Raw genomic sequence first — 144179 nt, forward strand, 5'->3', positions numbered from 1 at the left:
CATCAGTGTAGCAGAAAGATAAAGGAAAATAAGCAGCTTAGGTGGGCAACAGAGCTTTTGTGAAAAGAAAGAAACATTCTCGGGATTCGTTTCTGTCATTGAAATTGAACATAAATCATCAGAGATGAATCATTATGAGGTTGATACATAATTTTACAAAGCAGGTGATCTGCAGTAGATGAGCAATATTTTATAAATTGAATTAATTATTTGTAGCCCATATAGAATACTGCACATTCACTCAGAGATTTAAACACAGCATTAATGTGATTATCAGTTTTAACACTAAACAGATCTGTTCTATACAATTGAAAAAATTAAATCTGAAGCTGGGGAGATTTAGTCTTTTCCCTGTTGTAGCAGGTGCGGTGTTGGGGAAACCTTTTTTATTTGCTTTCATAATTCTTTACAGGGCAACATTAAGTCCAGTGCTCTGTAACTGCATTAACAGACAAACTACCCTTTGGCTCTGTGACAGGGCTCTGTGGAGCGGGGGCGACACTACTCCACTGTGATCATTTACGAGCACTCAGGATACAGCGTGTCCTCGCCAACGTTAATACTAATAAGGTGGTTAATATACCAGCTCAATTCCTGGTAGGTTTTGACGTGTTCATTATCAGGTCCACAAGGCAGTCAGTGAAGTGAAGGAGCGTGTAATTAAACTGTCCCCTGTCCAACTAGGATCCGATGTGCTATCCAGTTTAGTGTGCTGAAGTGGTAATGGTGCCAGTCTGCACAGGCATCACTCCAACATAGACTCCATAGCTGCCATGTTGTTTGGCAGAAATTCTTATTTAGTAAAGAAAATATAAACACAGGTTTTTTTGGGGGCTCTCAGTAGGATTTCCGCTAAAATATATTTTATGCGAAACATTTAATCTACGTGTGTTTATGAAAGTGTGCGTCGCCAGACAGCAACATTCGTCTTACAAACTCCTAGTCTTACCTATTCTGTCACAAACATTTACACGTGTAATAGATATATAAAAAAGCACCCTTAATGTTCACAAGCTAAAACTTCATGCATCAGAGGCTTCACGTTAAAATGTAATGAGAGAGAGGTATTATTATTCAGGCGCAAGATGTCAGTCCCTAATTATAACTTGTCAACATCTGTGCTGTCAAACATGGAGAGCCCAGCCAGCATCTGAACTACACTGCCCTCCTGTGGTCACAGGGTAATTAGCTGGGTGTCGATATTGCCACTTAATTTAGTCTTCTCAGTTGCACAATACTCAAAAAATACAGAGAGGGATGACATCTAACAATCCAGTAACATCTTATTACTGGTGGACATTTGAAAGAACATTTCTCGTTATTTGACCACAATTTATTGATCAGTTAGTCTTAAGAATATGCTAGCGTCATTTAATTGAATATGTCATCATCTTCAGAAAATGGGGTGGTTAACTGTCACAATCTGCCAAACTCACAGGTGTAAATTATGAATAGAAATAATTTTTTTGTGCATATATATGTATAGAATATGAAAGAGTCTGCTCAGACAAACATTTATTAGCTGGTGAAAAAGAAAGAGGAGCAAAGATATGGCAGTGTACCAACGGGAAGTCAGCAGAATACAGAGGGATGCAGAAGAAGTGCAGAGGTTGGATGCAACAAATCCCCTGTTACCTTGTAAGGGAGAGCATTAGGTGTGAGGTTTAATAGAGCCTGCGGGCAAAAGGATCCAGTGATTTCACAGCACAGCTTTGTTATTGTAGCATTTTTTTTTTTTTTTTTTTTTTGGCCTGTCCCGTTTGGCTCTTTTGCCATCAGAATTGTTGTCTAAAGGCAAAGAAAGATGCCCAACGGATTTACTTTACCAAACTGACCATCCCAGCCTTGCCGTAATGGTCCATTTGATTCACCTTTTATTGTTTATTTTATTTTCACTTACTGAATACGGGACAGACTTGACTGGGGGAAAGAAGGGGAGAAAGAAAGAGGGAAAGAGAAACAGCTGAGAAGAGGGACGGGGGAGAAGGGCAAAAGACAAAAACCAACAGAACGGGCAGAGAAAAAAAATGCATATATCAATCACCTGGATCACCTGCTGAGAAAGAAAAAAGAAAGCAAGCAGAAGAGAACAAGAGTAATAGAATAAACAACATCACAATGATATATGGGAATATGACAGTAAATACTAAATGTTAAACATTATTGTGCAGCACATAAGATCAACAGAACACAGTGTGCTTTGAGGTAGGAGCCAAAAAGGGTGTAGTTTGTGGGTGTGATCACCCGTGTGTACACCTGTGAGCATGGACGCGCTTGTTTTTTGTTTTTTTAAAAGGTTCCTTCATGTAATAATCTGCTAGAGGGTGTGGGGGGGCCACAGCCCCGTCCTCCAGGGCGTGAAGCAGGTGTGGAGGAGATCAAAACTCCAGACATCCAGAGGCCCCCAGAACACAAGAGACCAAGGAAGACCAACAGAGGGGCAGCTGCGCCACTGTCCCGGAAAGAGCTGAGGAGAGTCCCAGATGAGGGCTCACTCAGCAGCCGCGGAGCAGAAGCCAGGGGGAGTTGCAGTGACGCGCCCGTGAGCTCCGCTGGCAGCCAGCTGCGCCTGAGTGACCGAGCCCCAGGCCGAGAGGCCGGGGGCACCCCACCTCCGAAGTGGCCCGAGCGAGCCCCAGGCTCCAGGCCCCGATAAGCGGCCGCCAAGGAGTGAGCCGGTGTGTACCTGGACGCCCATCCCCGGACACAAAGAACCACCAACGCACCGATGTCTGAGGGGGTCCGCCACTGGCAGGGGAAGTGGTGGTAGGGGGAGATAGGCCTCCAAACCTTGGAGGGCCTGAGATGTCCCCAGAGAGGTGGCGCCTGACACCCAACCTGACATATAGACACAGACATACAGGCACACACAGATACAAACATCCATTCCCACCCTCATGCTCTCATATGCACTTACTCCACACTCAACCAACGTGGAGACAGACATAAAGAGACGTTGTACACACGATCACACTCCCCAAGCGTACTCTACAAACCGGGTCTAGGTGCCCTCGCCCCTGGAGGGGGGAACTGCACCCAGACCCAGGTGGTGTTTCCCTTTTCCCTGCGGTGGGGGGAGGCAGACCGCCCCGACTCCGCAGCAGCAGGAAGGCTCCACACTCCAGACCGCAGTCGGACGGCCAACTCCTCCTCCTAGCCCCCCTGCTCCAGCAGGTCGCAGAGAACGGGGGTGAGAGAAGACTCCAAACCTCCCTCCACCCGCTCATTGTAGTGTTGATGCATGTGTGTTCTAAGGTGCATTTAAAACCCAGGAGGGCATGGAGCTACCTGCCAGAGAGCAGCAGGTAAGCGCATGGTCCCTCCTGCTAGCCCTCAATGTCTACGTGTATTTAAAATTGAGAGGTGGGCAACGATGCCAGGGGTGGGGTGTACACCCTGATGGTACTTTGGACTCCGTGTATCGTGCCCACCCCCAAGATCCTATATGTATGTGTAATGAGAGTGTGAGTAATGTGAATGTCTAAGTTGTGGGATAAAATTGAGGCAGAGGCAGCCAGAAGGGGACAGAGGGGGGGTAGCCTCCTCTGCACCCTGGTGACATACCCCTACTCCAAGGCCCTGCATGTGTGGGTGGTTGTGGTGGAGCGGGAAGAGGGAGGCAGCTGGAGATGGGGAGGGAAGGAAGGGAGGGGCAAGTGACCCCTCCCTGGGGCCAGCTCCCCCGCTGACCCCAGTAGGCACCCCCATACTCCGCGACCCGCCAGGGAAAGGGGGCCCAGGCCCATCCAGACCGGGCCCAGTGCAGCAGCGCCGCCCGGCCCCACAGAGCCCGGGACAGTCCACCCAACCCCACCACAGAGAAAACTGCACCCACCCCACCATCCACTCATCTTCCAGACTACATAAGACAATAAACACCCAGGCTGAGATCTTCCTCCACCTCTCCTGTATCTCCCCCTCCTGCAGAGGGAGCTCCTGAGGAGAGGAAAGCTCCTGCAAGATGTGACAATCTCCCCCACCAGTTGAAGAGCCCCCCAGGTGGCTCGACGCACCGGCGGCACCCTGCTCCAGGGCTGGGCCCCCATGCACCCACCCGCCCACAACCCCGGCAACACACCAACCAGGACCCAAGCCCCCGAGGCCCAGTCCGGGTCCCAGCCCAGAGACGGAGCGCCCCCAGAACCTCACGCCCATCCCGGACCCACCCAGGGCCAGCCAGGCTACCAGGTCAGTAACCCACGTCCGTCAGCACAGACCCTCCCCTAGCCCCGCTGCACGCAGCCGCAAGGAAACAGTCACCGGAGAGCCAACAGAGCCCCTAACCGGACATGACCGCTACCCCGGGTTGAGCCCCCCAAGGAAGATGCCTCCGGGGAACCCCCTGACGCCCTAAGCCTGTCCCTACCCCCACACCAATCACAACAGTGAAGGCGGGACCAAACTATGACCCCCCACCCCCACTAGGTGATGGAGCTGATCAAAGGAGCCCAGAGCAATTGATCTGATGTGGTGGCAGAGGCTGTATCAAGACTAATGTAATCTAATAGATAATTTCTATATTGGTTAGAATTAAGATTATTTTTATTTTTCCAGTTCATGAGGACTGTTTTCTTGGCTATGCATAGGGCAGTGAAAACCATATGGGCGATATTCTTTTCTGAAGTGACATTATCTAAGCTGCCCAACAAACACACTAAGGGGGAAGTTGGAATGTTACATTTCAGACACTTCGATAAGTCTTCACATATCTCGCGCCAAAACTTCTGAACTGGTGGACAGAACCAAAGAGCGTGGATATAATTGTCCGGTGAATTGGTTTGGCGGTGTGAGCAGTTGTTGGTAGACGTAAAGCCCATCTTGAACATCCGATGACCTGTATAGTGCACTCTATGTAATATTTTGTATTGAATTAATTGAAGACTGGGATTTCTAATTAGATGAAAGGTTTTTATTGTAGCATTCTATTGCACGTAGCAGACTCGTGTTTTGTTTCCACAGTATGTGTTTTTTGGCACTGATAGCTGATGTGTTTTGTCTCTGTTTTTTCAGTTTTTCTGTAACTATAACTGTAATGTGCAGCCATTTAGAGGAAAAATGACTCATAAAACATGCAAATCACAGAAAACATTTTGTTTGCATGTCGAATGTAAAACCATAAACGTGCACACTCTCATATACAGTTGTGGAGTCAGAGGTTTACATACACTAATCATGGTCATGAATGTCATGGTAGCTTTGTACTTTTAATGGTTTTGTTGAGCTTTTTGTTTTACAGGGTGGAACAATTATACAGCATGCATCTTTAATCACTTAAAAAAAAGAAAAAAGAATTGGATCCACAGGTTTGAATTTATTTTGGATTTTCTGTCAAGACAATAATCCCAAACACACATCAAAACTGATTTTGAAATGGATAAAGCAGGCTAACATTAAGCTTCTGAAAGGCCCTGACCTCAACCTTATTAAAAATTCTTTAAAAGCTGGATCTGCACTAGGAAAACAACCAATTTAAATGACCTATGTCAATTCTGCCAAGAACAGTGGTCAAATATCCAGCCAGAATTATGCCAGAAGCTTGTTGATGTCTACCAAAAGCATCTGATTGGGGTGCAACTTTCTAAGGCACATTTAACCAAATTTTAGTTGGGCTCTTTGGGTATATTTGAGCACAAAGAACAGCTCAAAGAAATCATCAAAACCCCCAAATTACTGTGACATTTATGTCCATGATGAGTCTACATTTAAACTTCAGACCACAAATGTAGCAGGTATTCTCAGGAAGGAATAACAGTTTTATTCAAAATGCATTTGTTGTTACTGAAAACACGAAGGACAAGACTGTAAGGAAACATGAAGAGAACAAACAAACTAAATGTCTATGCATTTTTCTGCCTGGCTTTAAACACTTATTCATTTGCACAGAAAAACTTGAATTTGCCTGCATGTATGAGCAGTTTTGGGAAATGCAGAGAAGAGAACTGAGAAAATAAACTTCAAAAATCTTTTGAAAAATGTGCCAAAGCAATTGAATAAAAAACAAACAAACTGTAAAAGCAAATCTTTGAATCCGCAAATGATTCATCATCATGTGTTTCCCTCATATCACCTTTTTCCCCATTAGAATACAAAATGTTTTACCTCAGTTAATATGAACTAACATAGAGAAAATAATGGGTCAATCTGGAAGTTTGGACACTTAATCGTGCAGAGCAGCACTGCTGAATTATTCCGACTTTTCGAAGACAGCCTTGTTTAAAATTATCCTCACATTAGTTTGATGTCACATCTAATTTATTTGATTAAGGCCCCATTCTTTCTGCTCTCTGTGTAATTATCTGCTTGTACCTTGTCCCCACTATAGACCTCTTATATTTCTGTGAGTCGGTGGGAATGAAGAAAGATTTATCGAGGTACTTCACATGTATTGATCCTCCCGAGGACATTCATTCTCTGAGTTTGACCGAGCTCAGCAGCCAAGTGGTCACAGTGACCACTAGAGTGCCCTTGCTGAGAGGCAAAAGTGTCACACCAAGTAACTCTGACAAGCGTTGTTTATTTAAAATTGCATTTTCAGCTCTGCAACGTGCAAACAGTTCTCTTATTAAAGACAGTTTTCGCTTAACTTTAAACCCCATGTTGCTCTTGACCAGTTAAGTGTTTACTCTGCTCTGCTCATATGATTCCTGTTTACCACAACCATATCTACTCACAGCAGTGGAGGCCATAGTTTCCACTGTAAATATGTTTTCCCTTTTCCCCTCATGTTATTATTTATGGCACCGAGCTGTAAAAATTTAATTCTGCTGATCTTATATTTTTTGTAAATAATTAAAGTTTTCCCGTTCCTTAAAGTTTGAGGCCAAGCGTGATCATGTTAGGACTCTGCAGGTGTGGCCTGGTATAACAAAAAATCATATATGATTTACTTTTGAACTTTTTTAACCTATTTTTTAAAGAAGTTGTTTAAACGATAATGATGGAAATGATGACCAAGTAGCATGCCACAACAGGACCAAGTCTAAGAGTATTATCATCACTTTGTTGTTTAGAGCGACCCACTTTAGCAGAAGCAACAGTGTCTATACAGAAATATAGAAGATGGGTGACGTGTGTGTGTGTGTGTAAACCAAAAATAAAAGAAAAAATGAGGAAATACACAATTATTCCTTCACTTTAACAAGGGGAAAGTTACATACTTGATGGCGCTCACCCTCCTGTGTCTCTGATTCACTTCTCATGCCTAAAACAACCAATTATCATTCCTCATGACTCATGCTTTAACCTAACCCTGTAAACCCAACCCAATCAGAGGGACAAAGCTTCGTAGAACTCTCTCACAAAGTTTTCCAAGTAAACGCCATCTAAAGCATCGCACGCTGGTTCGAGCCAGTTTCTGCTGTTCTGTTTTGGGAAAGAAATGGTGACCTCATTGCTGATTACATTCAGTTTATCCAGATAGTATGTCTGTAACAACAGATTAATTTGCTGAGAAAAATACATCGAGCTATCAGATATCCTAAGCAGCTACTGCGCTGGCCCCTCTGACATTAACTGTTAGATTTATGTGCCAACTGTTTTTCTTTTCTCGTACTTTAACAATTACACAACCCTACTTTTGTTTTTGAGTCCCTTTTTGGTTTTGTCTTATTGCTCAACACTTTGGTTATCTTGGAATTTGTTGACAGTGGTGGACAATCTCAACTCTGAAATTATAGCGCATTTTGTACTGAATTGCTTGTTGTGTTTGAAATGTTATTATATATATATATAAAAAAAAAAAAAAAAACACCCAGCGCGCCCCTGCGGGCGGTTTATCCTTCAAGCTCGGGTCCTCTACCAGAGGCCTGGGAGCTTGAGGGTCCTGCGCAGTATCTTAGCTGTTCCCAGGACTGCGCTCTTCTGGACAGAGATCTCCGATGTTATTCCCGGGATCTGCTGGAGCCACTCGCCTAGCTTGGGAGTCACCGCACCTAGTGCTCCGATTACCACGGGGACCACCGTTACCTTCACCCTCCACATCCTCTCGAGCTCTTCTCTGAGCCCTTGGTATTTCTCCAGCTTCTCGTGTTCCTTCTTCCTGATATTGCTGTCATTCGGAACCGCTACATCGATCACTACGGCCGTCTTCTTCTGTTTGTCTACCACCACTATGTCCGGTTGGTTAGCCACCACCATTTTGTCCGTCTGTATCTGGAAGTCCCACAGGATCTTAGCTCGGTCATTCTCCACCACCCTTGGGGGCATCTCCCATTTTGACCTCGGGACTTCTAGGTTATACTCGGCACAGATGTTCCTGTACACTATGCCGGCCACTTGGTTATGGCGTTCCATGTATGCCTTGCCTGCTAGCATCTTGCACCCTGCTGTTATGTGCTGGATTGTCTCTGGGGCATCTTTACACAGCCTGCACCTGGGGTCTTGCCTGGTGTGATAGACCCCAGCCTCTATGGATCTTGTACTCAGAGCTTGTTCTTGTGCTGCCATGATTAGTGCCTCTGTGCTGTCTTTCAGTCCAGCTTTGTCCAGCCACTGGTAGGATTTCTGGATATCAGCCACCTCCTCTATCTGCCGGTGGTACATACCGTGCAGGGGCCTGTCCTTCCATGATGGTTCCTCGTCTCCCTCCTCTTTCTTGGGTTTCTGCTGCCTGAGGTATTCACTGAGCACTCGGTCAGTTGGGGCCATCTTCCCAATGTATTCTTGGATGTTCCTTGTCTCATCCTGGACTGTGGTGCTGACACTCACCAGTCCCCGGCCCCCTTCCTTCCGCTTAGCGTACAGCCTCAGGGTGCTGGACTTGGGGTGAAACCCTCCATGCATGGTAAGGAGCTTTCTTGTCTTTATGTCAGTGGCCTCTATCTCCTCCTTTGGCCAGCCTATTACCCCAGCAGGGTACCTGATCACGGGCAGGGCGTACGTGTTGATGGCCCGGATCTTGTTCTTACCATTCAGCTGACTCCTCAGGACTTGCCTGACCCTCTGCAGGTACTTGGTGGTTGCAGCCTTTCTAGCGGCCTCTTCATGGTTCCCATTTGCCTGCGGGATCCCCAGGTACTTGTAACTGTCCTCTATGTCTGCAATGTTGCCTTCTGGTAGTTCAATCCCCTCAGTTCTGACTACCTTCCCTCTCTTTGTTACCATCCGACTACACTTCTCCAGTCCGAACGACATTCCAATGTCATTGCTGTATAGCCTGGTAGTGTGGATCAGTGAATCGATGTCTCGTTCACTCTTGGCATACAGCTTGATGTCATCCATGTACAGGAGGTGGCTGACAACTGCTCCGTTCCGTAGTCGGTATCCGTAGCCAGTCTTGTTAATGATCTCACTGAGGGGGTTCAGGCCTATGCAGAACAGCAGTGGGGACAGAGCATCTCCTTGGTAGATCCCGCACTTGATGGTAACTTGTGCTATGGGCTTGGAGTTGGCCTCTAGTGTTGTACGCCACATCCCCATTGAGTTCCTGATGAAGGCTCTTAGGGTCCCATTGATCTTGTACAATTCTAGGCATTCCAGTATCCAGCTGTGGGGCATTGAGTCATAGGCCTTCTTGTAATCAATCCAGGCAGTGCACAGGTTGGTCAGTCTGGTCTTGCAGTCTCGGCTGATTGTTCTGTCTACCAGTAGCTGGTGTTTTGCACCTCTGGTATTCTTGCCAATTCCTTTCTGTGTCCCGCTCATGTATTGACCCATGTGCCTGTTCATCTTAGCCGATATGATGCCTGACAGGAGCTTCCATGTAGTACTGAGGCAGGTTATTGGTCGGTAGTTGGAGGGGACCGGTCCCTTCTTGGGGTCCTTGGGGATCAGGACCGTCCGGCCTTCAGTTAGCCATTCCGGGTGTCTCTCGTTAACTAGCAGCTGGTTCATTTGTGCTGCCAGACGCTCGTGGAGTGCAGTCAGCTTCTTCAGCCAGTAGGCGTGAACCATGTCGGGCCCTGGTGCTGTCCAACTCTTCATACTGGAGACCCTTTCTTGGATATCTGCCACTGTGATGGTTACTGGACCCTGTTCAGGGAGGTCGCTGTGGTCTGCCCTCAGATCCACTAGCCACTGAGCATTGCATCCTTCTCCCATATGCTCTTCCAGTATTGCTCCGTCTCCAGCCTTGGTGGTGCTGTTCTCTTATTGTTCCCTTGCCACTGAGAGTACACCTTTGCTGGTTCTGTGGAGAACAGCTGGTTTATTCTCCTGCCTTCTATCTCTCTGGTGTACCTCCTCAAGCAGCTGGCCAAGGCTGTGAGTCTTTGCTTGGCAGTTTCCAAGGCCTCAGGTATGGACAGCTTGCTGTATTTCTTAGGCACCTTATTTGTCGCACCTTTCTGCAACTCCGTTAGTTGGCTAATCTCCCTCCGTGCTACTTTGATCTTGCCCTCTAGCCTCCTTCTCCATGGAGGGTACTGCCCCTTGTGGCTGTTCAACTTGTAGCCAAGCATCTCACTGATCACTGCTGCCGTATTGTAGATCAGCTTGTTAGTGTCGGTAATCGTGGTTGTAGGTATTGCCCGTAGTGCTGCATTAACATCATCTAGCAGACCTTCTGAGGGTACTTCACGTAATCTTGGTAACCGGCTACGGGGGATCCAGGTTTCAAGCTTGGCCATGATCCTATTTTTCAGGTCAGCTCCTCTCGCACTCAACGATCCTTCTCCTATCGCACTTGGGGCTATGTACCCAATCTCGGGTGGGGGTGATGATATCTCCCCCCTGACCTGGCGTCCTGACTCCTCCTTGCCGTAGCATTTGTGTTGTACCTCGTCAATCTCTAGCTGTGAGAGCAGTCCCTTCTTTCGAATGTTGGAACACTGAGCTACTAGTTGTTTCGCCGTCATTGTGGATGTTGGGTATCGAAGAATCCATAGGTCCCTCATCCTATTCATGTAGCCCCTTCCGCCGGGGTTACTTGCGTAGTAGCATTCCAACAACGCCCTGTTTTCGTCCCTTGCCCACCGATGCCTTCTTGTTCCAGTAGCCCACTTTTCGTCAGGGTGCCCTGGTTCCTCAACACCTGACGCGGACCTTGTTGATCCGGGCGACGTCCGAGCCGGCATGCCTTCATATTTATCTGTCTCGCTCATGTCTGCGGTAGGCTTGCTTAGCATAGGGGGTCTAGCCTTAGGACCCTTACTGGATACAGACGCCCCAGGCAGGAATCGAACTTGCGATCCTCTGTTCCAAAGGCGTGTAGTTTAACCACTACGCTATCCAGCTGCTTTTATTTATATATATATATATATATATATATATATATATATATATATATATATATATATATATATATATATATATATCCATCCATTCGCTTCCGCTTGTCCTTTTCAGGGTCGCGGGGGGCGCTGGAGCCTATCCCAGCTGTCATAGGGCGAGAGGCGGGGTACACCCTGGACAGGTCGCCAGTCTGTCGCAGGGCCAACACACAGGGACAGACAACCATTCGCACTCACTTTCATTCACACATTCACACCTAGTGACAATTTGGATTATTCAATTAACCTATCCCCACAAGCTGCATGTCTTTGGACGGTGGGAGGAAGCCGGAGTACCCGGAGAGAACCCACGTGGGTGGGTGTATATATATATATATATATATATATATATATATATATATATATATATACATATATATATATATATATAAAAAAACACCCAGCACGCCCCTGCGGGCGGTTTATCCTTCAAGCTCGGGTCCTCTACCAGAGGCCTGGGAGCTTGAGGGTCCTGCGCAGTATCTTAGCTGTTCCCAGGACTGCGCTCTTCTGGACAGAGATCTCCAATGTTGTTCCCGGGATCTGCTGGAGCCACTCGCCTAGCTTGGGAGTCACCGCACCTAGTGCTCCGATTACCACGGGGACCACCGTTACCTTCACCCTCCACATCCTCTCGAGCTCTTCTCTGAGCCCTTGGTATTTCTCCAGCTTCTCGTGTTCCTTCTTCCTGATATTGCTGTCATTCGGAACCGCTACATCGATCACTACGGCCGTCTTCTTCTGTTTGTCTACCACCACTATGTCCGGTTGGTTAGCCACCACCATTTTGTCCGTCTGTATCTGGAAGTCCCACAGGATCTTAGCTCGGTCATTCTCCACCACCCTTGGGGGCATCTCCCATTTTGACCTCGGGACTTCCAGGTTATACTCGGCACAGATGTTCCTGTACACTATGCCGGCCACTTGGTTATGGCGTTCCATGTATGCCTTGCCTGCTAGCATCTTGCACCCTGCTGTTATGTGCTGGATTGTCTCTGGGGCATCTTTACACAGCCTGCACCTGGGGTCTTGCCTGGTGTGATAGACCCCAGCCTCTATGGATCTTGTGCTCAGAGCTTGTTCTTGTGCTGCCATGATTAGTGCCTCTGTGCTGTCTTTCAGTCCAGCTTTGTCCAGCCACTGGTAGGATTTCTGGATATCAGCCACCTCCTCTATCTGCCGGTGGTACATACCGTGCAGGGGCCTGTCCTTCCATGATGGTTCCTCGTCTCCCTCCTCTTTCTTGGGTTTCTGCTGCCTGAGGTATTCACTGAGCACTCGGTCAGTTGGGGCCATCCCTCCTTTGGCCAGCCTATTACCCCAGCAGGGTACCTGATCACGGGCAGGGCGTACGTGTTGATGGCCCGGATCTTGTTCTTACCATTCAGCTGACTCCTCAGGACTTGCCTGACCCTCTGCAGGTACTTGGTGGTTGCAGCTTTTCTAGCGGCCTCTTCATGGTTCCCATTCGCCTGTGGGATCCCCAAGTACTTGTAACTGTCCTCTATGTCTGCAATGTTGCCTTCTGGTAGTTCAATCCCCTCAGTTCTGACTACCTTCCCTCTCTTTGTTACCATCCGACTACACTTCTCCAGTCCGAACGACATTCCAATGTCATTGCTGTATAGCCTGGTAGTGTGGATCAGTGAATCGATGTCTCGTTCACTCTTGGCATACAGCTTGATGTCATCCATGTACAGGAGGTGGCTGACAACTGCTCCGTTCCGTAGTCGGTATCCGTAGCCAGTCTTGTTAATGATCTCACTGAGGGGGTTCAGGCCTATGCAGAACAGCAGTGGGGACAGAGCATCTCCTTGGTAGATCCCGCACTTGATGGTGACTTGTGCTATGGGCTTGGAGTTGGCTTCTAGTGTTGTACGCCACATCCCCATTGAGTTCCTGATGAAGGCTCTTAGGGTCCCATTGATCTTGTACAATTCTAGGCATTCCAGTATCCAGCTGTGGGGCATTGAGTCATAGGCCTTCTTGTAATCAATCCAGGCAGTGCACAGGTTGGTCAGTCTGGTCTTGCAGTCTCGGCTGATTGTTCTGTCTACCAGTAGCTGGTGTTTTGCGCCTCTGGTATTCTTGCCAATTCCTTTCTGTGTCCCGCTCATGTATTGACCCATGTGCCTGTTCATCTTAGCTGATATGATGCCTGACAGGAGCTTCCATGTAGTACTGAGGCAGGTTATTGGTTGGTAGTTGGAGGGGACCGGTCCCTTCTTGGGGTCCTTGGGGATCAGGACCGTCCGGCCTTCAGTTATATATATATATATATTTATATATATATATATATATATATATATATATATATATATATATATATATATATATATATATATATATATATATATATATATATATATATATATTTGTGGGTCAGTAAAGGTCATTGGTTAGCTCATGCCGCCTTATCTTCACGGGCCATGTTTTTCATCAAAGTAGTTTCAATATGATAGACATGAAAGTGGAAGATTGATGTTCGTAATCATCAACTCCTCCACTTCCACAGTGTGTACGTGTGTCCTATGTTCACAGTGTCAGGTATGAAGTTTCTTTGACCAGATTTGTTCCTTTATTCTATTTCTGGATTATACCTCTGGGAGACCTGAGTGTGTGAGCTGTCAAGACAGCAGGAGGAAAGATGAGCTGACCCTAATCCAACTTGAAAAAACTTTGTCTGGCCCTGGGGGGCTTCACCAATTGTTTTGTGACAAAAACTGGGTATTGACTATATTGTATATGACATTTGCTGCCTTGGAATCATGATTAAAGTAAATAGAAATGATTAAAAAGGAAGCCAAGATTTTATTCCAATTACAATCCCTGGTGATTTCTGAGGAGCACTTGGTAATTGTGTCAGAATTTTCCAAAATGTTTCTAAACATGGGGAATAAATTATATGTGTACATTTAAAGCTTTCTTTTGCAATTTCCTTTGTTAGGGTCACGCGTGTACGTGAAAGTCAGGGCAAAGCAAACCAAAACAAAACGATGTTTATATGGAAAAGATATAACTGGATGTATAAAAAGAAGTCCAGCACACTATATGAAACCATACAAGAATGAGGAGTATCGTGTGTCCAGACATACATGTGCTTTGAATTTTTGGCTTTTTTCATGGCTTTTGACATGCGTCACACAGATATACAATTTCAGTGTCCCCATTCCTGGATTGTTGCATAGGGTGCAGCATATAGCTTATAGTATCATTTCAGTGGTGAATACGTAATACAAAATACATGCCATATGTTACACTGGCATGTTTTTTTTAACGTATTATTTTTTTGTAAGTAGAGTCCCCTTTGAGATTGTGTCAGGAAGGGCATCTCGGGTAAATCTGTGCCAAATCAAACATGCAGTGGTACCTGCTGTGGCGACCCCTTGTGACAAGTGGAGAAGCCAAAACTATCTTTATTTTTTTTTCTAAGTAGAGAAAGTTAACATGAGTGGATGATAATGAGAGCTGATAAGGGGAACAGCTAATTTCCTCCAAGTGTAACAGATCGTGGGCGATCGTGGCTCAAGAGTTGGGAGTTCGCCTTGTAATCGGAAGGTTGCCGGTTCGAGCCCCGGCTTGGACAGTCTTGGTCGTTGTGTCCTTGGGCAAGACACTTCACCCGTTGCCTACTGGTGGTGGTCAGAGGGCCCGGTGGCGCCAGTGTCCGGCAGCCTCGCCTCTGTCAGTGCGCCCCAGGGTGGCTGTGGCTACAATGTAGCTTGCCATCACCAGTGTGTGAATGTGTGTGTGAATGGGTGGATGACAGGTTGTGTAAAGCGCTTTGGGGTCCTTAGGGACTAGAAAAGCGCTATACAAATACAGGCCATTTACCATAATAGATTTCTTAATAGCTTTTTTCACTTTCATCTACTTTGATATCTGATTCCTTTTGTAAATGTGAGAGAACAAGAATATACAAGTTGGTCTCCTACAGAGTTGGGCTCCAACCATGATGGAAGCTTGCTGCGCTCATAGATAGATAGATAGATCGATAGATCGATAGATAGAGATGTGCTGTCACAGCAGAGCGCTGAACCTAACAGACAATTACTGGACATGGATATTAATCATTCCAGATGGACAGAATGTTTCTGTGATAAATTTGATGGCAAAAGATGCAGGACAGGGTGAAAAATTAAGAATAAGTACCATGGATAAGACCATAACCAGCAGAACTGGCACAGAGATACAGTAATTGGCTTGAAGGCAAGGTTAACCTTTCCCAGAGACTGTTTCAAAAGAAAAGCTCTGTTTTAGAAAGACAAACCCTGACAGATGAATTGAAAACTGAGTGGAGATTATGCATATGTCTTAAACACAGTCTCGTCTGTTAATCTTCTGCAGCCTACTGTATCTTGAGTTTTCCATAGAGGCACAGTGGGGTGCAATCTTCTGCAAGGCAGATGAGCAAATATATTGATACATCTTATTGCTTGTTTATGACCGCTTTTATATTGTGTATTATCTTGCACCGCAGGAATTAACCTATATTTATGATGGAAAAGAAGGCTCTGCTGGTTAATACTGAGGACATTGTTATAGTAAGTACCATGACCTCTAAGAAATAAATACACAGAGCAAAAAGAAAATAAGGAAGTTAAAAAAAGGAAGTGGAAAATGGGAAAGATATTTATATATCTTTATTTTTCAATGCTGTGCAAAGACACACAGTTTCATAACCTATAGTGCATTGCTGCTTAGTTAAGGGGTTATAAAAATGGTACTGGATCTTTTTTGATTTTTTCATGCAAAAACAACTTCTCGTTATGTTGCGGCTTTTTTCTTTTATCTTTGACTGACTGAGCAAAGTGACACAGCAACAACCTGACATCAAGTCCTTATAAAAAATAAGAGACTAAATCGCTATATGTTGTTGCTTTTTTCGTGAAGAGGCAGAAAGAATATAGCAAAGCTTGGTCTTCTTATCAGCTTTAAACAAAGACATCAACTGCACCTCACTGAATCTGTCGGCAAATAAAGAGCTTGAATTATAGGTCCTATCATATCCTATATTTTAATTGCAAGTGAACAATATATAAATACCATCTTTGACTGACTTTTTCAAAAACGTATCACTGAGCAGCAACAACAACACTTTCTTAGCAGGTATGATACACATGAAAATCGAATGTAAGAACCGTGTTGTGTGTATCCTCTAGGGACAACTGTAAAAGGCTTGAGAGCTCCACAAATGTAGTGAACCTTGAGTTAAGGCGAGCTTTTATGCTCAAATTACTAAATACCCATTATCCATCCTAGTACACAGAGAACTGGGGCTATGAATTTGTCCACTGAGTCATTATTCTATCTTAGTTTCACACTGTTAACAAAACGTACAGTTAATCAGCTGGTTAAAAGACATGAGCAAAAACGCCAAACTACAAAGATTTGGAGCATTTTAAACCCCACAATAAACACGTACATTCAAGTATAACTGCACACGTGATGAGTGCTGCTGCGACTTAAACTTTGATTTGATGCATGAAAACAATGTCAGCATGAGATGCCAGCCTGTGCCCTGTGTGGCGGAAGCATATGGCAGTTAATGACTTTAAAGCTGATTGCTGAAACATTATTCTCTCTGATGGATAATACACACGATGTTCATCCACAACAGCAGCCAATCACGGTTGTCTATCAGCATTGATGGCTTTTATAGTGAGTCACTGCTTGATGCTTGATATATTGTATCAATACAAAAGAATTTTATTTATATATATCAGAATAACAGTTGTATCAAAGTGCTTACTATATTCTCAGAAAAGAAATTGCCTTAATGGGCGCAGTAGCATGTAGCTGGGGCAGTACCATCTAAAGTGCTGTTGTTGTACCCTTGATACCCTTGATATTTGTACTTGCTAGCATACTTGTGGTTTGTACCATGTGGAAACCAGTCTTGAACCTCTGGTGTCTATATCTTAATGCCCTGTCAGAGCACAAAACAAATTGGAGAACAAATGCCTCAGAAAAGTTTAAAGCTAGAACCTTCGACAGAGCTAGCCTCAGCATCTCACCTCCTCTGTTTTACTTGGATCTGACTTCTTCTCTTTGACTGTACCTAAGAACCTCCAAGCTTGTAGCTTAATGCCTTTAAATGTTGCATTAAAAGCTATTTTTCTTAATTGGAAAAAAAACCCCAAAATGATCAATAACTCACTGGCTCAACTTGCTAACAGATCATGAAAATTTAGATAAATTGACTTCAACTTTATAGAAAAACTTGACCCAGTTAAAACAAAAACACTGCCTCCATGCTTATGTTGCGCCTAGAGCTCATTCCCTTTATAATACTCGGCATGTACTTCAAACACAAACAAGATAATATAAATCACATGCTAAGGCTGGCCACCATGATCGGTACATACAACCTTATCCCCATCACCCCAACCTCCATGTACTGTTTCTGTGTGCTCCTGTGTTTAATGCGAAATTATCTTGAAAATTTATATTTCACCTAAGACCTTGCATATCCCTGAACACACACACACACACACACACACACACACACACACACACACACACACACACACACACACACACACACACACAATCTTTTTAAAAGTAATCCTGTTTTAAAATCTAGATGAAATGGTGCCAGCGTGTACCTGGTTTAACAGCTGGGGCATTTCAGTCATTGTGCCATTTGATCACAACTGTGACCACACTGTAAAAAACAGCACTGTACATTCTGCTGTCAGAGTACCATAGCAACTGGAATAAGCAGCTCCAATGGTGTTTGCCATTTTCCCCGAAAACCATCATCATAACCTGCTGAACTGGTGGTTCTAGAATCACTTTTGAGAAAAGACACTTAAAAAAATTAAACAGCTGGAGATCTTCCCACTTGCCTTGGTCAAATGAGGACATCACAGCGGGATTGAAAGACTTCAAAATCAGAAAGTGGAAATTTTCAGTGGGATGGGGACACTTACATAATTTCATTACAGAATGAAATGTGAAGGAAGGAAGGAACAAGGAAGATAGTCAAAACATATATGTGATGTTTGCATGCATTCATGCCTGGTTTGGCATGGCAGTGTCATCATGTGTCATCAGTGTCAATGTGGGTCTCTGTCTCCAGGTGGACAGGAACTACTTTAGTATCTATCACAGAGTCCATAAAGCGCTTGGACATTTGGGATATAAAAGTGACATTATGAAAAACAGAGAGACCAAGGCTCAAAAAACGTACAAAAAACATTTATAGTTCATATTTCAAGTTGTCTAACATTTTGTTCATGTTAAATACCAGTTTTCACTTAATTATAACCGTGAAGACAAAAACTGTTTCCCCCCCTTTAAACAATTTTAAAAGTCAGTAATATAAAACAACTGCAAAGCTGAAAGCTGAGGTTAATCTGAAAGAACGGCGGAAAAAGCGTTCACTCATGTATGATTTCGGACTTTTACACCCAAAGTTACCAAATAAGACCAGGCGGCCTGTATTATATTTGGACACTAAAGGGTTAATCGTCTCTTAACCTGATAATCAGTTATAAACAGGTATTTGATTAGGAACGACTTTGTATATATTATTATCACCATTACAATAATAGTAATAATTATGTCTGCCTGCACGATTAAAATAAGAGTGTCACACAAACATATTCGCGAAAAAGCATAAAGTATAAAGTATAGACAAACTGCTATGAGACTGTCCACAAATCCTCTATTATTTCATTTCCAAACAAAAATCTTGATTCGTTAAAAGAAAATTGTGCACGCTCTCCTGCATTATGTCTCAGTAATCCAATCCTACTAGTAGTTGCAACTTTTGAGAGAGTGCAGGGGGAAAAAAGCGGTTTGGCAAAGGCCCTGCGATCTGTTGAATGTGGAGTTTGTTTGAGGGGTGAGAAAATATGTCATTTCGGAGCCGTGGTTTATTCCAACGTAAGAGAGCGCACCAATGAAAAGCTCTTACGCTCCACCCTACCTGCCTCCTTTCCGCCCCCCCTCCTCCTCCCCCCTCCTTTTCCATCCACATACTCACTACTGAGCACGACCTGCCTCCTGCCACATCTGGAGACGCTTTCTCAACACGAGGAACTTCAAGTTTTGCGCTTACTCTGCGAACAAACACGCGTTTGCGAATTATCTGTCCGTCAGGGTGAATTTGGGTTTCTCTTGATAGTAAGTAGCCTAAATTATTCAGACCAAGTTGGCGTTTTTCCTCCTTTCTGAAGCTTTTCACATCACCATCGGTAGCTTAAACAGATCCACAGAGTTCCATACATGCCGTTTCTGTCTGTCACGGTGGATAGATTTATAATTCGGCACGGTTTGTGGACATGACAACTGATACACTACCGTTTTGTGCTTTTATTAATTTATAAGAAAAAAAGAAGAAGAAAGAAAAAGACCGGTAACCAGGGGTAGCGAACACGCGTACAGTGATTGAGTTGAAACACGCAAATCAGACACTTCTATTAAAAGTTTGAAATTTCACGCTCCGCTCTTTCACTTGGCTGCCATTTACTGTTAAATGCACAAAGTAGACCCTGTCTGCGATCCTTCTGCTCCACTGCCGCCCTGCACGATAGATCCGTGCGTTGTTGATGGTGACATGAGTCACAGGATTGAAGTTGTGAAATTCAGCAGCGACTGGTGATGGAATGATACGTTTCGGGCTTATTTTTGTACAACGCTGATCTAACGCTTGGAAAAGAATACTGGAATAAGCCGCAAGGCGCACAGCTCCATACTGAAGTGTTTAAGTTAGTCTGAGGGGGAAATTTAAAAGACCTAAAAATACAGCGTCGGTTTCTTCCCTACAAAGAATCATTTGAACTTCCCACCGCAGAGCTAGGGCGACATAAATAGTTCTGACATGTGGATGTAATTTCAGAAGAGGAAAAAAGACAGATGCAGAGAAATAAAGAGAGCAGACTGAGCCGGAGCATATAGTAGATTATAGGAAATTAAATCGAGGGCAGAGCGAGGCGATTACAGAGTTATGATTTCACAAGCCATTATAAGCATCGAGAGGCCAGATGGAGTGAAAAAACACAACTCGTTCCACTTTGAAGAGAGTTAAGTAGATTAAATAATTTCATCCGAGCTCAATCAGCATCTGTCTGAGCCCTGCAAGGACTCTTGGAGGTAGAGTTGCCTCAGGTCAGGGATGGGATCCTCTCTGCTTCTCCGCAATCTGGACTTTCTACTCATCTCTCTACTCAGCGGTTTATGCCTGGTAAGTCATTTCAAAATGAAAATAAAAATGCAATAAGCACATTTACCCTGCCTGATAGACAAGATGCTGCTTTAATGTTGGTAAAGTGTGCACAGATCACTGAGAGGTTGTCAGAGAGATATCTGCATGTGCTGTGTGCCAAGTAAAACTCAAGTACCTCCTTTAGGATGATTATTTTTTGCATCCCATATTGATGAAATCTGCAAAATTCACTCTGATTTCCGCAAAATTTGTCCATTGCTTCTTTTGCAAATCATGATTGAGGAAGAATGTGTTCAGTGTTAAGGAGAGAGTGCGTCCTCCAGGAGAGACTAAGTGCCTCTGTTGTCAAAAGCTTTTTACTCGCATCTGCTCAAAACCTTTAATTGTCTCTGCGCTGGAAGTCAAACTCTTGAAATTGCTGCTTTATCGGACCACATAGCTGTTTTGCCAGATTCAGTGAAAAGAAAACAACACATTTAAGCTGAAATTTCAAGAGAGACGGTTGACTAATGACAGACATATTGTCAGTTCCCTAACAGGATGGCAGCTAACAAAAAGCAGCTGTGATTAGTGATTACGCTCTTGTTCCATTAAGTGCTTCTTCCCACCCTAACAGTACAATTAGGGTTTGTGTAAGCACACAGTAACCTAGCTGCCCTAAAAGGCAGAGCATTGTGTTTTACTACATCACGTTTCATGCTGTAAGCTCGGAAAAGCTCTGACCCGCATGAGCTGATGCAGCTCGTGCAGTCAAAATGGGGCTAGAAATTTTCATTCACATCTGCAGCAGCAGCGGCCGAACAACTCGCCCAACACGGTGATCAAGTATTGAGCTTTCAAACGTTGCCACAGTTGTATTTAGAATGTCTGCATACACAGGGACACACACACACAAACACACTGTGCAGGCAGAGCAGCACACGAAGTTGGTTCTGTGTGTTTTGGCTGAGGCTGTTGTGCATTCAACAGGCAGTTCGCCCAGGTTCTGAGGTACAGTGCATTTTCCCAGTGATGTGGTCCATCACTGTACCGCAGGACCTCTAGGCTCATTGGTTTAGATGGCAGAGGAAAACAATTATAACATAGCTGTGTATTTATAGCTGATTCAACACTGAGTCGTTCAAAGGCTCTGTCTGTGAATGGTGTTTACCCGTTTTTAAGTTTGGTGTTTGCTTAGTGTTCCTCTCCACAAAAAAGTATTTATTTTTTTCCAGACTGTAACCAAACGGGATGTAGATGTTCACTGAATCTAAACTAAGAGCGGAAAAATCTGGGTCTGTGTTTGAAGAAAGAATATGAAGGAATATTTTAAAAATTGAGACATGCTGTTTTCAAAATACAGCGTTTTACAACTTTCCCAGAGGCTCTGCGAATCCTCGTATTAAAAATACAAATATCAAAATGTGTACTTGCTATTTTTATCTGAACGAAATTGGCTGATACGGGGACTGACAAGGAATATCTCAATTGTGTTTTACACCGTAGCAGGCAAGCTGTAGTGACAGCTGACAGACAAAGCACTGCCTCATAGAGCCTTTGTTCAGTGTGACTGCCTGCCTCACTTACTCGGTTATTACATTTATTAAGAGGCAGCACTGCTTTCAGGAAAGCTTGGTGAGCGTTTAATTTTTACCTCATGACTTTGTTTTCCCTCTGTGATGACTTGCATGTGTTCGGATCCTAACTGGAAGAACTCAAACTGTAACTGCATCTGCATGACATTGTCAAGGTTTATGTCAGCTCTGGACAGAATCTGACTGTGACGGCTGTCATGTTTAGTATTGCACAAGGCAGTTTTGACTAGTTTCACAAGGTGTGGAAAATATCAGTTGTTGACATTTTTAGCCAAAACTTTTTTCCTTTCGTTTCTTTTTTTTCCTATTTTTTGTGCAGAGAATCAGCAGTTTTCCTTGTGGCTAAAATTCTAGATTAAGTAGTTCAATCAATGTTGTGTTAAACCAGAGACCGCCAATTTCCCTGAGGATATTTTTCAAAGTTATACCGAACTGAACTGACTGATGCAGAACTCTTAAATTCCCCACAGATGAACGACGTCTGTCTGTGTTTTTCTCACCAGAGAACAGCTCAATTGATATTCATAGACATGGTTGATCAATTTGAAATCAAGGGATCACGGTTGTGGTCGACAGCCGAATGCATCCAAGAGGAGAGCAGAGCACACAGAAAATACATTTTCATAATAAAGTACCCCTGTGTCATCAGTTAAAAGACTTTAAAGTTACTGATCCCCCCAAAAAAGCAAACAATGAATACCTGAATCCCCCCCCCCCTTTTCCCAATAATCATTCAAAGTAGCTTTATCCATCTCTGTTGAATCATCCTCAATAGAGATTCATAACATAGATTAGAGTGGCGGATAATCTCATCCCAATCTGTCACTGGTAATTAGGGGCAGCAGATATCGCCTTACTGATTCAAATGAACTGCTGCTGCATCTGTGAAATAGGCTTTATTATTGAAATTCATTTCTGCACACCCATTTGACTGATCTCAAATATGACTTATGATAATTTTCTCCCACTTGTCTGTGTTTGCGCGAATATATGTGTGTCTGAAGATGCATGAAATGAGCCGTCCTCCTAAATTTATTCCAGAAATGTGCTTTTCACTTAGTCATTAAGAGAAAACTGCTGAAACTACAGACTGTTTGATTGCTGCTTTTAATTCTACTTCATATGCAGCTTCATGCACAGAGTTAGCCTCCAAACTTTCTCAGATAAGAGCCGATCCAGTGTGGTAATTCTATTTATTCACTATGTATTGTTAATTAATAATGAATGCTGATAAATTTATATAGAGACATTATACTATATAGAGACAATGTTTTTTGCGTGTTTTCACCAACTGTTCATAGTTTGTGTGAGTTATTTCTTCACACTCAGCTTGTCTACATCTATACACTCACTGGCCACTTCATTAGTTACATCTTGCTTGTACTGTAACTGCCTTTTAATTTCACAGCTGCCTCAACAAGGTGCTGAAAACATTTGCTCCATATTGACATGACAGCATCACACAGGTGCTGCAGATTTGTATTTCCTCTCTGCTCTGCTGGATTGAAATCTGGTGACTGTGAAGGGCATGTGATTGCAGTGAACTCACTGTCATGTTCAAGAAACCAATTTGAGATCTGAGTGTTGTGATATGGTGGATTAGCCATCAGAAGATGGATACACTGTGGTCATAAAGGAATGGACATGTTCAGGAATGTTACTCAGGTAGGTTGTGGTGTGTAACCAATGCTTTAATGGTATTGTGTCAGGACAATATTGTCCAATATTGGAGAGGCCATGTGAACAGTAGTCACTAGTTTTCTGTTCCTAGCTGTGGGTGTGGTACCCGGTGTGGTCTTCTGCTGCTTTAGCCCAGATGCATCAAGTTTTGACATGCGCATTTAGAGATGCTCTTCTGTGAACCTTGGTTGTAATGAATGGTTCAGTTACTTTCTATCAGCTCAGGTTTTCCTCTGGTGTCAACAAGGCATTTTTATTGGGAGCACTCGCTGGATATTTTCTCTTTCTCAGGCCGTTCTCTGTAAACTTTAGAGACGGCTGTGCAGGAAAATCCCCCTAGATCAGCAGGTTCTGAAATACTCAGAGCAGCCTGTCAGCCATCAACAACCACGTTCATAGTGACTTTCTTCCCCATTCTTTCGCTCACTTTGAATTTCAGCAGGTTACCTTGGCCATGTTTACATGTCTAAGTGCACTGAGTTGGTGCCGTGTGATTTATGAATATTAGCATTAATGGGCAATTGAACAGGTGTACCTAACAAAGAGGCCAGTGAGTGTATAAATATTTGTCTGCATGTGTGTTTCTCTGCTTATATTACCATCAGTGCACTGAGTGTGATGAAAATGCTGGCCTCACCGGCCACAATTTTATTTCATTTCCTCAGAGAGTTCAAACAGTTTGGATGCGACTTTGATCTCGATGCAATTTCTGTTTAGCCTCCATTAGGACAGAGAGGGACAACAAAGCCTGTCGGGGCCCATTTACACATGTCAGTGGACACCTCACTGACAACTGTCCACCGCGTGCCAGACTGAAGCCTTTTTATATGGGAAAACCACCTTCCTGTCATATATATATATATATATATATATATATATATATATATATATATATATATATATATATATATATATATATATATATATATATATATATATATCTTATACTTCATATATTGAATATTTCATGATGAAAGGCTCGCTTGCTTTTTTTTCTTGATGACAAATTTTCAAAGGGCTACTTGAGGGTTAAGATTTGGATTTAGAGTTCGAGCTGGAATGCGGTGTAGATTAGAGCAAGGGGTGTGATTATATAAACACTTAGTTATTGAGGTAGCCCTGACATCTAAAGGCACTGCAGCTCAAGAAAACAAATCCAAATTGAAAAGCACAAGAACATATCATAACTAATTTGCCAACACAGAGGCAGCACTTATAAAATAAAAGGCTTCAATTACAGGAAACACAATGGAAGAGCAAAACATGTTGCAGTGATGTGATGAAATATTGAAGATGTTGTCTTAATTTGCTTGCATGTTATCTTTTTGCTTTTTTAAAATATTTTTTTCTTTGGTTTTTGTTCAAATTGCAGTACAATGAGCTTTCAGGGCCACTGTACAGCATTCTTTTACTCTTTGGATTAGTAGCTAAGGAATACATCATGTCAATAAGTGTCCTCACAAAGATAGGCATGGAAATGTGTGTGTGTTTGATGCACGGCTGGACTTTCTGACCTTTACATTTCCCAAGATGGCGGGGAGAGAAAGTAGGAGGTGTGTCAGCAATGATTAAATAGTGAAGTGAGGTTTTAACATGAAAATTTACTCAACTTTGTTACCCAGTTTCAGTCTACATCTGAATCATGTGATACACGCTTTGTTATCTAACCTTACACACAATGAAGAAATGACTACTGCTTACAACAAAGGGGCTTCTTTAAGCAATCCATTACAGCACTACCGTTATGCTTGAGTTCATCCGTTTTCACTGGGATTTGTGATAAGTTGCTTATTAATTAACCTGCTTAGCACTCAGAAAAATAACCGTAGGAAGTCATTCAGCCTTAACACAGTTTACATCTTACTTTTTCAGTTAGTTTAAACTCAGCAGCTTATGCTTAGTGGAGGGATTTGCTAATTGCTCCTAATCATGAGTGAATCAAAAACTACTGGACAGGCTAAAGGAGGACTGCCAAGCAAGCTATGTGGATCCATTAAAATCCATTTGAGGAAAACAAACAAACAAACAAAACACTAATTAATAATCTAGCACGTGAGTTCACATGAGTTTGTGATGTGCCACCATCTACCACTCAAACACAGAATCTTTTATATTGGATCCACTTTAGCTTGTTCTCTTTATCACTAGAAGTGCAGCTTTGCAGAAAATAACTGCATTTAAAGGCGAGATAAGGAGCCATTTTAAATGGTTGTCACTGAAGTGAGCTCCTAGTGATCATTTAATGCACCTCTCTGAGTTACACCCAATTTCTAACCAGGCACTATTTGTGCTACATGAAATCTCTAAACATCAGTCACTGTGCCTTGTGTGCCCACACCTAACCGAGGTGCTGCACTGTGTGTGCTCTCAGTCTGCCTCTCTGCTTTTGCTTCACTTTCATACCTTTTACAAATTAATACTTGCTTCTGAAATTGCTACCTTTTGTCTGTGGCCACAGGGCAAAATAATATAATCTAGTTAGTGAAAAAGCCCTTAAATGTTTGTTCTAATCAGTGAGTTTAAATGCATTACTCCTCTCTTGGGCATTGGATCTTTGCTATAGAGCAACAGAGTGGGGGAAATAATGGATTTCTTGCTGTTGGAACCTGGTGTTAGTATGGAGCGAGTCACTGTGTGACCAAATAATTTTTCATACATTGATTTTGAATTTAATATACAGTGAGGTGAGCAACAGAGAGTGAGGGAAGGATCAGAATCATCAGCCTCATGAGAGCCACAGGAGGCCAGTTTTTGGTTTCAGTTTTTGGGGCATGTATTCTTACTTTACATTCAATGTTTCACTGCTTTTTTACAGCCTTAAAATGTTTTGCGCACACTCAGCATCATGCTTCTTTGCTTCAAGATGATGAAATCACAAGAACACAGTCTTTATGGTTTTTTCCCCCCTTTTCTTTATATAATGAAAAGGGGGGAAAAGGGGCTTTTATACTTGTGTTGGAGGTATAGTCATGGATGATGCTCTAACCACTGGAAGTATGAGGCTGAGTGGAGATGGCTCAGTGACACTGCACTCTGATTGAGTGGAGTCACTGAAAACACCAAAAATAACGCATTTATACCTCAAACAACAGAGAGAATCGTGTAATTGGGGCGATCGTGGCTCAAGAGTTGGGCGTTCGCCTTGTAATCGGAAGGTTGCCGGTTCGAGCCCCGGCTTGAACAGTCTCGGTCGTTGTGTCCATGGGCAAGACACTTCACCCCTTGCCTACTGGTGGTGGTCAGAGGGCCCGGTGGCGCCAGTGTCCGGCAGCCTCGCCTCTGTCAGTGCGCCCCAGGGTGGCTGTGGCTACAATGTAGCTTGCCATCACCAGTGTGTGAATGTGTGTGTGAATGGGTGGATGACTGGATATGTAAAGCGCTTTGGGGTTCTTAGGGACTAGTAAAGCGCTATATAAATACAGGCCATTTACCATTAATTGTGCATGATGGACTGAAAAATCAACAGTAGCACATGAAGCTGAAGGACTTAAGAGCGGGTATTCTAGTGCACAGAGGGTATTTATACCCAACTTGGATAGGATATAATTTCTCCATCCTAATAAGATTAGGATGGCAGATCTGAGACATCCTGTTTTGTAATTTGGTTTTTACAGCACGTGTTGTAGATTTAAGCAGTATGGAGGTGTAACCTCAGTAAGCGCTCGTTGCTATATGCGCTTGCTGTCGTCAGTTTGCATGTTTGCCGGAACTTTCGTGCGATCAGCACAAGATTTACCTCACAGAGGCAACTTGTAGTGGGAAAAATAACCTTCACACACATACTCTCCTCACGCTGAGAGTTTTACTCTCAGTAGCTGACACCACCTCCTGAGATAACTGCAGAATAATCTAATTCTTGTAACTTTCTCTCAGGAGTGCATTCATCTGTGTGGCGTATTGACCGATGCATTGCTCGCTTTCAGAGGGCCTGTGAGTCAGACCCATAACGCATGTGTTAATACGCGAGTCTTCAGTTTCACCAGCATGGTAAGGTAACACCATGGCAGTATTTGACTCAGGAAAGGGGTTGTTTTCTTGACTTACCATGACCTCTGCTTTTTTTTTTTCTTAACTTTTCCACTTGAAGAATGCCAGAATATGTGTAACTCAATGCCACTTTTACACCTCAATGAAAAAAGTTACACTTCTCACTGATATTCTTATGATGGTTCCTATGTTCCTATGACTTTAGCACCCACAAAAATATGGTGTTGTAGTGAAAACATTGCATTTTGTTTTATTTATTATTTTTTAAACTCCAGCTTCATTTGTTTAACCATGGCAACTCGTAAAAATCTGCTTCTTTAAACTCAGTGATGCTTCTCTTGATGCTTCTTCAAAAGCAACAGTAGTGAGCAGCAGTTATACAAAGATACTGACGAGAAACCAGCTGGTGATGTCAGTGATGCTTCACCCAATTGCATTTAACAATTTAGCAGAAAAACCTCTAATAATTTTTTCCTGTGGAGTTTCAGCTGACTAACAGCATCATGCACTGTGGTGATGCTTATCAAAGAGAAGCTGAATCTTTGAAGTACTCTAATTCATTGCGATAGTCTTTTCTCTCGTGTCGGTTTCTGATAAGATTAAGTCTGTGCAAAATTCAAATGCAAACAGTCTTGAGAATGACCAATATGAACATTTTTTTTATTTAAGCATTGGAACTAGAAATTGTTGGACCTAAGACCAACAGTGTATTATAATCTCAACATTGCTAGAAGTCAGGGACACGCTGATTGATTGTCAGCTCTGTGACGAGTTTGAGTCCTATGCAGTCTTTTTTCATCAGTTACCCGCTGTATCAATATTGTGGTGCAGACTTCTTTGCGGGCAATATGCTTGGAATCCCAGAGCACCTCCGTTGAGTTGACATGTGAAAATTCTCAGCTATGCAGATGCCTTTGCCATTGACCGACAGTTCAGCTCAGCCCTACCCCCACTGTTAGCGAACGGATTGAATTTCAAATATACAGACTCTTCCAGTCTCATTCTGTCCTTTTAAATGCAACAACAAATTAGGTCGGTAGACAGTTCCAAGTCAATTCCTTAATTACTGTGGGCACAGAGAGTAGGATTTCACACGTGATTCAGTTGTTTGCGTAATTTGGAAGCGGTTCAAATTTTGGGTAGGAATACTCCCCTGGCACATGGCTTATGGCTAAGAGGAGGCTGGATTTCTTAAAAGGACCTTTATTAGTTTCATTGCAAAACTCAGGAGCTTATGGGTTTGTAAGTATGCAGTTCACAGCTCCAGATTTTCCAGCAATAAGTAAAAAATCCTTACACTGCAGTTAGGGCTGCCACGATTTGTCGACTAGTCACGATTACGTCGACTATCAAAATCGTCGACGACTGATTTAATAGTCGACGCGTCGTTTGAAGCTTTGTAAGATCCCAAAAGACGCAGGAATAAGTAGCAGGATTTAAGAGTGTAATAACGGACTGAAACAGAAGATGGCAGCACTGCATGTACAAGGATGCCAGCTGCCGTTAAACCCCGAAGAAGAAGAAGAAGAAGAAGAAGAAGAAGAAGCAGCTGTGTCCCAGAATTCATAGCGCGGCCCAGCTTAGTTTCCAACAATGGTGGCAGCTAGTTAGTTTTAATATTACTCTTATTATTCTTTCTGGGTCACAAAATAAACGTTTAACATATTTTCAGGCGAGAATGTAGCTGTGTAAACCTCAAATATCGGCTCAGTTTATCAGGACACCACATATTTTCAAAAGCGCTCCGACGTTTTCGGAGACGTCTGTTACCCACTAGCTCGATAGCTAGCCGGGGGCTAGGTCACTAGCGCGGTGAGAACACCGGACTCCCGGCAAATTGTTTTCAAACCCACCGCCGTCTTTCGCTACTCAGGTTAAATATATGAGTCACTTAGATAAATTAAAAATGTTGTTGTTTGGCTTTTTTTTTTTTTTGTATTTTATTTGTTCCTGAGTAAATCGGTTTGTCTGAGATTAAAGTTATAGTTTTTACACAGCTGAATAAACGTCAAGCAGACAGCTGATTATCAGAAGTGTGAGATGCTGGAGAATATACTCCGTTGTCCTGTTATATTTTAGATAGCAAGGAGTTTATTAAACTTCACCGAAACAATCTGCAAATTTCATTAAAATTTAATAAACTATCATCTTGTCTTTATTTTTAGTTAGCACCTTAAACGCTTAAAGCTGTAAGCTAATGATAGTTATATAAGAGCAGATGCTGCTGGTGCAATAAGCTGTAGTTTTATGTCCAGTGGATGATGATCTGATTAGTCGACTAATCGCATAAATAATCGGTGACTAGTCGACTATCAAAATAATCGTTTGTGGCAGCCCTAACTGCAGTACAGGGGGAAATCTCAGCCAATTTAAATTCAGATAACAGTGGGTGGATGGGTTTTTCTCTGTGTTAAATTGGTGGCATTTAAAGACAAGCCCCTCTCAATGCGGTTAAAAAGTTATAGTTTGAGTCATCACAGATCTCAAGTTTGAGTGCTTCGTATAAGATACTTGTTGGTCGTGGAGAGATTTAATGAATGTTTTCAGACTGACATTTACAAAAAGTACCGTTCATTGTGTAGTGAAGGTCAGACACATGATTAATTTCAAGTTTTGTCACAAATTATTTTGCATGAATTCTTCTTCCAGCATTATAGCTTATTGCTCATTGGTTAAGGTTCACTGTGTCTCTCTTTGCTAGACTGTGATTAATGTGGCCCTATTAATGTAATGAATAGAAATAAAATATTGCAAAAATTAATTACATTTAAAATATTTTTTTTTATATAATTTGGGTTATTTTATTGGTACAGGCAGTTTTTTTTTTTACAATTATTTGTTGTTTTATTTTGGTGGATTCAGTTACTATTAAATATTTAAAATTGCAAAGACACCAAAAATATTGAATTAGTGCACTGTATGAGTCCCACAGCGGATGATGGTGCATAGTTGGCACTCAGTCATTGAACTGTCTGCATCCATATGTGGACTAACTTCAATGGATGCAATATTTAAAATGTAATCCTTAAACATGTAGCATGGTGTATGATCTCCATATACACTGACTATTATTCAGAGCTTTATTGTTCCATATTCGAAGTGTATTTATACAAAATGTCCTTGTGTGATGTAGCTGTATTCATGGCTACAGAAATGCTATACTATACTTTAAACATGATGCAATGAAGATTTAAAATACATCAAAAATAAATGAAGGTAATAAATTTACCTTCTTTTCATAAAATAATTTCAATTCTATCTCATTTTAAAGAGATATGCACGTGTCCTCTCTCGTGGGAAATTGTGTTTCTTTGTAAAAAAAACAAACAAACAAGCAATTATTTAAGTAAGAAACATATATTTCAACCAGCCATTTTTACAACAAAGAGAAAACAAAATAAACCAACAAGTGTGGCAGTATTGTTTTTGTCGAGGGTAAGGGTTACTCTCAGTCTTGCATCCAATCATACATACTCCCATACAAGCATTTGGAGTGATAGCTGATTGTATTGAGCTGACCTGATGGGCAAGGAAGGCTGTTTATTATAGTGAGAAATAAATGATGTAGACATTAGGGTCTACATCATTTATTTAGCGTGCTCTTACTCACTGCTTTAAGCTACATTAGCCATTACAAACACAATACACTGACTGAATAACTATCCGATTTTTGACAAGAAAGAAGCATACCTATAATGAATAAGATTTACCCGTTGTTATTGTCTGTCTTTTAGCGGAGTTCAATAGTAAATCAGACGGGTGCTTTTTAAAGATAAAAATGTAAGTTTTAAGGTTTCTGGGGGGGCAATTAAGCTTATCTGATCTGCAATGGAAAATATTGGTTTCAGTTTAGAGCATATGACAGGACAGACGTTGTTTTGTCTGGGATGAATTTGAAAGGGATCGATATCAGCTAGAGAGAAAAACTCTGAAAACAGTATTGATATGCAAAGGATCAGCTGTCCTTTAATTCATCACTGCACTGCAACAGTAGGTGCATTTTAATTCAAAGATGTGAGCCTTTTCCCGTTGTGCAACAATTCAAACTTAGTTTAAGGTTCGAAGGTTCAGAACTGGACTGAGTGGCTGTCTCCTTAAAAATAAAGTGGTCAAAAATATATATTTCTTTATGTGCAGCACAGCTGTTGCTTTTATCTCTATTAGCTTATTTTTACTTTCTATTGCTGTTTTCTGGTGAAGTACCAATTTGATATTTAGATTGATTATTGCTCCAATCCTGACTGAAAGAACAGTTTGTCAGTGACAAAATGCTACATGGGGTTGATCTCGTCAGAGTTCAGTTTCGTGCTTACTTTGCAGCAATTAAACCAGCTTTTCTTTGTAAGCTTTTTAAAACATGTGTTCAAGTGAGTTTACACCAATGAAAACCTCGAAGAGTGTCTCTTTCTTGGCCACATGCTTTTACTTTTGTTATTGCCAATCTTCACTTGTGGCTTGTGTGTGACAGGATGACAGAAAAGTGCAGTAATGAGTCTCAGACTGGGCTGTAATGAGTCTAAGTCAAAAAGTTTGGTTAAAAATGTTAATAGATTTTCATTTTTTTATGTATGACCCGTGGACTTTGGCTATTCTAATAGTAAGCACAAATTCAGGGAATTGATATTCTTGGATCTGTTTATTTTTCACATATTCTTTTACAAAGTCAGTAAACTAGCGTTGAAGTCGAGCTCATAACTGAATGATGAGTTTTGTCATTGCAATATATATAAAACACATAACAATGCAGTGAGAATAATAATAATAGAATAATATTACAGCAATCCCATGCAGCAACTAAAAGGTATGTTATAGTTAGCTTTAGGATTCAAACTTAATTGTCATTACACATGTATGAACATGTACAGGATAACGAAATACAGTAGATAAAAGGGCTGCAGGTCGGACTCGAATCCAGGCCGGCTGCTCTCGGCCACGTGCCATATGGTTGGCTGCACATCCAACTAAGCTAAATCTGCACCCATGTTTGTGAGTCTGCTATGGTTCACTTTGGTCCAAGTGATGTTATCAAACAGCGAGTCCTAGGTTATGAGGGGACATCCACATGCTACCAAATTTTCTGTGACCGTAACAACTCGTGTTTACATTAAAATTCAGCTATTAGATAAGTGCCATTCAGTCAGGCTTTAGTGAAGTATCACAAGACCTCCAGCTTCCCATGTTCACAACAGAGTATAATCACCACTTAAAGTAGGAACACATGCAGATGAACAGATAAGCCGACAAAGGACAGGAAGAGAGAGAAAACCTGCAGTCGCACACATACACGCTCAAGCACAAACAGACCTAAAGTAATGCTTTCAAAAGAAAACATATAATTAGACAAATTAAACCATTACTTGACAAAAACTCAGCACCATGACAATCCTGACTTTTTTCTGTTTTGCCACCGACCTTTTATTCACAGTTTCAAGTAATGTTTAGTGAAACAGGAGCGTGGTTCGAAGGCCTCAGCACCATTGGCCTTGTAAGAAAGTGTGGACGGCTCATGCTGACAGGTCAGCTGCAGGCCTCTCAGCTGGAGTACAGCACAAACAGTGTAGCCTGTGTCTGCTTTAATTTTCCCTGCTAAATAAAGTGCATCTTATTCACGTGCATTAATGTTAGTGTTTAAAAAATACATTAAATCCTTAAATGTTTTACTAAAGAGATCCTCTGTATATGTTTATCGCCAATAAGTCCGCAATAAAATATATCTGCATTTCATTTAAAGGTTTTATAGAATCAGAAAACCCATTCAGGCATTTTCTAGTGAAGTTAAAATTTGAGAAATTAGATAAATGTTTTAATGTATTTAGAAAATTCAGGAGTATGAATTACGGCTTTATTGAAAATGCAGTTTGAATTTTATTCAGTCTTTCTTAATAGTTTGTGTTTTTGCTGTATAGGTATTTTTCCTGGAAGCCTTGTCAGTTTTTATTTCAACTCTTACAACTGTATATGCAACACAAGATTATTTTAATTATCATATTGCAGGTCATGAAAATTTACTGCTGTCAGATTTGATTATTATCATTGTATAAATGCAGAAATATGAAAAAATGCACATTATGTAGTCTTGATCTAGAAATAATTCCACTGCATTTAGTGTGGTTACATAGGTGTTAATTACATTCTGAATACGTATTTGATATTGATTGTTATTTTATTAGCGTGGAGTATAATTCTTACACCCTGTGTGGTTCTATTCAATTTGAGAGCATGACTTTTCCTTTGCTTTTGATTTGAAATTATTGACTGCCCTGAAAAGCACTTCAATCAAGGTGACCATCTGCAAGAGGTTCACTCTAAGTGGCCCCCTTCAGCAAATCAGAAGAGTGCAATATTAACAGGCAAAGAGAGACACCTTGGGTGATTAAGCTATGTCCAATTAGTCCACAATTTTGGAGCTTTTTATTGGGAAGGCAGTTATGATGAGGGGTCTTATGCAAAAAGTGCCCTTGTCCTAGTTCTTAGCGGGCAGCGGGCCCCTTGGTGTCCCTTTGGTTAACAGTGGAAAGGGGCTGATTGAAGTGCTGTCCTCTATATGTGTTGTCTTTTTGTATTCATCCCCTTCCTCACTAAAATTATAATAATTCATAGTTATTCAAGGTAGACTGTGAAAATTCTAGCATGTCCATAAATTACTTTTAGTCTTATTAAAAGGATAAGCTGTCTTACCCTTTTCACCAAGACAAAGCTTTCTTGCCTCAATATATCTGTGTGTCTGTCTGTCTGTCTGTCTGTCTGTCTGTCTGTCTGTCTGTCTCCCTCCTCCTTTACCCAGCCCTAACTGACTGTGTTAAACAGACAGTATTACATTGTTTGGTGTTGACACATTGTCTGCATTACATGCAGCATGCATGCTGAGATTGCTCAGTGGTGTTTCACACTCATTTGGAATTGTAAAAGTTGGCTTTGTGATACTAATTGAAAAACTCCCTGTAGGCATAATATTGACAGCGAGATAGACAAGGCTCTGCGTATTATGTGAATTCACTGTTAATTATGGGATCAAGCAGCAAAACAAATATAGCAGTAGAAAAGATGCTGATATGAGTGAGTTGACTTGAATGAAAAACACTCACTGGACAGCTGGACAACTCATCTGAGTATTCTCACTGTCATCATTCATTGATGAAACTTTTTCATAAATGCCTGAATAAACTTACCTTTAGAAAGTTTTGAGATGTTTCAAAGTTTAACCTGTGACTTTTATTCTTGCTAAAGTATGTAGTTTTGTGGGGAGTCTCATTTAAAAATGGATGAGTCTGTCCATGGTAATAAATATTGCATAATCCTACTTTCTGCAACCTCACATAGTTAGTTTTTACAATTACTGTAGGGCAAGGCTATTTGCAGGTATATGATTGGATTGACCCACAAACCTGACATCATTCATTACTGTTACAGATGACAAAAATGGAATAATCAGTTTTGACTGATTGAAGCCTGTTTTCAGTCATGCATTTAATCCCTACTAATGTTTTACATCAGCTGATGTTATTTAAAGGGGTAATAGCTGTAATGCCAAGCTGTGACTGAGATGGTCTCATAATCCATTAATGCCGATCTGCACTATAAAGCCACATATGTAAGGTCTGAAAAAACACATCCAAAATAAGCCTTTTATGGGTTTTAAATCTACTTTAAAATGTATATTTTAACCTATAATCCTCTTATTTCATGCATAAAGTTGCATTTATGGCAGTGCATCATTCTGCTATTGAGGCCCAGTGACCTGTGAGCGTTGTTTTGTTTGTTTCATCAGTTGCTTTGTGACATCCGTTAAGACATTATGAAATGTCTACTGCATTTGACTGTTGCATAACCATTAGTTGTTTTTAAGCTTTTGATGAAAATTAAAATAGTGCATTTATATTGCTTTGCTAAAGCAACAGTCTGTAGTTGCTGTATTAAATCACTTATATAATGCAAGAATGATCCCTTTTTAATTTGTGAGAACAACAGTCACAGCTATCTGCCTTGTGTGCAGCCTCTCGGAGTACACACAATGTTTCCATCAAGGACAAAAGTGCTGTTCTTCAGGCTTACGACCAGAGCAGGGTATAATTAGGAACTAAATGCTGCTTTAAGTCAGAATGTGGTCTGCGAGCATTTCCAAAGGACAACCAGTCTTGTGGTTTGTGGTTTTTATCATCAAATGCAAATTGCACAGTTGAAGAGGAGTGGCACTGACTCATAGAGTTTATAATATCCAGGAACCTCATCCGCTAAAACATTCATGCGGCGCAATATGTCAAAAGTAACATATTCATGTTTTTTCCAGATAGTAGACAGCCCATTAAACACTAGATTCAGCGAAGTTATAATTTTCTAGAACCTTACTATTTTGTGAAGAAAAAACATGCAGGAAAGTCCAAAAGCCCTTGGGATCAAATTTTGAGCACATGCCAACAACAAGGAAGTGAATGTTAGCCTATGGTGTAAAGAATGGCAAATGACCAAAACAAGTACATAAAACAAACATTCAGCTGTATTCCTAAAATTGAGACGTTTCACAGCAACCAGAGTAAATATTATATGTGTAGTATTTATCATTCATGTGATGAAGTGTGATCTGGAATGGAAAGCCTTACTTATGACCATTACCTAAAAAAAACCCTTATCTTCGCACAGGGATTGTCTAACAGAGAAGCATTATTGGATGTCTCTGAACTTATAGAAAAATTAATATGGTTCCCACTGAAAACACTGCCAGAGTTGTGATGAGAGGTTCTATGTTGACAGTGAAAACATCTGCAAACACTGAACTGAAATAACACAGAATATGTGTCCAGTGCTTTTAAAGTCATGTGAAGTTTGGCCTAAAATAATTCTAATAATAGTTATAGAAATTTTGTTTCAGAGTTTCTTCTGCTTTCATGGTTGTTAAGGTTTTACCCACAATTTTGGTAGTATTTTTAAATATGAAATCACTGTAACCAATGAGCTCATATATGCCACTGCTACAGTAATCCTAGATACACTTGGGTATAAGATCAGGAATGCATATAGAGAAAGCCCTTATGGAAAGGTAGGCTGGAAGCCAAAATCAGGGAAACTTGAAAGGATGTTATAAAAGTTATGAGATGTGGGTACTGGATGGATGGGAATGACAAAAAATGTCCATAATTGGGGGCTCTACAAACTACCAAGCAAAGGCTTATAACTATGGTGACTAGGCTGAAGAGATACACCAGAGAAGCAAAGGCCAAGAGAATAAATGGTCTGTTTGCCAAAGATCCAGCAGCAACCTCCCAGAAAAAGAACCAGTTAACAACACAAAGGCAAAAATCTTATAAGGTGTCTCAAGAATGAAATGCTGATAGCACCAGGATCTGATATCCACACCAACTGGCTGAAGAAGTGGTACTTCATCAACAAACACCTGGCAACACAAAGAAGCAGGCTGCTAGTAGCAGGTACTCATCTTGACTTGCTAACACAATCATGAAAGATCCCTGCAAGTTTATGACACCATGAAACTACCATGCCAACTAGCTCTCTCTCTAAAACATGGAAGCTCCTCTAAGGCATCATAGCAACCAAGCTGAGTAGGCTTGACATGAGTTAACATATAAGCACAGCTCAGAAGGCATTGAAAATAATACCAGAAGGCCAAAACACCAACTGCTGGTTAATAGAGCACTACACCAGGGCTGTAAGACCAGGAAGACTAATCTCAGCACTGTCTGGTTGGACTACAAGAAAACCTACGACTCAATGCCCCACACGTTGATAGTGGAGTATTTGGCACTATACAAGGTAAAGTGTGTTCATAACATCAATCAGGAACTCAGTGGAAGACAACATTTGAGGCCATTTGGCTGGATAGGTGTGGCTGGAAAATTGCAAAGAGAGGTATCGTGATCAAGGCTGAAGGGGTTAAGATATCAGAAGGTATAATAGCAGATATACAGGACAGCTACAAATACATGGGTATCCTATAAGCCAACAGGGTCCGCAATAAAGATCCATGAAGATCAACCCCAGTCAAATATCTCAGTAGGTAAGATAGATCCTGAGAAGGTAGCAGTAGGAATAAGAGCTGAACTATCAATACATATGACCTACCACTCATCAGACTGTTACTCAACTGGAATAATAAGCTGGCCACAGGAGAACATAAATGCCACTGATGTCAAGACATAAAAACTCCTTACAACATATGGTGCTTTTTACCCAAAGTCCAACACGCGGAGGCTTTACAGCCAACAGAAAGTAGGAGAGCAGAGCCAGAATCCAGGAAGAAAGATGAAAAATCAATGAATGCTTTAGAAAGATGACCCCAGGGATAAGCTGCTCTAAGATTTCCTCAGATATCTGAAGACACAACAGTGATGAGAAACTATCATGGAATACCAAGCCACTGCATTGGATATATCATGGACTGATTGAAGAAGGGGTTGACATCAAGTAATCTGACTAGTGGCTAGAAAAGCACAAAAAACAGGGAAGTAACAGGGGCTGAAGGAACAACTGGAGCAGATGTGAAAGGTAAAGACCAAAGTGGCCCCACAATGATAGGAGCAATAAGACCAATAACGCCCAAGCTGGAAGAGTGGCTCCAGCAGATTCCAGGCACATCAGAGGCAGCTGTGCAGTAGAGTACAGTTCTAGGAATAGCTAAGATGTTGATGCATTTTTACTCACCTTCACCAAAGAAATTACTCACAAAAATATATATATTTAACAATTGTGCAGACTGAATTTTGAGCCAGCTTCACCTAACATATATTTATAAACATTCATTTATATTAAATCAAAAACTCTTCTTGATTTGAAAAAAAAAGAAGCTCATAGCTAGTTTATGTAGTGTCTGTTTACCTCCATGCATTGAGTGGTTGCTTTGGAACTTTTGGTCTTGTGGATTTATTTTTTGTTTATTGCTAAAAAAAAGTAAAAAAACAAACATTCTGGCCAATGATAATTTCTTGCAGATCATTAATAATCCTTTCTCTTCGACTGTTGTCTTATTAGCGTAAACTGGATATAACCCCAACTCCACAGAAATGTTGGCTTTTCATAAGCCTTTTAAACAATAACACGGGGACAGTCTGATGTTGAAAAAGAAGATAAAAATGCACACCTTCGATACTGAAAGCTAAAATCTGCAGTGTCTAGTTCAAGTGTAAATGCTGAAATGGAGCACCGGAACATCTTTAACTATGGAAGAAGTTTTTCAGAGACCTACAACACCTTCTACATGCATGTAAAAAGCCAAAATGCATAGATGGGGCTCGTGTATAGACAGGATTTCAACAATTCAGTTTTAACAAACTTCTGAAAGTAATCAAAGCTGTTGGGATGCATTTTTTATTGCCCACTGAGTTTAGCTTGAGGATAAAGTATATTAATTTTGGCAAAGGAATTGTCCCTACATTCAACTTTCTGGGAGATCAGTACAAAGTTCAAGCCACTTCGAAGCTGTAGTGTTTTGCTCAAAAATGCTTGCGTCTTTGCCGTCATGATTGGAACTCGCTTTATGTTGTGTTTTTGATAGAACTTTTTCATGGTCTGAGATAGTACTAATGAGATCACTGAGCTTTATTTTGAATCCAAATACACTGTTGACTCACTGCAGATAATTATACTCCACTGAATCCAGTGGTTTTTGTGGTTCATTTAAACTTTTTGGATACTCGAGTTTTTGTTTTGTTTTTTCTAATGAAAGTCTACCTCACAAGCTCCACCATTTGACTCTCTGATTCCGTGTAGGACATTACAGGAAATGACTTTGGTTAGCCACAACTTTCTTCAAAAAAAGAAAGAAGAAGAAATAAAAAGCGCAAAGCAGTCCGCAATGAAGGCTGTTGGTAATGCAGTGGAAACCCAGTGTCTCCACTCAATGTATGCATGGCGTCTAGCCATATGACACATTTCTGATGGACAGTTTATTAGAATTTTTTTTAACCTTTGGTGCAAACTATTTGAAAATCAACAAATGGACACTGAAAATATTTAACTGTCATGCCAGACAAATCAATCTCTGACAGATAAATACAACTTGCATTAATGACCAAATGCTGAAAATAGAAAACTAAAACTAAACTGTAAATGTGCCTTCACTCCCACACTGTATAATGTTAGCATTTCATCCTAGCGGTTAAACACTCTCTTGACTGAGCACCCTAAATACAGTTCTCTCAATATTGGTCTTATATTCTTGCAGAGGGCTGCAGTTTAAGTCATCAAGCTGCAGTTTGCAAAGACAAATAGAAACTTGTGGTTTATCCAAGTGGAGTTTGTATTCTAGCGACCGGTGATGAAAACACACATATTTATATGTTGTGTATTTTTCTAATTCTCATTTTGGCACAAACTCAAAAGCATTTCACAAAAAGAATACTGTGTTTTGAATGCAATGCAGTAAATAAGAATGTCCACGTTTCTCCCTGTGAGAGGTGTGTTTACTTTGGAGGTTTGGACTCTGGCCAGTGGAGGAGGAATAGTTTTCAGAAATAATCACGGGGCATACATATTACCCAAGATTCTCCTCTTGAAATGGTAAATGATACTCCTCTATATCCCTGGATGCAGGAGTCTGGTTTTTAAGACAGAAAGCTGAAACTCCATGCCTCATTTTGGTTTACTGTTTCACAGGGACGGAGAGATTTCGCAGGTCTTTCCTCCCCACTGCTGTCAGACTCCACAACAAAGACTTTAACTGAACAAACACACACATCCACACATGTGCAATAACACTAAGTGCAATAATCTTTTCTGGCATCGTTGTATTTTTACTCAGTTGTATATAGCATTCGTATTCTATTTTTATCTTATTGTATATTTTTATTCTATTTTATTCTACTGTATATAGTATATTATTTTATTCTATTCTGTACAGCTGTGTACTGTATTTATTCTTATTGTATTCTAATTTTTGCGTCATAACTTTTGCACTGTCCACTTCCTGCTGTGACAAAACAAATTTCCCACGTGTGGGACTAATAAAGGTTATCTTATCTTAAAAAAACACCACTATAAAGGCTGGGATGTTTGTTCTTAATGTGCTGGAACAGCAGTCTCACTCAAATGGCAGAAATAACTTAGAGAAATTGCAATATTTCACACTGATTTGAAGTGTGTGGAAAAATTCAACATATATCAGCATAATGCATGCAATTATTTAAATGGTGAAAATACATTATGCAGCTTCAGCTAGCCTTGTCACTTATTCTCCAAATCTTATTCTCCCCAAAGAGCCCTCATTTGGTGTTTTACGGTGGTGATGAGGAAAATTATCTGCCAGTACAAATTCTCTCATAAGGCTATAACTACCTTAAAACCTGGTGCATGTTATTGCACCTTAATAACTATGCAGGAAGTGATCGCTCGTATCGGAAAAGAAATATATGATCTCAAGATAAAGCTGATCGTGATAACGCCTTCTGCAGCATAACAGTCCCCTTAATGTAGAGGTTAGACGTTCAGTGTTTTTCCTTTAATTTGTCACCTGTCCGCAAATAGAAAGAGTAATGATAGTGGTGTTATTCTTACCAGAATAACTTCCACATCCACTGTTTCTGATTACCTATTGGTCATTACCTAAAGTAAGACTAGGCAGCTTTTCAGATGAAAATAGTGTGAACGTCTCAGAAGCTGTCAGTGGAATATTCTATATTGGCTTAGTTAGTACAGTAAACAGGTAGTATCTATCCTTGTTCGCCTGCGGTAAAATGTTATTCCATCTGTGGTTGTTTACTGTGCAAAGCCATAAACGTCTTCATTCTGTAACCTTATTCAGTTCTCAGACTGGACATCCTTATTTCAGGGCTGAAAGTAGTGAAAATATTGATGGATTGAGGTATTGTGGGTTTGTATGGAGCAAACCCACAACGGCTTGGTATTTACAGTTAAATTTAAACCTCGTGAAGTTGCGTACTTCTGTTAGAAACAAAGTATACATGTCTTTGTTCCTATCTGTACTTATTTATTATATTTCTCATTATGAACAGGCACAAGAGACGGCTGAAAAAGTCTTGAAAAAGGTTATACAACAGTTGGTTCCTATACGGAGCTGTATTGCCAACTGCAAAAATATAAATACTTCTTAGTAGACTGTACATCTACTATAGTAACTGTTATAGTAAATAAGTACATTCTCTTAAATGTTGTACTCGGGAACCAGTGTAAAATTCTTGTAATTTATTTCAGTACTGCAGTGTTTCGGTACTGTCCTTTTCATGGTTGGTTCTCAACATTTATACTGCTGTTACTGCTGTAAAATTTCAGCATTTCATATACTTTAAATAAACACCACGGCAATTGGCTGTACTAAATTATAAATAAGAAGAATACAATATAAAATACTGTTGCAGAATGAGTAAGCTCACTTCCAGTATTTCTATACTCACAAAAAAGAGTATAAGAGTAAAAGTCTTATTACTAAAACTTATTTTTCATAAGATGTTTTATCTATAGCTAGAGGCTTGAACACAAATATTAGAATGCAAACATCAGCTTTCATGTTGTTTCATGTGGCACATCAGACCAGGTAATGTTTTTCCAATCTTCTGTTGTCCAATTTTGTTGAGCCAGTGTGAATTATGGCCTCGGTATCCTGTTGTTAGCTGACAGGAGCTGTACCCAGTGCAGTCTTCTGGTGCTGTATCCATCTGCTTCAAGCTTTAACATGTTGTGCATTCGAAGATGCTCTTCTGCATACCTTGTTTGTAACAAGTAGTCATTTGAATTGCTGCTGTCTTCTATCAGCTCAAAGTAGTCTGGCCATTCTCCTCTGATCTCTGACATCAACATTGGATATTTTCTGTGGAGATCAGCAGGTTCTGAAATAACCAGGCCAGCCCATCTGGCACATTCAAATTCACTGAAATCACCTTTCTTTCACATTCTCATGCTCAATTGATAATGGCTACTTGGTTAAACACACTGAGTTGGTGCCATGTGATTGACTGATTAGATATAACAAGCATACCTTAAAAATAAGGTACACAAATTATTTAGTTAACATCTGTCTGAACAAATTAACAAATATTGTAGAGACTAAAATAAGATTTTTCAGGGCAACAAGAGAAAATCAATTATATTACTTATATTTAGAGATAGAATCAGGCATGATCATTATATCACAATGAGATTCGACAAGCAAGTCTCCACACCGCCTTTACTTTGTACCTGCAGCTATCTGTCCATGGTTATATATTCCATTGTGTCACGTTTAAAAAATATATATTCTAGATCCAAAATGACTGTGATAAATGTTTAGAAAGGTGAATTGTTTATGCATAGATTTACCTTGTTCTCCCTGCTGTCTCTTGCTCATCAGTAAAACAATTACTCGTTACTATTTGAAGTGTTCTGCTTCTTGCTTTCATAGAAGCAAAATTTGATTTCTTCACATCCAGACATGTAATTTGTGTCTGAAACTGACAGATGCAACTGCAGCCAGGCAGTCAGCTGCTCTGAGTAAACGTCTGTCTTTAATTTGCACTATTTGCTCTGGATCACTGGACCAAAAAAACAAGACTGTGTGTGTGTGGGTTTTTTTTAGCCGCACCTCCAGGCGCTCTGTACGGCATACGTGTTAGTTTATGTCTCATGGTGTGCGTCTTATAGTTTTGCTGCAGTGTGGCTCAGAGAACAATGATATTGCCTACATGACAGCATTAAATATCCTGGCGATCTAGCCTTTAGTTTAGGCGGCCTGTTTTTTCATTTCAACTCTTCTTGTCATGCTCTGTTAAAAATGAATGTTGTCGTTTTCAGTACAGTCACATTTGTCAATGCCCGAAAGTGATCCACAGGCAAACAGCAAGTCAGTCAGTGTGACCTATTAGAATGGAAAAAGTTTCCCTGACTGGAAAACCACACCTGCGTTACCACGTCACCCTCATATAAAACGTTCAGAAGCTGAAAATATATAAGGGGTAAAAAAAAAAAAACTGCATGGAATAAAATTTAATTTTTGTCAGTGTTAAAATTTTCCTCATGTCGATCAGTTTACCGCTGGAATAAGCCTGCATGCTGCGAGTGAAACTGATGCTGTTGAGTCAGGGAAGTTTAGCTTTCATTTTATCACAGTAAGACTGATAGAACTCTTCAATGAATCCACTGATGTGGTCAAAGTACGGGACTTTCTAATATTTATCCACTGTATTACTGTCACTCATATCCGGTGAATTTTGGAGGTAGGAAACTGGATTTAATTTTTTTCTCCACAGCACCAGGAGCAGGGTTCCAGACAGTTTGACAGTTTTGAAGCAGCTGTAAAGAGAAATTAATGTCTAAGTCTGAACTGATTTTCATGCTCATTTCAGATCCAGAGGAGAGTCTACATCTGCAGCGAAATATTTACACTTTTATGTTGTTCTTGTCATTTTAACTGCCATGTAGCTGAGTTGTAATAGATGTTTTGTGTTGGAAATTTTCTTTGAAAGTATCTATTTTTCACACTATTCCTGTTTCCACTTCCATATCCTTCCGTTAACTCTGAGGCTTTCCCCCTGATTTGCAGGTTTACACCGATGATGTGCTGACAAAAGAGGAACAGTTAGAGTTTTTGTACAGAGCCAAGCAAAAATGTGAGGCCATCATCAAGGCAAAGCAGAGGATTCCTGGTGAGTACAGAAACAAATCTGTCAGTCTTTAGCCGTATGAGTGGCTTTGTGAGTCTGTAATGACAATACTGTTATTCTTCAGGGGGACTTGAACTTTCAGTATTGAATTTCATGGCAAAATGGTCAACAGCCACATAGGAGATTTAAGTAGGATTCATCATCAGGGGGCCGGAGGAATATCTGTATAAACCAGCATGGCTCTTTAATATTTGTTCACATATTCCATTGTGTGCTACAGCTGTGGATTGAGTGCAGTCATGTGAAAAAAAAATCACAGATCCCTAAATCCAGAATTAAACCTTAAATCGCCTGTAGGATGTCTTTTAGCTGGAGACTCATTTTTAACCTGGGGCTTGAAATGGATGTGCACCGCTTCTCTTGCAAAAGCTGAAATCTGTAAAAAACAACAAAAAACAAAAACTAGGTTAAATGGCATATCTGCACACCTGACCCCAGCCCCTTCCATTTTTTAGACTGGGGAAAGTGGTGAAAGTGGGGTGTGAGGGGTGGGGTGTGGGACATGTACGCACTTATCAAGGTGTGCTGTGGTTTAAAATAGGAACATTGCCTCCAGTTGTGCGTGTGCATGATAGTGCAGATTTGATTAACATTTAGCGCATGCACAGGACATTGTTTGCTTTTGGTTCATTGTTTACTCTGTTAGCAGGATTGTGATTCTCCTCATTCCAAAGCAGAGTAACAAAGGGATCACAGATTCAATGTTTGTCATGCAAATCACCCAGTAAAAGGGGTGTGTTAGAGAGATAACAGATACAAATCCATAAGTCGTCCCTAATAGCTTCTGTATATCGAATAACATGTCTTGTTTAGCTACAGATTATTATTACAAGATAACTAATAGCTAAAAACTGGAGGAAACTAATCAAGCAGAATGCGTGAAATTGAAATGGGATCATGCGTTTGGAAGGTGCCGCTTTATTTGCCTTTTATTATTGGTTTCCAATAGTGTGATGTTCCACTACCTGTTAAAGGTTTTTTAGTTAAAAGATTTCTGTCACAGGCACATTTGTCAAAGGCGTTATCACTTAAAAATAGTTTGGGGCTTTCCGCTTGTGAGGAAGCTCCCCAGTGAATTCTAGCTGAAGCTAGAGGTTCAATGTGGAGTGCAGTAAATCCCCCAGAGGCTGCACATGGCTGCCGAGCTGAAATATAATGTATCAGGCGGAGGATGCCATCAGACACGGGAGGTGTACCGAGAGAAGGCTGTGTATGGAGGGAGAAACCAATCAACAGTGAAGTTTACCAAGAACTGTGGAAGTAAACTGCATAACCAGCAACATGATGAACACAAGCTTGAAAGTAAAGAGTCCATCGAGACGCCATGTTGATTGAATGTGATTGGTGACTTGTTTGAGAGTGACTGTTGATTATAAGAGCTTAAACTAATCAACTGATGATGTTCATACTTCACCATAGTAAGTAAATATTTAAATTAAAGGGACCGTTTTGCCTGTATTTCGCTGATATGTTAAAATCACGGCCCATTCTTGGAGCAGTTGCAAGACATTTTTTGTGAACTGTAAGTTGATGGTTACATTTAAAACCTCAGCTTTGTTTCCTTTGTCTTCTCTGTGGCTTTCCAAAGGCTGAGCTCGAAGGCAAACCTGGTCCTGGGGTGTTTTTCAATATTTATGGCTATCTGAAGAATGCCATTTTCCTGCAGACCCCAGCACACTGTATCGTCATGTGGTTGCTGTCATTCTCCCAGTTGATTGGAGAGGAATTCCACAGCCAAACCAATCATATTATTTTCTCTTTAACCCCAGTGCATTGTGGTCACATGAAATTCTTTGCCCTCCAAACGATACTCCTTGTAAATGAAACACATAATTAAAAACGTTTACTTCCTGGCTCAGAACACAAAAGCTATTGTTGACTGTTCCCTGTAGTTACATTACCCATGTGGTATGTCCCAACTTTTCATGGTTTTGATAAATATCCACTAGCTCAAATTAGATAAAAAAAAAAAGTCAGAATTGCTACTTTTGAGAATTGCAGAGGGCCGAGCAGCAGATTTTGTTTGCTTAGGGTTTATGTTCCAGCTCTTACAGCACGCTTAACAAGATGGCTATAGGCGCCAATGCAGAGGAGAGCAATCAGTGAAACATCAGAGATCTCGCAGACGAGAATCTATCCTGACATGTTGTAGTGACAGGAAAGGTTGGTGTCACATGTCCGCATGCACCTCCGAGCGCATGCTATGTTCAGTACGAACAATGGGATAAAACCTAACATTTTGCACTATCTTGACTAGACATATGGGACTATATGTACATTTATATTTTAATCTGGTATAAATAGTTGATAACCACGGCCTTATTGCACTCGCATGTTCCTGTGTCTGCACATTAGGGGAGACTTTGGCGCTCAATCTGGACTCTAACAAGCCCATCGGGAATGCCTGACTGGGATTCTGTGAAATGCTTGAGGTGCTGTTTAGGGGGTACATCAGCACAAGAGAGCTGACCTGCATACCTGATGATGCTGGTGTGCCGAATGTGACTCATCCTGCATGTAGTGGTTTTTTGCTGACCTCTTTTGGAAGGTTGCACATGTCTGTTCAATCACATTACAGATGAAGAAATTAGAATAACCCTATTACCTTAATATAGAGTAGAGTCCTCAGTTAAGTCCCCCAGTGTGGTGGAGACTAACGGCTTGAGAAGCACATATGTGCTCCTTGCATGTACTTGTTTTGAGATTTTCTTTTTCCCTGTAATGCCAGATGAATTGCTTTAACCTTCATTTCGATTTGATTTGAACTCCAGAGCCACATCTGGCTGTTTGTAATTATGCAGTGTGGAAGTCATTTAAAATCTGGGTAGTGGGTTTGCTGTGATGTTGAGTAAAATTATAGATATTGTCAAGATTTTGCCATTAAGTTCAAAGAAAACCGAACTTGCGCTTTCTGATGAAGGATGTCAGTATTTTCCTTGAAAAAGTCATCAAGATTTCAGCAGAAATCACTTTTTAAGAGACATTTTCCTTCCTTTTTGCATTGTGGCGTGAACTTCAAACCATGGGTTGAGATAAACTGATTGCACCAACTACTAGCTTTAGATTTATATCTGTAATTGTTTTGCCTAATCTCCCAGGATTTTTTTTCTGGCTCTTTAACTGTAATCCTGTGGCTTTTTGAACTATTATTGGAGATTAGGAATTACGACGGCTTCAAATGGCAGCAGAGTAAAATGCAGAAAGTGTAGAAAAACTATCCAAAATTATGTGTTAATTAAGAAAGCTTTGAGTGCTGCTTGAAAGGAAAAGCCGTTGTGCTTCATTTGGGCTTCAAATGTGTAAAATTCACCATTTGATGCCCGGGACAAGGTTTTCTTTGAGGGATGCAGTGAGGTTTGCCTGGGGAGGACAGTGGAGGGATGTGGGTTCAAATCCCCAGACCTTGCAGTGTGAAAATAGCTCAACCTTCAAGCTTGTGGTCTGGGTGTAGAATAACTTGGGGAATCATTATAAAAGGCTGCATGTATCAGGAGGAACTGCATGCAGTGAGTGTTTTGACATCTGCAGGTCAGAATCACATGAGTTGGGGGAGAAAAAAACATTCTTCAAACCCCAGTGACATCACAAATACCAAAGTCCCCCCGTAGGCACGTTTATATTTAAATTGTGGTCAAAAAATTTACAGGAAATTGTATGTGTGTGTGTGTCTGTGTGTTTGTGTGTTTAATTTAAGCCTGTTAGTAGGTGGTCCTATGGTAGTAAAACCTATGGCAAAAGCAAGCAGCAATTCTACTTTTACTCCCAGGATGTGTGGTCAGCGTGATTTTCAAAACTAAACGCATTTTTTTCCCACCATGCATCTGCAAGAATCAGTCAGCTCCACTCAGTCTACTCTTTAATTTTGTGCTCCCAGTGACAAGCAGTTAAAAGCAAGTCGTCATTTTGTCAGATGTTTCTTTGTAAGTTTGATTACAGGAATGAGAAAATAATGGATCTACTGCAAAGAGAGGAGAGTTTTAGTTCTATGCTTACCTACTTATTAGTGGTCAAAGTGGGGCAGATGTTTTCAATAATACAACATAAATGCCAAGCCATAAGAGAGGTTTTGCCAAGAATCTGTGGTGAAAGGGACTCCGCTCACACTATCAGCAGGCTCCGTTCCACGGTTTAGCTGAGAATTAGGGGACTGTGTGCACTCATAGGTTTCCCCCCCACTTTGAACGTAAAGTTCTTTGTCTGAACTTAGCACAGATGCATTATGGCAAAGTTTAATGTAGCACAGTCTTTGCTAATAATTTGACACAAAATTTTCTGTTGTGATCACCGGGATCACCATGCATCTTGTAAAAATGTGGAGAAAACTTTTTTTGCTTTAATGATTCCTGGTAAAAATTTTTGCATTCATAATCAGCCTCATTTAAAAAAAAACGAGAGAGAGAGAGAATTATTATCATTAACCAATTCTGTTGTTCAAAGAGAAATATGCAATAACTGTTTTTCATGTGATATTTTTATATGTAAAAAAATGAATGCAAATATGGGATTTCATGATCATGATCATTATTATTATTGTTGTTGTTATATTATTATTATTATTATTATTATTATTATTAGTCAATTCTTTACTATATAATTTATTGTTATTAATAAAGTGAAATCACCCAAACCACTATGGTCACCTAAGTCCAGACTGATACAAAATTGTAGTTCCTAACACATTTATTAGACCACGTCTCATAAAAAAAAAACCCCAAAAAAACAAAACAAAACTGAAAACTAAAAATGACTGAATTCAAATTTTACCTAAATTTGAACAGGAAAAAAAAGAGAATTCTGAGAACCATAAATTAATCATTTATTACAAAATTACATGTTTTATTATGGTTGTTTTGAAAAACAGTGAATCTGAAAATTCATGTATATTAAGAATAACTATACTTTAGCACTAAAAATGTGATTTTGATTAAATAGCACAGCTGTACTGTTGGATTAGCTGTTATAGAACATAAAACAATATTTTGGTAATCATAAATACTGTTAATTTAAGGAAGGACTGGCACAAACCTTTTAGTCGGTGGTGGTCTAAAACATGTTGAGGACTGTAAATTGTAATGAGAACTTGAATTTTTTTTTTCAACTTAATTACTAAATTTTTAAAATAAATATTTTACATTTTCAAAAAATTAATTTAAATATACATAAAATTGTTGCACTGGGTATAATGATTGGCCAAATAAGACATTTGTTTTACATCTTATCACCATTTTTCCCATTCTCTAAAATTTCATTCACCCTAGCAAGACATAACTCTGTACGTAAATGAATAATCAAATTGGATGTTGTTAATTAATTGAATGTGATCCATCTAAAAAAAAACCTCAAAACATATGATACATATTGAAAGTGAATTATATAATATAGTGCTGTTATTTAACCATAATTTGCCAGTTAGGGCACTACAATGCAGCTAGTGTTGCAGGAAGTCTTTAAATAAGATCCATGCTAAAACCAATTCCATACAACATTATAATGGTTGTTGTGTTATCAACAACGGAGCAGTTATGGAAATATCCGGCAGCTAACAAACAAGCCTTAATGAACACACCACACCAGATTCAATGGACAACTTGTTGTCAGCATGCGGGAAATTCCATGGTTGCAAGTCTTAATTATGTGACAATAGATGGGAAGTGGACAGGCATGTGTTTTCTTTTGGTGACCCATATTTCCCACAAGTAGAACAAATATGAATAAAAAAAAAAAAAGGGGGGGGGGGGGTCAGTTATGCCACACATGAAATTACAAGGCTGCTTTTGCAGTGCCATTCCAGTGCTGTTTATGTATCGTGTGTCTGCTTTTTAAAATTCAAACAAAAACCCTGAAAACAAGCAGATCTTGGAAATGCCTACTGACCATTACTGCAGTGCTATAGTCATGACAGGATTTGGTTTTAATTCAACTCTTTTCTTTTCTCTGCAGATGGTTTCTGCTCACCAGATTGGGATGGCATTGTTTGTTGGCCTGAAGGGCCTCCTGGGAAAATATCCACTCCCTGTCCAGAGTATATCTTTGACTTCAACCATAAAGGTAAGCTTGGCCCTGGATACAGTAAGCAGTTAAATCCCTGAATTTTAAAATGAGTTAGGCTGCGCTCTGCAAATTCATTGCAAATTATAACTCGAGCTCTCTCTGAACCTGCTTTGGCAATTTATTGAATTATGCAGCTTTAAATCTGTAATTAAAAACAGACTTCTTTTGTTGATTTCTAGGATTAGCACACCGTCAGTGTGACAGCAATGGGATATGGCAGCTGGCAGCAGCCAACAGAACATGGGCCGATTATACTGAATGTTCAAAACACCTCCCCGAATATAACCCAAGCTATCAAATGGTAAGATCCATCTGATTTCCATTTACATGCTGACACTGTCTCCCACCAAAATAATTAACAGCAGCACCATAGCAAATTGTCTCACTTAAGGTATTTAAGAAAAAAATGTACCCTGCAATTATACTTCCTTTGAAATGCGTAACAAATTAACAGCATGCCTTCTTAGTAATGTGCAATGCAAATAAAGTCTGATCGTATTTACTGAAATGTTGAGAAGATGATGAGGGGATAATGAAAGGATATTCATGTGGTCGCTTTGTGATAAAATGGCTGTAACTGGCTAAATTTATGTTATAATACAAAGTGAAAACAGTGCCAGATTAGTCTTGAACTGAGTCATTCCCTCGCAAATCTAAGACCACTAAGAACTCACCAGGCATGGCTCAGTTGAGTAACTTAACAATAATAAGACCCGCAGTTGCACAGTTGAGTCATGCAGCTACATTCGTCGATTTTAATGATTTTTATGCATCCTTTCTTGTGAATGCAGTATCGTCAAATCTTGCACAAATGTTCTCTTGGATTAAGGAAGAACCGATTAGATTTTCATCTTCTTTGAAAACCATTAGTGTGGAGCATTAGCAAACATTTTTATGCTTTTGCAACAGCCTCGACCATTTTGGGAAGACTTTGCTGCAAATCTTTGATATAACCTCGACAGCATCACTAATAGGTGACGAGACCTGGATGCTAGTCAGGGGTCCACCTTATTACAGGTCTCTTCGAGGTGTTTGATAGGATATATGTCAGGGCAGGCCAGACCTGTGTAGGCCAGTTACGTCTGACAACACACACATATAAAAAAATATATAATATGCTATTTCCAAGTGTGTGCATGAAATCTATAATATAAAAGTCAGTGAGTGAAGAGTTGAGAAGGTTTTAACAAAATTTTTAGGATGGTTTGGAAAGGGTTAATGAAGTTGCACCTCATACTGTAGTGCAATCTATTTCATTGATTTGAGGCTATTGCAGTGAAAGGTAATTTCTTATGACCATTTTATGCTGTAGAATTATTATTTTTCTTCTCTAAGGCCAAACCATAAAAATTGACATACTTAGGCCCAGGGTGGAGTGTGTTGTATATTTAGCTCAGCTAATGTTTTAATGTTAGAGCTTTGTTGTCATTTACCTGACGTTATAATTAATTATCATAATGAGGTCTTTATAGTTGTTGTATTTGTTTCATTGTTTCATAGCAGACCTGTCAGCTGATAGTGTTTCTTTGCTGTGTATCCTGACACAGTTGCACATTTTAAGCGTCTTACAAAATGGAAATCTTTAACTTTAATAAAGAGGATTATGTGTTGCATAATCTGTAATACCATGAGCACCAACAGCACCATTACACTGCAAAGCATCGTGTGGAAACAGTTAAAAGAAGAAGAACTACTACAACCCAGTGTGACTGACAGCTAGATGTGACCTTGATCGCAGGTGCCTGTGCAGAGTTCCTCTACCATCGCTCGGGGTGTTAGATGTCAGTGCTGGCAGTAAATAGCTCTTGTAAGAAGGATGGAAAACTTGTTAAAAATATTGATAAATGAAAACATTCAAAGGCTGTGAGAAAGCCGTGAAAGCTGTCATGCTTTGATCGTCACCCTTTTCTGGCCTGAAACAATACGATACCGCTGTCATCTGTATGACGTCGAATGTTCAGATCGATGTTCCAACAGAGGAGCAGTTGCAGTAGATAATGATAAATATGTGTGCATGAACTAAAGCAAACAGCAATACTGCAGACGCACATTTTTTTCTGGCACAAGATCCTGATGCTAAATGATAACAGCAGTGTAGTATCAACTTACATCACAAGGAGGTCCTGGCACTTATTAACTTGGTGACGTGCAGCCAGGCTTCTTCTGCTGGAGGATTAAACTACTGCCCAGTGTACTGATGCTTTCCAGTGACAAACCAGGTTATTTGGAGACATCCTTAAATAAATTTTCCCAACAAACAGGATTAGCATGTCTGACTAAAACATACAGCGGATCAAACAATGCAATTAGGAGGGGATAATGTGTCTGTTGATATTCTAACAAATTATCCTTTTCCAACAGGACGTCTTTCACCGTCTGTATCTCATTTACACGGTTGGGTACTCGGTCTCTTTGGGGTCGCTCATGGTGGCTGTGGTCATTTTGGGATATTTTCGGTGAGTCGATGCTGCTGCTGGACTTTTTCAATCAGTACTTTCAACTACAAATGTTCCCAAAAGAGAGGGCGTTTGATCAGGTCAGAAATTAAGGTTAGAGCAATTGGAGAAGGGATCAAAACAGGGAGTCCAAATGATTCACAGCATGATGGCATGCTGTGAATCCCCCATCACCCCCACCCCGACTCCACCGGATAATCGTGCATCGCAATATATGTGTTGTGTCACAGCGACGGCACGGAGCACACAATCTATATCAAGCATTACCTTTGACTTTTACTTTGACTTTTAACAGACTGCCTTTGAGGAGGAGCCTGCCTTCAGGCGTGCTGTAATGCATGCCTCATTGCCTGACATTTAGGTTCTTTGTTATTTTCATGCTGATTTCAGATTTCGCTGACACACAACCAAAGTGTGTATGCTGAGTTTTTATTTTTTATTATTCCTCCCAGCTTACAAAGATTACATTTCCTAATCAACATCCACCTTTTCCCACATGTAAACATCTAAACAAGGGAGTGAAGGGATGTGAATTCAGAGCAAAGTGCTGTGTTTGAAAAGCTCTCCTCCTACTGTACAAACATAAGAGGTATCAGCCTTACCTTAGGGCTACTTTCTTAAATGAAAAAGGAAAAAACCTTAAAACAAGGTTGAATTCAGTCTGAAAATGTCTGTTTTTTTTAATCATTTTGATTAACACAGGGCAGATTTGTTATTATTTGCTTATTTAGTTGAGCACAGGGACTATCACTAATCAATGGGAAGGAACTGTTTACCAATGCTCCAACCGGCGTGACTTACTGTACAGGCAGGCAGTCAGAAGGTTTTTAGGAATGCTCCCAACTGGCACCAGGAAATCTACGGGCAAAATGAGTTTAATAAGTTGTCCCAGGGGCCCATCTGACATTCTGGCTCTGTGCTCAGAGCACTCCAGCCATGTCTCCTCTTTAACACATCAGCTTTTAGACAGGAGAGTTCATAAATGTTTTCCAGGGAGAGAGAAGAGGGGATATTTTGCATTACCACTTGTGTTCAGAATTTTTCACTGGGGAAATGTACGCTAGATTAGTTTTTCTCAATCAATAGCTCTCTGGGGGTTGCTCGTCAAAGAATTCAGCTCATTAAAGAGTCTTTAGAGAAAGAAACAGTGGGTAGAAATTACACTGATCTAATGTCAGCGTCAAGTAAATGTTGACAAATTTAGACTTTAAACTGTCATGTCTTTTTTTTTTTGCACTAGTAAATATTCAAGAAATTTTAGCATTGACGTTTTGTCTTGACTGCAATAATGTAGCCTTTATGGCTATTGATCCTGCAGCTCCCTTTGGAGCACAGTGCCAGAATCACTTCACAGTTGCAAATGTTAACATTTCTGCAAATGTTAAGAATGAAGAATTTTTGACTGATAAACTTGTGCTTTCGTGGAAGCAAATTTGGATCCCTTTCAACACATGCTTGCAATTTCGTTTTTACTGCTCACTTTGAGTGTAACGATTTAAAATTTGTGTGTTTCAAGCTCCTAATTCTTGAGAATGTGTTGTAGTCAGCGTGGAATTCAGCTGGCTCTAATTAAGATGCGTATTGTTTGTGTGCGTGTGAAAAGTCGAGCACAAACTTAACATTGAGGTGTACCAACTGTCTAAAAAAAAGAAAAATGGGAAAAATTTCTCACATATCTGATATTTGACCATACCACTCTTTTTTTTCTCTCTCTCTTTTTTAGACGGTTACACTGTACCAGGAACTACATCCACATGCACCTCTTTGTGTCCTACATGCTAAGAGCTATAAGCATTTTTGTAAAAGACGTTGTTCTCTACTCCGGATCGACATTAGACATGGAAGGAGTCAGTGTGGAAGACATCAAGTCTATTTCTGAAGCCTCACAAACCGACAAAACGCATTTTGTAAGTAAACCAAATAGAAACAGAAGCAGCAGATAAAGTTGTTGTCGTAGTCAGTGAACGTGCAGTACTCGCAAAAAAATATAATGTCAGGATTTGTTTGCTTTACGTGTACACATAATTTGATTAGTGTTGCTTGGTGTGAAGAGTTGTGTTTCCGCATGGGAAGTGTTAGGTAAGTTTTGCAGGAGTCTCAGTTGCTTTTCCAGTACTGCAGCAAATAAACTGTACTGCTTGTCACCGTGCCAAGGTTTTACTAGGCCAGGACTTGGCTTTCCTGAACAGAGTCAAGTCTGAAAAAATTTGTAAAGACTGTGTACTTTTCACGGATGCTTTAATACACAAACAATTTACACTATATATTTAGGGATATCTTTCATCCTCTGTATCTCTGCAAAGTGACTTATACTGTATTCAAACTGCTTAGTAAGTGAAATATTGTGTGTGACACAATGAGGGAACTTAGGTGTGTGTACTCTGGCATAATTCATCATTTTATGTATGGAGCAAATAACCTTTTTCAACCACTTATTTTCTTAATTAAGAAAAAGAAAATGTAAGGTCTGAACCACAGACCAGTCCGATCACAAAAGGTCTGACGCTCCTGCAGAAATCACAGGCTGAATATGTGTATATAATGCAAAGCCTTCTTCTTTATAGCAAAATTGGAATTAGGTGCAGCAACTTATTGCACTTTATTAATAAGGATGTATGGAAGCTCAACTCAGTCTGAGCTCTCTTACTCAAACTTTAAGTAGTCTTCATGAATAGTCCCCGAGGCTTCTTAAAGAGATTCCAAAATTCCTATTTGGATGCTTGTTCTGTTCTCTGTGAAGATATTGCTGCAGAATTTTTGACACACTGCAAACCAGTTGAAATATGTCAAGTTTTCAGCTTTGGGAATCACCCGTTGGTTCAAAAATACCTGTCAGACTGTGTTATGTGCGTACTTTTTGTTTGTATATTCAGTAAAGAAATGGAAAGAAATTATGGGTTTAATGATACTGTTTAAAATTGGTTCTTTGCTAAGTGCAAGTTAATTGTAGACACAACACTCGCTCGTCCTTTGAGTTGTGTGCAGTACTCTGTGCTTTGAGTCCCAACTTTAGTGTTTGCGGTTAATTTTGTTGGTAGTCTATTGATACATTTATGTCACATTGCTTTTAAAGATTAATACAATTGGCATGAGAGACACCGATCATTCACGTATAAAATGTGCTTCCCGTATGTTGCATGGTGATAACGCACTTAGTTTCAAAACTTTATTCTGTGCATGAAATAAAACATTTTCACTCAGAACTTTGAAACAGTGGGTTCAAAAGCTTTGTTCCACACAAATACAGATAATGGATTAAGACACTGGGATGGACACAGAAAATAAGAGGCTGCGAATAACACAGGAACAACATTTGTGAATTAGTGCGCTTGGGACTGATAATTAGACATTGCGTAAGAACTGAGTTAAGCCAGTGAACTACATCCATTCTCTTTATTTGTGGTAGAAATATATATAGATAAAAAGAAGTCAAACATTTAATTAAATTATTATTTAATTGAATGTTTTAATAAAACAGACGCATTTCAGAAAGCTGCAATAATAATCCATTGGTCGACCATATAACACCGTAACTATGAAGCGCAGATGCTGTGAAAAAACTCCACAGTGGACTCTGTATGTGCTGTCTGCATGCTTTTAATCTGCATATTTAACATGCAGCATATTTACCAGACTTATCATCTGGTCTTAACTCGCTAGCATGATGATGTTTTGGGTCATTTACAGTACAAACATAACACAGCAGAGATTAACAGAAATGCTGTTAGTTTGCAGGTGATGAATATTAACCTGTTGCTAACTCTAGTACAATTACAGCAATGTTTATTAATGTACACTGTCCCTGTTAAAAATAAACAAACTCAGTTCTATTCAATTCAATTTTATTTAAATATTTAGAAATGATCAAAATAATCAAACAAATAAATAAATAGACAATTACTGATCACATGGAAACTTATGAAGGTACTAGATAAAAAAAAAAAAAATTCAAAAGATTACCAAAGCCAGTCGTGGTAGACGCTAACCTCTTTTTGTCTGTAATTCCACTGATACCCATCTAATAATCTAATAATTGCTAAATTTTGTAATCAAGAATCTCAACCCTATAATGGGAAAGGCAGATGGCCACGACGCTTGAGACCTGAAGCTTTCTTAATAAGTGAAAACGTATACTTGCTGGTGGTGGGAGGAAATTGATCCACGCCCTCTGGGGACCAACAAAATTTAACAGCAATCCATTAATGCTCAAATGCGTACAATGGATTGTTAGCACCCTATTATGGGTTATGTCTGGGAAGGAGTCATATCTCTGTAACTACTCGCCCCAGTTTGTTTGTTTTTTCAGAAATTTTCTCATCCCCCCCACCCGTAAAAAAAAAAAAAGACATGTTATTTTTTATCAGAAAAAGAGTCTGGCTAAAAAACCAACATATACAGTAATGAGCCTAAACTCACACAGTGATCCATGAGCAAAATGTGTTGTTTCCACAGTAACAAAATGGCATTGTAACTAGGTTACAGATGTAGTTCAGAGCAGTATTTTCCCATTGGGTGGGTGCAATGACAGTAGCGCTGCAAATTTAGATGTTCCTGAGGTACATCTAATGATAATGAGAAACTTTTATGTGTTATTCAAGATTTGAACTACATTACATTTGCCCATGCTTTCACAACATATGACCCAGCTGTCAAAATATGTCCAATTTCTCTAACAGTCCTAAAGAAAAGGAACACCTGAAGATGGGGAAATCTCATAAAGCTGTTCTGCTATGAGTAAATAGTTGTCACATTGTCTGGCTACATTTCTCACTGAGGCTAGTCAGAAGATCTACGAAGATTCCTCTCGAGCTGCTGTGACCGCACTTAGAGAAAAAGAAAGAGGTCCCATGATTCCCAGTAAAAGTCTTTATTTTGTTCAGAACCATCCTTCATCACAAGGATCTGTGAGCACTTTGTGTGCTAACCAATCTGCAGTAATTACAGACAAGAAAATGTGATTAGAGATCGATGTGGGCTAGAGTACTGTAGCCCGTTTGCTTCAAGGCTTAACACGGTGTGCGTTCAGAGATGCTCGTCTGCATACCTTGGTTATAACAAGTGCTTATTTGAGTTACTGTTGCCTTCCTATCACTTCAAAGTAGTCTGGCCATTCTCCTCTTACCTCAGGCTTCACCAAGGCATTTCCACACAGAGAACTGCTGCTCACTGGATTTTTTTTTCGTTTTCGGACCGTTCTCCATAAGCCCGAGGGATGGTTTTGTCGGAAAACCCCAGTAGATCAACAGTTTCTGAACGACTCAGACCAGCCTGTCTGCCACCAAAAACCATGCCACATTCAAAGTCGCTTAAATCACCTTTCTTCCCCATTCTGATGCTCAGTTTGACCTTCAGCAGGTCATCTTTACTATATCTCCATGCCTAAATGCATTGAGTTGCAGTCATGTGATTGACTGATTTGCAATAATAAGCAGTTGAACAGGTATACCTAATGAAATGCCAGGTGAGAGAGTCTTCATTTTTCTGACACTATCAGAGTTGTAAATTGCCAATATATCATTCATGTTTATACTAGCTGGAGGTCAGCTAACAAGATTTTAACCTCGTTCGTGCCTCTAAAGTTGCTCAACAATTAGCGGTGTGGCGAAAAGCAGCAGGAGTGAATCCTGCCTGAAAAATAATCATGCCTGTGGTGAATAATCTGAACATGAGTAACATAAGCCATATTGTTTTGCACCTTTCAACAAGAGGTCAGTCAAACGTGCATGACATAAAAATGCATGAAGACAAAAGTTGCAGCTGCAGACACAGATAAATTAGAGCATTATTAAATGGGAGACTATAAAAAAATAAAATATATTTTAAAAAAATGGGTAAAGCACTTAATGTGTGAATTAATTTTATTTATTACAAGGTTGTAGCAAACAGAAATATCTAAGCCTTCAGTGGAGCAGTCCTGCTGAGTTTTTTTCATCTTATCTGGATTTTTTGGGAGCTCATTTCAGCGCTGATGCACAGTATTGCAAAAATATATTCATTTCTCAATGCAATTTTGACAGTGTGCAGGACTTTGTTTGCAATGTTAGATCAGTTTCCCCTGCTCATATTCAGCTGTCTCGTGAAATACATGTGCAAAGTGTTTTTCTGCTCAGCTGTGTGATGCATAAAAACCAAATTCTTCCTCTCCATGCTTAGTCCTGACCCTGGGGGATAGCGAGTAAAACCGTACCCAGACAACTTGAGAGGCGTGAATGGTCCATAATGTATCAGCAGGCGTGAAATGTATTTTGGACCCAAACCTTCCAGTGGCCTTTAAACCAAGCAGTATTTGATATTCAGCTCTGTGGCACATAGGAAACCAGCGCTGACATGAGAAAACTGTAGAGGCCCACAATCCATGTCAGTGTCATCATAAAAACCTATTGAAAGTGCCCTTCTAGTTTATCACCTGTAGCTGAAATCAGAGTATCATAGGTGTATGTTAGAGTTATAAGGTATGTGTTTAAACTTTAAATCTGTTGCTTCTTTTCTTCTTCTCTCTATAGATTACCTGTAAGGTGGTCGTGACCTTGTTTATGTACTTCCTGGCAACTAATTACTACTGGATTCTCGTGGAGGGTCTCTACCTCCACAGTCTCATTTTTATGACCTTCTTCTCCAATAGAAAGTGCCTGTGGGGATTTACTGTGATTGGATGGGGTGAGTTTGCTTGCTTAATTTACATTGTACTTGCATGTTCAGTAGATCCATTGACCTGCAACGCAGCTCTTATCAAAGGAATTAAATTTTTGATGGTGTAATTAGCATGCAAATAAGTTGGAACACTTTGAGGTACTTCCATATCTGCTGATGAAATTCTCATGAATAAGAAAGGACAATGGAGAATGACTCATCTGGAGAAAAAAAAAAGAAAAAGATTTTGAATATGGGCTTTACAGTTCCTGCATTGTACACACTGTGCGTATAAATGTCATAAGCACAGCGCATACAATGTGGATGCTGTGCTACCCGGATTCTTCTCACATGAGCAAATTATTTTTTGTCTTTTTGATAAATTTTTTATGATACCAAGTTAGACATTTTTTATTTTATTTTGCAGGTGTACCAGCTGTGTTTGTAACCATTTGGGCAACTGTGAGAGCCATGTTTGCAGACACAGAGTAAGTGATCCATAGAAGCAATTTAGTTTCACTACTTTCCCATTAAGTGTGTGTGTACAGTTGTGTATGAATTAACCGCACATATTTGGTATTAGTGTGTCCAATAAAGCTTAAAGTGGCCAAAAATCAGTGTATTCAAATTCGATTTACAAATGGGCAACTTCACCTGGGTCAAAACTGCCAAAACTCCCAAACCAGACGGGCAGAACTTCAACCACCTCCAACTACCATTATCTGCAGTGTCCACATTGGTCCTGTACCACAGTAAAATATGAAGTTTCTGCAGCTGGGAGCTCGCGACTAAGCTTGTATCCAGCAGCTGTAGAGTGGAACTAAACCACATAATTCTCTTCTCTGTCTGTGAGAGAGCAGCAGAACATTTCTGCCTCCTGTCTGGGTTGTTTTATTGTTTTTTTTTTTTTTAGCAAAAAAACCTACCATACATGATGATAACCACAATATGTACCTTTGCAATATATTTGGGAAACTGAGTAAACATAATAATATCCATATGGCTTAAAATCTAGCAGTAAAACCGGCCTATGGTTAATACCATACTTAACCTAAATCAAATGCTGTCATTGTGCATTGTCTATAAATCTTTGAAATGACATCTGGGGTCAAGTGAACTTTTAATTCCAAATAAAAAGAGCAGATTTTGTTATTTCAAAGCCTTGCAAATCTTAAAGTTCTTTGAGAGCCATAAAACATGACCTGATGTTGTGTTTGTGCCCTTTCTGTATATCCGACATGATGGCAGAAAACAATACCCCCCCCCACAAAGAAGGTTGTCATATCACTTGTTTATTGATGCCTTGTTATTATTTGTCTATCACAGGTGTTGGAACCTAAGCGCAGGCAATTTTAAATGGATATATCAAATGCCCATCGTGGTTGCTGTAGTGGTGAGTACGTGCTGATTTCAACTTTCCCCTACCGTGTGCGAAATGACAGTGTTTCGCTGCACCTGTGGCATCACAGCTGATGGATAAGACACCTTTCAGTGATTCCAATTACATCTAATTCTAACATTATGTTTCTATTTCCTCTTCAGATTAATTTTCTGCTATTTCTGAACATCGTCCGAGTCCTGGCAACTAAACTGCGAGAAACAAATGCTAGAAGGTGTGACACCAGACAACAGTACAGGTGCTGCGTACTAGCGAAGTGCAAAATTATTATTTCTTTTTTTCAATATTTTCTTTTCTGAGTCATGTTACGATTCATTTGAAATTTAATGCTGCAACCAGCAAAGGTAACATTTAGCTACATCATGAGATGCACACGATATGGACAAAAGTCTTGGGCCACATCTCTTTGTAAAATCATGGCTAGACTGCATCTAGCCATGCAGTCTGCCTTTACAGGCATTTGTGAATTAATGGGTCGGTACTGTAATAGTATGTCACCATTGCAACAAGTCAGTTTGTGACATTTCTTTCCTCCTAGATATTTGCGATTAACTGCAAGTGATATTACTGCAAAGTGGAAGAGCTGAGGAACCACAGCAACCACAGTAAAGTTACAGAGCAGGGTTGCTAAGCGCTGAGGGGTTTAGTGCGTAAAAGTCACCACAGCTCTGCTGACTCTGTAACTGCAGAGCTCGCAACCTCCTCTGGCATTAACATCAACACAAAAATTGTGCGCCCAGAACTTCATGGGAGAGCAGCTCCTGTACGCACCTTTGTCCATATAATGCATTTTTGTAATCACTTATGCTTCTCGGGGTGACAGTCTATCCCAACTGTCAAAGTAAAATAAATCCTGGGAACATACTCGACAGGTTTCTAGTCCATCACAGTGCACGTACAAACACACCTAACCCTAAACGACACACTTTTATCTGCAGTGAATTTCCCCACATAGCCTAAGTCTTACAAATGTGGGAGAAAACCCACACAAACACAGGGAGATTAAACGTGGGAAATTCTCAACACAGACTACAAGGTCATCTTCAAATTGCATTCCAACTGTTCTGCACTGTTCAGCATTCAATTTCAAATGATTTCAAATATCATCAAAAAAATCATCAAACCCTTGCATGTAAAAAGCTGGAAATTAAGCTTGATTTGTGTATTTATTTATTTTTTGCTAACAAATGACTTTAACCTTCAATCCACCAACTCATCTTTATTGTTGATCTATCAAAATGAGATGTTTATAAAGTATTGTGTTACGATTTTGAATGTTACAGAAAACTGTTGAAGTCCACGCTGGTGCTGATGCCTCTGTTTGGCGTCCACTACATCATATTCATTGCCATGCCATATACAGAGGTGCATGGGATTCCATGGTTGATCCAAATGCATTACGAGATGCTCTCAAACTCCTTCCAGGTAAAAATCCTGTGATGAAAATTTCATTTTATTCTGATATAAATAATGATGTGCTCAAAAAATCTAATAGGCGTGATTTTTCAGGATTTTAAATGTCCTAAGGGTTAACCTTATCACCAAAAACCAGTTAGTGAATGTCCAGTTGTTGCTTATTGTTTAGTTCTTGAGTTATGGTTAGATCCTAATCAAGATTAAAAGAACAACAGGAGTAGCTGATGACTGAAAATATCAAACAAAATGCCAAATTTTACAGCTAAAATGTTAAATTAAAGTGCATTGCAAAGATATTTCACTCACGGATAATGGGAGTAAAAATCACTGTTTTCTATATTGCAGGGATTCCTAGTGGCAATTATATACTGCTTTTGTAATGGAGAGGTAAGAACTCAGAAATGTTGCCTTTTACACATTTTTACTTCTGCTTTTATGCATAAAAAAAAGTATTTTCTCTTCTAAGGTGCAAGCTGAGATAAAAAAGTCCTGGAGCAGGAGAACTCTAGCCCTGGACTTCAAAAGAAAAGCTCGAAGCGGCAGTAACACTTACAGCTATGGACCTATGGTATCACACACCAGTGTTACCAATGTCACTGCCAGAGGACCGCTGGGCCTCCACCTCACCACGAGGCTGGGACCGGTGCCTGTGAATGGGCACAGGAACCTCCCTGGGTATGTGAAAAATGGCTCCGTGTCAGAGAACTCTATACCGTCATCGGGACAGGAGCTCCACATTCCAGCCGAAGAGCATTCTGCGCATACTCGGCCTTGTGAGGACGAAAAACCCTCGCCCGTGGTTGAGGAGGAGAGGGAGACAGTCATGTGACCTGCAGGACGCTGTCTTTGTCGGTGAAAATCGAGGAAAGAAAATCATCACGAAACAGTCTCAGGATGCCTGCATGCATCGACACTGCCAGTTTTTTTCTCCTGTGAATTGAGCCGGAACATTGCCAAGCGATGAGGCTCGAGGCAGAAAGGCCGTATCGCTTTTGCGGGCTTATTTGATGGGTGATGACTGTCGTTGTTGCAGCAAATAACTCTTTCACCAACCGCCTGCCACACTGAATGTGTAAAATGTTGAGAAGAGGACTGCCGTTCTTTACTTCTTATTCACTGCCATAACTGTTGTTATCCTTCATTTATGTTTCCTCTGGAAGCAATCATCTTGTGGTCATTTTTTTTTGTGCATAAGTAAAAACTGGGGTTTTGTAGTTACTACAATGGCCAAGAATACCCTTAATCACCAAAGTAAAGCCAGGTGGGTACTGAGCGCTCTCAGAGGCAAAAATGTTGGCAATTTAATCAGGAAGTTTTGAATGAAGATTACGTGTGGCTTTAAAACTATTAATCCTACTTGTTGAGACGTGTTCATGTTTCCTGGTGTGGAATCTCATTTGTTCTGCATTGGATTAAATCCACTTCAGCGTAAAAGGGAAGTTACTCAGGTAATTGAAGTCCTCTGTTGTTGCACACCTATTTTTATACTGTTCAAGTGGTGTTTTAGCATAGTCAGCTTTTTGCTCCAGAGGATCCATGTGTGTCATAAAAGATTATTTTGTGTTTCTCTTCCGTTCACACACCGCTCCCCCCACCCAGTATTCAGTCCTCTGACTCCACAGATTTTGAATGGTTAAAATGAATGTACTAGTTTTTAGTTTTTTGTCCATATAAAATGTTAATACTCACACGGCCAAACTAAAAACACCAAAGTAAGAATGTCTTTGCAGACAACCCTTTTCTCTGAGTAACGTCATGTAACTCAAAGGAAAACTGTATATACTGGATATATTCTCAAAGTTGTCAAAAGATGAAGCCCTATTAGAAGGCACAGGATGGAGGCAACAGTCTTATTAATATTCCAGAGGAATATTAATTTAAGGAGGAAACAAAGAGTCTTAAATTCCCCGTGGGATTCTAGGAGTGATATTTGTGATGCTCTAGAGAAAAAAAACTGAAGTTACTACTACACAGTATTTTTTACAGGTAGTCAGTCCAGTGTTGTGCTGCTTCTATGATGTATATACGAGTCACGATGTTTACAAAAATCAGAGATACATTCTAATTGTGAGCTTAAAGTGTTCCTATGTATGGATATGTTATATGTTATAAAGCTGTTTTGATGTTTTTGTTTTTTTCATGTATTGGTTTATGGGATGTTGGCAATATTTGGTTATGTACATAGGCCAAAACAGAACAGTTGAATATCTTTGTAATTTACTATACTTAGCCTGCATGATTGGCAGGGTAGCTCACATGATCTATTATACCAAAGAGAAAAGACATGATAAGCTGCCAGAGAAGAGGTTATACTGAAGATTTTATTTGTATTATCCTCCACCATCACGTTTACAGTGACCAGATTGTCTTAATTTTGCAGTAATATTTTATTTTTTTCTTGTCTTTAAAAAAAATCTTTCGTTTCATGTAAATAGCAGTGAAAGATTCAAAACACCCAGACACAGAGTAACAACAGACCAAAGCCTTTAATATTACATTTGTTGTTAAATCCTTAACATTGAAACTATGTTTCAAGATCTAACATTAGAATGATTCTGAATGTCACAAAATTTTCAAGCAGCAGCTGGCCAAATTTCTACATATTCTCAAGTAAATACAATTTAACTGTAAGCTCCCCTGCATGGCTCTTTGGGTCATTTCACACTTAGTTAGCCACCTCTTTAACTTAAATTCTCATCTGTTCAAGTTACTGCTTACAGTACAAACTGGATCCAATAGCACTAGAATGAAATCAACTTTACACACCGACTGTTTACCCTTTTAGCAAGTATTTAATGTTTTTAACATGCTTCATATTTTGCTATTATATATAAAAGACCAAAACCAAGAATGATTGAACTTACAATTTCAGTGTCATATAACAAATTCCCGTTTGCCATAGAGCTCCTAGCTGCTTTTGACAGTCAAAAGGAACATTTTCATTCTGCTATAATTATGACGTAAGCTTGACTGGATTGACTACAATAGTAATTACAGGTGGCTGCATGCCGCAGTGATGAAAATAGAAAAAGACAGACTGAGGGAAACCTTTATAAAGCCATGTTACCGTACCTTGCTGCCACAGAAGATTTAAATATCTATCATCCATTTGTATCCTTTATAATGGGTAATTTAATGCATTTCTCCCAGGCTTGTGACAACTGAAAGGTAGCCTAATTTGCAGACCATCAAAGAGTATACCATGTTACTGTTGTATAATCCAGTTTTTCACTCAGAGGTCGGGCAATGTCAGAGCATGAAGATCTTTTTTTTTTTTTTTTTTTGTAAATCAAGAACACTTGGAAAATTCTCTTTGACCACTTTAATACCCTTTAATATGGTGTTTTGTTCTGATTGTATTATGTAAAAAGATTGTGTTTTGGAATCAAGTGTACAATAGGGCCAATAACCGTAGAGCTAAGGTTGTATTTCATTGTTTCAAATACCTCTCATGGAAGTATAATGTGTATTCCATTGTCATTTATTTATCTTGTGCCGAAGTGTACTCAGTGGACTTGACTTTATAGTCTTCATGCTTTAGATACTGTAATGCGGGCAGTGACACATCATTCAGTCATTCTCTCTTCACTCCTTTGTGATGTAGGCATGTTGTAGATATCAGTGTAAACTTCAGATGAGATTGGAGGATGCTTTCTGATCTCTATTGTTCATCAGTGAATTGTGAATAAGATAATAAATCTATAATTCTACTGTCTTTTCATATCCTAATAAGACACAAACATCAATAATGTAATAATGTATCCGCATATATTTTATTATCAATATAATATACAAATTCCACTTTAGAAAAAGAGTTTCAAAATGTTCCCAGTGAAAAAATTGGATTTTTTTCTCCCGGTATTTACAGAAAAGCAGAGTTTACTTTTGAGCTTTCTTGCCCCCTCCTTTAGCCCCTCCTTTTGCTCCCTTTTCCCCTTTGTCTCCCTTCTCTCCTGGTTTCTTCCCTTTCCCGTCCCCATCTTCCTTCTTGGATGCTCCCTTCTCGCCTTTTTCACCCTTCTTCTTTGTAGATGCGTCCTTTTCATCTCCTTTCCCCTCTTTGGCACTCTTGCCCTCTTTCTTGCCCTCCTTGGTCTTTTTCTCTCCTTTTTCAGCATCCACCTTCCCAGAAACTGTTTTTACCTCCTCAGTGGCTTCTGCTTTTGCAGCTGCAGGAAAAAAAAAGAAAAAGGGTTAAAGGCTTCACAGCGACATCAGGTATCGTCGACACTCTCTGCCTCTAATTTTAATTGGGTGGGAAAATTTAATCCAGCGGAGTGTTGGGCTAAGTAGGTTGAATATAATGAAGGCGCATCTGTTTCCACCTTTTCTAATAACCATTGTCTGTTTATTCTTTTAATGGGATTGTTTGAAGTGCTTAACAGATGAGAACAGGAGAGCCAAAGTTAACAATCAGGTTTGTTTTCGCTCATTATTATTCAGGAGGCGAGATCTTGAGGCTGAGGCCAACAGAGCTACTGAAGATGCATATCGCATAAAAAGCAGTTTAGTATTGGAGAACGATACATTTGAGTAAAATAAAATGTATTTTTATCTTGTCTCATCTTAAATATCACCCTGCCTGGCTCGCTAGCCCTATATATTAGCCCTCGTCTTTGTTTGATTTTTGCCAGATGTGTTGCTGGTATAAGTCTCCTCATCTTAATCTCAGACAGACACTAAACAAGGATATATCCAAGGTTATCACACTTTATCAACAATAAGTGAATATAAACTCCACCAACAAGGATTGATGGGCACCCAACAATGTAACACTCATTAGGACCAACTGTGAAAATTCCTCAAAGGACATACAGACGACGAGCTGGAGTGAAATATGGTTTCTTCTATTTTTTCTTCTTCTTTGTATGATTTTTCCAAAAGCTGCAAAAAACACTGGCTATATAATCAAAGGCCAAGAAACCAAATGACAAACACACACCAAATGTCAAAAGCTGCCAGAGGGACTCGGAGTAAACCTAAGATCATTCAGTCCCCCGTTTAGCTGAAGTGGGTGAATCCAGCTGACTTAAAATAATCAAGCAACCATAAGAATGTCTGTGAATAGATTTCTTTGTGTTTCCATATTTTGAAGCTGTCTTCTGCTATTATCCTCGACTGTAAAGCTCTTTTCTCTTGGTTTCTTCTAGAGCTATCAGACGGGTTATGATTGAACCTGGCGAGCAGAAACAAGCATTTAAATTTCCAACATTTTGATCCCATGTCCATCAGACTCATATGTCATTTAAATTCCAATGTCAGACATGTAGGCTTTGTGCCATTTTGCCAGTGTCCTGTTGTTTACTTACTGCGGTGGGTTAGTTTAAGGTTAAGAAAGGCTCTGACTCTCACTATTAAATGTCAGATGTTCAGCGTGGATAAAACTGGCACAATTTTTGATAAAACATGAAGGCTTAGTGAATTTTAGAGTTGTGACATTTAGAAAATTAAAAAGTGACTTCCATCTCAATAAGTGTATTAAGATTTTGACAAATTCAGCTAAAAATGGCCACAAAGACATCATAAACAGTGAGTGTTTAAGAACAATAACTTTTTATCTTGCCCTGAGATGGGCTTGTAATAAGACTAAAGTTGTTTTTGGAAGTCTTTGCGCATCAAACTATGTTTTCCTTACTGTCTGAGGGGGGCAGATGTGCGAGAAATGCATTTGATTTCTTACAAACAAAAGATGCAACTACTGGCTGACACACGGGAATGTCTTCATTTCCAGCTACTTGAAACTATTCACTTTGAGCTCCAGAAGCAGCAGCTCTGGATGAGAGATGATGGTAGATAAGCGAAGACGACAAATTGGAGGAACTGTTTCACAACTGTCTTCTGTGAGTGTTTCTGAGAGAGATGGGGAGAGAGAGATAATAAGTTGACGCTAACGCTCTGAGGCTTCCATCTCTCACTGTAACAGTAGTTGAAACAGATACAGGCTGTGAAGCCAGAGATGCTCACTACTTTCTTTCCACAGATTTCATTTTTGGAGCCAATATGCTTGAAGCTAGTAGGTGCATGCAAGTGACACAGGATGCCCGACATTTTAGTGGCGTGAAAACCAACTCGGCTCATTTTACAGATGCTCACAATATCTGCCTTTTTGTTTAGCTGCGTTTTTGTTTTATGTTTTTTTTTTTTTACTTTTATGCAATGAACCTATTTTATTCCTGATTTGTAAACAGATCTGATATCCACACACATATCCAAAAAATAGGAGTGGACACTTCTTGATCCTCATTTGTAACATTTAATTAATAATTCAGTGCTACTTTTACCGATTAGCCTACTTCGGGAAAGCATTTCATGAATTTGATGTTGCTTTGCATAATCAAAACCTCATTGTAGAAGAAAAAACTCGCAAAACTTTTAATCCTGAGCTTCATATTAACATATTTGCTGTCTTACATTCAGCAACACAGGATTCGTTTTATTTTCTTTACTTACAGGGTCATTTGGTTTGTCAGATTTTACTGCTTAAAAACTTGGCGTTGTGTCAGCTGGTTATATTCCCCGGAGAGAGGCAGCAATTTGCATGTTTGCTTGTGTGTTAGTGCTCCTCTTTTGTAAACCGTGTACTGTGGTGTGTTTTTTTTTAGCACAAGCATATATGTTTTCACTCTTTTGTTTCCCTTCAGCCCCACTTCAAGACATATGGTCACTCAGTTTATAGCCAATAACAGAATATTTACTCCAGTGCATATTGGACCAACATTTTTTGGTTGACACTAGAGAGTATAAAACTCTGGATGCTTTGACCACAGCAGAGTCATCATGTGCCCAAATGCAGGTCTTATTTTAATAAATGATCACCTGGCAACTCAGTGACTGCTGATTGTGTTGTTTTTTCTTTTTTCTGATTTTTACAATAAATAGTTAATGTACTGTTACATGATATAGCACCTAGAGGAACAGGAAGTGACAGCTGTCTGTGGTTATTTGCCATTATTCTTACCTAAGAAAGCACCATCTTTGAGGAAACGCACCAAAGAACATTTGTAAGAATAAGAACACTTAATCGTTCAAATAATTAAACCCAGGAGTGCCGTGCAGATCGTCCATATACACTAGAAAAAGAGAGCGTGCTTGATTTGCTTTATTTAAAACCACTTTGGAGAAGCAAACAGACAGAGAGGGACGGGGACAAACACAGAGCACAAACAATAGATACGAGGCGTGGTACGTTCATTACAGTTTACAATGATTTTGTAATAGCAATATCCTGTCTTCAGAATTTCTGATCAAATCCGTTTTGTCTTGAAATCCACATTTTCATCAACATGAAGCAAAAAAATATTGGGACATTTAGGGACATAAGTACACAAGAACATACAGTATGGACTACAAAAGCCAAGCTGCCCTATAGAGCCAGAGTAGTTACATTCACAGAAGCAGCACAATACCTACTATTCAGCTCCATTAAAACTCACTATCAAGCAAAGTTTGGAGAAGTTAGATTAGATTGTACCGGTACTCTAATTTCTGACTAGTTCAAAAGTGATGAGGTAAGCAGCTGAATGAGAGATGCTCTTTTCTCGTTGAGCTTCTCTTAAATTTCATTCAAGGAAAACCAGATGCACTAAATATCGAACAGGCTGATGCATGTGTGATAAATGCAAGAAGGGGACTTTTAGAGCAGCTGCCAATGTGCATGCTATGTTTTTTTTGTTAAAGCGATTTAGCCAAGAGGAGTGTCTGAAGGAAGATAAGAGCTGAAGAAAAGGAGGGTGAAAATATCATGCTGTCTCTGGCAAAGTGAGGGAGCTGGGATGCTCCTCACTGACCCTAACAACTGAGGGCTGGCTGTTGTTAGCACTCTGAGTTTGAACCTGCTCAGAGAGTGTCTGTACTGCAGAAGCATCAGGGGCAGCTGGAAGAGAAGAGAAGAGAAGAGAAGAGAAGAGAAGAGAAGAGAAGAGAAGAGAAGAGAAGAGAAGAGAAGAGAAGAGAAGAGTTTAGTACATGAAAGTATCAGAAGAAGACTTTAACCAAGTGTGAAACATTTTGTGAGGTGAAAAAAAAGAGACAGCAAAAGTTTAATAAATCAAAGCTATCCTAGAAAATAAGTTATGTAAAAAGAGAGCTGTCCTTGATCTTAATCACAAAGCAGATCTGCAATACTAGAGAGAAAAACTTCTGTGATTGTAGATAGAAACCCAAATTCCTATTGTAACTCATCCATACAGAACTGAAGTCACCAGTGTTACCCCCCCATCCATGTCTGCGATGTGCTTTGGTCTAAGGGAGTCTGATGTCTCTCTCTGTCTATCTCTGTGCACTTCACTAATGGTTCAAGAGGAATGCATGGAAAATTCAAGCAGTTATCCATCATTTCTCTCATTTGAAGGAACTGGTAGTTGAAGTATTTAAGGAGTAGGACAGTTCTTGTGAACTTCCGCAGCTGGTAGCTGGTACCTGCTTGCAATTATAACTAAATTATAAACCAATCTAATACTATCATATTAATATTTGAAAGATATGAGAGAGGGGTACTTACAGCCTGGGATCTCAGTCAGCTCATTAAGAGGTGGCACTGTCTCTAATGTGTTGGCGTATTTCTTGGCAGCCTGCCTTTGTGCATGCCTTGCTTCAATTTCCTTTTTTGTTCTGGGAATTCGGCATTTGAATATACAGCACAGAGTGATGACTAAAGGAGAGAAGAACAAGGATAAAGACAGGGTGGCGTTATTTGAATAAGACATTTTAATAACACCTTACATGATCAATAAGAACTTAAGGGGCAGTGGCAGTCACAATATGCAGTGGGGTCCAAAACACTGAGAATACTAAGGTACATTTTTATAAATTCCACATTACAAATGAATATAAGCAAAATACAATATATATTAACATTCTGACTGAATGTTTAAAAAATAAATAGATTTCAGAATATCTTTGTATTTGTTTGGTGTTTTGGTCGTCCTCCTCCCATTCTTTGATGACAGAAAGCAATCAAGCTGGAGGTGTGTGCAAGAAAATACCTTACCCTATCCTACCATTACCGGACAAAGTTCCAAAGAATGTTTTATGACATGTTTTGCTTTGTCAGCATACAAATGCTTCCTCAAATATTCAGTGGTGAGTAAAGTCGAGCTACTGAGGAGTCCATGAGTGCTCCTTAATCCTGGTTCACTTGGACTCATTATCCTGCTGCAGTATGAATCTCTCTACACAAAGATGCAAACTAAGAGGGAGAAAATGTCTAAAAACGCCTGTGAGTGCTTCTTGTTCTAAACACATCCCTCAATGACTAACTGACTGAAACCGATGCTGACGTGTGATGAAGTTGCACCACAGCCACATGGCTGCATAATGAAGTGTAACTGTGTTACATGTTTAGCAGGCCAACTGTAGTTTTGCTGTGTTGGTTTGCTGTGTTGCTCTTCCCGGTCTCGGTACAGCCCACCTTCCAGTGGAGCCAGTGAGCAGCTGGCTCCACTCAGCAATCAGCTGTGGTAGTACTTAAGCTGAGGAGAAGACAGCCAGTGCCAGAGAGCTTTGTCCTGACAGGGACTGAGCTGTGGTGTTTGTTGCCTACTCCCTGGTGAATGTGAATTTTCTTCTGGATTGATGTGTTGAGCTGATCAGCTTCAAAGTCTGTTGCCGTATTTCATTTTGTTTTTCATGACAGTTGTTGCTTGGTCATGTTTTTTAAAGTTAAAATGGTGATAAATTTATTTATTTTGTCCCTCTAATTCTGCTTCAATTTCCCCGCAGACACCATTTGTTAGTTCCCCACATCCATTGGACTTACTGGTGACAGTTTTAACATTGATTGGTGTATTTTCTTTTTCTTTTGTAATTCTAGCTGGAGAGAAGGTACACAGCCACAGGATATGTTTAATAGCATCCTACATCTTGCATGCTACTTCTAGTCTTGCTCTCTCTTTCATCACTCAAACATGGCATGCTCAGCAGGGAGCGGTGAATGAAACATCCATAATTAATCTTTATTTACCAAAATGCTGGTTATGAAGAATCTAGTTAGAATGTTAGATTAGGTTTAGTCATATTTGCCCGTCTGGGTCTCTGCATGTGCGAGTGTAAAGTGTAAGTTTGTGAAAGGCTTTCTATTGTTACAAACCGCTGTGTGCACATTGAATAGGTTTTGTATATTGTATTGTTAAATTGTTGCTATGCTTTTATGTTTGTTACTGAAGCAGAAGCAGCCATGCATGTAGAGCCCTTTTACAGATTACATTGTCTATAGAAGTAGAGATAAAATGTTTGGTTGATTGAGCACAAAATTAATTAGCAACTATCTAGTTAATTTTCTAAAATAATTTTTAAAAACCATAACATTTCATGCATGAAACGATAGTCCTAGCTTTAAAACAGCCACCCCCCAGGCACTCAATAAACTATTAAAGATCCAAAGTATATACTTAGGATTTTTTTTTTTTTACTTATTTATTTATGTACACGAGGATAATTCATTCATGTCTTAAAAAGGCTCAGCTGTAACTCAACACCTTTGGCTCATTTTGTATATGCACATTGATGAATATGCAAATTAATCTGCACCTCTTCCCTGCGTCTTTTGCCCACAGCCTCCACCTACACTCTCCCATGGTATCGGAAAGAGCTCTTGCAAGATGAAGTCAGACATAGAGACTGCCACTGTGTGTGCCTTTTTAAGCAAGAGAGGAAAACAAGAGGTTTAGGACACAGTCGGGACTTTAAGGGTAAGGGGAAAGAAAAAAATAACATAATGCTTAAAATATATGCAGCACATTGAAAAGCAGCATCAAGAACAAAGCAATTAAAAAGATTAAAACTGTCAGGGAAGCTTCTGCACACCAAATCCCCTCCTCGTGGCTCCATTTGTGTCTTCTCCACTCCTCTCCACGTGTCTCCAAGTGGAGCAGAGGACACACAAATGCACACAAATGGTGCAACAGAGAGCAGAGGGGAGCAAAAATAAAAGTAGAGCCTCTCAGGCGGAGATTATATTCATTTCAGGAAGTATGCATGTGCAACTGTGGACACGATGGAGGATTAGTTACTCTTGTTGTACCTTTTTCCCCATGAGTCTCTTTGATGACACATGCATGAAGGGCAAGTGGGCTCTCATACATGCACAGACACATGAAACGAGTGTAGATTAGGTGATCAAATAGCTAATAATGTGTCATTAAGCTATAACTTGTTCCCTATCACCTGCTTTGACAAGTTAGCCCCACTTTGCAAGTTCCCAGCTTCTTGTTTTCTTGGTTTGTCTCAATCATGTTTTAGAGACCGTTACTAGACACTGAAATTCCACAAATATTGCAAAAATATTTGGCCATGCCATCAATGCCTTTGCAGATGACATGTCTTATACACAATTTTAAAACCTGCTTTTCATTAATTGGGTAATGTTGTGAGGTTTGGGCTGTTGGTTGGACAAAACCATGCACTGGGGTGACATCACTTTGAGCCCTGAGATTTTTTAAATAATTTCAAACCAAATAATTGAGAAAAACATAATCAGCAGATGAATCGCCGTTAATAACCATAAGTTGTAAACATCACATTGTAAACGTCCACGGCAGACCCAGTGGCATTTCGATAAGTTTTTATTAATCCCTACACGGTTGCTGTACATTCGCACTCAGAGCTGCAGCTCTCCCGCTGCCAGCTCAACATAACACCAACAACAACAACCCAACCACAGGACCCAGTACAATATTTAAGTCGGCGGGGCATGATTGCGGATGCCGTGCAGGTGCGTTATTTTTGATTACTTTCTGTGCAGTGTGTCAGCTCAAATTTGGATACAAAAAAATTGAACAAAATTTGGTTTTTGCTTAACAAAAAAGTATTTTTGTCAAGTTTTGAAAGATTTCTTAAATATTTGTGTTTTCTTGTTTTTATGGCGAGGGTCTAAGAAATTTGTTAAACACTGTATGGATTAAGCTTTCAGTACTAATTACACTCAATTACTTTTTAAACCACTGAATAGCATCACCTATTGAACAGTTGTAGGTGTATAAATGAGTTTATCAGAAAAGCTACACCTGTGGCGTTCATGGATTTAATGGTTTTATTGAGGTATTGTACTTTTGAATCACTGATTTTGTGGGTCTGCATGCTGATAGATAGATAGATGATTGCTGGCAGCAGATGTCATATGTTTTTTGTATTACTGTACTGCCAATTATGTTAGCGCTTTATTTTGCTGTTCGGTGTTTTTATTTAGTTCCCTTTTGCATTGTTCACTGTAAAATCTGTATTTTGCATAGTTCGAGGATTCAGTCCCGTTGCTCAGTGTCTCCAGTGCTTTGGCCTGTGTTGGTCTCTAGTCAAAACTGTAGTTTGAATATGAGAATTGACTTGATGGATATTTGTGGATGTCATTTTTTTCTTCTTCTTTTTTTTTTTTTTTTGAGAAAATGCATGTTTACTAAATCTTTTCATAAATAGCCAGCCAAGACAGATAACCCACAGAGTCTGTTGTGGTATCTTCACTTAGGTCAATTGACTCCCAGTGGTCTATGAACAATGGGTGTGAGTTTATTTATGAAAAGAAGCCTATGATGAGTAGGTCAAATCAATGTGATGCCGGCTGAATACATGTCTCTGTGAAAGGTCAACATAGAGAAATAAGACGTGCATGGGGGAAATGCAGACTTGGTAGGTGGACAAACCATAAACTGTCAGCAGCTGCTCTGTCAGTGCTACAGTCCTGTCTGCTTGAAGGACCTGATGCTGCTAGCCCAAGTTTACAGTAGGGCTGCAGCTCTGGGATGAGTGATAGCGGTGAAGCCTGGGGTGGCACTACCAGATAGGGTTAAGAGGGATAAAGACAACTCCAGTGGAGAAAAAAGCTGCTAATAATAATATGTCGCTTCTTATCAGGGCCTTTCAAGGAGAACAGTCCTTTTGGCAAATATTCACAATGTTAGAAACTATCTAAGGATAAGACGAACACACCCAAACAGCCTATCACTTATGATCTGGTAGTTGGACTTGATTGATTTGAGCAGTGACTTTTCCCAGAAGAAAGTCAATGCTTTAAGTCAGACATTTCTTCCGGTTTCCAGTTTTATTTCAATTAAAGTATGTCTGAATCCTTAAGATGTAAAATCGTGCTGTAAAATATTATATACTGTATATACAGAATACATAGAACATAACAAAATAGCAGAAATTTAACATTACAAAATGAAAACTATGAGGTCAAAATAACACATTCTGCGTGGTTGTAAGTTTCCTTGTGTTACTGTGCAACCAAAATCCATGTTCTCAGAAAGGGCACATGGAGTGTTTACTCTCTGCATGAGTAGGTAAGTAGGCCCATGGCATTTTTGTGTCTAAGGCCAGTGGTCATGATAACCCATCATGGCACCAAGAGCTTGCATGAAAGCAGGGTTATTATTTTTTTGCTTGCACAGTGACATGTTTCACAGTGGCACTAGGACTGTTTATCAATCAAGTTCTTTAGGATGTGGTAAAATTATTATTTCATCTAAATGCACCGGGAGGTCATGTTTTCTAAAAAATGATTGGTGAAGTATCTCAAAAGCAAATGATGTGGTGTCTCCCCTACAGTATTCCTTTTTAATATGCAATTAATGATTAGCCCCGGCTGAACTGCATCAGGGAACAAATGTGTAACCTGCTAAATGTCATTATGCTACCACTGCCAATGTGAGCATGCCAAAGACTCCATTCAGGCCAAAATGCAGATAAGAATGAAGACTTGAACTGTTTTCTGAAACAAATCTGCCAGAATAAAACAAACAAACAAACAAAACAAAGTATCTCTGCCCTCATCCTGCAGTTGTTCTTATCAGCTGCTTAGTGAAATTGTTCCATTTGCTGACATAATATCAGTATTATTGTGATAATCAATCACACTGTGCTTGATTATCACATCGTGAACTCATAATTGAGGACATTTGCATTCTGCGGCTACATCTCAAGATAGCTGTTTTCTTTATGAATGATTTGTGAAGGTGACAACAAAGTGATTTCCTGAGATATACTAACCAACTGCCAGAACAAACATGGAAAAGATACCAATGACCTGCCATAACCGCAGCCCCCAGAAAATAACGGTCTCTGAAGTGACAGGGTCGGGCTTCTTTGGGGGATCTGTGGGTAAAAGCTGTGGGCAAAAGAGAGAGAGAGAGAGAGCATCAACTGTTTTTTATATATCTGCACACAAACTAAAAATAAATCTTCACAAAAAAAAAAAGGATTAACAACAGTGCAAAGCTCAAGGAGCAACACGATCTTAGAGGACCTCAAATTTCAGAGAACTATTTTTAGTTTTCACTGTGATACTTCATTCTTTAGGCAATGCAGCATGTCAGTAAAGTACTTGGTGTTCGAGTTTTCAGTCACTCTGCAATCTTTTCTGACTCAAAGTAAAATGAAAAGTTTTTGAATCTGTCATATTGTCACAAAGCATTACCATTTAGATAAGAAATAAGGGTTGAAGTCAGACGGGCATTGATTCTTCAGCATACAGCTGGATGAAGCATTAAGGAATAATATCTGCCTCCTTTCTGTGAATTTACTACAAGTGTGCTGCCAACATCCTTGTACTGTATGTCCTTGTACAGCCTCACATTTCATTCCGAGCAATGTTAGCGCCTCAACATCATTTCAGTTATTAACAACAACTACAGTGTAGCTCATATTGTATTTACCTGGCAAGGATACTTTGGCAAATGTTTACATGTCCACAGATTGTAGATTTTCTTAACACAATTTCATGATAATAAAACATTAAAGGTTTATAGCTGATATCAAAATGAACCCATATAATGAACTCATATAATTATAGACACCATCTGGTGCTGGGATCGTATCAACCCTAAATGCCGTCACCACCAACTCATGAGTACACAGTAGTCATTACAACATTATTCCATCAGTAGGCAGTGCTGAGTCTTATCTTTGAACTCTTTCAGTTTGATGACACCTGTGAAATCACACTCACTGGGCCACAGAAACACATTTTGACAGCCACACGCATGCAGTACATTTGATATATAGATGTACTGTAAGAAAATCCCAAGAGACAAAGCAAACAATTATCAGAGCATTTTCTAACAAAATTGTTTAATCAATTATCGTACAAATAAAAAGGCTAATAAAATAAAATAAATAAATAAATAAAAAGGCATAAATATATGGATTTGGAAAATAAGTAAATAAATAGAAAATAAATAGCTATAAATAAAAACTAATTCCCTTGTTAACTTAGTGAATGGAACAGAAATTGTTGAAATCATTTTCAAATAATATATTAATCCATAAATATGTTGTTAAAATGAAAAATTGTATTAAATAAAATAAACTAAATGTATTAATAATAATAAATTAATTAATTAATTAATAATATTAATAAACCAAATGTATTAAATGAAAAATATATTAAATTTAAACATAAAGCCATCCATAAGTATGTAGTGAGTAAATAATTAATTACAATAATAAAATGTAGTTTGAAAAGAGAAATTGAACAGAACCCCCTGCTTCCTATTCCTGTATTCCTCTCATTTAGTCTTTCCTATACATGTTGATCCATGTGCTCCATTCCTAAAACAATTTGTGAATGTTTTGTAGCTCTCTTTTAAAAACTGCATTTTAATATACATTTTCATTATGTTCTTAGATTTATTTGTAACACTTTAAGATGATCAAATTGTATTTTTATGCAAAGTATTTATTGTTGCTTCATATTCAAAATCTTTTTTAAATCTCATATACTATAATTTTTAAAAAGTAATATGTAATTTAGTCAAATATTTAACTTTTGATTAATTTTTATTCTGAATGTATGTTTTCATATTGTACATTCTGTTAGTGTGACTGCATTTTATTTCTCTAATATTTTAATGACACTTTCAGTCCTCCATAAAAAGGATCTTTAGTATTTCTTTAAGGAAATCTCCCCAAACCCCCTGTATGTTTCCATGCCAGATGTGAACTTACATGGTCCCCCTTAAAAACAAGTACCCACAGTGACAGCAGTGAATGTGTTGCACAAGTTGCCTGCTTTCCATAAACTTTCTCAGTGTTCTGAGATGTCTCGCATGTTGTACAAAGTTTTTCTTGTTACCGTCCAAGACCAACTATTTTGTGATTTCAAAGCTCTCTCCAGAGCTGTGGATTAGGGAACAATAAGTGTAGAAACTGGCTGTAGTATGCGTTTGTCTTCCTGCTAGATCAATGACTTGGATCGGTACTACCACAGCCATCAGAGGGCCGGTTCCCTGATAAAATTACTGAGTAGATTTCTCCCTGTCTCCTCTGTATCGATCACTTGATTTGATGATACAAGGCTGTTTTGGAAACTCTACACTTTAGTCCATAAACCAACAGAGAACAGATCAGAAAATGGACATTATTGCATTTGTTGCCTTTATGTGTAACAGAATTATGAGATGAACCACAAAAAATCAAAGTTTCAAAAATAAACTAAAATGGTGATATCATACACGTGATAAACAGCAGCATAGGATGAGATGAAAAGGAAACAGTTGATGGGAAGGGTAAGTTAGTTAAAATACTAAAAAGGATGAGAGATGTCACTATCATACTAGAAATTAAAAACAAGCGCTCGTCAACTTCCCAGGATATCTCTGCTTGCTTTAAAAGCGCCAGTGCAAAAGGACCAGTTTGTTTACTCTAGTCTAAAAAGAACTGATAACAAGCAAACACGCCAAATGTGACAGTGTACACGGCTTCAGGGTGTCTGCACCGTTTATGCACTGAGCAGGATACAAGAAGGGCTGTGATCTTTAACAGAGAAGTTGCCAAAAAATGTTTTGTGTGTGTGTGTGTGTGTGTGTGTGTGTGTGTGTGTGTGTGTGTGTGTGTGTGTGTGTGTGCAACTCACTTATTGAGGATATTTTGCACATCTAATAAAACAACTGTTTTTCTTTAAGAGTGATTGTGTAATGCTAAGTACTTTCTTCCTGAGGACATTTCTTATTTTATTAATTATTTATTTGCCTTTTTTTTTCTTTCAGTGAAACAACAAGCACAAAATGACCTCAAGTAACCCCAATGTTAATGATTACATACCTAAATCTATAAAACATTTTTATTTGTTGGATGTTTGGCTGATTAGTTGGTATGTTAAATCTTCAAAGCCTTGATTGAATATTCTCCCTCAAATAATAGTTCTGATTTGCTCCGCTAAGGAAAACCTCTGGGGACTAATCAAGGAACATTAGTATAAGAACAAGGGATTAATACCTAAAAATAGAAAAGTGTGCACTTGGTTAAAAATGACTCAACATATAAGAGCAAAAGGCCAATTACTCAAGTAATGAAGTACAGGACCAATATTATGCACAAAGAATATGGACAAACAATTTCCTGAAATCTAAAGCCTTATATTTAATTCTACATTTAGCACATGCTTACTAGAAAATAGTTTTGCTGTCCTCTATAGCAACAACAAACATTATTATTATTTATTAACCATCTTCTGTCTCAAGCTCTTAAAAGGCATCACACAAACACCAAGAGGGAGACTGTTACTAGATGTTTCTCGTGCTTTCTCTCATCTTTCTCTTAAACCTGTTTGCTGCAAACTGAAGTTCAGAGGATGTTGATGCAAAAATGAGTCATAGATAAACATTGGTATATTGTTTCCTTGTGGAACACATTAAATATCACACTATTAGTATTCAACACAAAATTCATTCACTTTCATGTTCCTGTAGTTGACTACTACTGATTGACTTGATGTTATAAGAATGTTTAGTCATGCAGTCATCATTTATTGTTTCATACCTAAGAAAATGGACTTCAGATCATTTTTGTAGCCAGGTCTAATCAAATTCTCTGAATGTAACTCTTTTTTCTCTATCCCGATCAAAAGCACGAAAACCCTTCGAGTACTAGTCACCTAGCTCCCCTCTAAGAGCACCCATTTAAACATGTGTGACATGGCTGTTCATGTCAGCCCATATAATATATCAGGGTTCAACATAGGTTCACCCTCTCCTCCTCCAATAAGGCAAGACACAACTACGGCGGCAATACAAAGGAGCATTAATCGTACACATTTAGGCTTCCCCTTAAAACGCCGATGTACCTGCACTCGTCACTTAGAAACCTCGAGGCTCTTTCTGAGAGGAACCTGTGGAGGACAAGGTGATGTATCAGGTTCTTACCTCAGGATCCGGGATCTGGGAGAACACGGAGGACAAACACTGAGACAGCAGCACTGTTCCCCAGCCCCGCAGTAGGAGCTGAGGCGGGCATACAGGCTGATCCCCAACCATTCTCTCCCCTCTTTCTCCCTGCAGCCACCCTGCCCCCTCTTCCTCTCTTCTTTCTCTGCCTGCACTTGCGCTGTTTACAGGACAGGACCACAATGGCCCTGGGTGATTAATAGTGACTATGGTGATGAAGTCTTCCTCCTATCCACGGTCATGTCTATCTGTTGCCTTTATGTCACACCAGAGCAGGAACCCAAAAGCACCGGCAGTCACCAGTGCAGCCAGCTGAAAACTGCTCCACTAGAATGGAGGGAACCAGCCCTGCAGTTAGGGTACATTAATTAATTAACAGACCTGGTGTGGTTTACAGCCAGCTCATCCTGCTGGGGACAGGCTGTTAACTCAGACTTGGGGGGGGGGGGGGGGGGGGGGATGGGTGGTGCAGTTGAACATGATGAGGCTGGCCTGCACAGACACAGAGAAGCGAACGAGTGAGTCATCGCCTTTATTGCCCCTGGCTGAAGTGTAAAATCCTCACAGCCTCATCCTTTCAGTGTGGTAAAAGATGACGAGCCAAGCTGTCGTTTTCAAGTTGGACTTGCCTGAGGAAAAACGAATGACTTCTATGTGAAAATGAACACAACAGGGTAAATACTTGAGAAAAGAGCCAACACCACAAACCTACATTAACTCTATATCCAACTGCAGTGTTAAAGAGCTTTAAACTTTGCTGTCCAGCGACCTTGTTAGTGCAATATTGCCTTTATTGTAGCTCTACTTTAGTCTCCATCAAACCCTGAAACAATGCGATGCTCTGGTTCTGCTGAATGCTCAGTTTGCCTCTTAACAGTTTTGTTTTTGCATGTTGCAGCTGGCAAGTAAACCAGATAAGAGATGTGAAAATCAAATGATGTAATACCCCATGTGGAGCCTGGACGAATAAACTGTATGTGATAGTCCTCTGTAGACAAGAACCTTTGGATAACACACACTCAACTGATTGATTGTTAATATGAAATATTGATTAGACTGGCTGTTGATCTTGCTCTCAAACACATTTAATACTTTCCACAGCAATATCTGGTTTTCTGTTTTTGTAAGTCATCAGTTTCATTACTAATGGAACATAATGTCAATATGTCTTTTATTATCAATTATCCCACTACTCTCATCTGCTTCTGCTGTAAACGTGAATTTTCACAAATTTCACATATACCGCTTTATTAGTGGAGAATTACAGATTACATAAAGGTTTCTGTGAAATGACTGCAAAGAGACTGACTGACGCATCCTGCAGAGAGATGCTTTTCCAAATAGATTCGAGTATCATGCTGATGTCTCGGGGCACGTCTAATAGGCCCTTTGACATGAAATGTCATTAGTCAAAGTGGATTCGGTGTCATTATAGCTCCATTTTTGCCATCCAGCCCTTTTCACATTCCTGAGCAAGTCTTTAATTAACAGTGACAAAGTACCTTGTCTTTGAATGTTTTCTTTATAGCTAAAAACAGTCTGAATTGTCCCTGTAATCACCAAAGAAACAGGGACATCGTGTATTATTTAAACTGATGGGTGAACACACACTTCTGTTCCTCCATCACACTTGAATCTGACTTCCCTGATCAAAATCACTGAGAAACATACACTACTTTAGAAGGCAGAAGCCCCATCCTGAGGGGGTTTCGGTGATAATGACAACCCTTATCTGCATGCAGAATTAGTCAGAAATAGCTCCCTGTGATTGGCTTTCTGACAGAGGTGTAGGATGTAATCACTATACCAGTGCAGGATCTGTTAGGTCCAACCACTGGTGTATGAAAGAGCCTTTCTTGTTGTTTAATGCAATATGCTTGCACAAAGCTTCTTTTTTGTTGTTGTTTTTTATTTTTGCCATGAAATTGCTATTCGTCAAAAAATGTTATCTCACAGGCAGTTTAAAAGAAGTCTTTGAAATTGTGTTCCCCTCACAGACTATATATATATATTACACAGTGAGTGTCTCCTCTCTAGCTTAGCATTATATTTATGCGGCAAGCAGGTCTGCTGGGAAGCAACCCTTAGTGATAATGATGCTTTGTTGTGACATTTTATATGTAAAATGAGATGGTTATGAAAGACTGAACAGCCAATTCACACCCATTACACATTTGTTTTTGTTTTTTTAACCAAGGTTAAAGTATTAAAATGAAGCACCAGCTTCATATTTTACATTTGAAGCACTTCACATATCTACTGAGTGCACCTCAAAGCCCTGAGCAAATCCAAATCTTGTTTGATTCTATACCACTGTGATCGTAATTGATGGTGAGCAAAAATATTTATACAACAACATATCGCTTTGTTTTCTCTAATGAATATTGATACACTGGTGCCAAATGCATTAGATGAGACTTCCTGTGGTCCCTCTTATCAAATGAATCATGGAAAAGTGTAAGGAAATGAACTTACCTGCAACAAACACAAAAAAATCCCACAGGATAAAAATCGCAGACAGTGGTAGAAAACAAAGTCACAAGCTAATTAATTTATGATAATATACACATGCTATTTCATTTCAATGCAATGATTACAACATCTGTTTTTTCTTGGTTTTGTTGCTTTCAGGGATCTTTTGGCTTCTTGGATTAACTCTACCATGGTGCATCTATTCTAAGTAATTATCTTGCACGTCACATAATCTGTGTTTAGAGATAACACTGTTAGTGTCGATATATGTGAGCATGAATTGCAAAAATAAGAAAACAAAGGGAAGGAAAAGGAAACTGCTCAACAGTACAATATTGCCATCTATATAGCCGTGGTGGCTGGCACACTTGCTTACTTTTTGTACTTCCAAGAGAACTATAAATTCCTTCAAAGATGTGTATTATTCTTCCTGCAAAAATGGCAAAAAGTAGTGCAATGGTGCTTGTTAGAAGTGTTTCTTGCTTATGGACACCTGTACTCTTACCTGCAAACAGTGTATAAAGGGGACCAAGCGAGAGTCACTGAACTTTTTATTGCCTAATTATTTCTGAAGTTTAACAAAGTGCTAAAAAATTGTTGAATGCGCTACCCTTTGTGACTAAAAATAACAGTATTGCTTGCGGTGGGCTTGAGGTTTGAGGTGAGAAAGAAGAACATGAAGACATGGAAATACGGGAGAAAAGAGAGCAGTGGTGGAGGAGGAGAAAGACATGATCACAAAGAAATGATCACAAAGAAATGATGAAAAGATACACTCACAAATGTTAAATGGACATATAGTGTTTTAAAAAGCTATCTGTGATCATGAAATTAAAAGTAACTTATAAGACATCCTACGTAACTGGCTGGTCATAGACTGTGATAAGGCAGAACAGCGATGTCCATCTCAGCCACCGTATTCAAGATAGCAAAGTTACATGGTAGCTTCCACAAACCGGTGTCCTCTCCCTTTTTTTTAAAAAATGTGTTAATTTTAAGTTTATAGGAATGGATCATATGTTGGAAGATGCAATTACACAGTAATAAATGTATATTCATGAGTACAATATAATTTTTTCTGTTAAATAACTTTAAAAAATGACTTAATGTACGTTTAAGGCTCTTGTTGAACTGTCTTGTTCTACATGCCTCATATGGAAGTCTGGGACTGATTGACAAATTTGAGATGGAGGTCCTCCCTTTTTAAAAAAGGGAGCAGTGTCGCTTCCAACTTAAAGGGAATTACACTTTGTGGCCCCCTGGTCAGAGTACTGGAGAAGAGAGTTCACTGGTTATTAAACTGTGGACTGAGGAGGAACAATGTGGTTTTCCTTCTGGAAAACACTGGACCAGCTCTTTATCCTCTTGAGGATATGCAGGGGTGTGTGAAAATTTGACAAATCAGTTTATATGTGCTATGTGGACTTGGAGAGAGCATTTGAAGGTCACCCTTTGGGGTGACCTGTAGGATATATCCTGTAGGGGGTACTTTGGAAGTATGGAGTGTCAGGCCCTTTGTTATGGGCTATTTGGTCCCTGTACAACTGTTGTGAGAGTTTGGTTTGCATTCCCAGCAAGAAGTCATGCTGGTTCCCAGTGGGTGTTGGACTCAGGATCCAGGACTGCCCTTTGTCACAGATTCTGTATCCACCTCAGAGGCACAGCATCAACTCCAGGGGCATTGTTCACAAGTGAGGGAAGGAAAAGAAGCCTGGCAGATGGATTGGTGCAGTATCTGTAGTAATGGGCATGCAGCCATAAGTTTGGTGAGGAAACTTATGGCAGCACAAGCTGTGAGTAGTGAACAATTAGATCATAGACACAAGTGGTGGAAATGAGCTTCGTCCAAGGGTGGCTGGGCTCTCTTTTAGGGTAAGGGGCTCGATCATTTGGGAGGGGCTCAGAATAGAGCCACATCGCCACCACACTGAGTCAGTGCAGTTCAGGCATGCTCAACTGGGATGCGACCCAGGGCAGACCCAGAAGAAATTATATCTCTCAGCTGTCCTCTGCGTCCTCCAAGAAGAGCTGGAGGAAGTGGCTGGGGAGGAGGTGGTCTGGGAATCTCAGCTTAAACTGCCCCTGCGACCCAGATAAGCTGCAGAAGACAAACAGATATTTTCACCAAAATTAATTCACTTGCCCATTTTATTTACTGTTTGACGCTGATTTGTTTTTGCTTTCTTCGTGTTGGTCAAAAACATGATAATAATGACTTGTTGCATGTTCATGCCTCAGAAAAGGTCAAATGGCTTGTCTGATTATTATGCAGGGAGTCAAAAGGTCTCCCAAAATGTTTGACATTTTCGTCCTATGGCTATGTGCTGAACTAGATTCAGTGCAAAAGAGGAAACATGCTCAGAGACATTATGCTATGGTAGTAGAAAACAACAATGGTAAAACACACACACAAATATATATATTTATTTATGTATTTATTTATTATGTATCAGGCTTCTTAAAAAGTGTCAGCTTTTTAAAATAAAGCAACTGTTAGTAGTACAACACACAGGGTGGTACCCTGTTTTACTAATTCAATATGAAGTCATAATCTGAATGATTAGCTGAAAAGAGTTAGAGGGTATCTGTTGTCTTGCCTGAGAATATTCAACCACTTTCCACCCTTACACGCCTACATGCTACATTATATGATTTTGCACAGACACCTTGAGGACCTGTTAAGTGTTAATTAGTGGATGTGACTGTTGTGTCAAAACAAATATTCATACATTTATATTCAGAAAACATACACAGACAGCATTTCTGTGAGCAACTGGCCTCCTGGGGCTTCACTGCATCTCAGCTGGTGTGTCATTCCCCTTTGTCTCCCCCAATTATTTCCATCTCTCTCTCTTTCTTTAAAACCTTCAGACAAAGGTAAAACTAGAAAAAGAAAATCACACCCTTGTTATCAGTGATGCTCTCGCACACATCTCCAGAAGGCTGCAGATCTCATTAACCGTGATCATATCTGTGAGCAAAATGTCAACTCTAACATGGAAGCATTCACTAAGGGACTTATTAAACAATTTTTGCTTGTTAAAGGACGTCCTGCCACGCAGCTGCAGTCAGGCAGAAAGTCTGCTTGCAGGAACATAAAGGATATCTGCACCAGTGGTGATGCATACATATGACGAAACAAGCGTGTTCAAAAGAAGTTGGGCAAATAATACTGAATAAAAACAAAGAAGTTTTTTTTATCCTTTTTTATTTCCCATGACCATCATCGGATATAAGGTGGAGTGGTTCCAGAAGAAATTGATTATTACCAAGTTTGATACAACATGGTGAGAAAATTCAATTTAGAGTGAGAAAATTGCCGGGAGGATTAGATGTGGAAGAGCCATGAGTCGAGAACAACACTGGGTTACTAAAGCGAATGGGGAGGGGGGGAACGCAGCCTTCAATGACAGAGCACTTTGAGCACAGATTGTGAGGAGCTACAGTTTTTCACAAGACAGCATTTTTGTAAGCAGCCCCCCTGATCCAGAATCAGTGTGTTGTCCTCTCAAGTATCTCAACCAAAACATCACAGCTGGTTTAGTCTCCAGTATTAATAATTCTGTATTATAACTGTGTTCATTCTTTTTATCAACTCCAAAAGCTGGAAAAATCAATGATTAAATGACAACTGTGTCACAATAACGACAATTAAACTCTGCTGTATGAACCGATAATGCACATATTTGCTGTTAGTGTCACATAAATCCTGCAGGATCCATTTAATTTCATTTTTGGCTTCAGATCAAAACATAGGAGTCGCCATCAAGTACTGTACTTAACTGACCACACTGCCATCTAGTGATGCAACTTGTATTTAAACATATCTGAGCAAACTGAAATTATTACAGGGCTCACGCAGTATTGACTCACTGCACTGTACATATACGAAGTGTAAGCAAAGGAAGGAGTTTGAAAATGAACAAAAAAAGACTCAAAAAGTTTGAAATATGGGTGCAAGAGGCACAAATGAGTATCACGCTGAGGTGATCTGCTCACGAGCCTCACGAGGCTTTAGTGAACACCTCCGCACCTGATTTTTAAAATCAATTTCAGTGTCGTTAACTCACCCCGTACACTTTGATCTTTACCCTTTCCCTCACCGCGACCTGGAAAAGATAAAAACTCATTACTTTAATTCTACTTACTGTAAATGAGCACATTAGGACCCTGCTGTTTATTTTCTTTCCATTACATGTAAATGAGAGGGACTGGGAGATGAATGGACGCATAGAGGTCCAAACCGTTTTCTGGCCTGAGCAAAGTTCACAGATCCCTCATATACTGATGGCTAACTTTAACCTCTGCGTTCACAGCTGCACTATTTACTTTAGTTTCTGGATGCAGTCAATGGTCTGCAGGAAGCATTGGTCCAGAACGAGGGAATACCTCTGAGGAGAAGGATGGAGAAAGGAGTCATTCAAACTTGGAATGACAAATAGGTGAGGCTGTTTACGTATGCTGTGTTTACATAAGTTTGTGTTTGGTTTGGTGGGTTATTGGGCATTTTGGAATAAATCTACACCTTTCTGCGTAATACAGCTACATAAAACAATAATAAAATTGTCTGGCAAGGTGTAATTTATTTGAAAGTGATGACACTCTTAAATAACTGAAGTCAACATGAGCAGTCACATTAATCCCTGATATTAGGTCAACTGAAACTTCAGTATAACATGTCTGAAAAAGAAAAGCTCACTGAAAAAGGATGGAAATGATGTCCCTCTTGCAGTCATGCACTGCGTTAAAATTATATACGATTACAGGTTTGCGAAAATGCTCAAACGCTGGCTTCATATAAAGTACAGTTTTGTGGCAAAGTTTGAAAATGACCCCGCAAAAAAACCATATGAAGTTGAACGCTTTCCTGGCAATCAGACGCAGTTAGGGACCGTGACAAGCATTTGCTCCATCAACACCCTTTCTGACGCACATTTCCTCACTTGATACGTATCTGGCAATCTTCATCTGCTCGTCTCTCATCTTGCTCTTACGGTGACACGTCTCACTCTGTTGCATTAAAGAGCGCCTCACCTTCCATCCAGGAGGTATTCAAACACAAGCTGTTTTTTGTTACTCTGAGCATAAAGGCTTTCTTCATCATGTCCAAACTCTGATATTTTTGTCTTGTGGCACTTTCTCGCTCAGTCCAATGGGGACCTGCCAATCTCCCACAGGGTCCTGGAAGACATAGTGCGGTATTTGAAGCAGCACACTAACTCAGCCATGGTTTTAAATTAAGCGTGATGTGGAGAGGGAGGAAAGGGGGGGATGTTCTGCTGAAACCCTTTTGGCTACATCGGAAGAAAATAACTCGGATGTTAGTATGAATGTAAGAGCCACTCCCACTGGGCATATCCAGACAACCTTTGGATTAAGAGCCATATACTGTACATGTGTGACCTGCTCTGGGGAATGTATAGAGGACTACAGTGGGAGTTTGTGCAGCTTGAGTTTGCAGTTATTTTCAACCGCTATTCCCACAAAACTGGTTTCAAGTCAGAAATGATTAGTGTTAATATTTAATAGGAATATTGAAACGATTTGGGAACTTAACTGTGGTGATTACTATTTAGCCTGGCCTGTCGCACATTTATTTACAACTGTATGGAGCCAAAAAAAACCTTAAAAAAAGAAAGAAAAAAAATCAACCAAAGTCATCGCCATGAAGGTAAACAATGTATTGAAAATATTTGTTGAGGGTTCGGTTCCTTTTCACTGATTAATTTGGATGTTTCTTTGGTTTACAGAAAATATTTACTTTGAAAACAGACAGCATTGGTCTCGATACCTGTAATGCATTTAAGGTTACCAGCCGAGGAAAGACAAACATATATTTAATAAAATGTGACAGTGACATTTATAAAACAGCGAGCAGACGAGATGTGAAACCACGGGGAGACGTCTTATCAGCACCGACCGCTCCTGCAATCACCCGGGACACTTGTCTGATGCCATCAGGGTTAAGTTGAAAGCTATTTTACTCAAGGTACTTAAGTCGTTAAACCGAGGTCACCCGACCTTACGTCGCAAACTGTCTTTCGGGGACTCAAATGGAGAGAAAGTCAGAGATGCATATAATGTTTGCGTGGCTGAAGAGGAGAGTTTTTTTTTTTTTTCCTTTCTCCTGCAGGCTGCTGTTTTGTCACATGTGACAGGAGAAGGTAGGGCTCAGCTGGAAGTGAGGCTGAGCAGGGACCAGCCAGTTCCCCTGGATAGTGTCTTGTCTGTGCTGTCACAGAGCCTCCAGGAAAACATGCCTGACTTGTCTCATCACGTCACTGAAAGCTGCAGGTCATGGTGGAGAGTGCTCTTTAGGGATGCCCTCAGCGCCCGCGTTTCCTCCAGCTGAATGACCAGCCAAGAGACAACATACAAGAACAACATGAACATCTCCGTGCAACCTTGATGTGACGGGCAGAATGAGCACTGCTATCTGCAGCGTGTCTACCGCCGCACATCATTATTTCTGTCGTCTGGTTAACTCTTATGGTTGGAGAAAGAAAACTCCTGAACCAGAACCAGTTTAAGGCAGTGTTGTCAAAGAAATAAAGTGTTTACAAATTCTGGACTGTTGGACAGTCTGTTCAGGTTTGTCTGTGGACAGTTCCTGTTGCTCAGAGACTCCATGGTGCTCAGGGACTCTGCTCCTGCCGACAGAGCTGTGATAGCCACGTGCAAGAAAGATAAGGGGGAAATTGAAAAAGAAGAAAAAAAAAAGAGAAGAAGAAAAAAATCCTGATATTGTCACATCATGCTGTCACTGAGCCTTGGCATATCAGTCCTAGCCATGCTGCATGGACAGTGTTTACTTTAATCTAATTTTGGCCTCTCAAACTCCTCCAGGATCACTGGCCTGTGGTGCTCCTCTTGGTGCTTGTGCCTCCAAACATGTGTGGCTCATCACTTTCTCTCTAGAAGAGTAAGACAAATGTTGGATTGCATTAGAGTTAATGCAACGGAATTCTTCTTAACAGACACAGCTTTGGAGTGACAAATATACAGTGGGGCAAAAAAGTATTTAGTCAGCCACCGATTGTGCAAGTTCCCCCACCTAAAATGATGACAGAGGTCAGTAATTTGCACCAGAGGTACACTTCAACTGTGAGAGACAGAATGTGAAAAAAAAATCCATGAATCCACATGGTAGGATTTGTAAAGAATTTATTCGTAAATCAGGGTGGAAAATAAGTATTTGGTCAATAACAAAAATACAACTCAATACTTTGTAACATAACCTTTGTTGGCAATAACAGAGGTCAAACGTTTACTATAGGTCTTTACCAGGTTTGCACACACAGTAGCTGGTATTTTGGCCCATTCCTCCATGCAGATCTTCTCGAGAGCAGTGATGTTTTGGGGCTGTCGCCGAGCAACACGGACTTTCAACTCCCGCCACAGATTTTCTATGGGGTTGAGGTCTGGAGACTGGCTAGGCCACTCCAGGACTTTCAAATGCTTCTTACGGAGCCACTCCTTTGTTGCCCGGGCGGTGTGTTTTGAATCATTGTCATGTTGGAAGACCCAGCCTCGTTTCATCTTCAAAGTTCTCACTGATGGAAGGAGGTTTTGGCTCAAAATCTCACGATACATGGCCCCATTCATTCTGTCCTTAACACGGATCAGTCATCCTGTCCCCTTGGCAGAAAAACAGCCCCATAGCATGATGTTTCCACCCCCATGCTTCACAGTAGGTATGGTGTTCTTGGGATGCAACTCAGTATTCTTCTTCCTCCAAACACGACGAGTTGAGTTTATACCAAAAAGTTCTACTTTGGTTTCATCTGACCACATGACATTCTCCCAATCCTCTGCTGTATCATCCATGTGCTCTCTGGCAAACTTCAGACGGGCCTGGACATGCACTGGCTTCAGCAGCGGAACACGTCTGGCACTGCGGGATTTGATTCCCTGCCGTTGTAGTGTGTTACTGATGGTGACCTTTGTTACTTTGGTCCCAGCTCTCTGCAGGTCATTCACCAGGTCCCCCCGTGTGGTTCTGGGATCTTTGCTCACCGTTCTCATGATCATTTTGACCCCACGGGATGAGATCTTGCGTGGAGCCCCAGATCGAGGGAGATTATCAGTGGTCTTGTATGTCTTCCATTTTCTGATGATTGCTCCCACAGTTGATTTTTTCACACCAAGCTGCTTGCCTATTGTAGATTCACTCTTCCCAGTCTGATGCAGGTCTACAATACTTTTCCTGGTGTCCTTCGAAAGCTGTTTGGTCTTGGCCATGGCGGAGTTTGGAGTCTGACTGTTTGAGGCTGTGGACAGGTGTCTTTTACACAGATGATGAATTCAAACAGGTGCCATTCATACAGGTAACGAGTGGGGGACAGAAAAGCTTCTTACAGAAGACATTACAGGTCTGTGAGAGCCAGAGATTTTCCTTGTTTGAGGTGACCAAATACTTATTTTCCACCCTAATTTACGAATAAATTCTTTACAAATCCTACCATGTGGATTCATGGATTTTTTTTTCACATTCTGTCTCTCACAGTTGAAGTGTACCTCTGGTGCAAATTACTGACCTCTGTCATCATTTTAAGTGGGGGCACTTCCACAATCGGTGGCTGACTAAATACTTTTTTGCCCCACTGTAGATTATACTTACCCAGACAAGCTATTAGCTTGATAAATATGTGTAATTTTATATAAAGTTTCATTTTTGCACCATTAAATTTCTGACGTTAAATTGAAAACTGTAAAATAAACCACCACGCTCTCATTAGTGCACACCACAGTCATTACTGTGGTGTGCACTGCATAAATAAAATGAACAAACACCAACAGAAATAGCCTCCCTGTGTTTGTAATCTTGGGATGGAAATATACAAACTGATTTAACATTTTAGTTGTGCAGCATTATAGCATTTAATTTTTACACTGACAAGAAAATAAAATGGGCTACTTTAGCTTTGTGCAGTACGCAAAAGTGCAAACTTGAAATGTGAAGAAAGAACATTTGCGTGAATCATCCGACCACTTCATTTGCAAAAAAAACCCCAACAAAACAAAACAACCAAACAACCAACAACCACCACATGGGTATCGACTCAACTGGCCTTTTTTCACCAATAAAGCACTCCTTCATCACCATCTTTGACGAGTAAGAGAGCCAGCAGCAGTGGCATAAAGATGCCGTTCCAGATCAAGCTGGAGAGCTGTTAGCTACAGCAATCTGGATCCTCTGTAAGAAAATGAAAACTATCTCGCTTTTGGAGACATTTCATGACCTGTGCTGCTTGCTCGATGTTTTTATCTATTTTTTTTTTGTTTGGGTATTTTGGAGGAATCAATCAAAACTGTTTTAAGCCTTCAGGTGAAGTGGTATTTTTCGATCTATACTTTCACACAAAGATGTGCATTTCACAACCCTGTCCCACTGACAGAATTACACTGTGAGCGATAGACTGAAGAGAAAAAAAAAAAAAACAACTAAAGAACATCTGCAGTATATTCTACAGACCTCTCAAGCTTGTTAGTCCTTCTCCACAAAGAGGACTTGGGTTATCATGTCACAGTCAGGAATTTTGTTTACTAATTTCATAGTGATGCCCATGTCAGTACAGAGCAGACATGGTACACATTAAACTTACGTGAATTCTATGCCACTTCCCACAGCTGGCAGCACCAGTTTGTGACCAAATTTAGAAATTGAACTGAAAAACAAAACATTTGAAGGTGGTAAACAGAAATCCCACAGGAATACAGAAGTGTTTAACATCACAGTCATCAATACGCCAATAACAGTGCACCCCAATGTTAACCTTAGGTAATTATTTAGCTTTATGTTTCTAGACAAGACGAGAGATATCAGTGCTATGTGTGACACTTAGCCTCAGAGGCTGGTTTCAAGTGCAAAACAGAAGACGAGATGAACAAAAATTATCTGTCCTAAAGAAGTAAATCAGGGTTCCTCAAAGTTGTATGAAGCTAAAACAGTTCTTACTCAACACGTCATAATTCTTTCTCAAACCTAAAAAAAAAAAAAAAAAAAAAAAAAGGTTCCCAGCTTAATCTTACTTAAGTAATTTTTGGCTTAAATATTTTATTTCTCACCACGTGCAATGGATCCATATCCCACAGATTGGGACCCACTAAGCTAAACTAACAATAAGCATATTTTAATGATTATCAGATATTAAACCAGCACAAGTACCCTGAAGATGGAATTCTTTTGGTAATGTCTCCCTCTTCTGGGGAAACAGCAGAAGTACAGTTTGTTATCCTGATGCTGGGCTGTCTGTGCACATCATCGTTCTTCAACACCTATAAACACACGTTTAATTGCTGGTCAGACATCTCATGCTGAATCTCGGAGAATGCACAAAAATAAAAAAACAAAAACAAAAAAAACCCTGGTAATTATTTCTTGATTACCTTATCAGAGAATTGCTGTTTTTTCTGTAGTTTTTTGATAATGGCATCTTTCTCAGCAAGTATCTCCTTAAATCTCTGGATGATAGCACTGTGCTCTGAAGGTATGTTGCTCAGCTGTTGTCCTACACTCTGCTGCATCACCTTGCTCTGTACGTTTTGCTTTTGGCTGAGTTGTTTTAATACCATCTGCATCTGGGCCTGCTGCTTCTGCCAGAGGTAGAAAAGATATACACACTTTATAGGAACAGTAGTAGTAAAGCATGGACACATCACAGGATATCCTCTACTTTGCAGTATGTTGACTTCAACTCATAAATGTCAAGTGAAATTGGTACTGTAACAGTTGGTGAAATGTTAGTATTTGACCACTAGGCGGAGCTCTTGTAATGATAATGTAACTAACGCATTTTATTTTGTATGTTTTATTTTTGTGTTAACATTTTCCTTTTTTGGTATAAGGTAAGGGCAGAGGTCACTTCCTGTTTTGGGAAGTAAGGTCAGAGAAGCTGCGCATGGTGACGGTCTAGCCGTGTAAAAGTCAAGCTAAGAAAGAAGAAATAAGCCCTAAGTTCCAGTTACACCAGTTTGTCTACTTGCAGGCCAAAGTAGTATGTTTGTTTATATTTTGTGAATTTTATATTGTAATATGTTTTAATGCTGAAATATAATTTTCTTGTACATTTGTATTCACCAGTTCTACGGTGTACCTGTGTACGTTAAGAGAAGCACAGTAAACATCAGTAAAGAAGAACTCTCGTGTCTCTTGTGTATGTGTACAAGCCGGCATAGGTACTAACTGCCATGGTATTTAACAAAACTATTAATAGTGTAATCATGCATGAGATACCTTATTTAAAGTCTTACAATACCTACTTTCTTATTAATATATACATTTATTAAAAGGTAGAATCTATACGACTCTAACCAGATATTTGTCTCCAGTCTAATTTCTTACCATCAAAGCAGCCACGAACTCATCATCGTGTTTCCCCTTCTCCATCAGGGTTGATATTTGATGCTTCAGAATTTTGACTTCAGCAGATAGAGTTTTGCTCCTGGCTTTAGAGGCTTCCAGCTTTTGCTTCACATCTTTGTGTTCTTTCAAGAGCGCCTCATAATCCACTGAGAGCCTCTGCACAGTTGTGGAAGGAGAGAAGGGCCTTAGCACATTAACAATGTAATGTCTATGTTCATATAAAATCATTGCCTAAGTCCCAGTTAAACAGACAGAGAGACCAGTCAACAACCCTCTCACAATCCAACATGCACGTGACTTCCAGCAGGCACTAAATGGCAGTTTCTTTTTTTGATTACATGTAAAGTCTGTTTTCTTAACATAAGAAATGAAATCAGAAAAACGTATGTAGGTTTGCACTGGCTCAAGGTGATTAAAAACACAGAGACATAAAATACAAGTCAACACACACACAATTATTAACTGTAAGCCTGTGAGGATAACATGGTTTGAGTCTGTCTGACCTCAAGTCAGTGGGATACTTGTTCCAAACAACAGGACCACAGTAACTGAAGCACCTGAGCACACTTAAATCTAATTTTGGGAATAGCCAAAAGATCTGCACCTGCTGACCTGAGAGGTCTAATTGGGTTAAAGAGGCTGCGCAAGTCAGAGATGTACTGGGGGTGCCAAGCCATTGAGAGCTTTATGAACTAATAGAAGGGTTTTAAATGTAATTCTGCATTGAACTTGGAACCACTGTTGTGACTTCGCTCCTTGAGTGCTAATAAAATGCTGAACTTACAGCATATGTGTAAGGACTCTCTTACAGCAATACAGTTTAACCTGCTTGATATGAATGCATGGACCCATTTCTCATAGTCAGTTTGAAATAAGAACTTTTTATATATCTCTGAAATTCAAATTTTCATTTAATAAGTGGCTGGCATTGGTAAAAAAAAAAAAGAAAAACACACACACACACACACACTTTCGCCAAGCAACTGATGGTTGGTCTGCAGGCCTCTGTGGTTGTGGCTATACATACCTCAAGGGCTACCCTCTTCTCTTTCTCTATAGTGCGGATGTAGTTGACATTTCTTTCCTGAGGAGGAGTTTTCTGAAGAACACCCATGCCCAGAAACTCTTCCTCTCCACTCAGAACACTTGACTGCCTTTGTTGTGTTGATTTGTTCAGCTGCTGCTCAAGCTCTCGTACCTGTTGTTCAAGTTTTGTTCATCATCAGTTCAGTTTCAGGGTTTTTTTTTTATGCTTTCCTGTGAACTCACTATTTTGAAAAGCACTTCATTGGTTATAATGTTGTAACTTTAAAATACATTTATGTAAAATCAAGTTCAACTTCAATTTTGAACCTACCCTTGTCTGCAGAGCCAGTATCTGCTGTGCTCGACCTCTAAAGCTCCCAGGGCAGCTTAGTAATTGCTGAAGGTTGACCTCCTCTCCAATCTCACTAATCAGAACCTGAAGTAGTTCATATTTTAGAATCTATAAGTCACTTGTGAAAAATCATTCAGATATAAAATATTCTTCTTGAGTGATTGCATATAAGACAGAAAATAAAGTAAGTCTCCTACCTTCTGTGCCATTTTCAACTCCTGCTTGGCAGACTGCACCTGGTTGCGATACTCAGTCACCTTCAGTTGGGTAGTTGCTAATTTTTCCTGCAGAGATTTAACCAGTGCACTTTCCTGCTTTCAGAAACAAGTCATAAATGATCCTTTCAGTGATGCCATTATTTTAGTCAGGACCCTACAGCAAAATGTTCCTTTTGTTATTATTCCTTACCTCACATTCTTCAGATGAGATCTTAACTGGTGACTTTGAATCTACTTTTTGCCCAGGTACACCATGTACCAGCATGGCCTGCAGCTACAGAAAGTCACAACAGTTTTTCTGAGAAGGACAAATTTTCATGCATCAAATTATTTCAAATGATACACATAAAGCAAAACTTTACCTCTCTCTCAAGCTCTTTGATTCTGTTGCCGTTTTGCTTACATTTAATCTTCTCTTGCTCAATTTCAGCAGTTAGTTCTCTATTCTTCTTGGATAGCTCAACAATCTTGGTGGCAGCTACAGCTCCTGCCAAGCCTGAAGTACCTAAACAGATGAGTTGATGAAGCAGGAAGAAGCTGTCACATGTCTGTAACATCTCAATGCGAAAAAAAAAAAGAGTAAAACAATTTACATTATACCTGCTAAAGCCAGTCTTTCTTCGTCTCTTTTCCTCTTCAGGTGCTTAATTTCAAAATCCTTCTCGCTCAGAAGTTTGAAGAGCCGACCATTTTCATCCTTTAGCTCTCTCAATTGGTCAAGGAGGGCCTTATTCTGAATGTGCAACAGCCTATGGTAGACAAAATGAACAAGGATGAATGTAACATGACAGAATGGTTATTTACAACCATGTGAAAATGACAGTTTTCATGGGATTCTGTACAGTCCTGTGAAAAATTGAGTCCACCTTTAGTGGTTACCTTAAATGGGTTAGTGGCAGCCATGTGCAATTAACTGATCATCAGAAAGTGTGAGCGCTATGAAAAGCAGAAATTTTGGCAGTTTACTGGTCCGGACCATTCAGATGCCACAATCTTCCAAAAAGTGGGTGTCCCAGCAAATTCATCCCAAGGACAGACTTAGCAACGCTCAGAATCTACAGGCCTCACTTGGCATGTTAAATATTGAAGTTCATGACAATACAATTAGAAAAAGACTGAACAAGTATGGCTTGTTTGGAAAGGCCAAGAGAAAGCCTTTTCTCTCTAAAAAGAACATGGCATGGCATTGCAGAGTTGAATCTCAACAAACCACAAAACTTCTGGAACAATGTCCACCAAAGTGGATGTGTTTGATCATAATGCACAGCAACATGTTTGGTAAAAACCAAACACAGCATATCAGCACAAAAACGCCTCATACCAACTGTCAGACATTGTGGTGAAGGGGTGGTGATTTGGACTTGTTTTGCAGCCACAGGACCTGGGCACTTTGCAGTCACTGCTTCTCTGTATACAGTACCAAAGTATTCTAGAGTCAAATGTGAGAACATCTGTCTGAAAACTCAAACTTGGTTGAAATTTGATCATGCAATCACAGGACAATGATCTCAATCACAGCAGCAAATCTGACTGAACAACAACAAAAGAATGTGTTGCAATTCAAGTCAATGTTCAGACCTCAGCCTGACTTATCAGGCCATGGGACCTACCCTGCAAACCTCAAAGAACAAAAGCACTGCTGTATGGAAGAGTGAGCCAAAATTCATCATACAGAAAATGATTACTCGAAGTTATTGCTGCAAGCAACTTAGTTTTTCACATGACTGCATGCAGATGACAAAGATTTCCAGTCTTGAATAATATATTCCTTCATAGTGGTTTATGTAGCAACATTTATGGAAAATACCTTGAAAAACATTTAATTTAAGTCTCACCTGTTTTGGGGAGCATCACAGCTTGCCTGAACACCTTGGTTAGACAGATCCAAATCATCCTGAGCGCCACTGTCATTGAGCTTGTCTGGCTGTGTTTCCTTTTTCCTCTCCTGTTTCCTTTTTTCCTGCTGTTTTTGCAGTGCTTGAAACTGAAGCCGCAGTTCGTTCAGCTGATCCTCAGACTCCATGATCTCTGATTTATGGCATTGGAAAGTTAAAGGTTGATATTATAATCGAATCAATGCTGAGGCTTAAACTATTATGTCGTGTTGTGCTTCTTATCTGACACAGAGAGAATGCCCTTAATACGATGTCTGTAGTCGACGTTTACGGTACGTAAACCGTACGTACGTACCGAAAGACTATTTTCTGAGCCTAAGCGAAAAGTTCCCTTAAAGAGAGATTAAGTTGAAGAGAAAATATCTCACCTGTTAATTAGTCGGGTCCGTGTAAACAAATTGGTTTTAAACTTCACCACAGGTGAAGACAACTCCTGTATCCATAGCAACTGCCATCCGGGGACTCAGCTCAGCTTAAAACAACATCTCGCGGGAGCAGAAATGTAGTCATAGAGACCAGGGGACGCTTATAAAGGCTAAAACATATTTTTTTAATTGTGCCCTGGATATGTCACCTTTAATTCAAAGTCTGACTTTCTATGGCACAAATGTATTTACTTCATTTTTTTTTAACTGCACTGACAGATAAAAGCACCTTCTGCATCTGCAGTGCTTCTTAAACTTATTGGGCACTGTGCTAGTATTCGTTCAGTATAGCCTAGGTTTTGCGAAACTTCCATTGTTTTTGTTCTTCTTTTGCTCTTTTGTTTTTATTTTCCAGTGTAGTGGAAAATAAGGAGGCTACTTGTACTGCAGCTCCCTCCGGTGGATTGTAGATTGTTCACCACTACAAAAAAATGTAATTGGAAATTTTAATTTAGTTAGTTAGTTTAATATATTTCACATTAGATCTGTCCAGGGTGTACCCCAGCTCTTGCCCTCAGACAGCTTGGATAGGCTCAATTTGTTTCATGTTATGTCACCATACATCCCAGTATAGTGTTTTTAACTAATTTTAATTACGATCTTTTGTAAATGTGGTTTTAATCACAGCCAGAGGTACTCTTCTATGGTGTTTAAGCATGCGATCAGATCAAAGCTACTTTGAGTTACTCCTTTAGTCACAAGAGGTCAGCACAGCAGTTAGCTCCACATATTTGATTTGGCAGGCCCCTTCCTATCCTTGCTGTTGTTTCATGTTGCTATACAGCTAAGCAAAAAGGCATAACTCTTTGCTTAGCTGTATATTGCAGTGATAATGTAGGCCTGTAACTGTAACATCCACGGGTTGGATAGTTTTGGAAGTGATAGATACATACAAATCTTAACAGGAAACTGGAGTGGTCATAACTCTTATCCTGTGTACAAGAACGACCAAAGTTGTCTTCATCTGCTGGTCAGCTGAAGCCTTTTGAGAGGTGCAGAACATTACAAGGACCTTTTATGACACTTTGACTCCATAGAGGAGGTGGATGGGAGGAGGATGTTAGCCAAGCTAATGTCCATTATGGACAACAACTCTCACCATCTGTCCCTGAGCAGCTCCTTCAGCAGTAGACTGTTAAAGCTACAATGTAAGACTGAGCGCTATCATATGTCCTTCATCCTGACAGCAGACAGACTATACAACACAGTATTGGGGGGGTTGTACACAAAAGCGCAGCCTTACCTAATGTCCACCATACTGTTGCTCATTTTATGTTAAGATTAAAAAATCTAGCTGGTGTTGGTATGGAGAGTAACCTTCAGTAATAGTAGTAAATCACACAGCAATAGTACATTCATGTAGTTGTAAAGAAGCATGATAATATATTAAGTAATCCAAAGTATTCAGAATACGTTTCTCTCATTGAGTAACGTAACGGAATACATTACAAAATACATTTTGGGGCATTTATTCTCTAATCTGTAGTGGAATACATTTTAAAAGTAACCTTCCCAACACTGTCAGTACTGGATGTAAGATGATACTCGGCAGATGTCACGTAGACTTTATACGATGTCTTGGAAATGCCTATTTTCACAGCAGCCCCATAGTCACAGTGACAAAGCATTTTCATACCTCAAAATGATGCAGTTAATTCCCCGTTTAGAGGAAAAATGAATACAAATAATATAATAGTGTATCAGTTAACAGAGTTGAAAGACTCTGACTTCAAGACCAGAAATGACATATTCGGAATAGCTTAACAAGGCATCAATTAAAGCACAAAACAGGTTAAACAACATTTTGGTGGCTACTACAAAGTATATATATAATATCAAAGTAGCACAAATAACAAAATTAAAATCATTGAAAAAAATGAAAAAGAGAGTTCATTTTAATTAAATTACATAAAGGCTACAGAATTACATCTCAAATTCTTTTCCAGTTTCAGTTTATTGTAATGGCTTTATAAATGTCTCCTTCGGGTTAATATTAGGCCACTAGTGCCAGTTATTTTAGAGCTCTACTCATTCTACAAAGCTAAATGTTGTGAAAAGCTTCCTCAAATGTTCCAAATGTACTGGGATGCCCATTTAATAATAAATGGGCTCAGGTGCAAACAATGTGAATGTGGCAAACATCCCTAAATGACTCTCTTAGGCAAGCTTTCTTGTCATTTCTTTAAGTAGTCTTTGGGAAAAGGTCTCCAGGCTTCTTCTTCACAACCCTTGTGAATGTTGGCTGGCTTTTGCTCCGTTTTCTTGCATTGCTTCATTAGTGTTGAGCACCGCCCTCTTGGAGAGGCCAATCCATGACTGAGAGTGTTCTTGGTCTGTTTTTGTTCCCTAACAGCAGCTTGCCCACCAAGAGAGCAGGGAACTACCAATCACCAATCACCAATCGAATTGGACACCCAGTGAAAAGTTTCATCCAGTGTGCAAAATTACCTTTGGATCATCAGCATTTCATAATGCATTTCATTTTTGTTGCATACAAAGAACTGATTTTGTCAATTAATAATTATAATGAAGACCTGTAGCTTGCACAAACCCACCCACCTCCCCCATTCGGACATTCCTCAAACACCAGTGGGCCTCTGTGGACCACTGCTTTAGGCCATCATTAGGCAACATCCTGCGTGAATATATGAACTGAGCTGCTATACAAAGCAGTTTTTGTTGAACTGTAAGAGGTAAATGTGATGTGACTTTGCAATTTGAAACAGGTAACACACAAGAACATGTTTATTTAGTTTTTTCCATTTGGAAGATTTCCAGTATTTACATCCAGTCCATGTTTTTAGTAGAGATCATTTGGCATGGATTCCCAAATGGCAGGGACGTCAAACTCATTTTACATCGTGGGCCCATACAGCCCACTTTGATGTGAAGTGGGCTGGACCAGTAAACTACATTATAGACATGTAATGTTACAGAAAAGGTTCTGGTAGATTATTGCTCAGACTTTGTTGTAATTATAAATTTATTATATAAACTTTTTATGAACTCACAAATTTTTTTATTGTACTTTGGTATGTTACGGATCACACTAGGTGGTGGGGATCTGTAAGAATAGGCAAAGCATTAAAACTTCTGTAGTTCAAAATATATGCACTCCTTGGCATTTTCTAGTATCCCACTGGATAGCTTTGTCCAGATTGGAGCCAGGCTGATTTGGGCCCCTGGACCTTATGCAGTCACCCGTGCCACGGGACCCTAACTATGTGTCACTTCACATACATTCAGATATGGAGTCTGTTTGAGGTCACCACTCTACCACCTTTCTTACTGATGCTGTTTTTGCATAATTTTGTGCAAGACAACTAAATGAAGATAACAGCAGGATCTGTGCATGTTTACGCATGCCATTGATAGGTGTGCTCTTTTCGGTACAGGATGTAACACGATACATGGCACGCGTCAGGTAGAATATCAAGGAAATGCCTGTTTACACACTTTCCAAAGTCACAGTGACAAAGCATTTTTCCCAGCTTAAAATGATGCCAGGCATTCCCTGATAAGAAAGTGAATAGAAACAGCATATGACTGAGCAAATCACAGAAGCTTTATTTGGTAGAATTAGAAAGGGTTAGAAGATTACCTGACCTGTTAGAAACTGTGTTGTCAGTGAGAAGCTCAAAAAAAAAAAAAAAAAAAAAAAAAAAAAGACCCTAACAACAAAAAGCTGCAATGTTATATTGTGGTTCAAACTTGGGGAGAACTTTATGATCACTGTAGAGTCTGTCCTTTCATGCTGCTGAGTTCATTAGTTTACAGTGTTGTGAGCCTTTCCTGTTAACTGTAAGGGTTTTAGCTGCTGTAGGTGTACTACACAACCCAGAAGATGGGTGATCAATAACAATATAATGGCACAAAGACAACATTTAACAGTCAAAACACATCAAGGTACCAAAATCCATACACAAAAAAACCCTTTTTTCTTTAACACTTAAAAAAACAACAACTCTAAAATGACATCCTGTACTTGTGTACAACTTAGCTTAGAGAATAACTTCACAAGGCAACTAATTAAACACAAGGCTGCTACACAGTGTATAGCTGTTCCACGGAAGCCAGTGCTAAATTGAAGTGAAAAAATAAATAAAAGAATTTCACCATTACAATGAAACTGCATAAAAGCTACAGAATTAAAGCCTTTTTCTCCACAGTTTCAACATAATGGCTATATAGATTTTTTTCTATAGGATAAGATAGCTCAACACCACCAGTATCAGTTATTTTATCACTATCATTATTTTTTACTTTAGGGCTCTGCTCCATCTGACAGCCAAGTGCTGTGAACGGCTTTAAATACCCAAAATGCACTGAGATGCTCATTTAGAAATATATGAGCTCAGGTGCAATCAATTTTAATCTGGCAAACATCCCAGTATTACTACAGGAAATGAACAGGGATGGTTAGCTGATACGAGACAAAAAATAAATATGTAGCATTTGGTGGTTAATTTTTAATCCAGGCCCAACTTAGTAACACACATGTTCAGCAAAGTTTATACATTTTCATTTTGTTATTTTGTAGATATTTCACTCACAGCAAGAGCAGATGAACTTTCAGTAATGCCCCCAAACTATCAGGGATAATAACACCAAGAAAAATCTGATGGGATCAATACAACTCCTACTATGCACAGTGTCATCAAATAGTTTCAGCTATTTACAGAAGACATGTGCATAAAAAAAGTCAGGACATCTGTGAAACAAATCTTGTGCACACCTTAATATGAGGCAATACTAAGGGACATAAAATATGAGTCCAAGAGGCCATGTTCACTTGGGTTGGGTTGCTTTCTGTTCTTGTTCAATAGGCTTTGCAAAGTAATCTCTGTACATGGAGAACAGGACACCTGAAAACAACAACAAAACATAAGAAGCATGTAAAATGACTCGTGTTTATAGTATTATGATTTCAGGTTCAAACCACAAATCACAAATAAAGAACTGGTTGCAGTTTGGCAGTAAGAACTGAAAGATGACCCACCAACAGTCATTGCTCCCACCACAAAGCCTTGGGCAGCTACACGCATGTGAATCAGGTGCACCGACATTTTTGTATCTCCACGACTTTTCATTTTCATCAGCCTGTAGCCAACAATAGCAACAAATCCAGCCATCCCTGCAAAAAGCAAAAGTCACTAAAACAAAAATAAGACAGCAACATATCCCCCAAATCCTCTGAAAACTCACTCAATAAACCCCAAAACTTAAACTTTTCTGAGCACATATTTTATTTGTCCTTGTCATAATATGTACTCACCGACTGGGACAAATGGATTCTCCTTTGCCTTTCGCCAGAATTTGGACTCACTCTCCTCATAAGAAGACATCTCGCCTGAAACAAGAACGAGGTCGACTGAGTTCAAACGTTTGTTGGCCGTGTAGCAGTACAGCATGCAAGCTAATTCAGTGCTGATAGAAACCAATAAAACGCATAGAGAAACATGTCAGGAAGTATCAGGCTGTGCCTCACACAAAAAAAAAATCTCCAAAATCAGGCTTTAAAAGTCGTTCCCACGAAAGAGGTCCGAGAGTCGCTATCCGGTTGTTCAGTGATGACGCGACGAATCCTACTTCTGGGTCTAAAGTAGTCTGCGTTTAATATGGCTTTTGTGTTGTTAACATGTTTAATGTTTTGTATTTTCTCTTATTTGATCTCAAAAAGCTCCTAAAACAGTCAGTGATCACTGTTGACCTCCCTTGGCTTTTATTACCGCTAATCATTTATTTAAGCTCAGTTTTTAAAACCTTAGGATGTAACTGCAGCCCAGCCCATGCAGCAGTATATGAATGACTAACCTCGTATTGTGGATGGATTATCTCAGTTGTTCTCCTGGCTGAAGTTTGGTCCTTTTACAGCATCCTGCCATGCGATTACATTTGTTCCTGACCACCGAGAACACTCACGGTAACTTTTATCGAGTGGAAAAACAGTTAGCTTGTTTATATTATGATAACATAGCTGTGTCGCTAGCGGTCACGTAGCACATCATTATATACCAGCTAGCCCAACTTCAGTAACCCTACAAACGTCACTGCTGTTTAGTTTTCTGTCTTCATTTATGCTGGAAGTGATAACAGAGCTGTACGTTTTAATTTGTTTCCAAAACCCCGCAGTCAGGACATGCTATATTGTATTTAGATAGAAGCTAGCGAGCTAACTCCCTGCTAACTTCTAACTCCGTTAAATGTCAAAAATTCCGTTTTCATGGATGCCTGGGTGTTAAACTCAATTGTTACACCTGGTAGAGCAGAACGCTGATCATTTTATTAAAGATGAAAGACTTTAGACAGTTTTTCAACTCTCAGTAATGCCACAGTGATCGTTTGATATATGGACCTGCAGCGGAGTTTAGACCCAGACACGGCTAGTGACGTCAGACTGAACAACCGGATTAACAGGACATGAAAACTTCAGAGGTGACAGATGAAGGGCACGGACTAGACCCATCTTTCACAGACCTAACATTAAACAACTGTGCCTGATATGACGCGACACTTTTAAGTAGTATTATATTTAAATATTAGATATTTTGAAAGGGAAGAATTTTTATTCAGCTGCGAGGCCTTTCCGTGTGGTGCGGGAGAAAAATGTGGAAAAGCAACAACTCTAGAGTTAAGATGAGCTACACTTTAAAAAGCACGTAAAGACACTTCCACCGAACTGAAGAGGGCTCCCTCTTACCTGCTTTAAGGTGTCGTTAGCTGGAAGCACCAGTGAAAGAATTATCCGCGGAGATCTACGTCTCCTCCGAGCAGCAGCCTGTAGTTATGGAGGAAGTAATAAGCCGGCATCTACGTGATACATTCTGCGTGCTACATAACAGTTCCCTCATACGCATGCCTGACGTCAGCAACCGCTGTGCTGTGTTCACGTTCCAAGAGAATGTAGTAAATACAGGCAACATCTTCGAAAGCCTTGGACCTACAAGCTCAAGAAGGCGGAGAAAGTGGATGAGGTCCTGTTAGCATTTTCACAACATGTGGAACACGACCCAGTGTGACCTAGAGTAATGTGTGTCTACAAAGGATATGCTGGAGCACTCTCTGTATGTGTTAATGTGCTCTGGTTTTGTTTCAGTTTACTATACTGTCATTGCTGTTGGTCAGGGATCAGAATCAGAAAGACTATTTATCCCCAAGGGGCAATTAAGACACAATAGAGCAGCATGACGTTGAAGATAAGGACAGGTCATAAACAGGCAATAGTAGTGAGATAATAAATACACAGAATATACAGTATATATACAGTTTTAAAATGACACAGATTTAAAATTAAAGTGACTGAAAGCTGAATAAATAACTGTAAGTGAGTAAAGTGTTGGCAGTATAAAAAGAGTGTAGAGTAGTTTATGTTTATGGGTGTGGAAAATGGTCTTATTGGCTGGAGTTAAAAAGCAGGGTGGCTTTGTGGACAAAGGTTGCTCTCCTCCTCTCCTGCAGGAAATGCAGCGGAGGCGTCGCCCAGAGGGGAGCCATTGAAATGCGGGGTGAAGAATGTGAGAGGGGTCATTGATGATTTAGGCTGCCTGTCTAAGGGCCTGTTGGCTGAAAACCTGTACCAGAGTTCTGACAGGCAGGCCAATGATTTTAGAGCACACTGATGCAGTGTGCTGCAGTCTGTTCTTCTTCTGAAGGCTGAGGGAGTGGATCCACCAGGTGATGGAAAAGGTCATAATGCTTTCCAGGAAGGCATAGTAAAAAGTCATCATGATGGGTGTGCTGACTCCAAAGGAGTTGAGTTTCCCAAGGAGGTATAGCCATTGGTGGCACCTTCTGAAAATCTCTTCTATGTTGGCAGAGAATATCAGGAGGTTGTCAAAGATGGTTCCCAGGTATTTGTACTCCTCAACTACCTCCACTGGCTTCCCATGGATGGTGGTGGGGACTGAAGCAGCCAGCTCCCTCTGCCTATAGGACTGGAGAAGGTCACCACCATCTCTTTGGTTTTGCTCACATTCAGTTCAAGTTTGGAGCTGTCACACCACTACAAACTCCTGAAGAGTGGGCCCATGGTGTTGTGAGGGGCCTGACAGCAGTGACAGGAGAACCTTGTCATCAGCATATTTCACCAGGTGAAAGTTGGGCTGTGTGGATCTGCAGTCATTGGTGTAGAGGATGAAGAGCAGGGGGGAGAGCACACAGCCCTGGGGGGAGCCAGTGGAGGTGGAACGGAGACCGGAAAGAGAGTTGTTGACCCGAACTTTCTGAGTCCTGTTGGTCAAAAAGTCCAATATCCACAGGATTAGCTGATCATCCAGGTGAAATCAGGAGGAAAGTTTAGTGGCCAGGATATGAGGCTGCAGAGTGTTGAACACTGATGAGAAATCAGCAAACAGAAGTCTGGCGGACGAGTCAGGGAGCTCCTCTGTGTTTGAGGGATGTCAAACTCATTTTACATGGTGTGGGACATAAGTGGGCCAGACCCTTTAATCCTGGAGATATTTTATTATATGGCAAAAGAAGTGTTAAAGAATTTCAAGAACCTTTTTGAACAATCGCATACACTTGCACACCTTCGTACATCAAGTTTCTTTTTGGACAATGCTAAGTACACTGAAATACAGGGTAAGTATGTTACAGTTTAAACTGAAATGATAAGTCATTCGATACTGGAAGAACATGTAAGCGCCACACAGAAGTGAACCTGCTGTGAACCACCATGCCACCCTTTATCACTATTTAATAATAATTAAATATTTTGATGTTGTTGTTGTTGTTTTGTTGGGGGGGGGATGTTAGTAATGTAAAAGATCGAAAATCTTGATGAGATTACAAAGAAAATGCTTAAATGAATTCTGAATAAGAGGCTCCATGACTGTATAAAGACAAGGACAACTGGTGCACTCTGGTGGCTCGGCTAACAGAACGGCAAGAACTAAAAGTTTAAAAAGAGAGAGAGAGAGATGTATAAACATTACATAGAGTAGTAAATTCAATCCGGTTGTTCAGTCTGACGTCACTAGCCGTGTCTGGACCTAAACTCCGCTGCAGGTCCATATATCAAACGATCACTATGGCATTACTGAGAGTTGAAAAACTGTCTAAAGTCTTTCATCTTTAATAAAATGATCAGCATTCTGCTCTACCAGGTGTAACAATTGAGTTTAACATCCAGGCATCCATGAAAACGGAATTTATGACATTTAACGGAGTTAGAAGTTAGCAGATAGTTAGCTCGCTAGCTTCTATCTAAATACAATATAGCATGTCCTGACTGCGGGGTTTTGGAAACAAATGAAAACGTACAGCTCTGCTATCACTTCCAACATAAATGAAGACAGAAAACTAAACAGCAGTGACGTTTATAGGGTTACTGAAGTTTGGCTAGCTGGTATATAATGATGTGCTACGTGACCGCTAGCGACACAGCTATGTTAGCATAATATAAACAAGCAAACTTTTTTTCCACTCGATAAAAGTTAACGTGAGTGTTCTCGGTGGTCAGGAACAAATGTAATCGCATGGCAGGATGCTGTAAAAGGACCAAACTTCAGCCAGGAGAACAACTGAGATAGTTAGTCATTCATATATGCTGCATGGGCTGGGCTGTATCGTAAGGTTTTAAAAACTGAGCTTAAATAAATGATTAGTGGTAATAAAAGCCGAGGGAGGTCAACAGTGATCACTGACTGTTTTGGGAGCTTTTTGAGATTAAATAGAAGAAAATACATAACATTAAACATGTTAACAACACAAAAGTCATATTAAACGCAGACTACTTTAGGCCCGGAAGTAGGATTCGTCACGTCATTACTTAACAATCGGACAGCCAATGATAGACATCATGATGACCCCTCCCACTCGATTTGTTCTCCTGGTCATGTGAGGAGGTGGGGCTACAAAAGAGCCACGCCTGACACTAATTCACTGAATTGCTGTAAGGAAACGTTTTGTTTCCGAGGTGTCCTAAATGCAACGTGAGATCGGTAAAACGCCTTTGAATAAAAAGTAAAAATGGGGACACATGATGCAAAATAGCTCTCTGCCTGTTGTTTTCTAATGTGTGTTATTGGGTTGCAGTTTTAACGAAGCGAGAGAGCTGTATGGTGTGAACTAATCTCTATTTAACCGGTCGCGGAAGTAGGTGTAAGGGAATCCTTTTGCTTCTCGTGTTAATCTCGGGGATGACGTAACTGTGGCCTCAAGTCACGTGCAACGCCTGCAACGTGCTGCATATGCTGTTCCATGATGCTGCTGGAACAAAAAAAAAGGAAAGAAAAAGAACTCTGTGAACCCAACCTCTCCATCTAATAACAATACACTGAGAACGAGAACTGTGGAGGCTTCACTGTGCCAGAATAAATCACAGTATTTGATTAGAAAATTACTTATTATGATGAATTTAATATCATCAACTCAATTTATATACTATGATTGGTTTGTTGTTGTATCAAAAAATAGTTGCCTATATTCCTGATGTAAAAGATTTCACTGCACTTTACTTTTTGTAAATTACACCCCAAACAAGCCCGTTATCTGAAGCAGAGGAATAAATTGTTTGTTTCTTAACAATAGTAGTTGGCCGTGCCTCTCCAAAAGCTTCTGCGCTGTGTTCAGCTTTCTTGAGAATGAACATCAAAAGAATCTTTCAAGTCCTAATGAGCCTGTGGTATTTTCTTCATGCAATTATGGTCCAGTTACCACCAATTATATGCCAGAACAGAGTGTACACAGGAGATTAAAGTAGAGATACAAAAGTGGGAGAGCAGCAATCGGCCTTCCAGACAACCTTATGACAGCACAATTAAATAAACATGGTTCATATTCATTCCCATTTCCTTTTAGAGCTTTAGTCTAATACCCTCTGAAGTCCTTTGTGCTATACAACCCATAAGATTCTCATGATTTCAAAAAAGATTTATTTTAAGAACTAATGACTAATATACTATTATACTATAACTCTTATCAGTGACCAGGACAAGTCACTGATGCTGTTTAGCACAGACCTGAACCCCGTGATCCAGCTCATTGCAAAGACTCGATACAGATACAGATTTAGAAGCAGACACCAAGCTTTACACAAAGAGGAAACAAGACATCAAATCACAAATCGACCTCACCAGGATCTACTGCAAGGATATCAGGATGTCCTAAAGATATAGTAACTCTGGTGATTGTCAGAAAGCCTTCCTACAGTAGATGGCTACAAGTTCCTAGACCACAAGTCAGTGAAAATCACGATGGAGATACTGAGGATGTCAGCTAGATACAAACATCTCCTGAAGTGAGCTTAGTCAGCCTTACATATATGGCCTACCAGCCACAGGAGGACATAGATAAAACAGATATGAAGACATAATGCAAAGTCCAGCACCCTAAGACTATACATTGTTGCAATAAAAAAGAGATAGGGTAAGGTTTAGCAAGGGTGGGATCCACAATGGGGGATGAAATAAGGAGTTCATCAGAGGGATGACAGATGATGATGGGAAGGAATAAAAAAATATAGTGGAAAACCAAGTCTCTGGGATATATCACTGGGACGTAGTGGAAGTGGGTGACATAATTGTTTATATTAGCTCTAATAAATGAGACAAATGCCAGAACTAAATTTCTCGTGTTGCTAAGGCCGTTCTTAACCACAAGGGGACCCTGTGCAAAATTTAACTTAAGGGTTTCTTATCAGATCCTGTAACGAATGAATATCTCCACCTCTGTGAGACTCAATAGCTGAAGTGGGTGACATCAAGAAATCCTCCCAGTGGTTAGAAATGGGTAGCCTGGTGAGCAGCACGGAGGCTACATATCTGATCCATAGAGCAGACAAAACCCAAGCTTCAGGCCCTGCAAAGATGAGACAGTCCAGAACATAAGAGCAGCAGGGAAGTAGGAAACAAGCTAGGCAAAACTAAGTTTATGGCATAGTGCAGAGGAAGACCTATTTATGGATTTGAAATCCCAAAGGTACAAACCTCTAACTACTTTTAGAATTCTCTTCTTCTTCTTTTTCTTTTAGTGATCCCTTTGGGGTTGGCCACCGTGGATCATCTGCCTTGATCTTACCCTCTTCTGTCACACCAACCCTCTCCATGTCCTTTATCACTACATCCATGAATCTCTCTGTGGTCTATTTCTTTTCTTTCTGCTTGGCAGCCCCATATTTAACTTCCTGTGGCCAGTATATCAACTATTCCTCCTTTGCAACCAATATCACATGAGTGCTTTTTTACACACATATCAGAGCACCAAATATGCATTCATCAGGGTGTCTCAGCTGAAAATCGATATTTCCTAATAATGAAGTGGAAAACTGCAAGGGAAGCTCAGTATTAATTCTTTCTTTTCTTTTCTTTTTTTTTTGCAAATTTTGAGAGTTTAGCGAATTGGGAATTTCTTCTGAAAAGGGCTTTATCAATGGCCATCCCCAGGATTAATGAATGAATTTAAAATTTCCATCCAAAATTCACCATATGTAAGAATTGGAATTTACATACATTCAACCGATTTTCATCTGGTATTGAGAAACTGCCCTGCTGAGCTATCAGGATTCTATATTGACCTTAAAAAACAGATGGTTGCCAGACTTAAAGGTTTTGTGTTGTTAAGGCTATCCTCAGCCATTTGGGGACGGTGGCTGAGATTTAATCTGTAACTATCTGCACCTCTGGGAAACTGATATCATTCACTTATATCACTTTTATATCTTTGTGATATGCAAACTATCAAAGTACACATAAATTTGCACATATTAGGCTAAGCATCCCTATAATATTCTATTCTTTTGATTATTTTAATAAAATTTATTTCGGTTAAACAGTGTAACACAGAAATGTGCACAGTTGTGTTTAATGGCAGACAATTAATGTAGTTCACATACAGTTCATATATGCTACATTATACAGTTGATATAGCAGCATACCCTGCTTCTAAGCCACATTGTCACTTGTGTTGATGTTTAGATTAACACCTGTGCTGTTTTCTTTTTAAAAAAATAAAAAATAAAAATAAAATAAAATAAATGGCAAGCTGAAAAACAATTAAGCATTCAATTATGCTGATTCTTTTTGTTGTTCGCCATTAAAACAAAAGTCCACTAGATGGCGCAACATTCCCACTGAATTCAGTAGATCAGCGTGCAATTAAATTAATAGAGTTTAACGTTCAAAGACAAATCTCTAATCATTTATGATCGGTAATGGGTTTCAGGGTCAGTCCCACAATGCATGCGAGCTTTCAAATGCAGGCCGAAGTCAGCTTTTTTTTCTTTTTTCTTTCTAGTTATCGCAACCATAAAACTAGAACATGTATAATCTCCAGGAAAATCTGTAAAACGCGTCCTTCCCACATGTTTCAGCTCAATAGTTTCCCTTTTGGACAAAACAGTTTCTGAGTATTGGTTTGTTTTGCTTGCCTTGAGAAATCTGCAGTTTTTCTTTTCTTTCTTTGTTTGGTGCTATGAAACATTCAGTCTGTAATGAAAATCAGCTGGCCTCGATACCTCCGATCTTTCGTCGGGGAATAAACGGATGAGAATGGAATTCTGCTGCATGCCAGATGTTAACTGATTGAAGAACTCAGTTCCAGAGAAATTTGACACTGACTTCAAAGACCATTTACGGGTTGTTGATCTTGATTTTAAGGATGTTTGAATATTATCGGATTGCATAACGGTAATTATAAGCAATTAAGATGAAAATTATTCTTCCGCGAAAGTACATTGTTGATTGAACACAATGTGAATTGTTGCTTGTATTCAGGAGACCTTTGCTTTTTTTCCCCAGGACTATTTAGTTATCAGTTCCAGGAAAGCTGAAACCCGTTGGGCTTGTCAGAGGGGAGGAGCAAAGGTCTGCTCATTATAGCAGACCTGAAACTTTCCTTCAGATGAATCTGTGCTGGTTAACTGAATCAGTCATGGAGCTGCTGCTGCCGATACTTCTTGGCTTTCTTGCTTGTCTGGTCGGAGGGCTGTACCTTCTCGGAGTGTTCAGACAGCAGCGACCAGGAGAACCCCCCCTCGATAAAGGGCTCATTCCTTGGTTGGGTCATGTCTTAGAGTTTCGCAGGAACACCTTGAAGTTCCTAGAGAGAATGAAGAAGACGCACGGTGATATATTTACAGTACAGCTGGGAGGGTTTTATATTACATTTGTCCAGGACCCTTTTTCATTTGGGGGGTTCGTTAAGGAGAGTCGGGACAAACTGGACTTTCGAAAGTTTTCAGTGCACCTGGTGCACAGAGTGTTTGGATACAAAGCTGTTGAAGGGGAGCACATTGTTCTCCACAATTCCAGCAACAAGCATCTGAAGGGGGAAGGTCTGCAAGAACTGACCCAATCTTTTATGAGTAATTTGCAGAACATGATGTTGCACAACATTGGATCAGCTGCAGAGGACAGGACCTGGAAAGAAGATGGACTGTTCAGGTACAGCTACAATGTTGTTTTCAGAGCTGGATATTTGGCCTTGTTTGGCAATGTGCCACCCAAGTCAGAACAAAGTGAGGAGAAAGCCAAAGAGAAAGACAGAGCTGAATCAGAAGCTTTGTTTCAGGAGTTTCGTAAATATGACCAGCTCTTCCCCAGACTGGCGTATGGGGTCCTCCCACCGATGGAAAAGTTGGCTGCAGAGAGGTTGAAGGCATACTTCTGGGATGTTCTGTCAATACTGAAAATGAAAACAAAGGACAATATCAGTGGCTGGGTGTGGGACATACAGCAGGGTAAAGAGGAGACAGGAATGGATATGTCAATGATAAACAGATACATGTTTGTGCTTCTTTGGGCCTCTCAGGGTAACACAGGGCCTTCTTCATTCTGGCTGCTGCTCTTCCTCATGAAACACCCAGAAGCCATGAAAGCAGTGAAGGAAGAAGTGGATAAAGTTCTGAAAGAATCTGGACAGGAGGTCCGGCCTGGTGGTCCTATGGTCAACCTGACCCGTGAAATGCTGTTGAAAACACAGATCCTGGACAGTGCTGTTGAAGAGACCCTCCGACTCACTGCTGCACCCCTCCTCACCAGGGCAGTGATAAAGGACATGACCTTCAAGATGGCTGATGGGCAAGAATATTTACTTCGCAAGGGTGACAGAATTGCAATCTTTCCTTTCAGTTCTGTCCACCATGATCCAGAGATCCATCCTGAGCCGCATTCATTCAAATATGACCGCTTCCTGAATCCAGACGGGACCAAGAAAACTGATTTTTACAAAGCAGGAAAGAAGGTAAAATATTACACCATGCCCTGGGGATCTGGGGTCTCCATGTGCCCTGGCCGTTTCTTTGCCACCAATGAGCTGAAACAGTTTGTTTTCCTCATGTTGGTCTATTTTGAGTTTGAGCTGAAGAATCCGGATGCGAAGATACCTGAAATTGACCTCAGTCGATACGGATTTGGAACGATGCAACCTGTCAGAGATGTCCAGTTCAGATTCAGACTCAGATATTAAGCCAATCAGATGAAAATGAAACTGTGCTTTTCTTTTTCTTTGGATCAAGATGGTTTGATGAGCACATTATAGAAACTATGGAAGCAGATTTAAATCTAAAATTTTTGACATGTTGGTCAACTGTAACGATTCCATATGCAATTGCACTGATATTCTAGACATGTATATGTATATTGAACACATTCTGATCATAACTCTTCATATGTAATTTGCAGATCAGCAATCAGATTAAACACATTAGAAATGGTATTGATGGGAATTTTTTAAGATAACAACAATTATGATTATTGGTTATTAATTATTATTGAAATGCCTGTTTACACACTGGTTCCAAAGTCACAGTGACAAAGCATTTTTCCAGCTTAAAATGTTGGCAGCCATTCGCTGATAAGAAAGTGAATAGAAACAGCATATGACTGAGCAAAGAAAAGAAGCTTTATTTGGTAGAATTGGAAAGGGTTAGAAGATTACCTGTTAGAATGTGTGTCATCAGTGAGAAGCTCAAAAAAAAAAAAAAAAAAAAAAAAGACCCTAACAACAAAAAGCTGCAATGTTATATTGTGGTTCAAACTTGGGGAGAACTTTATGATCACTGTAGAGTCTGTCCTTTCATGCTGCTGAGTTCATTAGTTTACAGTGTTGTGAGCCTTTCCTGTTAACTGTAAGGGTTTTAGCTGCTGTAGGTGTACTACACAACCCAGAAGATGGGTGATCAATAACAATATAATGGCACAAAGACAACATTTAACAGTCAAAACACATCAAGGTACCAAAATCCATACACAAAAAAAACCTTTTTTCTTTAACACTTAAAAAAACAACAACTCTAAAATGACATCCTGTACTTGTGTACAACTTAGCTTAGAGAATAACTTCACAAGGCAACTATTTAAACACAAGGCTGCTACACAGTGTATAGCTGTTCCACGGAAGCCAGTGCTAAATTGAAGTGAAAAAATAAATAAAAGAACTTCACCATTACAATGAAACTGCATAAAAGCTACAGAATTAAAGCCTTTTTCTCCACACAGTTTCAACATAATGGCTATATAGATTTTCTTCTCGTCAGGACATCTGTGAAACAAATCTTGTGCACACCTTAATATGAGGCAATACTAAGGGACATAAAATATGAGTCCAAGAGGCCATGTTCACTTGGGTTGGGTTGCTTTCTGTTCTTGTTCAATAGGCTTTGCAAAGTAATCTCTGTACATGGAGAACAGGACACCTGAAAACAACAACAAAACAAAAGAAGCATGTAAAATGACTCGTGTTTATAGTATTATGATTTCAGGTTCAAACCACAAATCACAAATAAAGAACTGGTTGCAGTTTGGCAGTAAGAACTGAAAGATGACCCACCAACAGTCATTGCTCCCACCACAAAGCCTTGGGCAGCTACACGCATGTGAATCAGGTGCACCGACATTTTTGTATCTCCACGACTTTTCATTTTCATCAGCCTGTAGCCAACAATAGCAACAAATCCAGCCATCCCTGCAAAAAGCAAAAGTCACTAAAACAAAAATAAGACAGCAACATATCCCCCAAATCCTCTGAAAACTCACTCAATAAACCCCAAAACTTAAACTTTTCTGAGCACATATTTTATTTGTCCTTGTCATAATATGTACTCACCGACTGGGACAAATGGATTCTCCTTTGCCTTTCGCCAGAATTTGGACTCACTCTCCTCATAAGAAGACATCTCGCCTGAAACAAGAACGAGGTCGACTGAGTTCAAACGTTTGTTGGCCGTGTAGCAGTACAGCATGCAAGCTAATTCAGTGCTGATAGAAACCAATAAAACGCATAGAGAAACATGTCAGGAAGTATCAGGCTGTGCCTCACACAAAAAAAAAATCTCCAAAATCAGGCTTTAAAAGTCGTTCCCACGAAAGAGGTCCGAGAGTCGCTATTAACAGGACATGAAAACTTCAGAGGTGACAGATGAAGGGCACGGACTAGACCCATCTTTCACAGACCTAACATTAAACAACTGTGCCTGATATGACGCGACACTTTTAAGTAGTATTATATTTAAATATTAGATATTTTGAAAGGGAAGAATTTTTATTCAGCTGCGAGGCCTTTCCGTGTGGTGCGGGAGAAAAATGTGGAAAAGCAACAACTCTAGAGTTAAGATGAGCTACACTTTAAAAAGCACGTAAAGACACTTCCACCGAACTGAAGAGGGCTCCCTCTTACCTGCTTTAAGGTGTCGTTAGCTGGAAGCACCAGTGAAAGAATTATCCGCGGAGATCTACGTCTCCTCCGAGCAGCAGCCTGTAGTTATGGAGGAAGTAATAAGCCGGCATCTACGTGATACATTCTGCGTGCTACTTAACAGTTCCCTCGTATGCATGCCTAACGTCAGCAACCGCTGTACTGTGTTTACGTTCAAACAGAATGTAGTAAATACAGGCAACATCTTCGAAAGCCTTGGACCTACAAGCTCAAGAAGGCGGAGAAAGTGGATGAGGTCCTGTTAGCATTTTCACAACATGTGGAACACGACCCAGTGTGACCTAGAGTAATGTGTGTCTACAAAGGATATGCTGGAGCACTCTCTGTATGTGTTAATGTGCTCTGGTTTTGTTTCAGTTTACTATACTGTCATTGCTGTAGGTCAGGGATGTCTAACTCATTTTACATGGTGTGGGACATAAGTGGGCCAGACAATTTAATCCTGGAGATATTTTATTATAAGCCAAAAGAAGTGTTAAAGAATTTCAAGAACTTATTTGAACAATCTCATACACTTGCACACCTTCGTACATAAAGTTTCTTTTTGCACAATGCTAAGTACATTGAAATACAGGGTAAGTATGTTACAGTTTAAACCAAAACAATAAGTCAATAGGAAAAAAAATAGGGTAAGGAAGGAAGTGGTTGGCTGCAAAACAATAACAACTATATCAGTTTAAAGAAACTACAGAGTACACTCAGACTGGAAAGCTGTTCTAACAGTTATTTGGCAATAACAGGAAAAAGAAGCTTTTTCATACCCAGTCGTAGGGTGTAATATGTAGCTATAAAAAGTTACAGCACATGACAGTACTGACGAGCATGAGCAAACTCAGACAGTGGAAAGATCACCAGATTACCCAGAGGTGAGTTTAGCCAGAATACTCAGAGAGCAACTCACACTGATCCATAGAGCAGACAAAACCCAAGCTTCAGGCCCTGCAACGATGAGACAGTCCAGAACATAAGACCAGCGGGGAAGTAGGAAGGAAGCAAATAATCAATATTCTTTTGATTATTTTAATAAAATTTATTTCGGTTAAACAGTGTAACACAGAAATGTGCACAGTTGTGTTTAATGGCAGACAATTAATGTAGTTCACATACAGTTCATATATGCTACATTATACAGTTGATATAGCAGCATACCCTGCTTCTAAGCCACATTGTCACTTGTGTTGATGTTTAGATTAACACCTGTGCTGTTTTCTTTTAAAAAATAAAATAAAATAAAATAAAATAAAAGCTGAAAAACAGTTAAGCACTCAATTATGCTGATTCTTTTTGTTGTTCGCCATTAAAACAAAAGTCCACTAGATGGCGCAACATTCCCACTGAATTCAGTAGATCAGCGTGCAATTAAATTAATAGAGTTTAACGTTCAAAGACAAATCTCTAATCATTTATGATCGGTAATGGGTTTCAGGGTCAGTCCCACAATGCATGCGAGCTTTCAAATGCAGGCCGAAGTCAGCTTTTTTTTCTTTTTTCTTTCTAGTTATCGCAACCATAAAACTAGAACATGTATAATCTCCAGGAAAATCTGTAAAACGCGTCCTTCCCACATGTTTCAGCTCAATAGTTTCCCTTTTGGACAAAACAGTTTCTGAGTATTGGTTTGTTTTGCTTGCCTTGAGAAATCTGCAGTTTTTCTTTTCTTTCTTTGTTTGGTGCTATGAAACATTCAGTCTGTAATGAAAATCAGCTGGCCTCGATACCTCCGATCTTTCGTCGGGGAATAAACGGATGAGAATGGAATTCTGCTGCATGCCAGATGTTAACTGATTGAAGAACTCAGTTCCAGAGAAATTTGACACTGACTTCAAAGACCATTTACGGGTTGTTGATCTTGATTTTAAGGATGTTTGAATATTATCGGATTGCATAACGGTAATTATAAGCAATTAAGATGAAAATTATTCTTCCGCGAAAGTACATTGTTGATTGAACACAATGTGAATTGTTGCTTGTATTCAGGAGACCTTTGCTTTTTTTCCCCAGGACTATTTAGTTATCAGTTCCAGGAAAGCTGAAACCCGTTGGGCTTGTCAGAGGGGAGGAGCAAAGGTCTGCTCATTATAGCAGACCTGAAACTTTCCTTCAGATGAATCTGTGCTGGTTAACTGAATCAGTCATGGAGCTGCTGCTGCCGATACTTCTTGGCTTTCTTGCTTGTCTGGTCGGAGGGCTGTACCTTCTCGGAGTGTTCAGACAGCAGCGACCAGGAGAACCCCCCCTCGATAAAGGGCTCATTCCTTGGTTGGGTCATGTCTTAGAGTTTCGCAGGAACACCTTGAAGTTCCTAGAGAGAATGAAGAAGACGCACGGTGATATATTTACAGTACAGCTGGGAGGGTTTTATATTACATTTGTCCAGGACCCTTTTTCATTTGGGGGGTTCGTTAAGGAGAGTCGGGACAAACTGGACTTTCGAAAGTTTTCAGTGCACCTGGTGCACAGAGTGTTTGGATACAAAGCTGTTGAAGGGGAGCACATTGTTCTCCACAATTCCAGCAACAAGCATCTGAAGGGGGAAGGTCTGCAAGAACTGACCCAATCTTTTATGAGTAATTTGCAGAACATGATGTTGCACAACATTGGATCAGCTGCAGAGGACAGGACCTGGAAAGAAGATGGACTGTTCAGGTACAGCTACAATGTTGTTTTCAGAGCTGGATATTTGGCCTTGTTTGGCAATGTGCCACCCAAGTCAGAACAAAGTGAGGAGAAAGCCAAAGAGAAAGACAGAGCTGAATCAGAAGCTTTGTTTCAGGAGTTTCGTAAATATGACCAGCTCTTCCCCAGACTGGCGTATGGGGTCCTCCCACCGATGGAAAAGTTGGCTGCAGAGAGGTTGAAGGCATACTTCTGGGATGTTCTGTCAATACTGAAAATGAAAACAAAGGACAATATCAGTGGCTGGGTGTGGGACATACAGCAGGGTAAAGAGGAGATGGGCATCGATATGTCAATGATAAACAGATACATGTTTGTGCTTCTTTGGGCCTCTCAGGGCAACACAGGGCCTTCTTCATTCTGGCTGCTGCTCTTCCTCATGAAACACCCAGAAGCCATGAAAGCAGTGAAGGAAGAAGTGGATAAAGTTTTGAAAGAATCTGGACAGGAGGTCCGGCCTGGTGGTCCTATGGTCAATCTGACCCGTGAAATGCTGTTGAAAACACCGATCCTGGACAGTGCTGTTGAAGAGACCCTCCGACTCACTGCTGCACCCCTCCTCACCAGGGCAGTGATAAAGGACATGACCTTCAAGATGGCTGATGGGCGAGAATATTTACTTCGCAAGGGTGACAGAATTGCAATCTTTCCTTTCAGTTCTGTCCACCATGATCCAGAGATCCATCCTGAGCCGCACTCATTCAAATATGACCGCTTCCTGAATCCAGACGGGACCAGGAAAACTGATTTTTACAAAGCAGGAAAGAAGGTAAAATATTACACCATGCCCTGGGGATCTGGGGTCTCCATGTGCCCTGGCCGTTTCTTTGCCACCAATGAGCTGAAACAGTTTGTTTTCCTCATGTTGGTCTATTTTGAACTTGAGCTGATGAATCCGGATGTGAAGATACCTGAAATTGACCTCAGTCGATACGGATTTGGAACGATGCAACCTGTCAGAGATGTCCAGTTCAGATTCAGACTCAGATATTAAGACAGTCAGATGAAAATAAAACTGTGATTTTCTTTTTCTTTGGATCAAGATGGTTTGATGAGCACTTCCAAACTATGGAAGCAGATTTAAATCTAAAGTTTTTGACGTGTTGGTCAACTGTAACAATTCAATATGCAAATGCACTGATATTCTAGACATGTATATGTATATTGAACACATTCTGATCATAACTCTTCTTCTTTAAGTAATTTGCAGATCAGCAATCAGATTAAATCCAGTTAGAAATGATATTGATGGGCATTGTTTAAGATAACAACAATTATGATTATTGGTTATTAATTATTATTGTGAATGTTCCCTTTTTTTCTGTAATTGATGTGACATGTGCACTTAGAAATTGAGATGATTCATGTATATCGTAGTCAGTTTCAATTTTTAGTTCAATTTTCTATGTACATTACAAGTTTTTGCTTTTTGTTTTTTCCAAAATAAATTTTTTTTGTAAATGTCAGATTTTGGAGTTTTATGTGAGCCTCTTTTAAAACTCAAAAAACCAAAACAAACCAAAACAAAGTTATAGGCTGACTTCAGTCAACTCAGTGACATAGATTCTTTTACTTGTTCCCTACAACAAAATCCAATAGATGGCAGCAGATTCCCACATTCCCAATGTTTTTAAAATAAACAATAAATTGTACAAAAACACAGAATCTTAGAAGAATGATACAAATGAAAACTAATATACGTGATTTTATATTTAATTTATTTTAAAATGAATGTCAGGAGTTTAAATACATACTCCAGTTTAAAAATAAAAATAAAATTAGAAACTTTTGGCAGTTATTTTATTGTTCATGCTTTACAGGTTAAAAAATTCCATTCACAGAATGGCTGGCTCACCACTTTAGTGATGAAACCTCAGTTACAAAAATGCTTTTGTGAATTTTGCTGAAGTTGCAGATAAATAGTAAGAATAAATGCATTTGCCTGATTAATAACTTAGAAGGTTATAATAAGAAGGATTTTGACATTCAAACACAAATTAATCATGAACAGAAATTATTTCAAGGTCATTCACACAAGGCAAGTCTGATTTCAAATGCAAATCAGGGTCAGATTTTTTTTACAACCATAAAACACGCACACATAGATAATCTCTAGGACAGCGTGGGGAGAAAAAAAAACAAGGAGTTTGTCTTCTGTGGTTCAGCTCAGTGCTGCTCTTTTAGGCCAAAACATGACAGTTTCTGTGTCTAATTGGAGTAAGCCAGACATGTTTTTGTTTGCCTTTGCCTTTAGTGTTCTTTGGTCTATGACTGATGCTGTGAACCATCTTTTGTAAAGTTCATTTAGCAAAACCAACAAAAACACTCCGACAGTGCAATTCCCCCTGAACTCCGTGACCTTGACCCGATGTTGCACCATATCGATTTTTAGCTTTCACGTGTTTTCTTGATCCCTTTGGTGCTCTCAACAGGAAAGTTCAATCTCACCACTAATGAAAACAGTTAAGACATTTTTAATAACACAGATTCATCACTGCAAAAGAAAGTGAAATGAAATCTTTATCAAATATGTAAAAACATGCAAAGGCAGTCAATCATTTTTGAACTTAAGCAGACTGTCTCGACTATCTACCAGACATGTGCAGAGGGGCCGGCAGGGGCTTGAGCATCTGCCCCTTTCCTGATGGGTGCCCTTTTCTTGAGCCTTTTTTTTAATGTGTGTGTAAATACAAAATATGAGTAACTGTATTCCGTTACAGTTACCGTTTAAAAAGGTGGTATTTAGAATACAGTTACTTTGTTGAAATAAATGGATTACACGGCGGTACTTCCCTGTTTCATATTGTCGCGGGTCAGGACTGTTTGGGTTTTGTTCGACAGCTATGTTCTGTTGTTCCAGGCGGCAGCGTTACGGTTGCCATGGTTACAGGGTGACGCTCTCTCTCTGCGTGTTTCCTGGGTGAGAGAGCGCCTTTTTGTTGTTGTTGTGCTAAGCTAACAGGCAGAATGCTACAGGTATAGCTCTAAAGAATGTAGCATCATAGGCAGTGTAGTCCGTGCTGCAGGGAGAATGGACTGCCATACACGTTATGTGTCTGTGAGCGAGGGAGGGAGAAAAAGTAAAAGTAAAAGCTGTCATCAAGCAAAAACGGGAGCTGGAAGCATGTAAATATAATAATAACCACTGCAGCCAAGAAGAGTGCCTGAGGAGCCCAGTTGTAAGTAAGCTATTAAGACTCGACTGTACACCGTGTTCGTGTTTTCCTCCAAAAACAATAAGTTCTGTTGGAGCAGCCTTTCAACGCCTCTCTCTGTCTCTCGCAAGCAAAGTTGACCCAGACAACAAAGTAAAGCTATTTTTCGGCTACGAGCCCGACACAGAATTACCATATTAGCCAGAGGTCCCTTTACTACGTTCGGAGCCGCGGACCTTCAGTGACAGTAATAAATCACAGCAATAGTACATTCACGTAGTTGTAAACAGCATGATAATATATTAAGTAATCCAAAGTATTCAGAATACATTATAGAATACATTTTGGGGCATGTATTCTATAATCTGTCGTGTAATACATTTTAAAAGTAACCTTCCCAACACTGACTATAGTCTACAGCCCACAGGAGTATTCGTTTGTTATGTACACGTGGTTAAGTTCTCTTGTGGCAACTGATGAATTGAAACAAATGAGCATTGTTGTATGTGCACTGAGCGACAGAGCAACAAAACATTACCTGTCCTTTTATTAACTACAGAAGTAGTGGTAGTCATTAGCCGCTAGCTAACTGGGTAAGGGTGTCAGAGGTTTGTAGCTCTTATTATAATTACGATATTCAAACACGCACACACACACACACACACACACACACACACACACACACACACACACACACACACACACACACACAGTATTTTAAAGAAAATACAGATTATATTAGATTTATATTTCAAATATAACAAAATGATGATTCTTCAGCAGAAAAATTATTGTATCTCTACGGTTTAAATATTGTACAAATTGAATCATCATAAATACATTATTTTATATTTATTGCTTTTTTTAAAAATTTTTATTACTTTATTTTTATATAAAAAGGGAAGAATTCTGGATCAGCATCATGATCGAAACTTTTGGCCATAGTATATACAGTGTTCTGGAGAAGGTATAAAATGTCACTGTATGCACATGCGTGTGTGCACTTGTTTAATCAGCTACCATCTTTCCTATGGACTTTTTAATGTCTACAGTCACAGATCGACAGCAACATTTTACCCCATCAGGTGAAACATAGGCTATGTTTGCTTTGCATTGACCCCACCTGATGACAGTGATACAGTATGACGCGATTCCATATTAGATTCTTGATGAATTTGGGTTGTTGTTGTTCAGCCTGGTTATATGTGACCCTTTTTAACTTGTTTTGTGATGCTCTCCTTGTAATTGCATATGTATGCAATTTGCGGGGTGGGGGTGGGGGGGGGGGGGGGGGGGGGGGGTTGTCTCCCCTCTCTCAAAACATACAACTCAGACGGCAGGTATCAGGAAAATGAGGACAAGTGGGTTGGACATTGACATCAGCTGTTGTTCTAGTTCATTCTATTAAGAAAACAAGTTCGACTCGGGTAATTTTCTGCACAAGAGATAAAAAAGGTTTGGGTCATGACTTTATTGTTTTGAATTCCGAGATTAAACCCCACTGGCTGAGCAGGTGACCATATTCTATACAGCTCAATGTTGGCCCTTTGCTGTGTGTCTTTCCCTGTTATCACTCCCCTCTTTTCTATATACTTTTGACTGCTGCACTATCAAAATAAAGAAGCTGGCACCTGGGAGGAGTCAGTTCAGTTATAGATAATGCAAATGACAAAACAGACCATGTGGCTTGCAGATGTGTGCAGTTCTGCATGGCAATGGGTAAAACTGAAGAAGATACAAAGCCCTAGAAATAACAAATATAACAAATCAAATCAAAGAAAACAAGAGAACTCCATATGAAACTCTTTGCTAACCTCAACAAACCAGACTAAATGCACAGATATACATATGTAATGAGACCAGTACAAATGCAATACACATGTAGACTTATTCCAATTAAAGACTTGTTCACAGAGTAACAAAGTGTGCAGAAGCAGAATCAAAAAAAAATTCAAAAATCTGAAATTTTAACAACAAAAAAACAAATCTGTTTTCTCTCCATTGTGTATCCAGCCTCTTGCCCTATAACAGCTGGAAAAGGCTCCAATTCCACTGCAATCCTGGACTGGATAAATAGAAGGAGATGGACGGCTGGCACTGATTTTCAGAAAAATTCTACTTAATTTGGATATGGAAAATGTAACAGAAAATCTGCAATACATGTGTTCCCATGCTTCATTTTATAAGTCTCCATGTATCATCCAAAAAATTATACAAAAAAAGGTGTTTAAAGATAAGACTTTTGTTTTTATCTGATTGGCTTAATATCTGAGTCTGTATCTGAACTGGACATCTCTGACAGGTTGCATCGTTCCAAATCCGTATCGACTGAGGTCAGTTTCAGGAATCTTCTCATCAGGATTTATCAGCTCAAGTTCAAAATAGACCAACATGAGGAAAACAAACTGTTTCAGCTCATTGGTGGCAAAGAAACGGCCAGGGCACATGGAGACCCCAGATCCCCAGGGCATGGTGTAATATTTTACCTTCTTTCCTGCTTTGTAAAAATCAGTTTTCCTGGTCCCGTCTGGATTCAGGAAGCGGTCATATTTGAATGAATGCGGCTCAGGATGGATCTCTGGATCATGGTGGACAGAACTGAAAGGAAAGATTGCAATTCTGTCACCCTTGCGAAGTAAATATTCACGCCCATCAGCCATCTTGAAGGTCATGTCCTTTATCACTGCCCTGGTGAGGAGGGGTGCAGCAGTGAGTTGGAGGTTCTCTTCGACAGCACTGTCCAGGATCGGTGTTTTCAACAGCATTTCACGGGTCAGGTAGACCAAAGGACCACCAGGCCGGACCTCCTGTCCAGATTCTTTCAGAACTTTATCCACTTCTTCCTTCACTGCTTTCATGGCTTCTGGGTGTTTCATGAGGAAGAGCAGCAGCCAGAATGAAGAAGGCCCTGTGTTGCTCTGAGAGGCCCAAAGAAGCACAAACATGTATCTGTTTATCATTGACATATCGATGCCCATCTCCTCTTTACCCTGCTGTATGTCCCACACCCAGCCACTGATATTGTCCTTGGTTTTCATTTTCAGTATTGACAGAACATCCCAGAAGTATGCCTTCAACCTCTCTGCAGCCAACTTTTCCATCGGTGGGAGGACCCCATACGCCAGTCTGGGGAAGAGCTGGTCATATTTACGAAACTCCTGAAACAAAGCTTCTGATTCAGCTCTGTCTTTCTCTTTGGCTTTCTCCTCACTTTGTTCTGACTTGGGTGGCACATTGCCAAACAAGGCCAAATATCCAGCTCTGAAAACAACATTGTAGCTGTACCTGAACAGTCCATCTTCTTTCCAGGTCCTGTCCTCTGCAGCTGATCCAATGTTGTGCAACATCATGTTCTGCAAATTACTCATAAAAGACTGGGTCAGTTCTTGCAGACTTTCCCCCTTCAGGTGCTTGTTGCTGGTAATGCGGAGAATACCGTGCCACCCTTCAACAGCTTTATATCCAAACACTCTGTGCGCCAGATGCAGAGCAACCTTTCGAGCGTCCAGTTTGTCCCGACTCTCCTTAATGAACCCCCCAAATGAAAAAGGGTCCTGGACAAATGTAATATAAAACCCTCCCAGCTGTACTGTAAATATATCACCGTGCTTCTTCTCCATTCTCTCTAGGAACTTCAAGGTGTTCCTGCGAAACTCTAAGACATGACCCAACCAAGGAATGAGCCCTTTATCGAGGGGGGGTTCTCCTGGTCGCCGCTGTCTGAACACTCCGAGAAGGTACAGCCCTCCGACCAGACAAGCAAGAAAGCCAAGAAGTATCGGCAGCAGCAGCTCCATGACTGATTCAGTTAACCAGCACAGATTCATCTGAAGGAAAGTTTCAGGCCTGCTATAATGAACAGACCTTTGCTCCTCCCCCAGGATAGGTTTCTGCGAATTTGTTTGGAATTGTTTACTAAAAAAAAAAAATAATGTACTTAAGTATCAATTGAGGACACGATTTTCCAATTGTCCTAGAGATTCCCCTCTTTCGAAATCCAAAAGAACATACTGTAGCCTGCAGTGATATTATGTTTATGTTAACAGCTCTATGACAGCAGGTATGAAGAGATTGTGGAGCAATGAGTGCACACTGGCAACAAATATCACTCTATTTAATCATAAGTAAGAAAAATAAAGTTTTGAGGGGTCAATGGCATTGCATGCTGTTGACACTAGATGCGTGATTCTGGTTTATTTTTTACCAGAATTGTTTAGGAACAGTCAGTCAGTGTTCAAGTAAATTATAACTAAGAAGAAAACTGTCACTGTTCTGGGTAATTTTGACCCAGCTTTTTCGGTTTCTTTTATTTTGGTGTTTTTCTAGATTATGTTCATTGTGTGGATGCTTTAAGCATCCACACTATTGAGTTCCTGTTTCTCTTTATTCTTTATTGTGTGGATGCTTTAAGCATCCACACTATTGAGTTCCTGTTTCTCTTTATTGTGTGGATGCTTTAAGCATCCACACTATTGAGTTCCTGTTTCTCTTTATTCTTTATTATTGTGTGGATGCTTTAAGCATCCACACTATTGAGTTCCTGTTTCTCTTTATTCTTTATTATTATTATTATTCTTAGGACTTCCGTACACTTTTCGCCGTAGAACTACTTCCACAATTTTCAGCCGATTTTCACCGTTCAAATTTTAAACTATTCAGCTATTTTTGCTCTTTCCGGCTATGACTTTTGCTATTTTTAACTATTATACTTTTTAAAATATTCCACTTTTTTCCTTTAATTTGTCCCATTGAAATGAATGGGAAACTTGAGCAATTCTGCTAAAATTTGCTTGTTTTTGAAACTTAACTACTTCCTCATACTTTCACCTAGAACAACCATTCAAATTTTAAAATGTTCACAAATTATTGGGCTATTCAGGTATGATTCAGCTTTTTCAAATCTTTTACTGTTTTACTTTTATGCCTCTTAAAGTTTTGAGTTGCAAAATTGTGATTTTTCACAAAATACATGCGTTGTTATGGTTGCTATGCTCTTGGCTTCCAGTGTGCCACTGAAGCTTTTGCAGTCTTCTCTTCATGTCCGAACAACTGTTTGCTACGTGCTCAATTTTCACTCAACTTCCACAAATTATACATCAAAATGTAGGTATTTTTTCTGGCTTTCAGAAAATGTCACTATCATTGTTGTGGTATTCATAGAACTTTCGCAAATCTCCTCAGACTAACACAAGGTCAGAAAACTCTCCATATAAAGTCAATGGAGAGCTTGTTCAAAATCACCGCTGCATTTCTGTAATGAGAGGCATATTCGAATCGTCATATCTCCTTAACGAAGCAAAGTTAAGACATGAGGCTTGTCCCGGCATATCTTCAGACACTCCTGACGCTCACAATTCAAGAATTTCTTTCTCAACTATTACCGTTCTGAAATGAGTTGGACTTGTTTGAGGGTAGGAAATTCGTCCTTCGCTCAGATTTCTTCAGATTTCAAAGTCTGGAAATGAACCACTTTTTTCTCTCGTCATAACTTTTTGTTGGATTTCCACAGAGACCTGAAAATTTCCATGATTGTTCACCAAAGCCTGCTGTCTCTTACGGTGAAAGAATGATATCGATACTCCAAATAGATTTCAAGTTACAAAGCGTTGTTTGAGGGCAAGTCAAGGCAGTTTTTGCTTCGCTCTACTCAGTTATGGTGCATTAGAAGTCAAATATCTTTAATAATTCATATTTTAATGATAAATTGTAAACACTGGAAGATTCCCCCATCTCTTCTGAACAAAACGGTGTAAGAATGACCGTTCTAGCCCCTACGGTTAGGAAATTATGGTCATTTGTTTGAGGGGAGTCGTCACTATGAGAAATAGACTGCAATAATCCTGTGCCTCTCTCTGCTGCGTGTGTAAAAAGATGCACCTTTTTTGGCGGGAAAACGTAAACAGCCACTCTGATTGGTGGATTTAAATTCGGCAGCTCTCTCCCTCTGTGTCTGTCTGTGTGTGAATGTGTGTGTGTGTGTGTGTGTGTGTGTGTGTGTGTGTGTGTGTGTGTCTGTGTGTTTAGTGGGAGAGAGAGAACCCTACCCTTATTTGGCAGCATGTCATTGTAGGATTTAAATTGAATATAGTTAGACTGATTGACTGGATTAGAGCCTGTGTTTGTGTGTCCCTCTGTGCATTTCTTTTTCAATATGCCTCCATATTTGTAATTTTGTAAGTTATTGCTATTCTGCTAAATCATAGTATTTCTGGTACTTTTCGGTACTTGTGCTAAATACAGTATTTCTGCTAAATTATAGTATTTCTGCTTTATTATACTATTTGTGCTAAAACATAGTATTTCTACTAAATGTAGTATTTCTGCTTTTTATACTATTTGTGCTAAATTATAATATTTCTGCTTTTTATACTATTTGTGCTAAATTATAATATTTCTGCTTTTTATACTATTTGTGCTAAAACATAGTATTTCTACTAAATGTAGTATTTATGCTTAATCATACTATTTCTGCTTTTTATAGGATTTGTGCCTAATATAGTATTTCTGCTTTTTATAGGATTTGTGCTTAATATAGTATTTCTGCTAAATTATAGTATTTCTGCTTTTTATAGTATTTGTGCTAAAACATAGTATTTCTACTAAATGTAGTATTTATGCTTAATCATAGTATTTCTATATATTTCTGCCAGGTCCCCAGGCAGCCAATCCTCTGTGAGGACTTAGACATTCAAATTTTCAAATCAGGGCCTGCACGGTTTCCCAGCCAATCATATATGTGTCCTGAGGCATTCAAATTTGCATATTGGGGCCTTCATGGCTTCTAAGCCAGCCAATCATATCTGAGGGCTGAGGAATTCAAATCCACAAATCAGGGCCTGCACGGCTTCCCAGGCAGCCAATCATATATGTGGCCTCAGGCATTCAAATTTGCATATTGGGGGAATTCGTGGCTTCTAAGTCAACAAGTCATCCATGTCGTATATCTCTAAAAATTCACATTTTAATGATAAATTGTTAACACTGGAAGATTCCCCCATCTCTTCTGAACAAAATGGTGTAAGAATGACCGCTCTAGCCCCTACGGTTAGGAAATTATGGTCATTTGTTTGAGGGGAGTCCTCACTATGAGAAATAGGCTGCAATAATCCTGTGCCTCTCTCTGCTGCGTGTGTAAAAAGATGCACCTGTTTTGGCGGGAAAAAGTACACAGGCTCTCTGATTGGTGGATTCAAATTCAGCAGCTCCCAGGCTGACCTAGAAACTTACTTCTCTCTTCCTGTGTGTGTGTGTGTGTGTGTGTGTGTGTGTGTGTGTGTGTGTGTGTGTGTGTGAGAGACAGGGAGAGAGAGAGAGAGAGAGAGAGAGAGAGAGAGAGAGAGAGAGAGAGAGAGAAAGCCTTTTAATGGGATGATCTCATTGTAAGATTCAAATTCAATATATTTAGACTGGTTGACTGAATTGGATCTTGTGTGTGTGTCTCTCTGTGCATGTGTGTTTCCTCATGTGTACATATTTGTAATTGTGTGGCTGTCATAAATTTTTTTGCAGATTTTTGTCATTTAACAAGTATATTTGAGGGAACCTCAGCATGTTCAGCATTTTTTCAGCTGTCCATTTTGCTTTTCCAATTTTTCTGTTTAACTTATTACTATTGTGCTAAATCATACTATTTCTGCTATTTTATAAGATTTGTGCTTAATATACTATTTCTGCTTTTATAGGATTTGTGCTTAATATAGTATTTCTGCTAAATGTAGTATTTATGCTTAATCATACTATTTCTGCTTTTCATAGGATTTGTGCTTAATATAGTATTTCTGCTAAATTTAGTATTTCTGATTAATTATAGTTTTTCTACTAAATCATAGTACAGTATTTCTGCTTTTTATGGGATTTGTGCTAAAACAAAGTATTTCTACTAAATGTAGAATTTATGCTTAATCATACCATTTCTGCTTTTTATAGGATTTGTGCTTAATATAGTATTTCTGCCAAATTATAATATTTGTGCTAAAACATAGTCTTAATTTAAAATTACAATATTCATAGTTCATCACAGTGTCTCTGGTAAATCACAATATTTCATGCTCTGTTGTACTATTTTTCTAAATCATAGTGTTTCTGTAATGTTTAAGTATTTTTGGCTAAATATATTCTTTCTGTTATCTTATACTATTTCTCCTAAATTCTTGTATTTTTGAGAAGTTATCATGTTTCTGGTAAGTTACAATATTTCTGCTAAATTCTGCTATGCTATTGTATTTCTGCCAAGTATTATGTTTCCTCTAAGATATTGCAGTTCTGCTAAGTTATTCCATTTTAGCAAACTTCTTTTGCTTCTGCAAAGTTTTTACAATTTCTGCAACTTTTCAGCTTTTTCAGCTACTTTTTGCATACAGCTTCAGCTTTAAGCATCCACACTGCATTTTCGCAGGAAATGCAAATTTTTCTAGTTGTGTGGATGCTTAAGCATCCACACTATAGAGTTCCTGTTTCTCTTTATTCTTTATTGTGTGGATGCTTTAAGCATCCACACTATTGAGTTCCTGTTTCTCTTTATTCTTTATTATTATTCTTCAAGTTGCTTCCGTACACTTTTCGCCGTAGAACTACTTCCACAATTTTTGTGCTATTTTCACCGTTCAAATTTTAAACTATTCTGCTATTTCTGCTTATTCCGGCTATGACTTTTGCTATTTTTTGCTATTATACTTTTTAAAATATTAAGCTTTTTTCCTTTAATTTGTCCCATTGAAATGAATGGGAAACTTCTGCAATTCTGCTAAAATTTGCTTGTTTTTGAAACTTAACTACTTCCTCACACTTTTGCCTAGAACAACCATTCAAACTTTAAAATGTTCACAAATGATTGGGCTATTCATGTATGATTCAGCTTTTTCAAATCTTTTACTGTTTTACTTTTATGCCTCTTAAAGTTTTGAGTTGCAAAATTGTGATTTTTCACAAAATACATGCGTTGTTATGGTTGCTATGCTCTTGGCTTCCAGTGTGCCACTGAAGGTTTTGCAATTTTCACTTCATGTCCGAACAACTTCCTGCTACTTGCTCAATTTTCACTCAACTTCCACAAATTATACATCAAAACGTAGGTATTTTTGCTGGCTTTCAGAAAATGTCACTATCATTGTTGTGGTATTCATAGAACTTTCGCAAATCTCCTCAGACCAACACAATGTCGGAAAACTCTCCATATAAAGTCAATGGAGAGCTTGTTCAAAATCATCGCTGGATTTCTGTAATGAGAGGCATATTCGAATCGTCATATCTCCTTAACGAAGCAAAGTTAAGACATGAGGCTTGTCCCCGTATATCTTCAGACACTCCTGACGCTCACAATTCAAGAATTTCTTTCTCACCTATTACCGTTCTGAAATGAGTTGGACTTGTTTGAGGGTAGGAAATTTGTCCTTCGCTCAGATTTCTTCAGATTTCAAACTGTGGAAATGAACCACTTTTTTCTCTCGTCATAACTTTTTGTTGGATTTCCACAGAGACCTGAAAATTTCCATGATTGTTCACCAAAGCCTGCTGTCTCTTACGGTGAAAGAATGATATCGATACTCCAAATAGATTTCGAGTTAGAAAGCGTTGTTTGAGGGCAAGTCAAGGCAGTTTTTGCTTCGCTCTACTCAGTTATGGTGCATTACAAGTCAAATATCTTTAATAATTCATATTTTAATGATAAATTGTTAACACTGGAAGATTCCCCCATCTCTTCTGAACAAAACGGTGTAAGAATGACCGCTCTAGCCCCTACGGTTAGGAAATTATGGTCATTTGTTTGAGGGGAGTCCTCACTATGAGAAATAGGCTGCAATAATCCTGTGCCTCTCTGTGCTGCGTGTGTAAAAAGATGCACCTGTTTTGGCGGGAAAACGTAAACAGCCACTCTGATTGGTGGATTTAAATTCGGCAGCTCTCTCCCTCTGTGTGTGTGTGTGTGTGTGTGTGTGTGTGTGTGTGTGTGTGTGTGTGTGTTTAGTGGGAGAGAGAGGACCCTACCCTTATTTGGCAGCATGTCATTGTTGGATTTAAATTGAATATAGTTAGACTGTTTGACTGGATTAGAGCCTGTGTTTGTGTGTCCCTCTGTGGATTTGTGTTTCAATATGCCTCCATATTTGTAATTTTGTAAGTTATTACTATTCTGCTAAATCATAGTATGTCTGATTAATTATAGTTTTTCTACTAAATCACAGTACAGTATTTCTTCTTTTTATAGGATTTGTGCTAAAACATAGTATTTCTACTAAATGTAGTATTTATGCTTAATCATACTATTTCTGCTTTTTATAGGATTTGTGCTTAATATAGTATTTCTGCTAAATTATAGTATTTCTGCTTTTTATAGTATTTGTGCTAAAACATAGTATTTCTACTAAATGTAGTATTTATGCTTAATCATAGTATTTCTATATATTTCTGCCAGGTCCCCAGGCAGCCAATCCTCTGTGAGGACTGAGACATTCAAATTTTCAAATCAGGGCCTGCACGGTTTCCCAGCCAATCATATATGTGTCCTGAGGCATTCAAATTTGCATATTGGGGCCTTCATGGCTTCTAAGCCAGCCAATCATATCTGAGGGCTGAGGAATTCAAATCCACAAATCAGGGCCTGCACAGCTTCCCAGCCAGCCAATCATGTATGTGGGCTCCAGGTATTCAAATTTGCATATTGGGGAATTCGTGGCTTCTAAGTCAACAAGTCATCCATGTCATATATCTCTAAAAATTCATATTTTAATGATAAATTGTCAACACTTGAAGATTCCCCCATCTCTTCTGAACAAAACGGTGTAAGAATGACCGCTCTAGCCCCTACGGTTAGGAAATTATGGTCATTTGTTTGAGGGGAGTCGTCACTATGAGAAATCGACTGCAAAAATCCTGTGTGTCTCTGTGCTGCGTGTGTAAACAGAAGCACCTGTTTTGGCGGGAAAGAGTGCACAGGCTCTCTGATTGGTGGATTCAAATTCAGCTGCTCCCAGGCTGACCTAGAAACTTACTTATCTCTCCCTGTGTGTGTGTGTGTGTGTGTGTGACAGAGAGAGAGAGAGAGAGAGAAAGGCTTTTAATGGGATGACCTCATTCTAAGCTTCAAATTCAATATATTTAGACTGTTTGACTGAATTGGATCTTGTGTGTGTGTCTCTCTGTGCATGTGTGTTTACTTATGTGTACATATTTCTGATTGTGTGGCTGTTATATATATTTTTTGCTGATTTTTGTCATCTAACAAGTATATTTGAGGGACCCTCAGCATGTTCAGCATTTTTTCAGCTGTCCATTTTGCTTTTCCGATTTTTCTGTTTAACTTATTACTATTGTGCTAAATCATACTATTTCTGCTTTTAATAGGATTTGTGCTTAATATACTAGTTCTGCTTTTTATAGGATTTGTGCTTAATATAGTATTTCTGCTAAATGTAGTATTTATGCTTAATCATAGTATTTCTATATATTTCTGCCAGGTCCCCAGGCAGCCAATCCTCTGTGAGGACTGAGACATTCAAATTTTCAAATCAGGGCCTGCACGGCTTCCCAGCCAATCATATATGTGTCCTGAGGCATTCAAATTTGCATATTGGGGCCTTCATGGCTTCTAAGCCAGCCAATCATATCTGAGGGCTGAGGAATTCAAATCCACAAATCAGGGCCTGCACGGCTTCCCAGCCAGCCAATCATATATGTGGCCTCAGGCATTCAAATTTGCATATTGGGGAATTCGTGGCTTCTAAGTCAACAAGTCATCCATGTCGTATATCTCTAAAAATTCACATTTTAATGATAAATTGTTAACACTGGAAGATTCCCCCATCTCTTCTGAACAAAACGGTTTAAGAATGACCGCTCTAGCCCCTACGGTTAGGAAATTATGGTCATTTGTTTGAGGGGAGTCCTCACTATGAGAAATAGACTGCAATAATCCTGTGCCTCTCTGTGCTGCGTGTGTAAAAAGATGCACCTGTTTTGGCGGGAAAACGTAAACAGCCACTCTGATTGGTGGATTTAAATTCGGCAGCTCTCTCCCTCTGTGTGTGTGTGTGTGTGTGTGTGTGTGTGTGTGTGTGTGTGTGTGTGTGTGTGTGTGTGTTTAGTGGGAGAGAGAGGACCCTGCCCTTATTTGGCAGCATGTCATTGTAGGATTTAAATTGAATATAGTTAGACTGGTTGACTGAATTGGATCTTGTGTGTGTGTCTCTCTGTGCATGTGTGTTTCCTCATGTGTACATATTTGTAATTGTGTGGCTGTCATAAATTTTTTTTCAGATTTTTGTCATTTAACAAGTATATTTGAGGGACCCTCAGCATGTTCAGCATTTTTTCAGCTGTCCATTTTGCTTTTCCAATTTTTCTGTTTAAGTTATTACTATTGTGCTAAATCATACTATTTCTGCTATTTTATAAGATTTGTGCTTAATATACTATTTCTGCTTTTATAGGATTTGTGCTTAATATAGTATTTCTGCTTTTTATAAGATTTGTGCTTAATATAGTATTTCTGCTAAATGTAGTATTTATGCTTAATCATATTATTTCTGCTTTTCATAGGATTTGTGCTTAATATAGTATTTCTGCTAAATTTAGTATTTCTGATTAATTATAGTTTTTCTACTAAATCATAGTACAGTATTTCTGCTTTTTATGGGATTTGTGCTAAAACAAAGTATTTCTACTAAATGTAGTATTTATGCTTAATCATACCATTTCTGCTTTTTATAGGATTTGTGCTTAATATAGTATTTCTGCTAAATTATAGTATTTCTGCCAAATTATAATATTTGTGCTAAAACATAGTCTTAATTTAAAATTACAATATTCATAGTTCATCACAGTGTCTCTGGTAAATCACAATATTTCTGCTCTGTTGTACTATTTTTCTAAATCATAGTGTTTCTGTAATGTCTAAGTATTTTTGGCTAAATATATTCTTTCTGTTATCTTATACTATTTCTCCTAAATTCTTGTATTTTTGAGAAGTTATCATGTTTCTGGTAAGTTACAATATTTCTGCTAAATTCTGCTATGCTATTGTATCTCTGCCAAGTATTATGTTTCCTCTAAGATGTTGCAGTTCTGCTAAGTTATTCCATTTTAGCAAACTTCTTTTGCTTCTGCAAAGTTTTTACAATTTCTGCAACTTTTCAGCTTTTTCAGCTACTTTTTGCATACAGCTTCAGCTTTAAGCATCCACACTGCATTTTCGCAGGAAATGCAAATTTTTCTAGTTATTATTATTATTATTATTATTATTATTCTTAGGACTTCCGTACACTTTTCGCCGTTAAACTACTTCCACAATTTTCAGCCGATTTTCACCGTTCAAATTTTAAACTATTCAGCTATTTTTGCTCTTTCCGGCTATGACTTTTGCTATTTTTAACTATTATACTTTTTAAAATATTCCACTTTTTTCCTTTAATTTGTCCCATTGAAATGAATGGGAAACTTCTGCAATTCTGCTAAATTTTGCTTGTTTTTGAAACTTAACTACTTCCTCATATTTTCACCTAGAACAACCATTCAAATTTTAAAATGTTCACAAATTATTGGGCTATTCAGGTATGATTCAGCTTTTTCAAATCTTCTACTGTTTTACTTTTATGCCTCTTAAAGTTTTGAGTTGCAAAATTGTGATTTTTCACAAAATACATGCGTTGTTATGGTTGCTATGCTCTTGGCTTCCAGTGTGTCACTGAAGGTTTTGCAGTCTTCTCTTCATGTCCGAACAACTTCCTGCTACTTGCTCAATTTTCACTCAACTTCCACAAATTATACATCAAAACGTAGGTATTTTTGCTGGCTTTCAGAAAATGTCACTATCATTGTTGTGGGATTTATAGAATTTTTGCAAATCTCCTCAGACCAACACAAGGTCTCAAAACTCTCCATATAAAGTCAATGGAGAGCTTGTTCAAAATCATCGCTGGATTTCTGTAATGAGAGGCATATTCGAATCGTCATATCTCCTTAACGAAGCGACTTTAAGACATGAGGCTTGTCCCCGAATAGCTTCAGACACCCCTGACGCTCACAATTCAAGAATTTCTTTCTCACCTATTACCGTTCTGAAATGAGTTGGACTTGTTTGAGGGTAGGAAATTCGTCCTTCGCTCAGATTTCTTCAGATTTCAAACTGTGGAAATGAACCACTTTTTTCTCTCGTCATAACTTTTTTTTGGATTTCCACAGAGACCTGAAAATTTCCATGACTGTTCACCAAAGCCTGCTGTCTCTTACGGTGAAAGAATGATATCGATACTCCAAATAGATTTCGAGTTACAAAGCGTTGTTTGAGGGCAAGTCAAGGCAGTTTTTGTTTCGCTCTACTGAGTTATGGTGCATTACAAGTCAAATATCTTTAATAATTCATATTTTAATGATAAATTGTAAACACTGGAAGATTCCCCCATCTCTTCTGAACAAAACGGTGTAAGAATGACCGCTCTAGCCCCTACGGTTTGGAAATTATGGTCATTTGTTTGAGGGGAGTCCTCACTATGAGAAATAGGCTGCAATAATCCTGTGCCTCTCTGTGCTGCGTGTGTAAAAAGAGGCACATGTTTTGGCGGGAAAAAGTACACAGGCTCTCTGATTGGTGGATTCAAATTCAGCAGCTCCCAGGCTGACCTAGAAACTTACTTCTCTCTCCCTGTGCATTTTTTTGCTGATTTTTTCATTTAACAAGTATATTTGAGGGACCCTCAGCATGTTCAGCATTTTTTCAGCTGTCCATTTTGCTTTTCCAATTTTTCTGTTTAACTGATTACTATTGTGCTAAATCATACTATTTCTGCTATTTTATAAGATTTGTGCCTAATATAGTATTTCTGCTAAATTACAGTATTTCTGCTTTTTATACTATTTGTGCTAAAACATAGTATTTCTACTAAATGTAGTATTTATGCTTAATCATACTATTTCTGCTTTTTATGGGATTTGTGCCTAATATAGTATTTCTGCTTTTTATAGGATTTTTGCTCAAACATAATATTTCTACTAAATGTAGTGTTTATGCTTAATCATCCTATTTCTGGTTTTTATAGGATTTCTGCTTAATATAGTATTTCTGCTAAATTATAGTATTTCTGCTTTTTATAGTATTTGTGCTAAAACATAGTATTTCTACTAAATGTAGTATTTATGCTTAATCATAGTATTTCTATATATTTCTGCCAGGTCTCCAGGCAGCCAATCCTCTGTGAGGACTTAGACATTCAAATTTTCAAATCAGGGCCTGCACGGTTTCCCAGCCAATCATATATGTGTCCTGAGGCATTCAAATTTGCATATTGGGGCCTTCATGGCTTCTAAGCCAGCCAATCATATCTGAGGGCTGAGGAATTCAAATCCACAAATCAGGGCCTGCACGGCTTCCCAGGCAGCCAATCATATATGTGGCCTCAGGCATTCAAATTTGCATATTGGGGAATTCGTGGCTTCTAAGTCAACAAGTCATCCATGTCGTATATCTCTAAAAATTCACATTTTAATGATAAATTGTTAACACTGGAAGATTCCCCCATCTCTTCTGAACAAAACGGTTTAAGAATGACCGTTCTAGCCCCTACGGTTAGGAAATTATGGTCATTTGTTTGTGGGGAGTCCTCACTATGAGAAATAGACTGCAATAATCCTGTGCGCCTCTGTGCTGCGTGTTTAAAAAGATGCACCTGTTTTGGCGGGAAAACGTAAACAGCCACTCTGATTGGTGGATTTAAATTCGGCAGCTCTCTCCCTCTGTGTCTGTGTGTGTGTGTGTGTGTGTGTGTGTGTGTGTGTGTGTGTGTGTGTGTGTGTGTGTTTAGTGGGAGAGAGAGGACCCTGCCCTTATTTGGCAGCATGTCATTGTAGGATTTAAATTGAATATAGTTAGACTGGTTGACTGAATTGGATCTTGTGTGTGTGTCTCTCTGTGCATGTGTGTTTCCTCATGTGTACATATTTGTAATTGTGTGGCTGTCATAATTTTTTTTTCAGATTTTTGTCATTTAACAAGTATATTTGAGGGACCCTCAGCATGTTCAGCATTTTTTCAGCTGTCCATTTTGCTTTTCCAATTTTTCTGTTTAACTTATTACTATTGTGCTAAATCATACTATTTCTGCTATTTTATAAGATTTGTGCTTAATATACTATTTCTGCTTTTATAGGATTTGTGCTTAATATAGTATTTCTGCTTTTTATAAGATTTGTGCTTAATATAGTATTTCTGCTAAATGTAGTATTTATGCTTAATCATATTATTTCTGCTTTTCATAGGATTTGTGCTTAATATAGTATTTCTGCTAAATTTAGTATTTCTGATTAATTGTAGTTTTTCTACTAAATCATAGTACAGTATTTCTGCTTTTTATGGGATTTGTGCTAAAACAAAGTATTTCTACTTAATGTAGTATTTATGCTTAATCATACCATTTCTGCTTTTTATAGGATTTGTGCTTAATATAGTATTTCTGCTAAATTATAGTATTTCTGCCAAATTATAATATTTGTGCTAAAACATAGTCTTAATTTAAAATTACAATATTCATAGTTCATCACAGTGTCTCTGGTAAATCACAATATTTCTGCTCTGTTGTACTATTTTTCTAAATCATAGTGTTTCTGTAATGTTTAAGTATTTTTGGCTAAATATATTCTTTCTGTTATCTTATACTATTTCTCCTAAATTCTTGTATTTTTGAGAAGTTATCATGTTTCTGGTAAGTTACAATATTTCTGCTAAATTCTGCTATGCTATTGTATCTCTGCCAAGTATTATGTTTCCTCTAAGATATTGCAGTTCTGCTAAGTTATTCCATTTTAGCAAACTTCTTTTGCTTCTGCAAAGTTTTTACAATTTCTGCAACTTTTCAGCTTTTTCAACTACTTTTTGCATACAGCTTCAGCTTTAAGCATCCACACTGCATTTTCGCAGGAAATGCAAATTTTTCTAGTTATTCTTCAAGTTGCTTCCGTACACTTTTCGCCGTAGAACTACTTCCACAATTTTTGTGCTATTTTCACCGTTCAAATTTTAAACTATTCTGCTATTTTTGCTCTTTCCGGCTATGACTTTTGCTATTTTTTGCTATTATACTTTTTAAAATATTAAGCTTTTTTCCTTTAATTTGTCCCATTGAAATGAATGGGAAACTTCAGCAATTCTGCTAAAATTTGCTTGTTTTTGAAACTTAACTACTTCCTCATACTTTCACCTAGAACAACCATTCAAATTTTAAAATGTTCACAAATTATTGGGCTATTCAGGTATGATTCAGCTTTTTCAAATCTTTTACTGTTTTACTTTTATGCCTCTTAAAGTTTTGAGTTGCAAAATTGTGATTTTTCACAAAATACATGTGTTGTTATGGTTGCTATGCTCTTGGCTTCCAGTGTGCCACTGAAGGTTTTGCAATTTTCACTTCATGTCCGAACAACTTCCTGCTACTTGCTCAATTTTCACTCAACTTCCACAAATTATACATCAAAACGTAGGTATTTTTGCTGGCTTTCAGAAAATGTCACCATCATTGTTGTGGGATTTATAGAATTTTGGCAAATCTCCTCAGACTAACACAAGGTCAGAAAACTCTCCATATAAAGTCAATGGAGAGTTTGTTCAAAATCACCGCTGCATTTCTGTAATGAGAGGCATATTCGAATCGTCATATCTCCTTAACGAAGCAAAGTTAAGACATGAGGCTTGTCCCGGTATATCTTCAGACACTCGTGACGCTCACAATTCAAGAATTATTTTCTCACCTATTACCGTTCTGAAATGAGTTGGACTTGTTTGAGGGTAGGAAATTTGTCCTTCGCTCAGATTTCTTCAGATTTCAAACTGTGGAAATGAACCACTTTTTTCTCTCGTCATAACTTTTTGTTGGATTTCCACAGAGACCTGAAAATTTCCATGATTGTTCACCAAACCCTGCTGTCTCTTACGGTGAAAGAATGATATCGATACTCCAAATAGATTTAGAGTTAGAAAGCGTTGTTTGAGGGCAAGTCAAGGCAGTTTTTGCTTCGCTCTACTCAGTTATGGTGCATTAGAAGTCAAATATCTTTAATAATTCATATTTTAATGATAAATTGTTAACACTGGAAGATTCCCCCATCTCTTCTGAACAAAACGGTGTAAGAATGACCGCTCTAGCCCCTACGGTTAGGAAATTATGGTCATTTGTTTGAGGGGAGTCCTCACTATGAGAAAAAGGCTGCAATAATCCTGTGCCTCTCTGTGCTGCGTGTGTAAAAAGAAGCACCTGTTTTGGCGGGAAAACGTAAACAGCCACTCTGATTGGTGGATTTAAATTCGGCAGCTCTCTCCCTCTGTGTGTGTGTGTGTGTGTGTGTGTGTGTGTGTGTGTGTGTGTGTGTGTGTGTGTGTGTTTAGTGGGAGAGAGAGGACCCTGCCCTTATTTGGCAGCATGTCATTGTAGGATTTAAATTGAATATAGTTAGACTGGTTGACTGGATTAGAGCCTGTGTTTGTGTGTCCCTCTGTGCATTTGTGTTTCAATATGCCTCCATATTTGTAATTTTGTAAGTTATTACTATTCTGCTAAATCATAGTATTTCTGGTACTTTTCGGTACTTGTGCTAAATACAGTATTTCTGCTAAATCATACTATTTCTGCTTTTCATAAGATTTGTGCCTAACATAGTATTTCTGCTAAATTATAGTATTTATTCTTTTTATACGATTTGTGCCTAACATAATATTTCTGCTAAATTATAGTATTTCTGCTTTTTATACTATTTGTGCCTAATATAGTATTTCTGCTTTTTATAGGATTTGTGCCTAATATAGTATTTCTGCTTTTTATAGGATTTGTGCTTAATATAGTATTTCTGCTAAATTATAGTATTTCTGCTTTTTATAGTATTTGTGCTAAAACATAGTATTTCTACTAAATGTAGTATTTATGCTTAATCATAGTATTTCTATATATTTCTGCCAGGTCCCCAGGCAGCCAATCCTCTGTGAGGACTGAGAAATTCAAATTTTCAAATCAGGGCCTGCACGGCTTACCAGCCAATCATATATGTGTCCTGAGGCATTCAAATTTGCATATTGGGGCCTTCATGGCTTCTAAGCCAGCCAATCATATCAGGGCTGAGGAATTCAAATCCACAAATCAGGGCCTGCACGGCTTCCCAGCCAGCCAATCATGTATGTGGGCTCCAGGTATTCAAATTTGCATATTGGGGAATTCGTGGCTTCTAAGTCAACAAGTCATCCATGTCATATATCTCTAAAAATTCATATTTTAATAATAAATTGTCAACACTTGAAGATTCCCCCATCTCTTCTGAACAAAACGGTGTAAGAATGACCGCTCTAGCCCCTACGGTTAGGAAATTATGGTCATTTGTTTGAGGGGAGTCCTCACTATGAGAAATAGGCTGCAATAATCCTGTGCCTCTCTGTGCTGCGTGTGTAAAAAGAAGCACCTGTTTTGGCGGGAAAACGTAAACAGGCACTCTGATTGGTGGATTTAAATTCGGCAGCTCTCTCCCTCTGTGTCTGTGTGTGTGTGTGTGTGTGTGTGTGTGTTTAGTGGGAGAGAGAGGACCCTGCCCTTATTTGGCAGCATGTCATTGTAGGATTTAAATTGAATATAGTTAGACTGGTTGACTGGATTAGAGCCTGTGTTTGTGTGTCCCTCTGTGCATTTGTGTTTCAATAAGTTATTACTATTCTGCTAAATCTGGTACTTTTCGGTACTTGTGCTAAATACAGTATTTCTGCTAAATCATACTATTTCTGCTTTTCATAGAATTTATGCCTAATATAGTATTTCTGCTAAATTATAGTATTTCTGCTTTTTATAGGATTTGTGCCTAACATAGTATTTCTGCTAAATTATAGTATTTCTGCTTTTTATAAGATTTGTGCCTAATATAGTTTTTCTTCTAAATTATAGTATTTCTGCTTTTTATAGTATTTGTGCTAAAACATAGTATTTCTACTAAATGTAGTATTTATGCTTAATCATACTATTTCTATATATTTCTGCCAGGTCCCCAGGCAGCCAATCCTCTGTGAGGACTTAGACATTAAAATTTTCAAATCAGGGCCTGCACGGTTTCCCAGCCAATCACATATGTGTCCTGAGGCATTCAAATTTGCATATTGGGGCCTTCATGGCTTCTAAGCCAGCCAATCATATCTGAGGGTTGAGGAATTCAAATCCACAAATCAGGGCCTGCACAGCTTCCCAGCCAGCCAATCATGTATGTGGGCTCCAGGCATTCAAATTTGCATATTGGGGAATTCGTGGCTTCTAAGTCAACAAGTCATCCATGTCATATATCTCTAAAAATTCATATTTTAATGATAAATTGTCAACACTTGAAGATTCCCCCATCTCTTCTTAACAAAACGGTGTAAGAATGACCCTTCTAGCCCCTACGGTTAGGAAATTATGGTCATTTGTTTGAGGGGAGTCGTCACTATGAGAAATAGACTGCAAAAATCCTGTGTGTCTCTGTGCTGCGTGTGTAAACAGAAGCACCTGTTTTGGCGGGAAAGAGTGCACAGGCTCTCTGATTGGTGGATTCAAATTCAGCTGCTCCCAGGCTGACCTAGAAACTTACTTATCTCTCCCTGTGTGTGTGTGTGTGTGTGTGTGTGTGTGTGTGTGTGTGTGTGTGTGTGTGTGTGTGTGTGTGTTTAGTGGGAGAGAGAGGACCCTGCCCTTATTTGGCAGCATGTCATTGTAGGATTTAAATTGAATATAGTTAGACTGGTTGACTGGATTAGAGCCTGTGTTTGTGTGTCCCTCTGTGCATTTGTGTTTCAATATGCCTCCATATTTGTAATTTTGTAAGTTATTACTATTCTGCTAAATCATAGTATTTCTGGTACTTTTCGGTACTTGTGCTAAATACAGTATTTCTGCTTTTTATAAGATTTGTGCTTAATATAGTATTTCTACTAAATGTAGTATTTATGCTTAATCATAGTATTTCTGCTTTTTATAGGATTTGTGCTTAATATAGTATTTCTGCTTTTTATAAGATTTGTGCTTAATATAGTATTTCTGCTAAATGTAGTATTTATGCTTAATCATACTATTTCTGCTTTTCATAGGATTTGTGCTTAATATAGTATTTCTGCTAAATTTAGTATTTCTGATTAATTATAGTTTTTCTACTAAATCATAGTACAGTATTTCTGCTTTTTATGGGATTTGTGCTAAAACAAAGTATTTCTACTAAATGTAGTATTTATGCTTAATCATACCATTTCTGCTTTTTATAGGATTTGTGCTTAATATAGTAATTCTGCTAAATTATAGTATTTCTGCCAAATTATAATATTTGTGCTAAAACATAGTCTCAATTTAAAATTACAATATTCATAGTTCATCACAGTGTCTCTGGTAAATCACAATATTTCTGCTCTGTTGTACTATTTTTCTAAATCATAGTGTTTCTGTAATGTTTAAGTATTTTTGGCTAAATATATTCTTTCTGTTATCTTATACTATTTCTCCTAAATTCTTGTATTTTTGAGAAGTTATCATGTTTCTGGTAAGTTACAATATTTCTGCTAAATTCTGCTATGCTATTGTATTTCTGCCAAGTATTATGTTTCCTCTAAGATATTGCAGTTCTGCTAAGTTATTCCATTTTAGCAAAGTTCTTTTGCTTCTGCAAAGTTTTTACAATTTCTGCAACTTTTCAGCTTTTTCAGCTACTTTTTGCATACAGCTTCAGCTTTAAGCATCCACACTGCATTTTCGCAGGAAATGCAAATTTTTCTAGTTATTCTTCAAGTTGCTTCCGTACACTTTTCGCCGTAGAACTACTTCCACAATTTTCAGCCGATTTTCACCGTTCAAATTTTAAACTATTCTGCTATTTTTGCTCTTTCCGGCTATGACTTTTGCTATTTTTTGCTATTATACTTTTTAAAATATTAAGCTTTTTTCCTTTAATTTGTCCCATTGAAATGAATGGGAAACTTCAGCAATTCTGCTAAAATTTGCTTGTTTTTGAAACTTAACTACTTCCTCATACTTTCACCTAGAACAACCATTCAAATTTTAAAATGTTCACAAATTATTGGGCTATTCAGGTATGATTCAGCTTTTTCAAATCTTTTACTGTTTTACTTTTATGCCTCTTAAAGTTTTGAGTTGCAAAATTGTGATTTTTCACAAAATACATGCGTTGTTATGGTTGCTATGCTCTTGGCTTCCAGTGTGTCACTGAAGGTTTTGCAATTTTCACTTCATGTCCGAACAACTTCCTGCTACTTGCTCAATTTTCACTCAACTTCCACAAATTATACATCAAAACGTAGTTATTTTTGCTGGCTTTCAGAAAATGTCACCATCATTGTTGTGGGATTTATATAATTTTGGCAAATCTCCTCAGACTAACACAAGGTCAGAAAACTCTCCATATAAAGTCAATGGAGAGTTTGTTCAAAATCACCGCTGCATTTCTGTAATGAGAGGCATATTCGAATCGTCATATCTCCTTAACGAAGCAAAGTTAAGACATGAGGCTTGTCCCGGTATATCTTCAGACACTCGTGACGCTCACAATTCAAGAATTATTTTCTCACCTATTACCGTTCTGAAATGAGTTGGACTTGTTTGAGGGTAGGAAATTTGTCCTTCGCTCAGATTTC

The 144179-nt window shown here is 39.3% G+C and overlaps 8 protein-coding genes across 9 annotated transcripts; 3 read left to right on the forward strand and 5 right to left on the reverse strand.

Annotated features, from left to right (window-relative positions):
• The first annotated feature begins 33057 nt into the window (after window positions 1–33057).
• Window positions 33058–63002, forward strand: pth1r (parathyroid hormone 1 receptor). Its single transcript, XM_085377792.1, has 14 exons — window positions 33058–33180; window positions 34091–34174; window positions 44101–44203; window positions 50162–50269; window positions 50452–50573; window positions 52634–52728; window positions 54452–54635; window positions 59232–59385; window positions 59786–59846; window positions 60685–60751; window positions 60901–60995; window positions 62041–62182; window positions 62519–62560; window positions 62640–63002. Exons 1-14 carry the CDS (start codon window positions 33058–33060, stop codon window positions 63000–63002), a joined length of 1743 nt encoding a protein of 580 aa, XP_085233918.1.
• A 3050-nt stretch (window positions 63003–66052) lies between these two features.
• On the reverse strand, window positions 66053–80412 carry tmie (transmembrane inner ear). Its single transcript, XM_085378766.1, has 4 exons — window positions 80302–80412; window positions 76151–76268; window positions 70674–70823; window positions 66053–66342 (listed from the first exon to the last, which is right to left on the reverse strand). Exons 1-4 carry the CDS (start codon window positions 80410–80412, stop codon window positions 66053–66055), a joined length of 669 nt encoding a protein of 222 aa, XP_085234892.1.
• Window positions 80413–89626: 9214 nt separating this feature from the next.
• On the reverse strand, window positions 89627–97778 carry ccdc13 (coiled-coil domain containing 13). Of its 2 annotated transcripts, none has more exons than XM_085378713.1 (12): window positions 97591–97778; window positions 96356–96504; window positions 96118–96260; window positions 95946–96029; window positions 95735–95851; window positions 95517–95621; window positions 95187–95357; window positions 94139–94315; window positions 93184–93390; window positions 92963–93063; window positions 92400–92462; window positions 89627–89708 (listed from the first exon to the last, which is right to left on the reverse strand). In XM_085378713.1, exons 1-12 carry the CDS (start codon window positions 97776–97778, stop codon window positions 89627–89629), a joined length of 1587 nt encoding a protein of 528 aa, XP_085234839.1. The 2 variants fall into 2 exon arrangements, with proteins under 2 accessions (XP_085234839.1, XP_085234837.1); XM_085378711.1 differs by having other exon boundaries at window positions 92963–93072.
• A 3972-nt stretch (window positions 97779–101750) lies between these two features.
• On the reverse strand, window positions 101751–103606 carry LOC146613318 (HIG1 domain family member 1A, mitochondrial-like). Its single transcript, XM_085377947.1, has 3 exons — window positions 103351–103606; window positions 103075–103209; window positions 101751–102940 (listed from the first exon to the last, which is right to left on the reverse strand). Exons 1-3 carry the CDS (start codon window positions 103484–103486, stop codon window positions 102864–102866), a joined length of 348 nt encoding a protein of 115 aa, XP_085234073.1. The 5' UTR covers window positions 103487–103606; the 3' UTR covers window positions 101751–102863.
• Window positions 103607–111815: 8209 nt separating this feature from the next.
• Window positions 111816–113499, forward strand: LOC146613319 (5-beta-cholestane-3-alpha,7-alpha-diol 12-alpha-hydroxylase-like). Its single transcript, XM_085377210.1, has one exon. It carries the CDS (start codon window positions 111918–111920, stop codon window positions 113481–113483), a length of 1566 nt encoding a protein of 521 aa, XP_085233336.1. The 5' UTR covers window positions 111816–111917; the 3' UTR covers window positions 113484–113499.
• A 1061-nt stretch (window positions 113500–114560) lies between these two features.
• On the reverse strand, window positions 114561–115800 carry LOC146613320 (HIG1 domain family member 1A, mitochondrial-like). The gene is made up of 4 exons (XM_085378078.1): window positions 115692–115800; window positions 115122–115196; window positions 114846–114980; window positions 114561–114711 (listed from the first exon to the last, which is right to left on the reverse strand). Exons 2-4 carry the CDS (start codon window positions 115189–115191, stop codon window positions 114635–114637), a joined length of 282 nt encoding a protein of 93 aa, XP_085234204.1. The 5' UTR covers window positions 115192–115196; window positions 115692–115800; the 3' UTR covers window positions 114561–114634.
• A 1943-nt stretch (window positions 115801–117743) lies between these two features.
• Window positions 117744–119816, forward strand: LOC146613321 (5-beta-cholestane-3-alpha,7-alpha-diol 12-alpha-hydroxylase-like). The gene has a single exon (XM_085377136.1). The coding sequence runs from the start codon at window positions 117835–117837 to the stop codon at window positions 119398–119400; it is 1566 nt and encodes a 521-aa protein (XP_085233262.1). The 5' UTR covers window positions 117744–117834; the 3' UTR covers window positions 119401–119816.
• A 3031-nt stretch (window positions 119817–122847) lies between these two features.
• On the reverse strand, window positions 122848–125429 carry LOC146613322 (7-alpha-hydroxycholest-4-en-3-one 12-alpha-hydroxylase-like). Its single transcript, XM_085378208.1, has one exon. It carries the CDS (start codon window positions 125386–125388, stop codon window positions 123823–123825), a length of 1566 nt encoding a protein of 521 aa, XP_085234334.1. The 5' UTR covers window positions 125389–125429; the 3' UTR covers window positions 122848–123822.
• Between the last annotated feature and the right edge of the window lie 18750 nt (window positions 125430–144179).

This window comes from Diplotaxodon limnothrissa, linkage group LG18 (genome assembly GCF_057381915.1).
Source record: "Diplotaxodon limnothrissa isolate DT_005_m linkage group LG18, D_limnothrissa_male_GT1.1, whole genome shotgun sequence".
In the NCBI taxonomy this organism is placed as follows: domain Eukaryota; kingdom Metazoa; phylum Chordata; class Actinopteri; order Cichliformes; family Cichlidae; genus Diplotaxodon; species Diplotaxodon limnothrissa.

Bases quoted from the DNA above. Each gene is read 5' to 3' on its own strand.
- pth1r (XM_085377792.1), top strand. From the start codon at position 33,058: ATGTTTAGTGAAACAGGAGCGTGGTTCGAAGGCCTCAGCACCATTGGC. The intron at 33,181-34,090 runs GTAGCCTGTGTC...CCCTTGTCCTAG, and splicing joins TGGAGTACAGCACAAACAGT to TTCTTAGCGGGCAGCGGGCC. The intron at 52,729-54,451 runs GTGAGTCGATGC...TCTCTTTTTTAG, and splicing joins GTCATTTTGGGATATTTTCG to ACGGTTACACTGTACCAGGA.
- tmie (XM_085378766.1), bottom strand. From the start codon at position 80,412: ATGGTTGGGGATCAGCCTGTATGCCCGCCTCAGCTCCTACTGCGGGGC. The intron at 70,824-76,150 runs GTTAGTATATCT...TCTCTCCTTTAG, and splicing joins CATGTTTGTTCTGGCAGTTG to TCATCACTCTGTGCTGTATA. The intron at 66,343-70,673 runs GTAAGTACCCCT...TTTTTCCTGCAG, and splicing joins GCTGACTGAGATCCCAGGCT to CTGCAAAAGCAGAAGCCACT.
- ccdc13 (XM_085378711.1), bottom strand. From the start codon at position 97,778: ATGGAGTCTGAGGATCAGCTGAACGAACTGCGGCTTCAGTTTCAAGCA. The intron at 92,463-92,962 runs GTACTTGTGCTG...TTTGTTTTTCAG, and splicing joins AAAAGAATTCCATCTTCAGG to TTCAATTTCTAAATTTGGTC. The intron at 89,709-92,399 runs GTAAGTTTAATG...TTACTCTTCTAG, and splicing joins GGAAGTGGCATAGAATTCAC to AGAGAAAGTGATGAGCCACA.
- LOC146613318 (XM_085377947.1), bottom strand. From the start codon at position 103,486: ATGCTGTACTGCTACACGGCCAACAAACGTTTGAACTCAGTCGACCTC. The intron at 103,210-103,350 runs GTGAGTACATAT...TGCTTTTTGCAG, and splicing joins GAATCCATTTGTCCCAGTCG to GGATGGCTGGATTTGTTGCT. The intron at 102,941-103,074 runs GTGGGTCATCTT...TGTTGTTTTCAG, and splicing joins GGTGGGAGCAATGACTGTTG to GTGTCCTGTTCTCCATGTAC.
- LOC146613319 (XM_085377210.1), top strand. From the start codon at position 111,918: ATGAATCTGTGCTGGTTAACTGAATCAGTCATGGAGCTGCTGCTGCCG.
- LOC146613320 (XM_085378078.1), bottom strand. From the start codon at position 115,191: ATGTCTTCTTATGAGGAGAGTGAGTCCAAATTCTGGCGAAAGGCAAAG. The intron at 114,981-115,121 runs GTGAGTACATAT...TGCTTTTTGCAG, and splicing joins GAATCCATTTGTCCCAGTCG to GGATGGCTGGATTTGTTGCT. The intron at 114,712-114,845 runs GTGGGTCATCTT...TGTTGTTTTCAG, and splicing joins GGTGGGAGCAATGACTGTTG to GTGTCCTGTTCTCCATGTAC.
- LOC146613321 (XM_085377136.1), top strand. From the start codon at position 117,835: ATGAATCTGTGCTGGTTAACTGAATCAGTCATGGAGCTGCTGCTGCCG.
- LOC146613322 (XM_085378208.1), bottom strand. From the start codon at position 125,388: ATGAATCTGTGCTGGTTAACTGAATCAGTCATGGAGCTGCTGCTGCCG.